Genomic DNA, 105,814 nt, shown 5'->3' with positions numbered 1-105,814 from the left:
TAAACAAAAAATGTCACTGTTGTATATGTAGTGGATTCAACTGAGTCGCAAACGTACTTCTTGGAGGCAACACATATTTATTATCACCAACATATAACAAAAACTGGTTACTGCCCCTTTACCAGATAACCTATTGTGGTGGACCACCAGGCTAACTACGCTTGTTATTGGGAGTAGCTACAATGGACAGGACCCTAGCTGGGGTCCTCGTCCACGTGTTGGTGACTTCTTCTTGGACGTAAAATGTAGATCAGAGATCTTCAGATGACAACAGCAACGCTGAACTCCGGTCCCTGTGCGGACCCGGTTTATATGCTCCTGGGTCGCGGCTGGCCCTGCCCTTGGCCACGACCACCTTCGAGAAACTTCTTGTCTTTTCTCGACCCTTCCTGTAAGATCTCACCCTGACACGTGACCACCCCCAAGCCCCCACCTGGGGCCCTTGTGTAGATCTTACTGGTCACGTGCCTTCCCGGGTCAACCAGAGTGCCATGGCCTAGGGTAACCTCATCCCATGGCTGACACTCATACTCCCTCCTGTTGGAGTCAGCACTACAAGCCACGCGTGGTGCCACTGCGCTATGCCAGTGCTTACCGAGCCCCCTCTAGGGCTGGTAGCACACCCACCTACGGGGTGTCCGCGATGTGAGTACATCGCACGCCGTGCCCCTCTAGGGCCGGCACCACACAGTGACATCCGCGATGTCACTACATATATTGTTATAACAAAAATGAAATATTATTAAATAATAATAAAATAATACTAATATTTAAAATTATTGTACAATTTTGTTCATGTATGTAATTAAGTGTAATTAACTAAAAACACGTGTGTTAAGTATAATCACTTCAACAATTATGATTCTCGCTTTAACAATCATGATTCTCCCTTTAACAAGTATGTGTGTAATTATGTCAGGTCTCGGGATTTAGATCTCACCACAGGATACAGTTAATCATTATGACAATTATGCACGAATTTAGGAACGAAGCACGCGGAACCTGTTTTTTATTTAAGAAACTTTAATCTCACTGACTCTATCAACAATAATTCATAGCAACGACAATACCCATGCACATATACGTACTCATCAATACGTATTAAATAACAAAAAACAAGTATTGGAAAATATTCACATTACGTGATAATAAACGATAGGCATATTCTAAAATAGCAATTTTCGTACGGAAAGCATGTCCGAAAATATGTGTATCAATTGGTTAGAAGTATCAACAGTCAGATCTCACGATCACGTGATGAAAGAATACTTGCAGGTTAACCCACAACAATAGTATCAATGTTAGTGTAACAAGAGAGTACACTGGCGGTCGCCAACCGGCTGGATAGGCTCCGCTGCATCAGCCATTAGCCAATCAGGTTGAGTGGGATCATCTGGGCCAAAGTTCAAGGGCGGAGCTCAAGGGTGCTCGAGGGGGACCATCGGGAAGGTTCTAAAAGGGGCGTGGCTAGAGGCGGGGCTTGGCTCTGCGTGAGAGGGTTATAAGGGGACCAGGAAGAGGCTCGAGGTCAGTGTGGGAAGTCTTGAAGTGGGACCACGTCTCGCGCCTTCGGAACGCCAGCGGCCACGTGGCGGTCCGGAGGTTGCCTCATTGCGCACCGCTAACTGGTGGCGCGCAGGAGCGGGAAGCATGAGCGAGCCCTGTGCGGGACAACACCAACTTACGCCGCGCAGCGAAGAACGTACAGTTATTACTTGGGAAGGAACGTGGAGCTGTCCAGCCAATAAAGAATTAAATAAAGAAGACGCAATTCAAAGTTCGTCGTCGAAGTGATTTATTACATTCGCATACGTGGTAAAAAAAACGTATCCTTATCAAACGTTTAGAGGCATCAACAATCATATTTTCAAGATTATAAGATTGAAAGGAACAAATAGCTAATATTTAAAACAATTTAGGATTCATGCAGGCATATGGGTTCAAAATTGAATGCTTATTAAATGGTTAGAAGAACATCAACGATCGAATTAAGATAATGCGATTAAAATAAAACAAACCCGCGACTATCCAAAAATGATCATATTCATGCAGGTATGTGATTTGATAAATGTAATGCTTATCAAATAGTTCGAAGAACGTCAACGATTTAATTAGCAAAGTTATGCGATGTAAAGAAAAACAAACAGCTACTACCTAAAAATGAATACTCTTTGGTTCTTTCGGTAAAGTCACTTAGGTAGAAAAAAATATACATCACGATGTTTTGATTACAACACAAGCGTTCGTTCTCAGGCAGAAAAAAATAATCCAGCAGTGGAACTGCTAAAAGAGTAAGAGTACAGCGAGAGAGTTGTTACAACAAGTGGTTCTATATGTGGCGAAGGGCAAGAAGGCGGGGTCTGAGCTGGAAAGGAATTCCATCCCCGCATGCCAGCACGTCATTTGTGTTAATGGTGGAGATTAGGGAGAGAGATTAGCATGAAATGAGCTTCCGTCGCCGCTCAGACCCCGCCTGCTTGCCCTTCTTCACATATATAACCTGTTGTTGTAACAGTTCTCTTGCTCTGTTCTTACTGGTTCAGCAGTTCGACTGCTGGATTATTTTTTTCCGCCTGAGGACGACCGCTTGTGTTGCGATCGAAACGTCGTGATATATATTATTTTTTTTCATTTTTTTACCGACGTGACTTTACCGAAGGAACCAAAGAGTATGGATTCATGCAGTCACGAAAGCTTCAAATCAAGATTGAACCGCCTCTACGGGGAGGGTTTCCACACATCTGTTAGATCTTTTAACAGACTGCGAGACAAGAAAGCTCACCTGATCGAGTCGCTCACCTTTCTCAACAGATGCCGCGACAACAATGTAATACTGATCGCATTTACACTCACATGTGCTGCTGTGACTTCTCTTAACGCTAAATGGAACTTGTTCAAAGTTAGCCTATCGCTAATCTCAGAGAGGATAAGACAGCTCCGTTTTGAACTTGATAATTTAGAAAAATGTCTCTTACAATCACACTTAGCATTAACAGATAAAATGTCCACATCTGATTGGAACCTTGGAGATAACATGACTGTTTCTTCTGCCACTACAATGTCAACCATATGCAAAGTTAACCTGATTGCTAAATTCAACATCCTGTCAAAAAAGAAACCAGATCCACAAATTAAAAATTTAGATGTTAACAAGATTGTCATCAATTAGAGTAACAGCCAATTCCTGATAGCCTAAAATCGGTACTAGCTAGAGGGCTGAATTTTACAGTCACCCCCAAACACATCCCAGTGGATGATATCATTGCCCAGGTTGAAGTAGCCCTCAAATGTGTGGGTCACATTCCAGCAGACGTGGAAATATCTGAAATCAACGCCATCCTCAAAAACGCTAAAAAAAACTCATTAGCAAACATCAGCAGGATCGAGCACTCTGAACTCACTCAATTGAAAACGAGATATGACATTGTCATCCTTTCAGCTGACAAGGGCAACGCCACGGTCATCATAGATTGCAATCATACCAAAATCAACAAATATCCTACCAACCGCCTGGCTACAAAAACCAACAATATCATCACTAATTCAAATTATCTAATCGAACCGACTAAGCAGTTCTCTCTAAAACCTTCGGCTGCTAGACCACCCAGATTTTATGGATTTCCAAAAATCCAATGAAGAAGGTACTCCACTACGTCTTTTCCAAAATCAACTCACTAAATCAACTCACCTACCTACAAACTGGCCCGATTTCTGTCTGAGACCCTGCTTCTATTCACGGGCAAGACCAACTCAGCAGTACTTAACTCAGCTCACTTGGTTTCTCTAATCAAGGACATTTCCATGTCTCCAGATTATTAGTTTGTCAGCTTCGATGTTGTCTCTCTGTTCACAAAGGTACCTGTAACTGACACCATAGCAATCCTGATGTACCAACTTGGTGAGGCACTGCCAATCCAACACTTACATCATTTGGAAAGGTATATTCTACAAACAAAATGAAGGTACCCCTATGGGTTCTCCCTTATCACCAGTGGAAGCGAATGTTTTCATGGAGAAATTTGAAACAGATGCCATCCTGAAATCCACGCTACGTCCTTCACTATGGAAGAGATACGTAGATGCCACTTTCGTCATCTGGCCACATGGCCAGCCAGCACTGAACCAATTTTTCAACCACATCAAAACCATACACGTGTAGTGACATAGAACGGTCACTACTGTGTCGGCCCGTACGAGGGCTGGGGGCCCCAAGGGGGTGCCTGGGGGGTCACGTGGTGGAGGGATCCGGACCTTCCCAGAGGTGGGGGAATGGAGGCGTGGCCTGGGAAGGGAGGTGTGGCCTGGACAGAGCCAGCCACGCCTGGGCGGAACCGGCCACGCCTTGGCGGAACCGGCCACGCCAAAGCAGATATAAGCGTGGTGTGAACGCAGAGCGAGGCTGTTGTACTGTACTCCAAAGTGAAGACATCATTGGTCGTCAAGTCCCGAGTCATCGTCCTGGGCCAGGCAGGCCGTTGCCTGCCTGGTCCAGTCTGTGTCGTGTTCCAGAGTGTTAGTGAGTTGAGGAAGGTGGTCACCATCTCATGTACAGTGTTATATTACTTACCGTTTAATAAATAGTGTTGCCTCCAAGCTGCGTGTGTGTGCACCTAATTCGAACCCACTACACACGCATCCATCAAATTCACCATGGAAGTGGAAAATGATGGCAAGCTACCATTCCTGGATGTTTTGATCGAGAGGAGGCCTGATGGTTTATTGGGACATTCCGTCGACAGGAAAGCCACCCACACGGATTCCTACCTAAAGCCTGATTCCCACCACCATCTGGCCCAGAAGAACTCTCTCATCAAAACACGACCATAGGGCCCGCTGTACCTCCGACCAGCGCCACCTAGCCAGTGAAGTGGAGCACGTACACCAAGCCCTTAAGATGAATAGATACTGTGCCACAATTTGCTACAGTGGCTAAACTGCTACATGCCTTCACGGCTAAGAACCAGATGTTTTAAGTGGGGGTCGGAGGAAGAGGCTGAATTTATAGCTCTTCGTGATCGCTTGGCTGACACGCCCCCACTTGATTATCCAGATGTATCCCTGTCCTTTATTCTTGACACAGACGCTAGCGATACAGATATAGGTGCTGTCCTTTCCCAGGTTAAGAATGGTATTTAAAGAGTGGTTGCATACGATGGCTGCTTCTTGTCTATGGCTGAACAACGTCACTGTGTGGAAAATTTAAATTGCTTGCACCCTTAGAAATTACTTAGGAACGTGTCTCGGCAGTTTCAGAAGCAGAAAAATGAAACACCATCAAAGCACAGGCGGCCAACAAACTAAATTCGGGGCAAAAGGAACATGAGTTGCATTGGGCTGTGGGGGATGGGCATGGTTGCATTGCCCGCAAGTGCCATTGGGAACGTCCCCTAAACTGAATCGGCCATGGCAGGGTCCTGTGGAAGTGGTGGAAGTCAAACGGCCGCTGTGCGTGCGCATGCGAGTTGGCCGTCGCCAATGGTTTGTTCATCCGTCGTGGTTGAAGCCTTATATTCCTCCACAGACTGACAGAAATTGTGTACGGCCGGTGTCTGTTGTGTCCGACAAGCCGGGATAGACGCCAATGGAGAGCGTGCGTCAGGAGGACTGTATCGTGCCACCCACAGCTTCCAAACCCCTAACCCATGGGGCCAGTGATCTCGCCAAATGCACGGAATCGCTGACCGAGATAGAAGCCGCGACACCTGCAAAGCCAGGAGTAAAACCACCTTCTTTCGGTTTTCAGGCAGAGCCCACATTTTCTGTCACGGACAGGCATCGAGGACTCGGTCCAAATGTTTCAAATTTCGATAACACTGTTGATTGCTTGGTTCTTTCGGTAAAGTCACGTAGAAGGGAACTAAGACAATAATAAAAATAAAACATAATAAAATAATTCTCACGACGTTTCGGCCACAACGCAAGCAGCCATCCTCAGGTGAAGACCAGGTCTGTCGGGGAGACAGCGCTGTCTCCCTTCTACGTGACTTTACCGAAAGAACCAAGAAGATGAATCCCTGCAGTCACGAAAGCTTTAAATCGACTCTGTTGATTGCGGGTGTATTTGTGGATTGGAGGGGGTTGCGCTAGAGTGTTTTATAGAGGGACACTTTTTTTCTCTTCTTTCCCCTCTCTGTTCTTATGGTTGTTCTCTTACCTCCTTACGTTGCTTTTGAATCCTTTTGTATTGCTGATTGTTCAGCCGTATTTAGAAACTAATTTTGTTATGTTGTTCCTGTTATGGCGAGAACTTTTTCTGCTTCACGTGTGTTTTGGTTATTATTATTAGCTGGGATGGCTATCTTTTAACCACGGAGGGGGGTGATGTAATGACAGGGTGACACCTGTCGGCCTGGTTCTCTTGCTGGTGGCTGGTTGCTGGTTCCTGCTGCGCTTGGCTTCCTTCCTCTTTCTCCCATCGCGTCCCCCTACCCCTTCTTTGTTGCCCCTTTTATAGCTGCTAAATTAGTATCATTGGGCTTCCACACACCCATACTTCTAAAAACGATCCCACCAGCTATAATTGACACCAGAGAATAGCCAATGGGTGTGATTAACTTTTAACTCGTCACTGACAACACACAATTAGTTTGTGCTTTCACTGTGCTTTCACTGCGTTGTCCCCACCTGAAGATGGACGCTTGTGTTGCGCCAAAAACGTCGTGATTTAATTTAGTTGTTTTCATGTTTCTTTACCTACGTGACTTTACTGATAAAAACAAAGAGTATGTATCCTTGCAGTCACGAAAACTTCAAATCTAGAAATAAAAAATGTACAAAATTTTCCAATCCCATGCTTGTACATAATTAGCCTCCCAGATGCCGAGTGCTTATTTTGTGTGATGGTCACAGCTGAAGCAGTAGGTGGTGATCGTTTGGCCTTTGTTGTCTCAAGGGAGGACTTTCACAGGCCACCTACTGTTGTTTTTTTAGAACGTGCTAAATCCAGATATGTAAAAAAAAAATTACGTAAAAAATAGGTGATGTCACATTATACATTTTTGGAAAAGACATATATACAACAGATGAGAATACACAACAGAGATGAACAAGGAACTGTGTCCACCCTCATCGTTCACTATCCAATCAGATTCCACCCCCGCGATTCGATTATCACGATTCGCGGTCACGATTAATTTATTTTAAAATATTTTCATTACAGTGCATTTAGCCAAGGGACTACTCGCGAGACCAGGTTAGATGCTCAGGCTCCACCTTACAGAGCATGTTATTCCACGAGTGCATTGCAGGTACCGACCATCTGGAAAGGATGGGGCTCAACATGCATCCCCACCAGCAATGCGCCACCATGGAGGGCAGCGGTGAGAGGATTCTATTATTGGGCCAGGAGCGGGAATTCCCCCTCTTCGGGCCCATGGTCGCCACCCTGGAGTCGCCCGCCACCATTGGCCCCGTCGTGGAGGTGCTGTTGCCGGTGGCAACGTCCCCACGAACCCCCCTTTGAGTTGAGTGAGAGTACAGTGTGTGTCACAAAGGTCCCTGCTGAGGGAGCCGGGGGCCGCCCAGCGGGCATGGATCTCGCACCCATGGGCCTGACAAGATGCTCTGACCAACCTGACCGGATCCAAGTGGATGTCGGCTGTGTGTTTCGCAGCCTGGACAACGAACAGCTGTGACAGGCACAGCAGCTGGACCCAGACCTGTTGGCAGTTGAGGCAGCCCTGCGGTAGGAGAAGGCCGCCTTGCAGGGACCCTGGAACCTTTTGTTTGGTGTTCCCCTGCCACAGCCGGAGGGGAGCCAGCCCGTGGAGCAACTGATGGAGACCCTGCATGTGGCACGTGGCCCGTGGCCGGGCCTACCAGCAGGGGGAGGCCGCCCACCAGCGGCAAGAGCAGGGTACCCGTCCCCGTATGGAGCCCTCCTTTTATTTGGCGGCCTATAAAGGTGTGGCTGCATACCCCACATGCAGGGGCTGGACAGGTGGGGAGACTAAACACCTACTGGCGTGGAGCCTGGACCATGGTGCGCAGATCTCCCCCTGAACGGTGCCAATCTAAGGCGGGGAGATTGGTCTAGAGATTGTGGTTAACGTCCACTGATTGAACCCTGGAGGGCGGCCCCTGCCAGAGAGGTGCCCGACTCTCGGATGCTCTGAAACCCCGAACCCCCCATGCCTGATGGCATCACGTCATACATGGGACCCGCTGGGGGGATACATAGGGGAGCCCGGGGGCCGTTCAAGAAATGAATCTTCAACATCTGCTTTAGCCGCTCGCAGCATCCGTGTGACGATAGTGAGTACCACTACAAGGAGGTATTAGCCAAGGCTTTCTCTCCTCTTCCATCCGCCTCTCACAGTGTCGGTGTGACGCCGCGAGAACAGCTACGAGGTACTTGGTAGGACACTTGAGTGAGTGGGATCATAGACAGCAGTAGGCTAGGATTTTCTCGCAAGAGAATATGGTGTGGTGTCTGCGATTTATGTGTGGAGCCACTACGTGTGCCAGCTGGGTCCTGGGTAGCGGTGGGGGAACACACGATGAGAGTGAACGCGGGGTGGTGATCGCCAAATACTCTAAATGCGTGATGTTGCTGTGCAGGGAAAAACCGGAAGACATGGAGAAAAATCCACGTGGCCACAGAGAGAGAGACATGGAAACTCCAAGTATACAGGTGTCAGGGTCAGGATCGAGCCCGCGACCTGCTGCATATGTAGTGGATTCAACTGAGTTACAGACGTACTCTTTGGAAGTGTAGTGGTGGTGTTGACGTGCGCCGACTGTGACAGTGATGGATCACGGGGCGGCGCGGGGTGCGGGGTTGGGCACGCGTTGTGGGCGTGGTGTGGACGCGCGCGCCGGGAGTGACAGATGACGGGGCGGCGCGGCGTGGGTGGTGAGGCACGCTGAGATGTGGGAAAACAGGATCGTAGCCAGCGCCCAGTGATTGGTCGAATAGGATGGGTGCTCGCAGCGACGTCCGCAGGTGGGGTATAAAGGGGGACGCGCGAGAGCACTCGGGAAGAGTTATCCAGTTGAAGATCGAAGACGGAGTTGAAGACCTAGTGCCCCGAGACCCCTAGTCCCGCCGTCCTTGTAGGGACCGGGGCCCTGTGTGGCTCGGAGGCGAGACTGTGGGACCCGGGGTCCGACGCCCACGTGGGTCGGGCTGGGGACCCGCAGTCAAGACGGACACCCCGGGCAGGGAGTGTCCAGAGTAGCTCAGTGGGCGTTAGTCGCCGAGTAGCTAAGTGGGTGTTGGTCACCCGAGTAGCTCAGTGAGCGTTAGTCGCCAGAGTAGCTAAGTGGGTGTTGGTCACCCGAGTAGCTCAGTGGGCGTTAGTCGCCGAGTAGCTAAGTGGGTGTTGGTCACCCGAGTAGCTCAGTGGGCGTTAGTCGCCAGGGTAGCTAAGTGGGTGTTGGTCACCCGAGTAGCTCAGTGGGCGTTAGTCGCCAGGGTAGCTAAGTGGGTGTTTGTCACCCGAGATACTAAGTGGGTGTTAGTCACCTGTGAACGAGTTTGGTAAAATAAAGAGTGTGTTACCCGTGAAGTCGTCTCCCGCCGAGTTACTACATTACAGAAGCAACACATTTATTAACACCAACAAAAAGGGGTAACTGCCCCTTTACCAGATAACAACCTACGGTCGTGGACTACCAAACTAACTACACTAATCACACTGGGAGTAGCTGCAATGGACAGGACCTCGGCTTGGGTCCAGGTCCACGTGTTGGTTACTCTTCTCGGACGTAGAACGTAGAAGGTAGATCTTCAGGATAATAACAGCAACGCTCTCCCCCGGTCCCTCTAAAGACCCGGTTTATATCCTCACTGGTCGTGGCTGGCCCCGCACTTGGCTACGACCACCTTCTCGAATCCTCTAGTAGGACCTCGCTTGACACGTGACCACCCCTAGCCCCCCACTTTGGGCCCCTGTGTAGATTTTACCCGTCACGTGCCTTCCAGGGTCAACCAGAGTGTCATGGCCTACATTAATCCCATTCATGGCTGGCACCCTCACAACTCCTCCTATAGGAGACAGCACTGCACGCCGAGTGTGGTGCCACTCAGTGATCTTTGTGTCTGTCGCTGTGTCTCCATGTCTGTGTTTTGTCTCTTTCTCAAATTTAGGAATCTTTGGAGGAACGTAATCAACCAGATAGGGTGTTGACTGTTATGTTAGCCGACTCTCTGTTTTGTATTGCATTATTTTTCTAAGTTTACGAGGTTTGTTTTCTCATTCATTCGTACCTGATGATGATTGCTTGTTTTGCAATCGAAACGTAGTATGCTATTGTTTAATTTATTATTTTTATTTCTACGTCACTTTACCGAAAGAACCAAAGAGTAATTCCTGCAGTCACGAAAGCTCCAAATCAAATTTGTATTATTTTCCTCACTGTAAAAAATGTGACACATTGTTACTTTAAAAAATTATGGCAACAAAGTGACACGTGATATAATTGAGTAGATTTTAAGCACTACAACTTTGAATAAAAAGTATTGAATAAATTAACTAAAAAATAATAATAAAAAATAAGTACAAGGTAATAAAAGCAACAGTTAAAATGCGTTGGATTTAGTAATAGGATTCCAAATAATGAGTTATATAGCCTAAAAAAATAGTGTAAATCCAAATAGATTTTACAAGGAAAAGTGATTTATATTTACTTAATATCTGAGCAATGGTAATTTAGATTTACGAAAGATCTGGTGGAATCTGATTAATATTTATTAATGATCTGGTTGAAATTGATTTACATTTACTAATTGTCTGGGTGAAATTGATATAAGCTTACTAAATATCTGGATCAAAATGATTTGGATTTACTAAATAAAATACTTATATTGAATGTCTGTTGCCATAACTTTTCTATTTCTAATCCACCCAATATCATGCCTTCGTGGTGCCACAATTCACTTACGTTAAGTCAACCGATCACCATGAAAAAGATAAGAACCATGAAAAGGAACAGCAGGTTAACATTTATTCGTGCAATTTTGTCTCAACATGTTTATCCAACATATTACAAGTACAAAACAAAGACAAAAATCATGTATGTGCACAATAGGGATACAATACTGGAGGTATTTATAATTTGTGGGCATTACAGGCACAGATTACTTTTTTGGATGTGATTCAAGGTTTCTGTCTTGTTAGCACATTTAAATTACGACAATGTTTAAAAAAAAATCTGTAAAAATACTTACATATTATTTCTTTTTTATATGCGCAAATTTAAATCCTAAGGGCCAATATGTTTTTCAAACAGCTACAAGAGATTAAAACATCACGTGAATTGACTTGCATTCCCTGTATAGTGCTAAAATTATTTCAGTACAATTTATTAACTTAAGATGAAAAAAAACTTTCCATAAATTATGATAAAGTAAAACATAGAATATATAGTAATAAAAATGCATTTACAGTTGTTAATGTTTTGGGTTTATGCTCCAACATACCCCATAATATTTAGAATTAACGACACATTGTAAATTGTAAATGTTGATTGATAAAGGTTGAAAAGGATGTCGAACGATTAAACTATTAAACTAAACTATAGTATTTACAATGGAACACCTACTGAGTTATTCGCTCTTTTTCAAAAGCGACCCAGTGACAACTGATAGCTCAACGAAGAAGCTTATCAAGTTGGAATACATAGCAACCATGTAATCTAAAAGCATATTTGTAAATGTGTAAAGGTAACGTGAAGAGCAAGAGAAGGGAGTACAAATGTTAATCAATAGTGGTGGCGAGTTTAACAACGCATTTATCTCAAAGATATCTAACCTAAAAACCTCTTATGGATAACATTGGTCACGATAGCTGACAAGTTAAATGGAATAAAAACAAACATTTGAATTCAGTGCTAAATAAATATTCCCATTTTATTTAATGATTATGAAGTAGAATTTGCAATGCAGAGGCTACGGCAATGAAATCTAATGTACATTGAAGTAAATGTTTTTTCCCTAAACGAAATAATTACTGTGCAGTGGTGCTGGTAACGTCACACAGGCGTATCTCACCACGTGTCACAACAGGAAATCTGTAACAATGCGTCCCGGCCGGAACTGATGACGTCACCACTGGGAGTGCTCTAAGCACGCACACTCGCACTTGGCACTCACACACGGACTTTTACAACACGAGCGGCAAGATGCTGATGCTACTGCTGCTGCTGTTGCAGTTCTGCATCGAATTTTGTGCGGTTCCTCTTCTCCCTCTTCGTGGGCAACAGATGCAATGCCGCAGATCTCATCCCAAAGCCACCATGCCCGAACCCTGGCACGGATTCAATGGTATGGACTTTGATATTGCTCATGATGGGGTTAATGGTCATGACAGTTTTTTTTTCAGGTCATGAAGCGGCGTTATTGTAAAAATGGTAAGTAGAAACATGTGGTGTGGGTGTATGGGTCTTGATGTGAGTTTGTGGGTCTCTGTGTGAGTCTTTGGATTTCGATGGGAGTCTGAAAGTGGGTGTGTGTATCTACTTGTGTGGGAGTGCATTAAATTATGTGCTTTTATTTTTTTCATTACGTTTCCTTCGTTGATTAAAATTAATTTGCAATAAGCTGTTTAGAAAAAAAGTGAACACATCTCATCATGTGCCTGTATATGTTACACATTACATGCTTTAATTGTCAAGTTATATTGTATTTTACCCCCTGCTAACTGAAGAGACTACAAATCTCAAATTTGATTTAGGGTAATTATTGCACTGGTATGTAAATAGACGTTTAGATATGTGAAATATTGTACAGTTGCAAGTGAAATTATCACTGCATTGCAGAGAAAGTACATTTTCTATGCCAGTCCCTTTCCTAATAATGATCTCTGTTTCACACTTCTCAGCCTTGTCAACGTTTGAAGTGCACACCGCGACGCTTCGACAGCAGAAAGATAATCTGGGCCGAAGAAGAGCGAAGCTACACGAGGAAAACACGACACTGCATGCTGGGATGGAGGTGACGCGTCAGGAGTTTGTGGCAATGCACGCAGATATGATGCTACAAGAGCGAGCGTTGTGGCAACACAAGATGCTGCGTCAAGGAAATGAGAGGCTGCATTTGGAGAACGTGACACTGCGTCGAAAGAAGGAGACGCTCCTTCAGGAGATGGAGATGCTACAACTGGCCACTGCCGCTGCTGTCGCCACCGCCGTTACCAACGCCGTTACCAACGCCACCACCGCCAACACTAACACCAATGCCAACACAATCACCGCCACCACCGCTATCAATGCCACCAGCAGCACCCCCATGACCAAGAAGAAGAAATCCCAATTTTCCTGGTTAAAAAAAATACCTTGATTAGTTTTTGATGTGGCAAATTTTTAGAATAATTTTGCTTTTGTAATGCGAGCATAAATAGGGTTGTGTGGGCTCTGGTCCAATCACACGGCCCGGGGTATTGGGGGGCGTAGCCTGGTCTGCGGGGCGTGTGGGAGGGGCCACCGTTCACCTCGGCTCCAATGGGAGGCGAGGTGAATGGGGGCTGAGCCAGCGGGGTAGTATGGGAAGGCTGGATCTGACGATCTGGAAGGGGAGGAGTCAGGATCACGTGGGGGGAATGTATATAAGTGGGAGCCCAGAAGAAATCAGGGCAGTCGGGGAAGTTAAGGGTCTGAGCCACGTTGGGAGGTGAGAGAGATATCCGCGCAATCGGCCACGTGGCCGAAGGACCTCAGCACGCCGTCGGCCAGCAGTGTGCGGAGTGCGGGAGTAGAGGAGCTAACGGAGGAGCATGCGTGGCACACGAGAGGGAGCGTGCGCGGGGCAAGCGCGCGAGACGACGCTGGTCTGAGGAGGAGACCAGTGGGGTGCGGAGAAGAACCTGAATAAAGACAAGCAGAGATCAGCAGTGCCTGACGGAGTCTTTTATTACACTTTTAAATGCCCTATGTAAAAAGTCACAAGCACCTATACACAAAAATCAACAACCTTTCCCCAAAAAGGTGCTTTGTTTTCGTGGGTCCGAGTGATGGTTGAGGCCCCACCCCTGAGTGACACTCTTCAGGTTCAGCCGACTGAGCATTTGCTCTCATCACGAGACACGTAGAGATACGGAGATAGACATGGAGACAGTCAAAGAAACACAATGCATTTGGCTCTGTGCCCCATGAACTCCTGTGGTCTTCCTTCAGATTTTTCCACATACCGGACACCATCACAACCCTGGTGAAGTCGTACTTCCAGGATCTGCAGTTCTGCTTCACCACCTCAGAGTTCACCACCTCATGGCAGTGCCTGAATGTAGGTATAATGGCGGGATGTACCATTTCTCCGTTGGCATTCATAATGGCAATGGAGGTTATCATCAGATCCTCAAAATGGGTTGCTGGTGGACAGCGAGTCGACTCTGGTTTCCGCCTCCCTCCACTGAGAGCCTACATGGACGACATTACAACATTGACCACCACTGTCCCATGCACCAGGAGACTGCTCAGAAAACTCGAGAACATCAGCTGGGCCCGTATGACGATTAAACCATCCAAGTCACGCAGCATCTCGATTGTGAAGGGAGTACTCTCTGACCTGAAATTCTTCATCGGAGATGACCAAATCCCAACAGTGTCTGAGCAGCCGGTAAAAAGCCTTGAAAGGTGGTATGATGCAAGCCTTTTATTATAATAAAAATACTTGCTTTTATTAAATGAACAAAATAGTTGACTTGGAAGACTTCTGCTCACAGTCGTGCATGGCCTCATGTCGTCACTCGCAGTTGTTCCTTCCACGACATTGTTTTACCTGGGTAAAATAAAAGGTAGTTTCGGTAGCTGAACCCAGTTTCTCACTGGTGACAGCCCAGCGTTGTTTTCTGATTTACCCGTCCACCTCCATAAATCTCGACAACTATGCAAAGTGGCATTATTTCAAGTGGGTGATGCATACGCAATTATTTACGTATTTGAATGTGGTAATGCTAAAGTGGTTGGGGGTATTGATTAGTGCACTAAACTGTGAACCAAGCGATATGTACATTTAGCGGTGGGTGGCTACAGGTAATAATGCAAATTACACCAACGGAAGAGTTCAAAACGCCGCTGTAAGTCGTGTGGGGCACTGTTGCGCAATCTGTAGGTGGCAGGCTGTTTCAATCGCCCAGAGGGGTGATTCATTGAAGGGCTGTGCCATTATCTCTATGCAAGCAGTCGAGAACACATGACTGATAACGGCACAACAGAGGTTCAGTAAACTTTATTAGTGCAAAATAAAACAAAAACAGGCAATAAAGTGTGTATATACTAGAGGCCGACCGAAATTCGGTTTCGGTTTCGGCGCCGAAAGTAAATTTTTAACTGTCGGTTTACTTTCGGTTTCGGCCGAAAGTAAATTTTTAACTTTCGGTCTGGTTTCGGTTTCGGCGAAACTGATATTGACTTTCGGTCGTCAAGATCTATTTTTAGAATATAACGCTAGTTCTACGCCTATTTCTGCCTATCGGCCGGTCAGTCGGCGCTAGGCAATCCTATGCGATAGGCTGCAAACACACACACGTCAACAGCAGCAGCTAATGTCAACAGATGGCAGCCTGCATCTGCATCCGCGGGTGGAGTCTCTTTGGCGGGATGACAACAAAGTGCCTCTGTTGTCTGTTCCCAGCCGCCTGCCCGCCTTGGCTTGTGTGTTGCGTTCGCTTAAGTGTACACGCGTGTTGATACCAAGATTCTAAGTCTGACAATATTGATATTCAGTTAGTTAATAGTTCCATAGCGAATTAATGATAACGAAATTACGAATCTGAGTGAAGTAGAAAATTAAAGTTAATAAACGGAGCAGTTAATCACCGTGAAGAATGTCGAAACATGCCGTGTGGGATTCCTTCACTAAAGTCGATTCTGATCAAAGCAAGACGCAGCAACCTGCTGGGCGAGGATGCGGAAAAAACTGGTATTTCTTAACTACAACATTCGTTTGTTTGGATATAATTACTAAGTAACACCTAAATATTTGATGTTTAGCGACTCTTACTGCAGGCTCTGAATGATTAGTTCTAGATTTATTTTGAATTAAAGTAGCATTGCATCATGACATATTGATAAATCTAGTATTCGGTAACTTCGGTTATATACCTTTCTGTTTCGGTCTCGGTCGAAAATGTAGTTAAACTTTCGGTTTCGGCTTCGGTTTCGGCCGAAAGTCAATATTTAACTTTCGGTCTGGTTTTCTGTTTCGGCCGAAACCAAAAATTCAGTTTCGGTTGGCCTCTAATATATACACACTTTGTATATATATATATCTCCCCCTATCTCAACCCCCTCCCTCCCACATTGTCTAACACACTCACTTTACTCCAAGTGCTTTACTCCCACATTAGCACTGGCTGCCCTGCCCATGCTGTTGACGCCGCACAGCTTTGCTCACTTTGAAAACCATTAGAAGCGGTTGGATTTAGAGGCTTGCCCCTTCTTTTCTCTCCGCCTGATGAAGACCACTTGTGTTGCGATCAAAATGTCGTGTTTTTTTGCTTTTATTGTTATATTAATTTATTTTAAATACATTTTATTAGTATTTTCTATCTACGTGACTTTACCGAAAGAACCCAGAATATGTATATAATCAGTATGTGCCGTGTTAGCACGTTGCATGTAATATACTTAAATAGCATTGTGCAAATGTGTTCTACGACAAACGAGCCCTATTCTCATTGCCATAAACTAAAACATTATCTGGTCACGTTATACAAAAGCTATAAATCGTGACGAAAATTAAAAAGAACCTATCAGGATTTATTATTAAGCAGTGGATTGTAACCTACATTCCAGTAGGGGGGATGGGGGAGGAGTGTACGTTTAGCCGCTCACTACGAATGTCTTCTGTGCCACGGGAAAAGCCCGACAACGCATCCATCAGAGAGACACAGAGAGCTTGGCGTGTGCGTAAGCGTTACAAGCGCCCATTGAAGTGTGGACCTCAAAGGTTTGGATCGCTAAGCGTTTGGCTTAACTATCCAAACCTGCAAGGGAATCAACAGTTTATTTACCAGTTACCAGTTAAAGTCCACTGCACTATGTGCTCTTATTCATAGGTGACCTAGCCATAGCTCATGACTGCACTGACTGATATCACCACACGTGGACATTTATAGCAGCAGCCAAATCATGTCAACCAAGGAACGCGGAGAAAAACCCAAGCTCCGACCACCACAGGGAGAGAGAACACGCAGACTCCAAATGTACAACAGCAGGCATCGCCAGGGTCCAACAATTAAACCCATGACCTCCTGTGTACCGGGCAAGGGAGATAACATGTTCTTGGTGGCAATTAGCAGATAATCATTGCCTTGGTATTACAATCATGCATTCACTTCTCTAATCCAATATTTTGGGGAAACCATCTGAAAGTGGTGCTCTGAATGAATGGCATTGTTGAATAAATATCCCTTTGCCTGACTGCTTCTTCTCTGTATCTTGTTTTATGTATCCATACAGTCTCAATGTAACTCTACATCTCTGTAATGAAATAACACTATGAATACCAAAAATATACTTAGGTATATAGATATATATGGCCAACAATTTATTGCAATAAAACGCATCTTCATAGCCCTGCACAAGTTTTCAAAATAGTATGTGCCAATCATTGTCTTTTGCTCTAATAACTTGGCGACCCGAGTTTGATTCCCACTCATCGCCATCAACAACAGTAGCGATTAATTAATTATCTGAACCGGTTCTGGGCCTCCCCTAGGTCGAATCAGCCTCAAATGAGTACCTGGTGCAGTAAGGCAGTTTGACTTGGTGCTGGCAACCCACCTCCTCGTGTGTCATGCCGGCCGTTATAGGTGCTAACTAACAGCCCGATAAGTCTATTAAAGCTATACGGGGGGTCTTGTTTAGTGTTGTCTGGTAGAGAAATCTCTCTAGAAACAAGTTTGCCAATGTTGGTTGCTCACCATCTAAATAAATCAGGCATACGAATGTGATTGCATTAACTGCTATGGTTAACGGACCAATCTAGGTGTGCGTGATGTTTACATCCCCGATTAGCATGGTTGGCTAAGTGCGGTGCAAAATAAGTTCAACATACATACATACAAGAACATGACATTTCCTTCTTCTAACCACTGCTACATAGAAGCGCCGTCTCTATCTGATGAGAATCAAACCTTTGTCGAAATGGAAACATAATTGTGAGCAAATAAATCATCACATGCATTATATATCGGATATCAATTTCTATTGGAGAATACCACTCAGGCTTTTATATATTGAAAATAGAATAGTCGTCACTGGCAATGGTCGCTGATGCCTCCTAAGACATCTCCACCTCACGTGTAAACGAGCCCACATCACTAATTTCTCAACTGGCTCCCCACCCTATTCCAAGTCAACCTCAAGGTCCCACTGATACTCTTCACACTCTTCTAGGGACTTGACCATTATTTACCTGCCTCTCCCCTTCCATCTGCACTCTCTCTGCTCCAGCAGCAAAGTCCTCATGCTGAAGCCTCCGGTCAATCTCCGCTCAGCAGGGAGGTCACTCATTCTCAAAACCTGAATTCCCTTCTCCCAGCTGCGCGTGCATCTTCACTCCCTGTCTGTGACCAGGAGCAACTTCAACGCACCTACATTTACTTCAGCCCATGATGTTTCGAGAGATGTCCACCATTGTTGAGCAGCAGCTCTTTTGACTGAATTCCATTGTAATGAAAGGCTGCTATGCTGCAATTAACACGGCAATACACTTGCGGTGCCGCTGAAGTTGTAGCGACACTGAAAGGTCCCATGTTGCTGCAAGCTTCTTAAATCCCGCCACCTCTGTCAACTCAGCCAGGTAAATGGACACAGCACAGTTGGTCGATCGGCAGGTCGCGTGCGGTGGTGATGTAAAGCATGGGCAACTCTCACGTCTTTCAAGACGTCTGTGCCCAGCGTGGAAGAGTAAGCCAAAGACACCACTCGAGAGGGGCTCTCTCTCTCGATCTCCATGTAGCAAGAGGCCCGTCATCCGGGGGTGGCAACAATGGAAGCAACTTGCAGGGCTGCACCTTTACTGACCGCACCATCATTGATCAACCACGACGTGTGTGGGTCCATGTACGGCGTGCGAGTCGAGGTCCAGGGATCTGTTAGACGATCTCTCTGAGGCGGCACTGCTGAGATCATCATCATTGTCTCCGTTATTGACGAACGCTTCGTTGTCTCGGCCCACAGCACCACTCTTCGATTGCTGCCGCGACGATGATGACGACGATGACGACGACTCCCCGTAGGAGAGCACGTGCAGCAGCGTGAACAACCTGCATGGGGTTGGAGGGGGTGGGGGCACGGGGGAGCCATGGTGGCGAGACGGCAGAAGGTCACTCGACAGACCACGGGGCCAATGGTTAACTGACTGAGATGACTGGCAGATGCACCAGCTGTGCCCCCTACTGTGCCAACTTGTTGAGTTTTAGCCGCCCGGTGTTCTGCCTGTTGTTGTGAACATTGCTCCTCTGCCATCCATTGTTGCTAGAGGGTGACTGCCTCCAACTGCCTTAGAAGCGTCCTTCACGAGCCTTCTCCATAGAGGCCGATCTTGACACCACTGGTTCCAGTCGTTGGCAAGTCCACACAGCTCCACATCCTACCATACCGCATCAGTCCATCTCTTCTCCAGTCTATGTCGTGCCCGTTTAGCCCCCTCTATGCAGCCATCCAGAAGCCGCTTTACCATGTGGTGGCTGGGCATAGGGGCTACTTGATTCAGCCAACACAGCCGCGCTCGCCAGAGGAGTCCACCGATGGGAATGTGTCCAGATCTTTCAAGGATATGCGAGCTCGTCACACAATCCAGTCTGATTAAACTCGGGATTGTTTTGTAGGCAGGGTCAGCCTGAATGTTTCTAACTGGCAAAGATGTTCCTTTAGAGGCCTCCACATCATTCTCAAAAGCATAGAGAAGGGAGGGCATTACTGTCGCCGAGAAAACCTGGAGCTTCGAGTGACAGACCAAGTAACTTTCAGACAGCGTTACGCAGCCAAATGAAAAGATAATGCTGCCCGAGTGATTCGGAGTGAGACCTCGGCTGCCAAACAGGAGCTGGTCATAAGCACACTGCCCACACTCACACAAAGGCAAATATAAGGATCCCCAGTATAGCCTTAAGATACTGTTTGGGCAAGTCCTGTCAGCGAGTAGCACCTATGAAGGTCAGCACGGCACATGAGGGGGAGGTCCAGGACCAGTTCAGATAATCGTCACTGTTGTTGTTCACTGAGTCGACACGCACACACACCTCCTATGGCCACGCGTGGGTCTACCCCCCACCCCCTCACCTGTGGTACAGCATGGCCAGGAACTGGACGATGAGCATGCTGGCAGAGGTGATGAGGAACATGAAGGCGAGGGGCGGCACGTCGATGAACTTCCCTTTGTCTTTCATGCTCGGGATCTCGATGTAGAGGCCAGCTCCCACGAACTGCAGCGCCAGGGTCGCCACCAGCCACAGCGCATTGATCATGAAGTAGACGAACGTGCCCTGCACGTTGGGACAGACAGCCCTGGCTTGCTTTACATTGCATTGGCCCGGGGGGGGGGGGGGGGGGGTGACCCGAGGCTGTTTTGGGACCCCCTCTTTGTGAGTTCAATTCCCTCCCCTACTGTCCATGCCCAACACCAAATTGTAACTTGTGTTGTTATTGTTTCATGGTTTATACATTTTAGAATAATGATTAAAATAATTTGCAATCAATTAGTAGGAATAATAAGTCATACATAATACAATGTCCTATTAATCTTTTTCTAGCACATACCAAGTATGGTAAGTCGGTGGAACGCAATTCTTCTGTTATTTAACCATCTCCGGTACTCGCGATGATGCGTCGACAGTACCTTGTTTCTTATATCGAAGAGTTCCTGATTCACACGTTTCTTGTGAGCGTTGTCTTCCTCCAGAGGCTTGAGATAGTCACTGATCATGCTCTTCCAGAACTCGTCTTCCTCCTATCCATTCCCGATCACGGGACAGAAGGTTCACTTTGTGCGATTGTCCAAATAACAACAATTTATTCCGATGAATAATATTAAAATTAAGATGTAATTCCCCACCACTGCACAGTTATTTGCTCGCTGTTGAAGAGAGATATAGGGACCGACTCAATAAACCGAGGAGGAATCACAGATAGATGGGAAGGCCGCAGCCATGCACACCATGTGATAGTGCTGCCAACAACTGCCCACGCGATGCAGTCCTCTGTATATAAACGTGTTCTCGGCCAATCAATGAGGGTTCACATGTGGCAGGAAATCGGAGCAACTGGAGAAAACACACGCATGTGAGGAGGCAACACTCCATCCCATAGAGACGGAACAGTGGAGTCCACATTTGCTGTACCGCCCTCTCCTGGCGAGCCAGGGTACGGATCTTTTCTGACGCCCACGGGAAGGGAGCTTCACGATATCATCTCAGTGTGTGATCCACAAACCACGTCTAGCAGCAGCGTAGCCACCACCACCTCCAGAATATTAACATCACTTCCTCCCCTTTGCCCAGAATTGTTATCCGGAATGCGCTATCAGGTGTCCTGGCATGAGATAAAAACTGCAAGTGGATCTCTCGCAGAGCAATGCAGTGAAGCCCGACACGATCAAGAATGGCCCAACGGAAGCGGATATCACATAACTAGTGCTAAGGTCCCTTTTTTTCAAACTGTCTCAAAACCACAAATTAGAAGGACCGCGCCACTTGTTTAATCGTCACAGAAAACGACACTCAGCCAAGTGACTGGTCAGCGAAATTTGGACAACTGGGCAACGCGTTGAACAATTAAGAGCCAGACCACGGTGGGGGGGGGGTTAAGATGATGACTTCTAAATCCATTGCATTGCTTAGTACAACAACCCCAAAATTCATATACAATTTAAGGGGTAAACATCTCGATATTATTTTGGTAAATGTATTTCAACGGGAAAGGTCCAATTAGCTGTCAGGCTTTGTTTTACGAGATATTTTCTTTATCAAAGTAAAGCAAGCATCTAAAGTGCATGTTTAGGGCTATTAAACACACAACCCGGAACACAACACACGCTGCCATTGCTACCATCTATTCCAATAACACCTTCTGCTGTACTTTCTAAGCTGAGATCTGACGATTACCTTCCCTCCACAACCACTGCAGTGCAGTAGCCTGACTACCGTCTCTATCAATGTTTGTCCTTATCTTCTGGGCACTTATACACAACAAAGACAAAGATCCCCGTGTAGCCTTAACAGACTGTTGGAGAAAGTGCTTGAAGCGACCACCTCTGAACGCCAACACAGCGCACGAGGAGGTGAGTGGCGAGTATCACGCCCGACCACATTTGTCTCCCCAGTTGAGATATTTATACACAGCATCAGGTACTCATTTGAGCCTGAGTCGACCTAGGGGAGGCCTAGGACTGGTTCCGATAATCGTCACTGGTATTGGTGGCCGTTAGCGGGAATTGAACTCGGGTCACCAGATTCTAAGTGCAGTACGTTAACTACTGCACCACTGCACCCCACAATGTATACATAGCACACGTGCAGAGAGTGACACACACATACGCACAGACACAGACACAAAGACACAACCATAAAAACACAAAGACACAAGGACCCACCGGATCGAGGGAGCACCTCGGCGTGATAGTGTAACCCTGAGGCAGGACGTTCTCAAACATGACCTGCATCTTGTGGTGGCGCTGCCACACGTGGTCATGGCGCCCTGCAAGGAACAAAGGAGGACAGCGATGTGCGGTGCGCTCCCAGTGGAGAGAGCTGCATTGATATCAACGATGATTACACGTTGTTGATTATTATTATCGTTAGGCTGGTGTAGCCTGCAAGAAAGCCTGGCTGAGTCACAAGGCACGGTCTTCATGAGGATCTTAACAAGTTATCGTAGTAGAAGGGTAATGTTGCATTTGAGTGTGGTCCCAATAAAGTGATTTGCAGGTATTTATTTTTCAGGATTGTTATATTTTGGTCAATACCAATTACACATGGGAGGAAACTTGAGAACCCGGAAGATGCCCATGCAGAACAGGGGAAGATAATACAGTCACCCACGCTTCTACTGCAGCAGCAGCAGCGACATGCACTCATTACACACACAGTGCTTGCCACAAATGAACCACAATACATTGCTGATCTCGTCAAGGAGCATAAACAACCACACGAACTTCGTTCATCCGCTTATTGAACAAAGACGGTCACCGCATCGCACGATTAAAATGCATGGTCTTGTTTAACTGACAAGCAAAAACTTTGCCTTTGTTTCATAAAAATATTACCTTTGGCATGGGGGGCGAGGTCCGTGTCTGATTCATCTGGAGGTCGACTTTCGCTCTCTTCTCCTTCTAGATGCTCCATCTGAGTGCTCGTGGTGTCCTGTTGTCTCGCCTCGAGTGGAAGTAGCGTCGTCTCTCCTTCGAGTTCCACCGCGCACGACTCTACTCGGCTGGGAGGGATGATGACAAACCGTTAAACTAAACCATTTTTGAGCTCTACAGTTCTTTTTCAGAATCAACCTTGCTATCACAAATTATAACTCAATTAAGTGGCTTATCATGTGGAAAATTCCAGCAGCCAATACTCTAATCGCAAGATGATTTTAAATAAGGAGAGAAAGGAATAGACGGAGACTCCACATAGGCAACAGGCATCGTCAGGGTTGGGATTGAAGCCACGACCTCCTGTATACCAGGCGAGGTAGTTAACATCTCACCACCACGACGCCTCAGATACGAGCACAACCAGAATCACATTCTATACGTTGAGACAAGACTCATCATTTACTTTTGAAAACAATGTTGTATTGTGAACCCTTCTCCACCCGACATAGCCAATCAATAATAAGAATAAGTATGTACAATGCATGAAGAATCCGATGAGTAATTAATATTTTTTCACAGATGTCCAGTAGGGGCATGGGGTCAGAAAGTTACAACAACAAAAAAGAGGATAAAAAACGATACGAGTGCCAAGTATAGGAAGGTAAGCAAATTACGATTTTTTTTAAAAAATAAAGTATATGAGTGCAAATTGCATAAGTACATCAATACTACATGTAAGCTTGGGGCAAGGCAGAAAAACAACAACAGTCCCAAACCACACCAAGATAACACAGTCCCTCAATAACATGGCACAAACATTGAACTATCGATACACGAGAGGTAAGGATCAAAGTAAAAAGCATGGCTACAGGAGCTGATTGAGGTGGTGGTACCTTGAAATGTCATCCTCCTGACTCATCGCCGCATATTCCTTCGGATAGACGCTGATCCTCCACTGGAAGCAGTCCCAATCGAGTGGCAGCACACAGCATTTCGCACCATTGCAACGATGCTTGCGTGTCTTCTTCTGCTGGGGGGGGGGGGGGGGCATTGTGATGGTAGGGTCCTTCAACGATATCAATCCAGCAGGAGTTGCAAACAAACTGGAAGGTAGCTGCAGCTGATCGGTGAACCAGCAGCAATAACTGTCCGACCTCTGCGGTCCTCCATGTATGAAGGTTTTATTGGGCAATCATTGTGTCTACTAGTAAGAGGAAACCAGAGCACCATGGAGAAAACCCAAAAATGCGAGGGAGAAACATTCCGTCCAATACAGATGGAACAGACAGCGTCCACAATAGTCGTACTGCATTCTCCTGGCGAGCCACGGTACGACTTCCTCCTCGACACCCACAACATACATCTGGACCAGTCCTTGGGCTCCCCTAGATTGACTCAGCCTCAAAAATGAGTACCTAATGCGGTGGTTAGTTAACATCTACACAAGGGAGACAAAGGCGGCCGGCGTGGTGCTGGCCAGCCACCTCCGTGTGTGCCATTCCAGCCTTCATAGGTGCTTCTCGCTAACAGCACTTGCCTCAACAGTCGGTTCAAGGCTACACGGGGGATCTTTCTCTTGGGAGGGGTGGGGGACATGTTACACTTCTTTCGCAGTGTACGTAGCTAATCGTGTTCATCGGAGGTGCGGGACAGAGCAATAGAGGAGAATGGAGCAACACTCCAAATAGCGTTGGACAAAAAAACAACAACAACAAGAATAACGATAACAAGCAAAGTAACTCACCTTTTTTGGGGTGGGCTCAGAAGGCGCCTTGGTCTCACGCGTGCCCCATGACACGTTGTACATGTTCACCAGCGAATAGATGAGCAGTAGCAAGTATCCCGTGGGGATGCAGATGAGGTACAAGAATCCGTGCACGATGCAGGAGAACTCACGAGGGTGCAGTGCCGCGGCTATGATGTGTATGCCCATGAGCGTGATTAAGAAGATGCCGCTGGGTGTGAAGAAGCCGTTCTTGACAATGTCGCCGACCATAGCGAGCAGCGTGCCCGTCATGAGGAACATGTAGACCACGGTGAGCACCATGGCCACCTTAAACAAAAAATTAAATGTATTTACATTACCAGGTAAGGCCCAGAAGCCACCTGGCCCAAATTATAGCTCAACGAAGTGGATTATCACGTGGCAATGTATAGCAGCAGCCAAAAACTCTAAACGCAGATTAAACGTGCAGGGAAGAGAAAGAGAACACACAGACTCCAAATATACAACATGCGTTAGGGTCGGGATCAAACCCATGACCTCCTGTATACCAGGCGAGCGAGTTAACATCTCGCCATCGCAGCGCCGCTGCAGGACGATGGAGGAGATATTAGCCATCAGCGTCATTATCGTCCTCTGTGTCCAACCACCACCACTTCTAGGGAGTTACTTTATATGTATTCCGCACTTTTCCACAATGTTCTGAAGGCACTGCACTTTAAAAAACAACAACAAAATAATGATAGCTCATTGGTCAAGGGAAGGAAGACCCAAGAGGTTTGGGAGCTCATTGAAAGAAGTGAAAGCAAGTGAATGAACACGCGTCCAGGTGTGATCAGAACACCGCAGCTAGATTGATCAACACACGCTTCATAGTTAACAAGAAGGTGCTGATTCAGGATCTGATCAAGGATTGTAGACTCGACATATTTGTCATTACCAAATACCTGGATATATGACGATGTAATTAAGCATGAGGCTGCACCTAATGGATATGCAGTGTCGCGGGAAGCCTGGTATCAGCAGCCCACATGGTGATGGCATCGTACTGATTCACCATGAAGAAATCTGTGTGAAAGCCCTGAGTGACTCTTTAACAATCATGTCATTCAAGCTGCTGCTTATGAAAATAACGAACAGCAAGCGGGGGCTTACAATCGCTGTCGTCTACGACCATCGTCTTCACCACTGTCAAATAATTTTCCTAGCTTTCTGGTCTGGTAGATTATGGGTCACTTGGCTATCGCTACATTATCTGTGGTGAAATGAACTGTGCTGGACCGACTGGTTATTGTAGTAAAATCAACAGTGATTTCGCCGAGATGTTCAACAGTCAGTTTAACCCAGCACGTCAGCCGCACAATACGTCGCTCGGGAAATATACTGAATTACATCTTCACATTTAGAGATGTCGTAACGTTGACCAACGTTCTTATCAAAAACGTGGCTATTCGGATCACAGTCTTGTGACGTGCAAAGTGGCATTACCGATTATTCGCCTACCCATCACAACGACATCACAGAGAGACTGGAAAGGACTGGACCACGATCCGCTCATCATCGGCACGTCTGAATACTGCATCAACGGTCGATTAATTTGCAGCTCAATTAGAAAATGACATTACCACTGTTGTTGATGAACTCGTGTCCATCCAAAAAAGCACTAAGAGATTGGGGAAAGCGCAAAGTGACTTACTGTCACTGGAGGTGATCGCTGTGAAACAGATGCGGAGGAGGCTAGGGTATCTTTGGAAGAAAACTGTTTCCAAGACTGTCAGACTCACAGTACTTGTGACGTTCTTCGCCAATAAAGTGATGATTAAGACGGAAGTTTCTAACTTGCAGGCAACGCATTCTCCCACTCTGTCATCTGAGTTTGATCAACCTGAAACCAATGCAAAACTCGAGACCCTGGAACCATCGTCGGTATCAGAGGTGTCAATTTTCATTGCACGGCGTTCAAATAAGACATTGTCACTCGACTACATCCCGATATTGATTCTCAAAGTATGCTTGGGCGTACCTTTGCTGCTGATTGTCCACATGGCAAATATTTAAATCAGCGAGGACTGTTTTCCAGACCATTGCAAAATGGCGCAGGTAGCACCGCTCCTGAAAAAAGTTGGCTTGAGCCATAGTGACCACCCAGACTATCACCCGATCTGAAACCTGAGTATCATTTCAAAGGTCATAGAGCACCTGCGTCTGAAGCGGTTACTTCCCCACATCACTGCGATGAGCAAATTCAACCCGTTGTAGTCGGCGTACCGACAATTCCACAGCCCTGAGAAGACTCTACTAGAGGTCAGTGTTGATCTCTAAAAGATCATGGATGACCGGTGCGTCGCAGCGTTGTTTGGTCTCAATCTCACACCCACCTTCGACACCATTGACCATGAGATACTCATTGAGCAGATAAGGTCAAGGTTCGCTGCATCGGGTATGGCACTAGAGTAGATTGAGTCATACCCGTATGATGGATTACAGTTTGTCAAGCTGGGTGACAAAAAGTCATCTCCTATGCCGTGCCTAGTCAGCGTACCACAGGGGTCCATCCTCGGGCCCTTCCAATTTTCAATATACATCTCTCTGATCACGTAACATTAAGTTGTATAAATATGCCGATAACTCACAATTTTTAACCGCAATGAAGGCCACGTTAAATATTGAGAGCCTCGGCAACCTCGAAGATTGCATGCGAGCAGTGCACGTGTGGTTTGCAAGAAATTAAATTGTGGGAGGATCAGATTTGGAAGTTGCAGACTCCAGGATTCAGTTTTCGATTAATCTAAATAGCCTCAGCATCGTATTCAGAATATGTCGTGTGATCACCGCGTGTCAAATGTAGTCAAGTCCTGTAATTTTCATATCAGGGCTCTACGACACATTCGACAACTATTGAGTCGTGACATAATCACCACAGTGACGTGTAGCATTGTATTGAAAAGGCACGATTCTTGCAACATACTGCTCTATTGGACGTTGGCACGTGTTCTGATGGGTATTGCAAGTTCAACATACATTGTGGTTCATTTATAGAAAGCATGTTGTGTGTAATGAGTGCCGCGTGCTGCTGCAGGAGAAGCGTGGGCGCCCACCTTGATCTGCGTGTCGGGCTTTGTCTTGAAGCAGACGGCGATGTACAGAGCGGGCGGAACGATGGCGATGAGGAGTGCCCAGCTTTGGTCGATTTTGAAAACGAAGGTGAAGCAACCTGAGCACCGGCACGAGACAAATACCACATGAGCTGTATATCATCATCATCATTATCACCACAACCACCATCATCATTATCACCACCATCATAGGCATCATCATCACCGTCATAATCACCATCATTACCATCCTTATCACCACCACCATCATCATAACCATCACCATCATCATCACCACCACCATTGACAACGACAACCGTTCAACCAGCAGTAAAGTAAAGAGTGTACTCAGATTAACAGTCGTGCAGCCTGTGTGTAAATAATATATTTCTGAAAGAAACATGCAGCAGTTTGAATACCCCGACACACAAGCAATTCTACTCACAATATTCTTAACATGCAAGCAGTGCGCATACGTTATGATGAGAGGATTAACACGAGCAATCACTTTGAGGCTGTGTGCGTTAAACAGATAATGATAGACGATTGTTATCAGAAAATATATCAATCAAAAATATCGTTGCAGGAACAACTGTGAATAATGACATGAAGCCATGCACGACTGTGAGAAGATGTGTTTCAAGTAAACTTTTTTTTAAACCAAACTATTTTCATTATACCAGATAAACCCACTGAGCTATGTAACTCTTTTTTCAGACGCAACTTGGCCACAAATGATAACTCAACAAATTGGCTTTTCACGTGGAAATTTATAGCAGCCAAATAGTCAAAACGCGTGATGTTGATTCTAAATGTGGAGAGAAGAACCGGAGGACCCGGAGAAAAATCAACACGACCACGAGGAGAGAAATACCAATTCCAATATACAGGTGTCGGAATAGAACCCACGACCTCCTGTATACCAGGCGAGGGAGTTAACACCTCTCCACCATGGCGCCCTCTCTTTTGATACAGTCCTTGCATCAAAAGGATGAACCCTTATAAATAAATAAAAACCCAGGACATGTGACAACTCGAAGTCACCTGCAATCATGAGACAAACAGTAGCCGGGCCCATGATGGAGGTGGCCGTGTAGATGATCTGATAGAGAATGTAGAGCCGAGAGATGGACGGGTTCTTCTTGGCCGTGCGGATGCCGTTCTCCAGGATGCTGAAGGTGTTCGCCAACGTGGAGGGACCCCAGCGCCTCCGTTGGTTGAAGAACTCCTTGAATTCCTGCGGGGCGTTGGTGTAGGCATCCGATCCGGCGCAGTACTCGACGCGCCAGCCCTGCTGCAGCATCAGCGTGCACAGCCAGCGGTCCTCGCCTGCACCCACAAATGGGAGAGGGGACGACCGCGAGTGAGAGGGTAACCAGCTCATTGTACCCACAACCTGGCCGAGTGGCGTTTCTCTGTAGCTGCACCAGCAGTAGCCGTCTGCAATTCTCTCTCTTTGTATCGTTTTTTTGTATCTCCCACTGCTGCACACGCAGGAGCAGCAGCAACAAGCACCATCATCTGCCTTCAAGAAGCCGACTTTCACCTGTCAATGCTCTCACCTGTCTCGGGTCTCACCCGCCCAGGATATCACCTGTCCAGGCTCCCACCTGGTTCAGAGTGGTATATGAGGGACTTTGACCTTTCACCTCTGAGTTCTCAATGGCACATTTCGTCAAATTCGCGTAGTGCGCATGTTATATTCATCGTGAATGCTGCAGGAGGTACGTCTCTTCCCCATCTTGCTCACTCCACTGGTGGCAGAGGAGCTCGGCAACATTCCCTCTCTCGTGGTGTTTTTGGCCTCCTTTCTGCAAGTTCGCCAGACGTTTTGGACAAAGATCTGGATACCCACACCTTAGAGTCGCCACACGCGACCTCCCGACCAACTGTGTGGGAAACCCATTCATACAGAGGGCGTAGTGGGGAGGGGAGCGGTGCATAAAAATCAGACTCAGAAGGCAGAGGCCAACATTCTAATGATTCATTATTCGTTCATTGTGGGTCCAATCATCGTGTAGGTATAATATCGGAATAATTCAAGTTGTCAATTGGGCAAATGTGAACAGATAGTTTTTTTTCTAAAAAAGTTAAATGTAAATAAATATTATATATTCATATTTATGTAAACATTCTCAATATTTTGCTGTCCTTTCAATATTCGGGTTTTGATAATTAAACCAAAACAATTGACGTAGTTGCCACATGACCGAACAACTTTACTCGATTGGCTTTGTCGGTTGGTGGACGCTTATAGTTAAAACAAATTAACACTATACCTACACGATAATCTAACCCAGCATGAACGAATTGTGAATCATGAATATTGGTCGTGAAAGCCTACGTATGAAATTGATGTTGCGGGGTCTCGACCCATGTATTACCGTGATGTATGGTGCGAAAGACGTTCTAAATAAATACAACGTCCACTTTTGTCGACGAGATGTTCATAGAATTGTAGTTTATTTTTTTTATACCAATGCGACAAATCTGCATTTCCTACACCAGCCAGAAGGGTTGGGAGGGAAATTAACAATCAGATCGTAGTGTGGCTGAAGAAAGAGTTGCAATTACTTCCACGATTTGTCTAAAATAATTTTTTAAAAATATTATTTTACCAGGTACGGCCCAGTGTGCCATGTAGCCCTTTTTCAGAAGCGACCTGGCAACAAATAAAAGGTCATCGAAGCAATGGCGGAGCCAGGATTTTCAGGTAGGGGGAGCAACCCCTCCAGCAATGCGAAATAATAGGAGTTCTTAGTAAGTATTAAGGACTTGTCCCTTTCTTTTTATTTGACGCGTGTGCGGCGATGGTGCAGCCATCGATAGAGGGTCTAATTCGAACCGCGTGTGTTCGGCATCACGCTCGCTGAAGGTATGCCTTCAGGGAAGTCGTGTACTGTATACGCAGCTTCGCACAATTCTGTGAGTCACTTATAACTGCTTTGCCGTTACTTATTGCCAATTATGGACTCAGACTATTGTCCTATAATCTCATAGATTCCCTGGCACGTAATCATATGCTACACAGTGGCAGTGGGGGTTGCAAAATGCCGATGCATTACTAATAAACCCCAATGATCCGATTGAATTAGGGATTTCGATCAGATCATTGGGGGGGCACATGCCACCCCACCCCTCCACCCCCCCACCCCCCACTTGCTCCACCAGTGCATCGTAGTGACTCATCATGTGGAAATTAATCCAAATGTTCTAAGCGCATGCTGTTGATTCTAAATAAGTAGGGAAAAACTGGAAGACCCGGAGAAAATTTCACGCAACCACAGAGAGAGAGAGACGCAACATCCAATATACACTTGTCAGGGTCGGGATGGAACCCACAACCTCTTGTATACTAGGCAGTGGAATTAACATCTCGCCACCGTGACATGTACAAATGTTGAACTTCTTTCACACCGCAGTAGCCAACCGTGCTAATCGGAGGTGCGAGATCCAAACACACGTCGACACTTACCTTGGTCGTACTGGATGTACTGCAGGGCCTCGGTGGCCACCGTGGTGTAGGTCTTGAGGACGTTGTCGTCCATGATGGCCTTGGCCCGGAAGAGGCTGAAGCAGCCAGGGCTGCAGAGAACGCAGCCCAGCACGTGCTCGGCCGTCTTCTGCAGCCAGTGGCCTACCGCGTACTCGAACTTCTGGTACCAGATGAGCGGCCCTGTCGGTGTATAAACAATCGTGGCTAATTGGCTTAACGCAACTCAGTGACAACCCAATGCAGCTGTCCTACAATTCAGGTGTGATTTTCCTGGATAAATATATGTTGTTTGTGGGTTGTATGTTATATGCATGTTGTATGTATATATGTTGAAAACACTACTGTGGTTTTTGCATTGGAACCACCACGAGAGGAAGTTTTTTTTTTTTGAAAGCGTGGAGAGCTAGGTTAGAGCTTTGAATTCCGAGATTGGGAGGAAATGTAATTGTTGATTAAGGGGGATCAAAGATGGGTCAAGAGGAGGGGCAGGGAAGTACAAGAGGAGGGAGAGAGAATAGGCAGGGGGACACTGGAGGGGAGGATCGGATACATTTGGGGGGTGTAGAGGGAGGGTTTGGAGGAAAAGTGGATGGCTAGAGGGTAGGGAAGGGCATGCTGGGGAAACGAGAGTAGGGGGTGATGAGAGAGGGGAGGAGGTGAAGGAGAGAAGCAAGCCGGAAAGAGCAATCCGGGAGGCCACAGTGGGAGAGCGGGAGTGCAGGGAGCAAAGGGATCGGTGGGGTCAAGTAAAAACGACACAAGCTCTTTAAATTATTCCCCTATTTTAATTGTGTATTTGTTATTTGTTTACTTTAAATTGTGTTCATAAATAGATAGACGCCTGTCCCCCCCCCCCCCCCCCCCCCGGGGCCTCTGGCACAAGCTTAGTCATTAGATATTTTCGACGTGGTTTAGTGGTAATTTATTGAAGGTGCAGGAGTTACCAGCCCTTCCCACCCGTCCAGAGCCCCCATTTAGCCGCTGTGGTGGCTACAAATGCCCTGAGGGGAAAGGCCAATCGGAATTGGTCCTCCCCCCACGGAACTGTCCACGACAACGTTGCCCGTCCAGCACCACGAGGATGTACACCACACACACATCCTGCACCACACACACGGCAGCTGTCTACGCACCGACGCCCGTCGGGTGAATTCTCCCACAGGCGGCGCCAACGGTGGGATCCCTCCTGAGTCGGTCGACCAGCATGGAGAGCGCCGAGGGGTAGAAGTCCGTGTCTCCGTCCAATGCCAGCACGTAGGTGTTGTGCTTTTTCCTCTGTAGTGGTGAACGGGGAGTAGTGGCACGGAGACAGTTCAGCAACAGCGTTGGCATTACAGCCGCGACCTCATACAGAGCAAGCAAAGCAACCGCTCACTTCGCTCGTCAACCCCAACGCTCCATCTCCAACCTCCAGCAACCAAACACACAATGTATGTATGCTGTATGTATGTTGTATGTATATTGTATGTATGTTGAACTTCTTTCGTACCGTACGTAGCCAATGGGAGGTATGGCCTCCGGACTATACGGGCCCTATCACTGGGTACCCCGTTCCCCTTCATCCTCCGGCTGGGGCCCTAGGGGAGGCTATCTGACCCGACCATACCCGGTCCGTGGGTCCTGACCACTGGCCTCACTGACCTCCGACCCTTAGAAGGACAACGGAACTTGGGGTCCAGGGTCCTATCTTCAGCCCAGGTCTTCGTTCTTCAGCTTGCAGATGACTGAGCCAGACCTCTGAGAGGTCCGGCTTATATACTGATTCGTGGCTTGCTCCGCCCTAGCCATGCATCCCTTCCAGAACTTTCTGGAAGGTGACATCATCCCCCGGTTCCCCCCTCCCGGGGCCCCGGGGAATGTGTCCCAGGATCCGTTTGCTAGGGTTTGTTGTTGGTCCCTTTTTTGGCCATGGACATTAGCCCTGGAGTGATAGCGCTTCCGCCCCCTATTGACGATAAAGGGAAGCTACCAGCCCACAGAGTGGTGGGTGACGATTACCCCGACATATGTATATTGTATGTATGTTGAACTTCTTTCGTAGCGTACGTAGCCAACCGTGTTAGTCGGGGAAGGACAACAAACTAAACACAAACCGCATTTCAAAATAAAAGAGTGTTCAAAATAGATTATTTAAAAGTGCATAGCTACAGTAGATTCCTAATAACAACCACGCGGGTCGAGATATCATTGTCATCTGCAGCGCTCCAACCTCTGGAAACTATCTCCCCGAAGCGGTGCGCACACTCGACTCCATAATAACCTCATTAACAGTGACAACTCAACAGCAACAACGCGGCTCTTTTTGCTTGTGTACAACAACAACTAACTCCAGCCATCCTCACAGCAGTGGCTTTTGGTGAGCTATTGAACAAAGACGGGCACTGCATATCGCGCTTTCAGATGCGCTTCTATGGTCGTCTGGAACGCTCTTCCTTCCGATATTAGGAAGCAACTGGAGCTATGCAATTTTAAATCATCAATTAGATTGAACACTCATTTCTCTATAACTGCGTTTTGTGTTTGGTTTGTTGTTCTTCCCCCGTACTTCTGATTAGCACAGTTGGCAACGTACGGTGTGAAAGAAGTTAAACATACATACAACTAACTCTCAGTCGCAACCCTATTTTGCTCATATTTTAAACAACTGTAATAAGTGTATGTATATAGATATTTCTTAATGTATATAAAGTTCGATTGCAATTTTTAATACCAACGTGATGATGGCGCGTTGAGTGACAAATTTCTGCCAGAGAGGTAACCAAAGATAGACTTCTAAATGTACCGATTCTGCGTGCACAGACACGCGTAGTGCACGCTACGACTGTGTCACCACCCGGAGGCAGAGAGCACGAGAGAGAAAGGTATTAGCTCTTTTTCAGAAGTGACCTGGCTATCAAAAATGATAGCTCAACAAAGTGGATTTTCACTTGGATATTTATAGCAAATACACTAAATGTGTGATGTTGATTCTAAATGTGGAGGGAAAATCCGGAGGGCCCTGGTAAAATCCATACGACCAAGGGGAGAGAGACACTCAAGCTTCAAATATGCAGGCGTCAGGGCCAGGATCGATCTCAGTGCCTCCTTCATACTAAGTGAGGTAGTTAACATCTTGCCACGGCGGCGCACTAGCAGGGTGTATTTGGCCTACACTTCCACACTGCTCCCACGTCTTGGGGGAGAGAGGAGAGTACTCTCACTCTACCCCACCGCACGCGAACTGCCCATCCACAGAATGTGCAGGGCTTACCCATTTATACTGGCAAGTGGAAGTGGAAAGCGGCCTCCACAAGGCCGGCTTAGCCTTAAATGAGTAAACATTAGCACTGGGGAGACAAAGGCGAATGGGCATGGTGTTGGACACACGACCCGCTCGTGTGCCGTGCCACCCTTAACCGGTGCTCGCTAACAGCACTTGCCTCAACAGTCTGTTAATGGATATATGAGGGATCGTTGTCTTTGCAGTTTACAAGACACTTACCTCCACCCATTCCTCTTGTTTTTCTTTCTTCACTGTGTGGATCTTGCGGTAGATCTTCCAGCCAAGGAGGTAGTACAAGTACATCACCTGTACAGAACACGCCAAGGGGTTTAATAACAACAATCACCATCACCAGCAGCAGCCGTGATCAATCGACTACTGGATTAAGACCTCCCCAAGTCGTCGCGATATCTCACGAGATCCTGAGTCGTTATCCACCCAGCACCTCCATTACCGACTGATTCCATCGCTCCATCTCCTCGGCAGCCAACCCTCCTGGATAAGTTCCATTCTTTGGCTGCCACTCCGTTATTATTCTCGACCCAATGGCCACGACCGCGCGTGCTGCCCAAGTGTAACTCAACAGCGCACATGAAACGAATTATTGATCATCACGTGATTTAATGTTCATATGAGGGGATGACTCTCGATGTAGCATACAGATGGCTTCAATAGACGTGAGCAATTGCCATTTCCTCTGTACGGCAGATGCTGGTGACAACTCGTAGAGCGAGAGTTGTAACTTTACATCGAGGTGGTTGACGAGCCAGATTATTGCGTCAGGATTAGCGGAGTGGAGAATCATCGCTGCTGTGATGATGCCTCTCCCTTCATTCGCGTTGTGAATCAGACGTTGAGTTGTTAGGAATGCATAGGAGCTATGCACTTTTAAATCTAGATTGTAAACTAATTTCTTTAAAACTGCTTTCTGTGTTAAATGTTTTATCCTTCCCTGTACCTTCGATTAGTACGGTTGGTAAGGTATGGTGTGAAAAAAGTTAAACATACATACGTATCATTGCCGGACACTGACCGGAGATATTTACTTTTCCAATTGTGCATAACCGTCATCGTCATGTAATAGCACATCAGCTGTTATTGTTGCTACTATGCTCTGTGTGTGGATGTGGTTGTAGGGTTTGTGGCCCAATGAGCTTTGGGCAGAAGATCTGAAGCCCAGGGATGCAACATATACCTGTGACCACCGCTTGCGGTGGCGGATCATCTCCTTGTCCTTGAGGTGCACGCACAGCGAGTTGCCGTGCGGGAGTTTGTAGGAGAGTCGCGCTCCGTACGGCGTCTGAATCCTCTCCATTGAGGGCGCTTCTTGTGGATTATTCGAGTTTTTCTCAAAATACCTTCACATCAGCAGCAGCGCAAGCGACAGAGAAGACGCGCTCCAATGACTATGTTGCATTGTTGCTGCTGCTACTGCTGTCATATCTGGGATGAAGTCTACAGTTGTTACCTCACAGCTGCACACGACAAAATGTAGATTATTTAGGTTATTTGGCTGCTATACATTTCCACGTGATAAGCCAATTCATTGCGCTATCATTTGTGGACGCTTCTTGAAAAAAATCAAATACCTCAGTGGGTCTTACCTGGTAAAATTAAAAATAGTTTAGTTAAATTTGTGTCTTTTGTGATATGCTTACCTGTCCTGTACGTGGCACTCCTATCGTGTGTTTGTTTTGTTTGTTGATGTAACGTTCTGACCCGCCCCTGCTGGACATCTGTGAAATAGAGCTTTGCAGCTCATCGAATTCAACCTGCAGTATAAATACAAATTCTGATTCTGAATTGAATAAAGCAGCAGCAATTGTGGGTGACCAATGATCCAGCACTCAAATATTATCTCCTAGTCGCTCGCTGGCTCACCGGCGGTCAGTCGCCTTCGTATCGCTCTTCTATTGCTACTACTTCTACAACCATCGTTACTGTTCACACGAACTTCGCTGCTCGATTCCCCCACCCCCGTCGTAGGCCTCGGTCGCCCGGACTGAGTCGTCTCGTTGCCTACATTCTTACCAACGCACGAACAAAAGACAATGATCCCCCGTATAGCCTTCAACAGAGTGTTGGGGCAAGGACTATTAGCCAGTAGCACCTATGAAGGACGGCCCGGCACACGAGGGGGTGGGTGGCCAGCACTATGCCCGCCTGCTTGTATCTCCCCAGTGCTGCACCGTATTTTGTAAATTATGTCATGCGACTCGTGCACTCTAGAGCAAGGTTGGCTATGCATGGTGTGAAAGAAGACCAACGTACATACGGACGTACATAAAAATATGAGGCTGCCTGCTCAATTCAACACGAGCGTGAACGCGAACTATCACACCGCCCACCACAGTGTTTCTGTTTGCCAGCCAATTTTCAGTTTGTGCACCTTCGAATCTGCACTCAACAACGGTGATGGTGACGCAAGGAAGGCCTTGCTAGGCCTGCGATCCACGCTCACGTCGGTCATCTGCGTGACCATCACCGATCTTTGTCATCGTTAACCGTGATCTATCCACTTCTGAACGAAGTCATCTGCGCAGGCTATTCCCATTCTTTTCTTGTTTTCGCGCACACCACGAGCTGAGCTTTACTTCCCTATGCTGTCACTTGCTTCCTTATTAGAAGACCCGTGACTCTATCCATCCTTCCCTCCCTCCACCCAGCTCATCGCGACCACAGAATAACATCCGGTACACTGACCGGCAGACTTCGGCGATGACGTCCATGAGGCTGGTCACGAACTGGTTGACCACCATGTGATCTCCCTTCATCTCGAAGGCGTCATCGAAGTAGATGTGAGCCGAGAAGTCGTATGGTTCCCGCTTCACCGTCTTCTCCTTCTTCCCCTTCTTTTCTTCCTTCTCCTTTTTATCATTTTCCTCCTTCTCCTTCTCCTTTTTCTCATTGTCCTCCTTCTCCTTTTCTCCCTCCTTCTGCTTCTTTTCCTCTTCCTTCTTCACCTTTTTTTCGTTCCTTTTCTCCTTCTTCTCCGTCTTCTTCTCCTTCTCCTCTTCCTTCTTGCCATTATTTTTCATCTTCCCTCTGCCGCCAGAGCCGACGTTCAGATCCTTCGGCTGACTCCTGTCCAGCCTGGCAGCGGCAAGGGGGAAGGGCGGTTATTGTTATTCCGCTACTGGCTCCCCATCGAGTCAAAGTCACGGTGCAGTATCGCTGTCCTCTGCAATCGAGCGCTCTACCAAGATCTCCCGCCGAAACGTTTCCTCCACCTTTCTCATCCCACTGATCACAGCAAACTTTCACCGCATCCTACGGAGTTCAACTCACAACGACTTTTACCCACAGCTGGGACCAGCTTCTGGGTGAGTGGCGTTTCTCTGTAGCTGCACCAGTCAGCAGTCGTCTGGAACTCTCTCTCTCTCTTTCTATTTATCTCCCACTGCTGCACACGCAGCAGCAACCAAGCACCATTATCCACATTCAAGAAGGAGACTCTCACCTGTCCAGGCTCTCACCTGTCCAAGCTATCAACTTGTTTAGGCTCTCAATATTTTTATGCATCATAATAATATTTGCAGCCTATATGTCTTAAATCAAGAGAAGATTACAGCTTGCACTATTCATAAACATCGCTCAATGGTCACATACAAAGAACGAACTAACGTTAAATACGATCAGCTGATTGTCTGTCACGTTAGGAGGCCAAATGTCCTCGACATTCCCAACCGTGCTATTCGGATGTGGAGGGGAAGGACAATAAACACAAAAAGCAGTTCTGAATAAATGAGTTGTCAATCTAAATAATTTAAACGTCCATAGCCCCAGTGGTTTAATAATATCGGAGGGAAGAGCGTTCCAGATGGCCGCAGAAGCGCATCTGAAAGCGCGCGGTGCCGTGAGCGAACAAAATTAATGGTTTGGGCCACACCCATCTGCATATTCACGAGGGACCTCCACTGGTCCTTGGGATCCGGCCGCTTGATGGGAACGGGCGGTAGGTAAAATACTACCTCAGGATGGACGAGATGATCTTCGTCATCTCCTCCTTGGTCTCGTGCCACATGGTCGCGCACAGGTAGATCTTCACCCTCTCTTGCTCTTGGCTGCTACAGGATACAACGAGAACATGACATCGTATTCGGATTGAGAGAGGGAATCGCAGAGCGCGGTTCTCTGTTTTATGCATTGGACAATGTGGGTGGACATATTTTAGTTTTTTGGATAGAGGGGCAAACGTCACAAATTGTCGTCAATTTGAAAAAAAAACATGCTTAGATTATTTGATCATACTTTACCTCCTACACCCAAAACACGAGAAATAGACAAATGCATCGACCAGACAACCACACACACTAAAAACAAAGATCGCTCATATAGCCTTGACAGACTTCTTGGTTCTTTCGGTAAAGTCACGTAGAAGGGAAGTAATAAAATAATAAAAATAAAACATAATAAAACAATTCTCACGACGTTTCGGCCACAACGCAAGCAGCCGTCCTCAGGCGAAGAATGAAACACCCCAAGCTTGGAGCGTATATTTAAGCTGGGTTAGAGGGGGGGAGGTGGGAAGAAGAGCGCCTAAACAAAATAATTTGCATATCAAGAGGAATTCAGCATATGGAAAATGTGTAGGAGGTGGGCGGAGGGGGGGGTTCCAAATCAATACTATGCCCGTGCATTATGCAGGAGTAGCAGCATCAAAGGGGGGGGGGGGAGGGGGGGGAGCATTAACAAAGGAAAGGAATGTTAATAGTATGTAGCTGTAGTTACTAAACAACCACGTAAAAAACTACAGTATAAACTGCATAACAAACTAAAGTATAAACTACATAGCATCATCAGTAAACTTACTATACTCTACAATAAGCTGAGTTACTAACAGTAAGTAATACATAAAAAAAAATTCTACGTTGTAAAAAATTATATAATATGCTTCCATCTAAACTTTATTCTCTTACATCACACGCGTCTATACCGTACTATATACTTCCATAGGCAAAACCAACATTAAATTACATACTGTATTGCTATAAACCACCCTATACCTTATACATTTTTAATATAACACTATGTATTATTCTACCCACCCTAATGTGTATCGAAATGGTTTATTACGTCATTCCAGTGATTGCTAAGCCAGAATCCATCTTCTCGGTTAAAATTATCTCTGTGTTTGTAAATGTGGATCGCCTCATGAACGAAAGAACCAAGAAGATGAATCCCTGCAGTCACGAAAGCTTTAAATCGAAATTTAACCGCCTCTACGGGGAGGGTTTCCACATAACTTTGAGATCCTTCAACAAGCTCCGGGACAAGAAGGCTCAGCTAATCGAGTCTCTCACCTTTCTGAAGAGATGCCGCGACTCTAAGGTAATACCGAACGCATTTACACTAACATCTGCTGCTGTAACTTCTTCTAATGCGAAACGAATTCTGTCTAGAACTAGCTTAGCTCTTATCTCAGAGAAAATCAGACTTACGCGCACCGAACTAGATCAGTTAGACAAGACACTCTACAAATCACACTTATCTTTGAGTGCAACAATGTCCACATCGGATTGGGAACATGTGGAAAAAATGACTGCCTCTTCAGCTGCCGCTATGTCGACTAAATGTAAGGACAACTTGGTTTCCAAATTCAACCGCCTCTCAAACAAGAAACCGGACCCACACATTGAAAAGCTAGATGTTAACAAAGTCGTAATTAATCGCAGTAACAGTCCTATTTCTGAAGGTTTGAAATCCATTTTAGCTAAAGGACTAAACTTTGCAGTCACACCTAGACACATACCAGTTAATGATATAATTGCTCGAGTAGATGTAGCTCTCAAGGGCTTGAGTCACATCGCTGCAGACGTAGCAAGATCGGAAATCTCTGTAACCCTCAAAAACGCTAAGATGCCAGCTAGCAACATCAGCAAAGATGAGCGTTTTGAATTAGCTCAATTAAAAAAGAGGGATGACATTGTCATCCTCTCAGCCGACAAAGGCAATGCCACTGTCATCATGGACAAAATAGAATACAACAACAAAATTCAAGAACTACTCAACGATGGCAGCTATACAAAAATAAAAAGAGACCCCACCAACAGCCTCGTCTCCAAAACCAACAACATCATTTCTGCTTCAACCGCATTAATTGATCAGACCAAACAGTTCTCGTTGAAACCTTCTGCAGCCAGGCCACCAAGATTGTACGGCTTGCCAAAGATACATAAAGAAGATACACCTCTTCGTCTCATTGTCTCTTTCTATCAACTCCCCCACTTACAAACTGGCTCGTTTTTTGTCCGAAATCCTACGGCCTTTCACTGGAAAAACCACCTCTGCAGTACTAAACTCTACTGACCTGGTATCAACAATCAAGGGGATTGCCCTGTCCCCAGACGACCTGCTTGTCAGTTTTGATGTGGTTTCCTTGTTCACCAAGGTGCCTGTGCCTGACACCATCGCAATCATTGAAGACTTGGTTCATCAAGGACTGAATGCTGGGGTACCCCCCCTGGTGAGACACTGCTTAACCAATACATACTTCACCTGGAATGGAACCTTCTACAAGCAAATTGAGGGCACCCCAATGGGCTCCCCCTTATCTCCGGTTGTAGCCAACATCTTCATGGAGAAATTTGAGACGGACGCCATCCAGACTGCCACTCTACGCCCGACCTTATGGAAGAGGTACGTAGACGACACTTTTGTCATCTGGCCACATGGCCGGCCTGCTCTAGACCAATTTCTCGACCACATCAATTCCATACACCCAGCCATCAGATTCACCATGGAAGTCGAAAATGATGGCAAGCTACCCTTTTTGGATGTCCTAATCAAAAGGAGACCTGATGGTTCAATGAGCCACTCTGTCTACAGGAAAGCCACCCACACGGATGCTTATCTAAAACCGGATTCCCACCACCATCCATCCCAGAAGAATTCCCTCATCAAGACTCTATATCATAGAGCCCAATGCATCTCCGACCATGAACACATTTCCAGTGAACTCAAACACGTACGCCAAGCTCTTAAGGCTAATGGTTACTCCGACTACACAATCCGCAAAGCCATCACTCCAATCATCAAGAAGGATCCTGTTGAGGAGCCTTTCAAGACCATCACCTTACCCTACATTGCTGGGGTCACAAAAAAGATCTCCAAAATCCTGATTAAACACAAGATCCAGGTCCGATTCAACACAGTACATAAAATCCGTGATCTGGTACCGTCTGTAAAAGATGTGGTTCCAGACATACAGTACCCTGGTGTCTACAAACTAAGTTGCCTCTGTGGTAGCAGTTACATTGGGGAAACCAAACGACATGTCTCGGACCGCATCCGTGAACATAAAGCAGACCTGAAACACGGTAGGACAAACACCTCAGCCGTGGCAGATCACTGTTACAACTCAGTGGGCTCACATGACATTGACTTCTCCAAGACAGAGGTTCTCTGCAAGCCATCTGGCTATCATGAGAGATTCGTTCATGAGGCGATCCACATTTACAAACACAGAGACAATTTTAACCGAGAAGATGGATTCTGGCTTAGCAATCACTGGAAGGACGTAATAAACCATTTTGATACACATTAGGGTGGGTAGAATAATACATAGTGTTATATTAAAAATGTATAAGGTATAGGGTGGTTTATAGCAATACAGTATGTAATTTAATGTTGGTTTTGCCTATGGAAGTATATAGTACGGTATAGACGCGTGTGATGTAAGAGAATAAAGTTTAGATGGAAGCATATTATATAATTTTTTACAACGTAGAATTTTTTTTTTTATGTATTACTTACTGTTAGTAACTCAGCTTATTGTAGAGTATAGTAAGTTTACTGATGATGCTATGTAGTTTATACTTTAGTTTGTTATGCAGTTTATACTGTAGTTTTTTACGTGGTTGTTTAGTAACTACAGCTACATACTATTAACATTCCTTTCCTTTGTTAATGCTCCCCCCCTCCCCCCCCCCCCCCTTTGATGCTGCTACTCCTGCATAATGCACGGGCATAGTATTGATTTGGAACCCCCCCCTCCGCCCACCTCCTACACATTTTCCATATGCTGAATTCCTCTTGATATGCAAATTATTTTGTTTAGGCGCTCTTCTTCCCACCTCCTCCCCTCTAACCCAGCTTAAATATACGCTCCAAGCTTGGGGTGTTTCATTCTTCGCCTGAGGACGGCTGCTTGCGTTGTGGCCGAAACGTCGTGAGAATTGTTTTATTATGTTTTATTTTTATTATTTTATTACTTCCCTTCTACGTGACTTTACCGAAAGAACCAAGAAGATGAATCCCTGCAGTCACGAAAGCTTTAAATCGAAACCTTGACAGACTGTTGGGGCAAGGGCTGTTAGTGACTAGTACCTATGAATCCCAGAACGAGACTTCAGCGGATTTGTGGCCATTCACACAGACAGACACCTAGTCACACAGACACCTATTCAGACAGACACCTAGCCACACAGACACCCAGTCACATAGATACAACAAGCAAACAAAAAAGATCCCCCGTATAGCCTGATCAGACTATTGGGGCATGTGCTGTTAGCGAGCACCTTCGAAGGCCGGCACAGCACACAAGGGGATAAGGAGCCAATACCACGCCCGGCCGTCTTTGTCTCCCTAGTGGTGATGTTTACACACCACACCAGGTGCTCATTTGAGGCTGAGTCGACCTAGAGGAGGCCCATGACCGGTTTAGATAATTGTCACTGATGTTGGCCCGTGAGCAGGAATCGATTTCGGGTTGCCGGGTTCGTAGCACAGGGCGCTAACCGCGACACTGCCACTCCCTACCTAGACACGCACAAACACACACACCTACTCACAGGGACACCTACACACAAACACACACACCTACTCACAGCGACACCTAGTCACATACAGACACACCGAGTAACAAACGCATCTATTCAGACAAAAAAGATCGCCCCGTATAGCCTTTGGCAGGCTGTTGGGGCAAGTGCTGTTAGCGAGCACCTATGAAGGCCGGAATGGTATACGAGGGGGTGGGTGGCCAGCACCACGCCCGACCGCCTTTGTCTCCCTAGTGGCGATGTTTACACACTGCACCAGGTACTCATTTCAGGCTGAGTCGACCTAGGGGAGGCCCAGGACCGGTTCAGATAATCGTCACTGGTGTTGGCCGTGAGCGGGAATCGAACCCGGGTGGCCAGGTTCATAGAGCAGCGCGCTAACCGCTACACTACCGCTCAGACAAACACACCTACTCACAGACACACCGTGTCACACACAAACCTAGTCACACACGCGACACATCACGCCGCACCAACACCAACAGACGGACCTCCTCTCCTCCTCCTCCTCCACCTCCTCCTCCTCCTGCTGCTGCCGCCGGTTGAGCAGTAGCCCCGCGACGAGACACGCGGGCTGCGGGGTGCGGCGTATGAAGAGCTCGCGTGTGCGCTCCATGCGCGTCGCACCGCCCGTGCGCAATGCGGGCGCCGCCGCCAGCAGCAGCGCCGCAAACCACAGCGCCCCGGCGCCGAACGTGGCCACGGCGTCCACCATGGAATACTTGCCGGCACCCACGAACGAGCAGACGGCAGCGGCCGTGCGGTTATAGAAGAATGAGGCGTTTGCGGACGTCATCCACTCGGAGCCGTTCCACCGTCGGACCGACTCGCAGTTGTAGCGAGAGTCGCCCGAAGCTTCGAGCGCGAAGTGGAGGGCGAAGACGACCGCCAGGGCGGCGGGCGTGGCGAGGCAGAGCGGCGCTGCGAAGCAGCTCCTCTGCTGGCGGATCTTGCAGGCGGCGTTCGCGAGCCACTTGCAGAAGATGGAGGCGCCCGCCTGCACGCCTAACAGAGCCAGGGCGAGCACCACGTTCTCGCGGTGTTCCGTGATGCCGCTGATGGCGCTGAAGCTCCTCCACTCGCCTTCGATGCCCACGTCCAGCAGCACAACCGCCACAATGATGAACGTGCGCACGAGCGAGCCGTAGAACTCGGCGAGGTTCCGCGATTCGTCGACGGCGCTGCGGAATTCCCGGAGCCAGCCGGCGGGCAGGAAATTCTCCCACCATGACAGGGACACGAGCAGCAAGCTCACCAGCAGCAGCGCCAGATAAGCAAACCTTCCCACCTCCGTGGAGCCGTCGCCGGGCGCCACCAACGCCGCTTTGGCAACGGACAGGGCGAAGGCGACGAGACAGCAGCAGATGGAGGCCAGGCTGAGGAGCTTGGACGTCCGGTGCGGCTTCCTGCGTCTCGTCCACCTGCCAGCGAACTGCAGCACGCTCGGCACGAGGGTGACACCATTCAGGAGGAGGATGCTGCTGAGAAGGTTCGCCGAATTCGCCGGGAGGACGACGATGGCCATAAGTGCTGAGCCGAGGCCGATGAAGCCTTCCAGCAGGCAGTTCTGGGTGACAACCAAACAAACGCAAGGACATTGAGAGACAGAAATAAATTGAGGATTGTTGGAATGGTGAAACATGCCAAATAAACGCAGGGGCTAGAGACATGGCCTTGCAGCGTAGAAAAGTAGGCCATGTGGTGCCACGACCGCGCGGAGCAACTCCGCAAGCAGCGCACCCACATAGCGTCCTGGCGGGGAGTTGCCTGGCACAATGGGTTTTAATCTGAAGGGCCCCTAGGGGGAGAGTCCCACGGTTTCCCGATGCCAGGAGATTGGCCGACCTCCACAGGACAGGTTACATTGCGGTGCCCCTAAATTGGCTTAAAATTGTAGGGCGCAAAAAGATAAGGTTTCCCTGGGTCAACGGCAATGAGTTACACACACCATTGGGGGGAGGACAGAGCGTGGAATCATATTCTTGATTCTTTCGGTAAAGTCACGTAGAAGGGAAATAATAAAATAACAATAATAAAACATAATAAGATAAAATCTTATCTTATTATGTTTTATTTTATTTTTATTATTTTATTATTTCCCTTCTACGTGACTTTACCGAAAGAACCAAGAATATGAATCCATGCAGTCACGAACGCTTTAAATCGAAAAGAGCGTGGAATATTAGGCACCCTGCGCAAGCCACCCTGAGCAAGGCATCCTGAACAAGGAACAATGGGTAAGAAGCTAAAAGAGTGTAAAAAAAACTGAGGGCTCGAACTACTGGGCACGGGAGAACAATGGGTGGGAGGCATAGAGAGCAGATCCGAAGACTAGAAAAAAGAGCAAGACCGAAAGCTAGGACGACTGGGCACGGGAGGACAATTGGTGGGTGGAGCGGCAGCGAGAGTATCAAGGTGGGAGCCCCGGGACGATTGGGTCAGTTGTCTACAACCTCCGGGCCGTCAAGACCCACCCCCTGTCTGCCGCCCTGCCTCTTCAAGCCGCTCACAGCATCCGTGTGATGCCAGCGAGTGCTGATGTGAGACAGTGATTGGGCAAGTCTTCTCTCGTCCTTCTCCCTCCGACTCTCTCAGCATCCGTGGGACGCCGCGAGTCCAATTTCAAGATCCATGTTAGGACGTTTGAGTAGCTGTGTTCCTAGGCAGAGTTACGCTAGGCTCTCCTCGCGAAATATTCCTCCTCCGGATAATGCGTATTGGCGCCATAAATAAACACTAGTACAGAATATTGGTGAAGTGTGATTTCTGTGTGTGTGGGCAGAACCTCAGCGTAGCGCCTGTGATTTCTGTTTGTGGCGCGTCTGCGTGGAGAGACGTGTACCCGGCGTGAGGCGCGTGCGCGCTTTACGCAGCACGTTTACACAGTAAAAATAGCGTTAACGGTGAGGCGTGGCCCATTGTCCTATCCCCGCTTTTTCTTTTCCGCTAGCATTAGCCTCTGTTTGCACAGCGGATAAAGGATTTTATCCACCTGCGGGGGGCGGGGGGTATACCGCCGCCGTTTCTGTTGATTAGCGCTCGGCGGGTGGGGGATAAACTCAACGGTGGTAAGCCAGCCGTTCAGCTATGTCCCTCGGAGAGGGCGCTGGCGCGGGGGGGGGATCACCCGATCGGCGGGGGCCCGGCGAGAGGCGGCCGAAGAGGAGGAGGGGGGGGGGTGGAAGGGGTGGACGTTGCACCCTGTCCACTCACGGGGAGCGGGGAGGTGGAGGTCGGCCCCCACAGCCAACACACCCATGAGAAAGAACTCTCTTAGAGTCATGCTCCCTCTGCTGGAGGCGTGGACAGAGCAAATTAAAGACTGCACTTTTCTTCAACCTCTGTCCATCTCTGTGTCTCTCTCTGACCCTTACCAGAGCGATCATCTTCCGATTGGAGACATCGGAGTTCTTGAAGGCGAGCCGGAGGCCGCAGCGGATGGAGCTGAAGATGTTGGGGATGACGAGGACGAAGGCGAGGACCCAGGAATAGAACTGGTTCTGGCCGAGCTCGCCAGCATGTCTGGCGACCTTTTTCATCTCGGCCAAGTACACCAGGCTCAGCTGCGTTCCACCACATTGCGCACGCCAGATGGAGGGAAGCGTCACGACACTATGTGGATCCTATCAATAGAGGGTATCCCGATTTAAAGCTTTCGTGACTGCAGGGATTCATCTTCTTGTTTCTTTCGGTAAAGTCACGTAGAAGGGAAGTAATGCATTTCCCATGTCCCCTCCCTTGGATGCTGCTAATCCTGCATAATGCACGGGCATAAGTAGCACTAATCACATACCTGCATTTCCCATATCCCCTCCCTTGGATGCTGCTAATCCTGCATAATGCACGGACATAAGTAGTACTAATCACATACCTGCATTTCCCATATCCCCTCCCTTGGATGCTGCTAATCCTGCATAATGCATGGGCATAAGTAGCACGAATTACATACCTGCATTTCCCATATCCCCTCCCTTGGATGCTGCTAATCCTGCATAATGCACGGACATAAGTAGTACTAATCACATACCTGCATTTTCCATAAATATGCTAAATTCCTCTTGATATGCAATTTTTTTGTCAAGGCGCCCTTCCCCCCCCTTCCAACCCAGCTTATATATATATGCTCCAAGCACGTGTGCTGTTTCATTCAGACGCTGTCGCCTCGACAGACCTGGTTTCACCTGAGGACGGCTGCTTGCGTTGTGGCCGAAACGTCGTGATAATTATTTTATTATGTTTAATTGTTATTATTTTATTACTTCCCTTCTACGTGACTTTACCGAAAGAACCAAGAAGAGAGGGTATCCCCTTTGAATGTGCGGCGTTCACACTCCGCATTTTCCACCCAAACGCGGATTTTTCGTTTATGGAACGTTTTTCGCTTTAGCGCATACGGCGCCCCTGCTATAACACGAATCTAGCGTGTGGCACACTGCGAGCTATAAATGTACCGTTAACCCTCGTCAGATTCCTGACGACTGCCTGATGATGCTGGATGTGACTCCCAGCGAGACATTCGTACCCAGTTGGTAAACGCGTGTGGATTGCCCTCCAGCAACAACGACAACACCGGTGGTGCTCAATGTCAATCAATAGATTAACGCTCCTGCTACTGCTGAAGTGGTAATACCCATTGATTGGCTGCACGTTTGTTTAGTGGCAACTTCATTAATTGGCTGTGTCAGGTGAAAGAGGGTGCACGACCCAGCATTTTGGTCACGTGATTTGACCCAAAACTAAATTATTAATCACAATGTGGATGCCATCATGGTCATCAGCAGCCATGGTCAATCCACTGTTGGATTAAGGCCTCCCATTATCTTCTCGACTACGAGTGAACGGCGTTGACCAGTGAAGCGAGTTAACAGTCTTAGCTCGCTTCGAAGCTCAATTCGGAGCGAGAGAACTCGGCTCAGAGGCATTGGCAATGAGGGACGCGTGTCTGGACTAACTACTCAACTAAACAATTATTTTTTTACCAGATAAGGTCCACTTAGCTATGTAGCTATTTTTTTAAGCCACTTGGCCACAAATGATAGCTAAACGCGTTTAGAGTATTTGGCTGCTTTACATGTCCATGTGATGGTGATAAGTAATTAAGTTGAGCTATCATTTTTGGCCAGGTCACTTCTGAAAAAAAATGTATATAGCTCAGTGGGATTTGCCTGGTATATTTTTTGGTTTTTTTTATATATCGAGGGAATGTGTGTATGTATGTTGGACTTATTTTGCACTGTACGTAGAAAACCTTGTTAATCGGAGGTGTGGGAAACGAATCGGGTGATGGTGCAGCTGTGAGGTGAGGCTGGGGAGAGAGGTTGAGGATGCCTCCTCCTTCCTCCTCACCTTGCTGAGCACCGCCGTTCCGAACACGGCGAGGAAGAGCAGCGTCAGGGGGATCAACCTGAGGACCCGAAGCCACCGAGTCGAGGACTCCTCCTCATCGATATCTGGGCGAATGTTGAACCTGTCCCAGGATCTACGGTGGACACAGACGTTCGGTCGAGTCACAGTGAATGTTGTGTTGCGACATTGCTCTCCGACATTAGCTGCTGTTGAAGCTGCAGTAATGCATTTGAACTTTTGTTCACGTAACAACAATTTGTTGCGTTGGATGGAGGAGGCTTTGTGACACGACATCTTACACATGCGATCTAACCCGAAAATCTATTACGAATGACGATAAGTGGTCGTAAACGTCTACACGTGCTAGATTCAGTCGAATAACTTCAGAGCTTTAATCGACAATATTCGTTGCCAAGAGGAAGAAGACGTTGACGAAGCAAATGGAGAGGAGGAAAAAAAACAACCCTCTGATTATTGCACAAAGAAGACTGGATCGGTGGATGCTGGGCATTGCACTAAGATGCATGGAAAGACCATGCGTGACCATTCTGGTCAATGTGGGCTGGGGAAGATTCCACTTTGTGACCGATGCTCGCCCATGCCAAAAGGGAATTTGACGTATTCCGTCACCGAGCCCAGAGTGATGGGAACCAATGCGCGGTTGGAATTGCATCGTGAGACAAAAAAAAGATAACTAACACACGGATCAGAGAACGCACGCACGAGTTCAAGTCGCACATTTCACAGCGCGAGTTACCCTGCGTCGCTCTCTGACACGTCGAAGCGTGCATGAGTGGTTCGCGGGTTTGGGGAGTGCACCGTCGCGAATCCTTGATGGTGACCGACGGTCAAAAAAATCCTCACGGACCTATCGTCTGTCTGGGAGATGGAGCAAACGAGCCCGGTGACCCGAGATCGATTTCCGCTCACGGCCAACACCACTGACGATTATCTGTACCGGTCCTAGGCCTTCCCTAGGGCAAATCAACCTCAAATTAGTACATTTTTGTAAACATCGCCACTAGGGAGACAAAGATGGCCGAGCGTGGCGCTGGCCACCCACCCCTTGTGTGCCGTTTCGGCCTCTTGCCCCCAACAGTTTGTTAAAGCTATGCAGATAATGTAAATATCGTTGTGGTGGTTATGGTGGTGGTTTTCTTGGTCGTGTTGTTGGTATTGGTGTTGTTGGTAGTGGTGTTTTTGGTGGTGGTTATGGTGTTGGTTGTGGTGGTTGTATTGGTGATGGTGGTTCTATTGGTGGTGGTGAAACGCTGACTTACTTCTCGCATTGGGATTGGGGCTCCACTTCTGATTGTGCGTTCCTCTGCACGTCCCTGCTGCGCTCATCCCCGCACGGGCAGTCGCATTTCCTTTCAACAGCTCCTGCCTCTCCTTTCTCTAGTGACGTTGAGAACCTGGACGTTGCTTGAGGCTTCGTCATCGTGCCGCCTACGCGTTTGGGAGCTCAGATGTCGGCGTTGGCAGATATTCTCCCTCTAGCGTCTCCCTTCAATACACATTAAACCCCTACCTGTCCGCGATAAGCTGTGGCGTGGTTAACAGACTTAGCTCATCTATTCAGCTAAACTCAGAGTCGTTGAGGCAATCAGACTGATAGTTTTGTCTTTGAGATGCGATCGCGTTCATATGATATACTGTTACAACGTGTATTATAATTGTAACATAACTAGCTATAATAATGATTATAAAATTGGCAATATTAGACTCCAACTGGTGAAGAAAGAAAACATCTAACACTGAAAACAATACAGATATTTTAACTGTCTGCAGAGTTCTACAGAGGCATCAGCACTGAGCCCTCTAGGGAGCGGGGTACTAGTCTCAGATAGCGTGGCAGCAGCACTGATTATATATCGAGAGGGAAAGATGACCCCGGGTTCAGTTTGACGCCCTAATTTGCAAGCGGTCAAAGACAGAGCTGAGGGAGGGAAAGACCAGCTGAGCCACGGGGCATACATTTACAACGAGGAAGCTGATATTCTCTGCGGCTTAACATTCACAGTCGCGATGTCGTGAATTGATATTCAAAGCAGCGTGGGGCCGTCATCATTGTTTGTCATGAACACAATCAAACACGTCATCATCATTGACATTGAGTCATCAAACATCAACAACAGCGCCTTCGCCATAATGAATTTAATTTACAATTATCATAATCATAATTCATTATAATCACCACCATCATTGTCATCATCATAATCATGATTAACATCAGCATCAATTAGCATCACCCATCAGGATCATTACCACCGATCAATTGTATCCCTAAATAAAAAAAACTAATATCTCAACCATTCTCAATAAACCAATAGATGAAGGAATGCCGATGCCACGTTGGTCGTGGAAGTTATTTCGACCATATTTAACCACCACGCTGGGTCAATGTTCCTGACGAGAAGGATGGAGGGGTGGGGAGCGGTGGTGCAGCGGTTAGCGCATTGCGCTACAAAATCGGCCACCTGAGTTCGACTCCCGCTCACGGCCAGCACCAGTGATGATTAACAGAACCGGTTCTGGGGATCCCCTAGGTCGACTCAGCCTCAAATGAGTACCTGGTGCAGTGTGTTGTAAACATCGCCACGAGGGAGACCAATTCGGCCGGGCTTTGTGCTGGCTACCCACCCCCTTGTGTGCCGTGCCAGCCTTCATAGGTGCTATTTGCTAACATCACTTACCTCAACAGGTCTATTTAGCCTACACGGGGGGTCTTCATATTTGGAGGGTGGGAGAAGGGGCGGAGGAGGGGTGGGAGCATCAGAAATAGAATAAAAAATTGACTAGCCGAATCAATAACACAATGAGCACGACAGCTCCTTACCAAGGGTGACTCGGCCAGCAGACAAACACGCAGAAAGTATTACAAATCAATAAGTAAACACAAGGTAATGATAACAATATGATCTCCCAAACAATTATGCGCATTCACTCCTGTATCGCTGCTCAGTGCGAAATCCATTTGAGCACCGCTCCCCTGCATGCGACCCGTCGACGGATGAGTGGCACCTGCAGAGGAGGCAGTGCCCACTGGATGAAAAGACTGGTCCCTGCCATAGGAATGTGGAATTTCTACCAATGGTCCAGCATGTATGTTGAACTTGTCGCACCGTACTTAGCAAACCGTGATAATCGGAGGTGTGGGGGAAGGGTGAACAAACTATACACAAAAAGACGTTCTAAAGAAGTCAGTTTCAATCGAGGTAATTTAAAAGTGCATCGCTCCAGTGGCTTCCTAATGCCGGAAGGAAAACCACGCAGCCAGTGGAGATGGGAAAAGGTTCATTTGGTGTTTGTTATGATGGGCCTCTTGTAATCGCAGTTATATATTATACATGTAAACTTAATTACTTATTAAAGGAACCCACAAGGCATACTCGAGCGATGCTGCTGGAGTGTAACGTTTCTCAGACTTGACTCGTAATTCACAGATCGACAGGTTTATTCGATCTCCCTACGCGGCAGTTGATAAACCCGCCCCTCGCCTCCGTCCACCAAGCGATGCAACTGTGTGCCCCAGAGTTATGTCGCTCGGCAGGTCACGTGTGGTGGGGCAAAGTGTGGGTACCCCCACCTCTTCCATGACGCAAGACGTCTGACCGGTGTGGAAGGGTAGGCTCCAAATTATCCCTCTCTACTTTGTATATATTTTTTATTTGTTGAAATATTTCACCTGGATTATCCCTAGAGATTAAAGATCTCGTTTGCAAGAGTGCCCAGGGTGCAATGTGCCGCGTACCTAGCAAACACAACGCGGCGTCGACAAACGTTGAAAATAACCCCCTGAAGAGGAAGCCCGTTCAGCCAGCATTGACTTCAGCGAAATAATCCTTTCAGTGTTGTTTGTGGATCGCGCTGCGTAGCTACAGAGAGAGTAGCCAAACACTGAGACGAGCAAGAGAGGCGGAGGTGGCTATGCACGTGGCCTATCATCCAACGCTATGAGGCGTGGGTTGGTGGATCACTCAATTGTCGTGAAACTCCCTTCCCGTGGTCGTTTAGCGTTGAGCTTGCCATACCCTGGGTGGCAAGCGTTAAGGGTTTGGTGGTTTTGCTGTCACGAGGCAACATCCATGAATCTTACAGCAAAAGCCTTGACTTCTCAAGTGGAGTATCCTGCAGTGCAAGGGCATAGGCGACTTCTCTCCTCAAAGTCTGTCATCAAAGGCGAGATCGTCGCATTTGGTGCTTGATAATCCTTCCATTTTTTATGTTTAGTTTGTTTTTAATGTTTGTTTGTTGTGTTTAGTGTGTTGTCCTTCCCCCGCACCTACGATTAGCACGGTTGGCTACGTTTGGTGCGAATGAAGTTCAACATACATACAATAAATTTTGACTTAAAACTTTCGTGACTGCAGGAATTCATATTCTTTTGATCTTTCGGTAAAGTCACGTAGATAAATAATAATAAAGTGAGTAAATTCATAATCAACGTTATTGGGTTTAGATCGCGTTATTTATAAATGTGTCGTAACCCTCCACCACCCGACACGGCCAATCAGTAAAAATGTGTCACGTTGACAAAAGTGAGTTAAAATATCACGACGTTTCGATCACAACACAAGCGGTCGTCATACAGGATGACGACCGCTTGTGTTGCGATCGACTTTAGCGGAATAACCAAATAATATACATACATAGAAGAATATAGAAGTACAGCAAGTGTGAGTTTTCTACAGAAAAACCTCGTACCTCGCACTAATTAAGTGGCTGAATGATCTCAGTAAATAAAGAATTGGCAGATTGTTTGTCCTGCCGCACTATCTATGAAGTATACAACTATAAACTTTTTTTATTTCACCACGTAAGACACACTGAGCTATGTAGCTCTTTTCAGAAGCGACCTGGCTCTCACAAATGACAGCTCAACGAAGTGGCTTATCACGTGAAAATGTATTGCAGCCAAATACTCTAATCGCATGTTCATTCTAATGTGTAGAGAAACAACGGAGGACCCAGAGAAAAATCCACGCGGCCACGGGGAGAACATGCAAACTCCAAATATACAGGCTTCAGGGTCGGGATCAAAATTACTACCTGCTCCATACCTAGCGAGGCAGTTAACAACTCGCCACTGTGGCGAGATGTTTGTAATTCCTCGCAACTCTGAGTCGTTCTCACTTTAGAGGAACCTATTGTTTTTTTTTGGCTGGCCATAAAACAAAGACGGTCACTGCATTGTGTGCTTTCGGATGCACTTCTGCGTCTGTCTGGAATGCTCTTCCTCCGACATTTAAAAGCCACCAGAGCTATTCACTTTCAAATCTAGATTGAGAACTCATTTGTTTTTCAAATGTTTTTTGCGTTTAATTCGTTGTCCTTCCGCACCTCCGATTAGCACAGTTGCTACGTCCGGTGCGAAAGAAATTCAACATACATACATACATACATTGTTAGTATCAAAACAACAAAAGTTTCCTAAAATAACCTCGTGGCACTTTGACACTTCCGTGTAATGCATGTTACCTGTCACGATGACGCCGTGGGCTCAGTGAATCCCCCACATCCAAAAACGACCTTGAGATCAGGAAGTTGGTTGTGTGGCCATGGTCAACATTGATAGCACAACTAAATATAGCCTTCATGTTGAATTTGTTTGAACTCTAGGTGGTCGGGTTGAGCAGAGGTCAAAGTGTTGCACCGCTCAGATCTTGGGTTCGAATCCAAAGAGCCACTTGTGATGAAGCCGAGTTCATAAGTGTAAGGACTCGAGAGTTTTAGCCTAGTCGCTAATGACTCTACGAACAATCGGTCTTATTAAGTTTAGTTCTCGACTTAATTTTCCCACATTCCTGTTTTATAGAGACACAAAAAAGTGGGTTTGACTATCATACAAAGTTTACTGTCCGTGGCAGGGTATATGGAAAGAATCGCCCCAAGTGCGTGAGCCAGATTTTTTGGTATTTGGGACATTTTTGCCAGTTTCAAAATTATTAAAAAATCAGAATAGGTTTTACCCTTTCTGGCAATAAAACAGGAGGTTTACAGATAGTTCAAGGCTGCATTAACTACATGTACTTGTGGCAAAAATGTATATCAACTTTCTTTGATAATTATCAAATATACTGATTGTTTCATCGTATTATTTGGTATTATCGGGTTGGCAGTGGTGCACAAGCACAAAAAACAAATGAATATCTTTGGTCAATGACGCTTCCGTAAAGATAAAACACACAATAGGTGACGTTTTAAACAATTGCCTTCATTCACAGAACATCTAGAAGCCAGAGAAGTAGAGCGGATAAGAGTTGCAGTCAGCAGTTTATACACCGTGGGCCTCATAAGAATTATACTACATCACAATAAAAAAATTCTCCCTGGCATCCTGACGTGCGTGATTGTTACCCCTCATCCCAGGGTATTGAGCGGGTTCATACGTAGTAACGTCATAACGCCTCCCCCATCCCCCGAATATCCACCCCGGCAGAATATTAAGACAAAGGTTATTTGGGTCTTTAGGTAAAGTCACGTAGATAGGTTCAAAGAAATAACAAAAATAACAAAAAACTATGACGTTTCGATCGCAACACAAACGTTTCCTGATGATGACCGCTTGTGCTGCGATCGAAATGTCGTAGTTTTTTTGTTATTTTTGTTATTTCTTTGAACTTATCTACTTGACTTTACCGAAAGACCCAAAGAATATGACTTCCTGCAGTCACGAAAACTTTAAGTCAAGATAAAGACAAATATTTTGCTGGCTGGCTGACTGAAGGGTCACGTCGACAGGACACGCGGGCTGCTAGTTACATTATATATGTCGTTTTTACTGATGAGTAGTTTTCTCCTAATCCTCTGAGTGAAGGATTCCCGGTTTCAAATCTAAATCCCATGGTGAAAAGTCCATACATATCATCCTGATCACAGAATTTGTATTGTTCTCAACACGAACACGATCGCGCGTAGGACAGGGTATCCCAGCCTGTCTCGCACCTCTTTTTAAATCCTTTATATTAAGTTCGCATGCTTGCTTGCTTGGTTGCGTGCTTGCTTGCTTGCTTACGACCGTGCAAATATTTCGGTCGTTTTTTAACCCACTTCCCGTGATCCAATCGAGCTGACATTTTCCACACAGACTCGTTGTGCCAGACAATTAATGTTCGTGAAAAAAAATTCCCAAAAATTTACACTTTTTAGACAAAAAAATGTATTTTACATATATTCAAATAGAACTCATTCATGGCTTTGGCTGAACGTCACAGTATAAGAGCCCAGAGCGTAACCCCTCTACAGGCCGTGGTGGAGTAGCGCAGTTGGTAGCGCCCTCGCTTCGCATGCCAAAGGTCGCGAAATCGATCCCCGCGTCCTCCACAGGCGAATATATTTTTAAATCCTTTATATTAAGTTCGCTTGCTTGCTTAGGACCGTGCAAATCTTTCGCTCGTTTTTTAACCCACTTCCCGTGATCCAATCGAGCTGACATTTTCCACACAGACTCGTTGTGTGTGACAATTAATTTTCGTGAAAAAAAATTCCTAAATTTTACACTGTTTAGGGAAAACAAATTAAATATTTAATTACCAATTGCTTAATGGTGGCAGACAATCATCTGACCCATAGGTGGCAGCCATCTCAAGCCAGAGGACGAGAGGACTCTAGCCGCCACGCATATAAAGGATTTATAGTGAAAAACTTTGTTTTTACGGGTTTACTTGTTAAACCCTCTCTCTTCCTGCCAATACATTCTTTGGATTGTATCCCAAAGGATGCATTAGTGGCATCCTTTAGCATCTCGCCACCACTCTGCGGTGGAGAGATGTTATCCCCCTCGCCTGGTATGCAGGAGGTCGTCGGTTCGATTCCGACTCAGATGCCTGTATATATGGAGTTTACATGTCTCTCTCCCCATGGTCGTGTATATTTTTCTTCGGGTCCAATGGTTTAATAATAATAAAAATTGTGCGTTCCGATATGCAGTACACTATTTATGGTAGCGTTGGCCGTGACCATTCTGTGGGTCGTGACTGATGTGCGTTCACCAATTTGCTGATCTTGATGGCGATAGTTCAGGAAAGCGGGGAAGTCCAGCACATGAATGGTGTCTCTGATGTCGTTTGTGAAGCAGGATGCACAGCCAGCGTTTCGGGTTTGGTGGTTTGCTGTCACGAGGCAGTATCCGTGAATCTTCCAGCAGGAGCCTTGACTTCTCAAGTGCACTATCCTGCAGCGTCAGGACATCAATGTTTTCTGTCCTCAAAACATTCACAAGATAGTCGCATTTGACGCTTGACAATTATTCATCCACGTTGTGGGGTGGTACATTTGCTTTGCTGCCATCGCTTTATTGGCCAAGGACGACCGTTGATGTGAAGGTAGCACGTGTTGCATCTTCTCCAATTACATGGAAGGATTCCTGACATATTATCATTGCTGGTGCTTCACATTGAGCTGTGTACTGCGGAACGCACGTAAAGTTGGTCCCTTAACATAGCTGGCAGTGTTTGTGCGACTCGAACCCTCGTCCTAAGTGGTTCTCGTTTGATTAATTGTAGAAATATTAAAATGCCCCCCTCATCTGGAGATTAAAACTTTCCGATTGTGAGCTATGTGATTTCCTCAACATAGACCTACCTCGCCAGATTAAAGCACACTATAAATAAAAGTTAGATTGATTACTTGGATTTCTTAGATATTTTCAATGTGGCATTAAAACTGCTTCAGCCAACACGCTTTCATTATAACTGGACGGAGTCACCGTACACAATACAGTAATAGGTATAATGTAGACCAGGACCTGATATATTATTTTTTTATCATATATATCTCTGCATTGCCAAAAACAAACAATAATGTGTAAAATATTAACGTTCATAATTTTCAGGAACATGACAAAAAATACATGATTGCAGAAAACATCTGAATGATACAATTTGAAAGTTAATGTTCGGATCAGTAGAGGTAGGTGTGGAACAGCACTTATTTAACTGCGCTATGAACCAGATAATCTCACAACTATTTGGTCACGACCAACATCACTGCTTTTGAGCCAGCTGGCCAGGGTTGGGAAAAAAATCTAGCTCACTTAACACCCAGGACACTGGAGAGCAGCACGGAATTAGAGTTTCTGACGTAACAAAAACAAAACATATTTAAGAATCACAGTTGAACGACAAGTGAAATCAAATAAATGATTAGAATAATAATCATAGAAAATCTTAAAATCTTATGAATGGTCCTCAAACTATTCGGGACACTGCTATTCCAGTGCCCAGCCAGGCTGCTTTGATATTTAATTTAAAACACCGTGAGCACCAACTGGACGCCAGTTTGCAATTTAAAAGCCGTGAGTTTAACGCCATCGATCTTGGTGAGGGGTTACGGAAGGTCAATGTTTCTAGACAAAACTACGTGAATTTTACCAGGCAAGGTCCACTCAGCCATATAGTTCTGTTTCAGAAGCGATCTGGCCATAAATGGTAGCTCAACGAAGTGGCTATCGCAAACATTTATTGTAGCCAAATACTTTATTTCCCTTCAGATGATAAATGTTTTGATCAAATAAAAACCTTGTATCATAACAGGGTGGTGATCCTTTAAATTAGTCATCCCCATCTCCATCATCCACCTCCGATTATCACGATTGGTTACGTACAGTGCTAAAGATGTTCACCCAAAACACATTTATACAAATTTACCAACCCGCCCTGACGAACATGATCGTGTATGGTTAAACAAACCCCAATATCGGCAAACCATGAATAGCCCCTCGTCCAGCAATATGTTAAACAAGAGCAGTCAATAATAATAATCTTATTCTTCTTACCTATAAACGTCACTTTTTGTCTGTCTGTCCATCTGTCTGTCTGTCCGTCTGTCCATCTGTCTGTCTGTGTACGCTCGCTTGCGAGGGATTTGGCGCTCGGGCCGTGGGGTTTAGGACAAAAATTTTTTGCCGGGAGGCACGTCCCGTGCCCCGCGGTGGGAATAGGCGTTTCCGTTTTTTCGTCTGTCGCCTTTAAAGTGGTCCGATTATCGATAAAGTGCGATTTCTCTTTATTTATTTACTTACTATTGCCGGCCGGCACGTGACGAAGCACGCCGTTGTGCATGCGCGAGACGCCGACCAGGGCGGTTGCCCCTGGCAACGGGCAGCAACACCGTCGCTGTGGGGTGGACGCCATTTTTAATTCCCGTGAAAAATATGCACACGCATTAACACGCGACGCTGAGGTAAATTCATCAAAGTTTCACGTCCCCCCCACCCCAATGTGTGCAATTATTATTATAGGGTCGGTAGATAATAAAATCATAGCGATTAGACAGTATTATTCTAGCGCGGGGGGGGGGGGGGGTAGCGGCCCCAGCACCCAGCCTCGGCCGGGTGGGCAATCTAGGCGAGGCCGGAGGCTCTGCACGTTACTAGGCCTCGACACCCCACACTTGTCAGGCGAAAACTTTGTGCTATAAACTCGATATACCCATCGTTGCCCGGGGTAAAAATAAATTTAAAATATTCTGAAAATTTTAAAACATAACATACCAATGAAAATACAACTGTGTAATTAAAGTTTTAAACCCGACCGTGCCAAGAATCTATTCTCTGAATCGCGCAAAGGAATCGAAGGTTGTAGAATTGGCCAATTCCCGTTTACTATAAGTTGGTTATAGAGTCGATATAAACTGCAACGAACGGGAAATATCCGGCGTTGCCCGGGGCAAAAATATATTTTAAAACTTCTGAAAACTTTAAAATCAAAATAAAACTCTGTAATTCAAATTGTAACCCAAGCACACCAAGAAGCGATTCTTTGGAATCGTTGCGAAAGAATCGAGGGTTGCAGATTACTTTAGAATCGCCCTATTCCCTTTTTAACAAACTGCGTGTCGTCAAGTTTGCTTAACATTTCCAACAGACACACACATTCACACATTTAGCTTTTACATTTAACATACAAAACGTCAGCATGTACTGCTGTCATCATAGGCAAAAATATATACACCCTCACCACTCTCCCTCACCACTCGCTCACCACTCACCCCTCTCCCTCAACACTCATGCTCACCCTCACCAATCATCCTCACCACCACCACTCACCCTCACCACTCACACTCAACACTCACCCTCACCACCACCACTCACCCTCACCACCACTCACCCTCACCTCCACCACTAACCCTCACCACTCACCCTCACCACTCTCACTACTCACCCTCACCACCACCACTCACTCTCACCACTCACCCTCACCACTCACCACTCACCACTCACTCTCACCACTCACCCTCACCACCACCACTCACCCTCACCACTCACTCTCACCACCTCACCACTCACCACCTCACCACCTCACCACTCACACTCACCACAGACCCATCACCACTCACACTCACCACTAACTCTCACCACTTACCCTCACCATGCACCCTCACTACTCACTACTCACCCTAACCACTCACCCCTCTCCCTCACCACGCACCCTCACTACTCACCACTCACCCTCACCACTCACGCTCACCAATCACCCCTCTCCCTCACCATTGACGCTCACCATTCACCCTCACCAATCATCCTTACTACTCACCACTCACCCTCACCACTCACCACTCACGCTCACCACTCACGCTCACCACTCACCGTCACCAATCACCCCTCTCGCTCACCACTCACCCTCTCTCCCTCACCACTCACGCTCACCAATCATCCTCACTACTCAACACTCACCCTCACCACTCACCCTCACCATCCACCATTCACTCTCACCACTCACGCTCACCACTCACCCTCACCACTCACCCCTCTCCCTCACCCTCACCACTCACCCTCACCACTCACTCTCACCACTCACGCTCATCACTCACCCCTCTCCTTCACCACTCACCCTCACCACTCTCACCACTCACTCTCACCACTCACGCTCATCACTCACCCCTCTCCTTCACCATTCACCCTCACCACTCACCCCTCTCCGTCACCGCTCACCTCTCACCCTCACCACTCTTCCTCACCACTCTTCCTCACCACTCACCACTCACCCTTACTACTCAACCTCACCACTCACCCTCACCACAACTCACCACTCACGCTCACCACTCACCCTCACCACTCACGCTCACCAATCACCCTCAATACTCACCCTCACCACTCACCCTTACTACTCACCCTCACCACTCACCCTCACCACTACTCACCACTCACAACTCACCCTCACTACTCACCATTCACCCTCACCACTCACCCTCACCACTCACCCTCAACACTCACCTTCAACACTCACCACTCACCCCTCACTACTCACCACTTACCCTCGCCACTCACCCTCACTACTCACCACTCATCCCTCACCACTCACCCTCACAACTCACGCTCACCACTCACCCTCACCACTCACCCTCGCTACTCACTAATCATCCTCACCCCCACCACCACTACTCAGCCTCACCACTCTCCCTGACCACTCACCCTCACCACGCACCCCTCTCCCTCACCACTCATCCTCACTACTCACCCCTCTCCCTCACCACTCACGCTCACCAATCATCCTCACTACTCACCCTCACCACTCACCCTCACCACTCACCACTCACTCTCACCACTCACGCTCATCACTCACCCCTCTCCTTCACCACTCACCCTCACCACTCACCCCTCTCCATCACCGCTCACCACTCACCCTCACCACTCTTCCCCACCACACTTCCTCACCACTCACCCTTACTACTCAACCTCACCACTCACCCTCACCACTACTCACCACTCACGCTCACCACTCACCCTCACCACTCACGCTCACCAATCACCCTCAATACTCACCCTCACCACTCACCCTTACTACTCACCCTCACCACTCACCCTCACCACTACTCACCACTCACAACTCACCCTCACTACTCACCACTCACCCTCACCACTCACCCTCACCACTCACCCTCAACACTCACCTTCAACACTCACCACTCACCTTTCACTACTCACCACTTACCCTCGCCACTCACCCTCACTACTCACCACTCACCCCTCACCACTCACCCTCACAACTCACGCTCACCACTCACCCTCACCACTAACCCTCGCTACTCACTAATCATCCTCACCCCCACCACCACTACTCAGCCTCACCACTCTCCCTGACCACTCACCCTCACCACGCACCCCTCTCCCTCACCACTCACGCTCACCACTCACCTTCACCAATCATCCTCACTACTCACCCCTCTCCCTCACCACTCACCATTGCCACTCACCCCTCTCCCTCAACACTCATGCTCACCCTCAACAATCATCCTCACCACCACCACTCACCCTCACCACTCACACTCAACACTCACCCTCACCACCACCACTCACCCTCACCACCACTCACCCTCACCACCACCACTCACCCTCACCACTCACCCTCACCACTCTCACTACTCACCCTCACCACCACCAATCACTCTCACCACTCACCCTCACCACTCACTCTCACCACTCACGCTTACCACTCACCCTCACCTCTCACACCACTCACTCACCCTCACCACTCACCCTCACCACTCACTCTCACCACTCACCCTCACCACCACCACTCACCATCACCACTCACGCTCACCACCTCACCACTGACCACCTCACCACCTCACCACTCACACTCACCAGAAACCCTTCACCACTCACACTCACCACTCACTCTCACCACTTACCCTCACCACTCACCCTCACGACTCACCCCTTTCCCTCACCATGCACCCTCACTACTCACCACTCACCCTCACCACTCACGCTCACCACTCACCCCTCTCCCTCACCACTGATGCTCACCATTCACCCTCACCAATCATCCTCACTACTCACCACTCACCCTCACCACTCACCACACACGCTCACCAATCATCATCACTACTCACCACTCACCCTCACCACTCACCCTCACCATCCACCATTCACTTTCACCACTCACGCTCACCACTCACCCTCACCACTCACCCCTCTCCCTCACCCTCACCACTCAGCCTCACCACTCACCATTCACTCTCACCACTCACGGTTATCACTCACCCCTCTCCTTCACCACTCACCCTCACCATTCTCACCACTCACGCTCACCACTCACCATCACCACTCAACCCTCTCCTTCACCACTCACCCTCACCACTCACCCCTCTCCATCACCGCTCACCACTCACCTGCACCCTCCCCACTCACCCTCACCACTCTTCCTCACCACTCTTCCTCACCACTCACCACTCACCCTTACTACTCACCCTCACCACTCACCCTCACCACTACTCACCACTCACGCTCACCACTCACCCTCACCACTCACGCTCACCAATCACCCTCAATACTCACCCTCACCACTCACCCTTACTACTCACCCTCACCACTCACCCTCACCACTACTCACCACTCACCCCTCACCACTCACCCTCACAACTCACGCTCACCACTCACCACTCACCCTCACCAGTCACCCTCGCTACTCACTAATCATCCTCACCCTCACCACCACTACTCAGCCTCACCACTCTCCCTGACCACTCACCCTCACCACTCACCCCTCTCCCTCACCACTCACGCTCACCACTCACTCTCACCAATCATCCTCACTACTCACCCCTCTCCCTCACCACTCACCCTTACCACCCACCCCTCTCCCTCAACACTCATGCTCACCCTCAACAATCATCCTCACCACCACCACTCACCCTCACCACTCACACTCAACACTCACCCTCACCACCACCACTCACCCTCACCACCACTCACCCTCACCACCACCACTCACCCTCACCACTCACCCTCACCACTCTCACTACTCACCCTCACCACCACCACTCACTCTCACCACTCACCCTCACCACTCACTCTCACCACTCACGCTTACCACTCACCCTCACCTCTCACACCACTCACTCACCCTCACCACTCACCCTCACCACTCACTCTCACCACTCACCCTCACCACCACCACTCACCATCACCACTCACGCTCACCACCTCATTACTGACCACCTCACCACCTCACCACTCACACTCACCAGAAACCCTTCACCACTCACACTCACCACTCACTCTCACCACTTACCCTCACCACTCACCCTCACGACTCACCCCTTTCCCTCACCATGCACCCTCACTACTCACCACTCACCCTCACCACTCACGCTCACCACTCACCCCTCTCCCTCACCACTGATGCTCACCATTCACCCTCACCAATCATCCTCACTACTCACCACTCACCCTCACCACTCACCACACACGCTCACCAATCATCATCACTACTCACCACTCACCCTCACCACTCACCCTCACCATCCACCATTCACTTTCACCACTCACGCTCACCACTCACCCTCACCACTCACCCCTCTCCCTCACCCTCACCACTCAGCCTCACCACTCACCATTCACTCTCACCACTCACGGTTATCACTCACCCCTCTCCTTCACCACTCACCCTCACCATTCTCACCACTCACGCTCACCACTCACCATCACCACTCAACCCTCTCCTTCACCATTCACCCTCACCACTCACCCCTCTCCATCACCGCTCACCACTCACCCGCACCCTCCCCACTCACCCTCACCACTCTTCCTCACCACTCTTCCTCACCACTCACCACTCACCCTTACTACTCACCCTCACCACTCACCCTCACCACTACTCACCACTCACGCTCACCACTCACCCTCACCACTCACGCTCACCAATCACCCTCAATACTCACCCTCACCACTCACCCTTACTACTCACCCTCACCACTCACCCTCACCACTACTCACCACTCACCCCTCACCACTCACCCTCACAACTCACGCTCACCACTCACCACTCACCCTCACCAGTCACCCTCGCTACTCACTAATCATCCTCACCCTCACCACCACTACTCAGCCTCACCACTCTCCCTGACCACTCACCCTCACCACTCACCCCTCTCCCTCACCACTCACGCTCACCACTCACTCTCACCAATCATCCTCACTACTCACCCTTACCACCCACCCTTACTACTCACCCTCACCACTCACCCTCACCACTACTCACCACTCACCCCTCACCACTCACCCTCACAACTCACGCTCACCACTCACCACTCACCCTCACCAGTCACCCTCGCTACTCACTAATCATCCTCACCCTCACCACCACTACTCAGCCTCACCACTCTCCCTGACCACTCACCCTCACCACTCACCCCTCTCCCTCACCACTCACCCTTACCACCCACCCCTCTCCCTCATCACTCACGCTCACCATTCACCCTCACCACTCACCCCTCTCCGTCACCGCTCACCACTCACCCTCACAATCCCCACTCACCCATACCACTCTTCCTCACCACTTTTCCTCACCACTCACCACTCACCCTTACTACTCACCCTCAACACTCACCCTCACCACTCCTCACCACTCACGCTGACCACTCACCCTCACAACTCATGCTCACCAATCACCCTCAATACTCACCCTCACCACTCACCCTCACCACTCACCCTCAACACTCACCTTCAACACTCACCACTCACCCCTCACTACTCACCACTTACCCTCGCCACTCACCCTCACTACTCACCACTCACCCCTCACCACTCACCCTCACAACTCATGCTCACCACTCACCACTCACCCTCACCACTCACCCTCGCTACTCACTAATCATCCTCACCCTCACCACCACTACTCAGCCTCACCACTCTCCCTGACCACTCACCCTCACCACTCACCCCTCTCTCTCACCACTCACGCTCACCACTCACCCTCACCAATCATCCTCACTACTCACCCCTCTCCCTCACCACTCACCCTTACCACTCACCCCTCTCCCTCAACACTCTGGCTCACCAATCATCCTCACCACCACCACTCACCCTCACCACTCACACTCAACACTCACCCTCACCACAAACACTCACACTCACCACCACCACTCACCCTCACCACTCACCCTCACCCTCACCACAACCACTCACTCTCACCACTCACCCTCACCACTCACTCTCTCCACTCACGCTCACCACTCACCCTCACCACTCACACCACTCACTCACCACTCACCCTCACCACTCACCCTCACCACTCACCCTCACCACTCACCACTCACCCTCACCACCACTCACCCTCACTACTCAATCTCACCACCTCACCACTCACCACCTCACCACCTCACCACTCACACTCACCACAAACCCCTCACAACTCACACTCACCACTCACTCTCACCACTTACCCTCACAACGCACCCTCACTACTCACCACTCACCCTCACCACTCACCCCTCTCCCTCACCACGCACCCTCACTACTCATCACTCACCCTCACCACTCACGTTAATCACTCACCCCTCTCCCTCACCACTAACGCTCACCATTCACCCTCACCACTCACGCTCACCACTCACGCTCACCACTCACCCTCACCACTCACCCCTCTCCCTCACCCTCACCACTCACCCCTCTCCCTCACCACTCATGTTCACCAATCATCCTCACTACTCACCACTCACCCTCACCACTCACCCTCACCATCCACCATTCACTCTCACCATTCATCCTCACTACTCACCATCACCCCTCTCCCTCACCCTCACCACTCACCCCTCTCCCTCACCACTCACGTTCACCACTCACCCTCACCACTCACCCCTCACCCTCACCACTCACCCCTCTCCCTCACCACTCACGCTCACCAATCATCCTCATTACTCACCCTCACCACTCACGCTCATCACTCACCCCTCTCCTTCACCACTCACCCTCACCACTCTCACCACTCACGCTCACCACTCACCGTCACCACTCACCCCTCTCTTTCACCACTCACCCTCACCACTAACCCCTCTCCGTCACCGCTCACCACTCACCCTCACCCTCCCCACTAACCCTCACCACTATTCCTCACCACTCTTCCTCACCACTCACCACTCACCCTTACTACTCACCCTCACCACTCACCCTCAACACTACTCACCACTCACGCTCACCAATCACCCTCAATACTCAACCTCACCACTCACCCTTACTGCTCACCCTCACCACTCACCCTCACCACTACTCACCACTCACCCTCACCACTCACCTTCACTACTCACCACTCACCCTCACCACTCACTCTCACCACTCACCCTCAACACTCACCTTCAACACTCACCACTCACCCCTCACTACTCACCACTAACCCTCGCCCTCACCCTCACTACTCACCACTCACCCCTCACCCTCACAACTCACGCTCACCACTCACCACTCACCCTCACCACTCACCCTCGCTACTCACTAATCATCCTCACCCTCACCACCACTACTCAGCCTCACCACTCTCCCTGACCACTCACCCTCACCACTCACCTTCAACACTCACCACTCACCCCTCACTACTCACCACTTACCCTCACCACTCACCCTCACTACTCACCACTCACCCTCACCACTCTTCCTCACCACTATTCCTCACCATTCACCACTCACCCTCACCACTCACCACTCTTCCTCACCACTCACGCTGACCACTCACCCTCACCAATCATCCTCATTACTAACCACTCACCCTCACCACTCACCCTCATCACTCACGCTCACCACTCACCCTCAACACTCACCACTCTCCCTCCCACTCACCCTCACCACTCACGCTCGCCACTCACCACTCACTCCTCTCCTTCACCACTCACGCTCAACAATCATCCTCACTACTCACTACTCACCCTCACCACTCACCCTCACCACTCACCACTCACTCTCAACACTCACGCTCATCACTCATCCCTCTCCTTCACCACTCACCCTCACCACTCTCACCACTCACGCTCACCACTCACCGTCACCACTCACCCCTCTCCTTCACCACTCACCCTCACCACTCTCCCTCTCCGTCACCGCTCACTACTCACCCTAACCCTCCCCATTCACCCTCACCACTCTTCCTCAACACTCTTCCTCACCACTCTTCCTCACCACTCACCCTTACAACTCACCCCCACCACTCACCCTCACCACTACTCACCACTCACGCTCACCACTCACCCTCACCACTCACGCTCACCAATCACCCTCAATACTCACCCTCACCACTCACCCTTTCTACTCACCCTCACCACTCACCCTCACCACTACTCACCACTCACGCTTACCACTCACCACTCACCCTCACCACTCACCCTCGCTACTCACTAATCATCCTCACACTCACCACCACTACTCAGCCTCACCACTCTCCCTGACCACTCACCCTCACCACTCACCCTTCTCCCTCACCACTCACGCTTACCACTCACCCTCACCAATCATCCTCACTACTCACCCATCTCCCTCACCACTCACCATTACCACTCACCCCTCTCCCTCACCACTCACGCTCACCATTCACCCTCACCACACACCCGTCTCCCTCACCACTCACGCTGACCACTCACCCTCACCAATCATCCTCATTACTAACCACTCACCCTCACCACTCACCCTCACCACTCATGCTCACCACTCACCCTCAACACTCACCCCTCTCCCTCCCACTCACCCTCACCACTCACCACTCACCACACCAACCACTCACCCCTCTCCTTCACCACTCACCCTCACCACTCACTCTCACCACTCACACTCACCACTCACCGTCACGACTCACCCCTCCTTCACCACTCGCCCTCACCACTCACCCTGACCACTACTCACCACTCACGCTCACCACTCACCCTCAACACTCACGCTCACCACTCACCCTCACCCTCAATACTCACCCTCACCACTCACCCTTACTACTCACCCTCACCACTCACCCTCACCACTACTCACCACTCACCCTCACCCTCACCACTCACCCTCACTACTCACCACTCACCCTCAACACTCACCCTCACCACTCACCTTCAACACTCACCACTCACCCCTCACTACTCACCACTTACCCTCACCACTCACCCTCACTACTCACCACTCACCCTCACCACTCTTCCTCACCACTATTCCTCACCATTCACCACTCACCCTCACCACTCACCACTCTTCCTCACCACTCTTCCTCACTACTCTTCCTCACCCCTCACCACTCACCCTCACAACTAACCCTCACCACTCACCCTCACCACTCACGCTCACTACTCACTAATCATCCTCACCCTCACCACCACTACTCACCCTCACCACTCTCCATCACCACTCACCCTCACCACTCACCCCTCTCCCTAACCACTCACGCTCACCACTCACCCTCACCAATCATCCTCACTACTCACCACGCACCCTCACCACTCACCCTCACCACTCACCCTCACCCTCATCACTCACCCTCACCACTCACCCTCTCACTCACCACTCACGCTCACCACTCACCCTCACCACTCACCATCACTGTGGTGGTGGTCCCTGCTATGATGACAGTAGTACAAGCTGACGTTTTGTATGTTAAATGTCAAAAGCTAAATTAGTGAATTTGTGTGTCTGTTCGAAATGTTAAGCATACTTGGCGACACGTAAGCAAGTTTTTTAAACGGGAATTGGGTGAGTGGTGGTGGTGAGGGTGAGTAGTGAGTGGTGAGCGTGAGTGGTGAGTGGTGAGCGTGACTGGTGAGTGGTGAGAGTGAGTGGTGAGGGTGAGTGGTGATTGGTGAGGGTGTGATTGGTGAGGATGAGTGGTGAGTAGTGAGGGTTAGGGTGAGTGGTGAGGGTGAGTGGTGAGTGGTGAGGGCGAGTGGCGGTTGTGAGCGGTGATTAGTGAGGGGTGAGTGGTGAGGGTGAGCGTGAGTGGTGAGTGGTGAGGGTGAGTGGTGATTGGTGAGGGTGAGTGGTGAGGGTGGTGGTGAGGGTGAGTGATGAGCAGTGAGGGTGAGTGGTTGTTGTGAGGGTGAGTGGTGAGAGTGAGTGGTGAGGGTGAGTGGCGGTTGTGAGTGGTGATTAGTGAGTGGTGAGGGTGAGTGGTGAGGGTGAGCGTGAGTGGTGAGTGGTGAGGGTGAGTGGTGAGCGTGAGTGGTGAGGGTGAGTGGTGAGAGTGAGTGGTGAGTGGTGAGTGCTGAATGCTGAGTAGTGAGGGTGAGGGTGAGTGGTGAGGGTGAGTGGTGAGAGAGTGGTTAGTGGTTAGGGTGAGTGGTGAGGGTGAGTGGTGAGGTTGAGTGGTGAGGGTTAGTGGAGAGTGGTGAGGGTGAGTGGTGATTGGGCAGTGGTGAGTGGTGAGGATGAGTGGTGAGGGTGAGTAGTGAGTGGTGAGCGTGAGTGGTGAGTGGTGAGGGTGAGTAGTGAGTGGTGAGGGCGAGTGGCGGTTGTGAGTGGTGATTAGTGAGGGGTGAGTGGTGAGGGTGAGCGTGAGGGTGAGTGGTGAGGGTGAGCGGTGAGGGTGAGTGGTGAGGGTGAGTAGTGAACGGCGAGGGTGAGTGGTGAGGGTGAGTGGTGAGGGTGAGCGTGAGAGGTGAGTGGTGAGGGTGAGTGGTGAGCGTGAATGGTGAGGGTGAGTGGTGAGAATGAGTGGTGAGGGTGAGTGCTGAGTGGTGAGGGTGAGTGGTGAGGGTGAGTGGTGAGAGAGTGGTTAGTGGTTAGGGTGAGTGGTGAGGGTGAGTGGTGAGGTTGAGTGTTGAGGGTTAGTGGAGAGTGGTGAGGGTGAGTGGTGAGTGGTGATTGGTCAGTGGTTATTGGTGAGGATGAGTGGTGAGTAGTGAAGGTGAGGTTGAGTGGTGAGGGGTGAGTGGTGAGTGTGAGTGGTGGTTGTGACGGTGAGTGGTGAGGGTAAGTGATGAGGCTGAATGGTGAGGGTGAATGGTGAGAGTGAGTGGTGACGGAGAGTGGGGAGTAGTGAGGTTGAGTGGTGAGGGTGAGTGGTGATGGAGAGTGGTGATGGTTAGTGATGAGGGTGAGTGGTGAGGGTGAGTTGTGATTGGTGAGTGGTGAGTGAGATTGGTGAGTGGTGAGTTGTGAGGGTGAATGGTGAGGGTGAGTGGTGAGTAGTAAGTAGTGAGTGTGAGAGGTGAGGGTGAGTGGTGAAGGTGAGCGTGAGTAGTGAGGGTGAGTGGTGAGCGTGAATGGTGAGGGTGAGTGGTGAGGGTGAGTGGTAAGGGTGAGTGCTGAGTGGTGAGAGTGAGTGGTGAGGGTGAGTGGTGAGAGAGTGGTTAGTGGTTAGGGTGAGTGGTGAGGGTGAGTGGTGAGGTTGAGTGGTGAGGGTTAGTGGAGAGTGGTGAGGGTGAGTGGTGATTGGTCAGTGGTTATTGGTGAGGATGAGTGATGAGTAGTGAGGGGTGAGTGGTGAGGGTGAGCGTGAGTGGTGAGGGTGAGTGGTGAAGGTGAGCGGTGAGGGTGAGTGGTGAGTAGTGATTGGTGAGGGTGAGTGGTGAGGGTGAGTGGTGAGAGTGAGTGGTGAGGGTGAGTGGTGAGGGTGAGTGGTGAGCGGTGAGGGCGAGTGGCGGTTGTGAGTGGTGATTAGTGAGGGGTGAGTGGTGAGGGTGAGCGTGAGTGGTGAGGGTGAGTGGTGAGGGTGAGCGGTGAGGGTGAGTGGTGAGGGTGAGTAGTGATTGGTGAGGGTGAGTGGTGAGGGTGAGTGGTGAGGGTGAGTGGTGAGGGTTAGTGGTGAGCGGTGAGGGTGAGTGGCAGTTGTGAGTGGTGATTAGTGAGTGGTGAGGGTGAGTGGTGAGGGTGAGCGTGAGTGGTGAGTGGTGAGCGTGAATGGTGAGGGTGAGTGGTGAGGGTGAGTGGTGAGGGTGAGTGCTGAGTGGTGAGGGTGAGTGGTGAGGGTGAGTGGTTAGAGAGTGGTTAGTGGTTAGGGTGAGTGGTGAGGGTGAGTGGTGAGGTTGAGTGCTGAGGGTTAGTGGAGAGTGGTGAGGGTGAGTGGTGAGTGGTGATTGGTCAGTGGTTATTGCGGAGGATGAGTGGTGAGTAGTGAAGGTGAAGTTGAGTGGTGAGGGGTGAGTGGTGAGGGTGAGTGGTGGTTGTGACGGTGAGTGGTGAGGGTAAGTGATGAGGCTGAATGGTGAGGGTGAATGGTTAGAGTGAGTGGTGAGGAGAGTGGGGAGTAGTGAGGGTGAATGGTGAGGGTGAGTGGTGAGGGAGAGTGGTGAGGGTTAGTGATGAGGGTGAGTGGTGAGGGTGAGTGGTGATTGGTGAGTGGTGAGTGGTGAGGCTGAATGGTGAGGGTGAGTTGTAAGGGTGAGTGGTGAGGGAGATTGGTGAGTTGTGAGGGTGAATGGTGAGGGTGAGTAGTAAGTAGTGAGTGTGAGTGGTGAGGGTGAGTGGTGAGGGTGAGCGTGAGTGGTGAGTGGTGAAGGTGAGTGGTGAGCGTGAATGGTGAGGGTGAGTGGTGAGGGTGAGGGATGACGGTGAGTGCTGAGTGGTGAGGGTGAGTGGTGAGGGTCAGTGGTGAGAGCGTGGTTAGTGGTTAGGGTGAGTGGTGAGGGTGAGTGGTGAGGTTGAGTGGTGAGGGTTAGTGGAGAGTGGTGAGGGTGAGTGGTGATTGGTCAGTGGTTATTGGTGAGGATGAGTGGTGAGTAGTGAGGGTGAGTGGTGAGTGGTGAGGGTGAGTGGTGAGGGTGAGCGTGAGTGGTGAGTGGTGAGGGTGAGTGGTGAGCGTGAATGGTGAGGGTGAGTGGTGAGGGTGAGTGATGACGGTGAGTGCTGAGTGGTGAGGGTGAGTGGTGAGGGTCAGTGGTGAGAGCGTGGTTAGTGGTTAGGGTGAGTGGTGAGGGTGAGTGGTGAGGTTGAGTGGTGAGGGTTAGTGGAGAGTGGTGAGGGTGAGTGGTGAGTGGTGATTGGTCAGTGGTTATTGGTGAGGATGAGTGGTGAGTAGTGAGGGTGAGGTTGAGTGGTGAGGGGTGAGTGGTCAGGGTGAGTGGTGGTTGTGATCGTGAGTGGTGAGGGTAAGTGGTGAGGCTGAATGGTGAGGGTGAATGGTGAGAGTGAGTGGTGAGGGAGAGTGGGGAGTAGTGAGGGTGAGTGGTGAGGGTGAGTGGTGAGGGAGAGTGGTGAGGGTTAGTGATGAGGGTGAGTGGTGAGGGTGAGTGGTGATTGGTGAGTGGTGAGTGGTGAGGCTGAATGGTGAGGGTGAGTGGTAAGGGTGAGTGGTGAGGGAAATTGGTGAGTGGTGAGTTGTGAGGGTGAATGGTGAGGGTGAGTGGTGAGTAGTAAGTGGTGAGTGTGAGTGGTGAGTAGTGAGGATGAGTTGTGAGTACAGTCAAAATGCACTGCTGTAATCATAGCAGGTACCACCACCACAGTATGTACTGCTCTCATCAGAGCAGGTACCACCACCACAGTATGTACTGCTGTCATCATAGTAGGTACCACCACCACAATATGTACTCCTCTTATCATAGCAGGTACCACCACAATATGCACTGCTGTAATCATAGGTTCCACCACAGCAGTATACACTGCTGTAATCATAGTATGTACCACCACAGCAGTATGCACTGCTGCAATCATAGCATGTACCACCACAGTCAGTATGCACTGCTGTAATCATTGAAGCTACCACCACAGTCAGTTTGCACTGCTGTTATCATAGCAGATATCACCACAGCAGTATGCACTGCTGTAATCTTAGCAGGTACCACCACAATATGCACTGCTGTAATCATAGCAGGTACCAACACAGCAGTATGCACTGCTGTTATCATAGCGGGTACCACCACAGTCAGTATGCACTGCTGTAATCATAGCAGGTTCCACCACAATATGCACTGCTGCAATCATAAAAGCTATCATCACAGTCAGTATGCACTGCTGTAATCATAGCAGGTATCAACACAGCAGTATGCACTGCTGTAATCATAGCAGGTACCACCAGTCATTATGCACTGCTATAGCGATAGCAGGTACCACCTCAGTCGGTATGCACTGCTATAGTGATAGTAGATACTGCTAACGAGTTGGTAGATACTGCTATGTAGAGTTAGTAGATCCTAAAACAGTCAGTATATACCACTACAATCGGGCAATACTGCTACAGTCAGTATATACTACTATACAGTCAGTACATACTTCCACGGTGAGTAGCTACTATAGTCAGTAGATACTATTATAGAGTGAGTAGATACTGCTATAGAGTTAGTAGTTACTACTATAGTCAGTGGATACTACTATAGAGTCAGCAGATACTATACAGTTAGTCGTTACTACTATATAGTCGATAGATACTACTGTAGGCCCAGTAAATACTACTATGGTCAGTAGTTACTACAGTCACTAAATACTACTACACAGTCAGTAGCTACTACTGGCTCAGTAGATACTACGGTACAGCCCAGTAGATACTACTACAGAGTCAATAGATACTACTTCCTCTGTTGTATATAGGGTCTGTAGGTATATATACCTACGAGGGGTAAAGATATTTTTTGAGGGGGGGGGGGGGTCCACAATTTTCGGAAACCTTTTACATCAACTATTTACCCCACCACTCACCCTCTCCACTCACCCTTACTACTCACCCTCACCACTCACCCTCACCACTCACCACACACCCTCACCACTCACCCTTACCACTCACCACTCTTCTTCACTACTCACCCTCACCACTCACCCTCACCACTCACCACACACCCTCACCACTCACCCTTACCACTCACCACTCTTCTTCACTACTCACCCTCACCACTCACGATCACCACTCACTCTCACCACTCACGCTCACCACTCACCCTCACCACTCACCCTTACTACTCACCCTCACCACTCACCCTCACCACTCACCACACACCCTCACCACTCACCGCTCTTCTTCACTACTCACCCTCACCACTCACCCTCACCACTCACCCTCACCACTCACCACTCTTCTTCACTACTCACCCTCACCACTCACCACTCACCCTCACCACTCACACTCACCGCTCACCCTCACCACTCATCCTCACTACTCACCCTCACCACTCACCGCTTTTCCTCACCACTCACCCTCACCACTCACCACTCGCCCTCACCACTCACCATCACTGTGGTGGTGGTACCTGCTATATAGATACTACGGTACAGTCAGTAGATACTACTACAGAGTCAATAGATACTACTTCCTCTGTTGTATGTAGGGTGTGTAGGTATATATACCTACGAGGGGTAAAGATATTTTTTGAGGGGGGGGGGTCCACAATTTTCGGAAACCTTTTACATCAACTATTTACCCCACCACTCACCCTCTCCACTCACCCTTACTACTCACCCTCACCACTCACCCTCACCACTCACCACACACCCTCACCACTCACCCTCACCACTCACCCTTACTACTCACCCTCACCACTCACCCTCACCACTCACCACACACCCTCACCACTCACCGCTCTTCTTCACTACTCACCCTCACCACTCACCCTCACCACTCACCCTCACCACTCACCACTCTTCTTCACTACTCACCCTCACCACTCACCACTCACCCTCACCACTCACACTCACCGCTCACCCTCACCACTCATCCTCACTACTCACCCTCACCACTCACCGCTTTTCCTCACCACTCACCCTCACCGCTCACCACTCGCCCTCACCACTCACCATGACTGTGGTGGTGGTACCTGCTATATAGATACTACGGTACAGTCAGTAGATACTACTACAGAGTCAATAGATACTACTTCCTCTGTTGTATGTAGGGTGTGTAGGTATATATACCTACGAGGGGTAAAGATATTTTTTGAGTAGGGGGGGTCCACAATTTTAGGAAACCTTTTACATCAACTATTTACCCCACACTTTCTACAACTTTTTGGACTTGTGCAAGCCTCTTAAATATTTGTTGGTGGAGAAATATACAAACGGCCCACCGGGCTTTGACAATACCTTAGTATCTGTGTGTATATATGGAAGGTTTTTAAAAAATATATTTTTCACCCGGGCAACGCCGGGTACTTCCGCTAGTCTTCTTTCTTATATATAAAAGTCTTCACGCGCTCGCGCTTGCGGGGGATTTGGCTCTCGGACGGTGGGCTTCACGTAGAAAAAAAATTGCCCGGCAGCATGTCCTAAGCCCCGCGGTGGGAATAGGCTATTCCGTTTACCCATCCGTAAACTTTAAAGTAGTTTAATTAACACATTTATGCCGTTTCTATTATTAATTATTTACTTATTGCGCGATATCGACCTACCAACTGACGCATATTGCCTGGGGGGTGGGGCAGACCCTGCCAAGTGATGCGCGTTCGCTCCAGCTCACGAGGGACATTTTATTTTACGCGTTTAACTGGCAATACATACACACATGACGCTGCGGATATTTCTTCACAGTGTGATGTCCTCTTGCCCAAACCCCAACACGATGCGTCGAGCTTATACTGCAGACTCCATGGATAATATTTTTTATTGCTTACATAGCATTATTCTTGCACGCGCGGGGGATGCTCGGGGCGGGGAGGGTAGCGGTCCAATCCCAGCCTGGCAACGTGCCAACTCCACTGCCTCGCCAATGTAGGCCAGGACGGGGGCTACGCATGGCACAAGGCCTCAACATGCCTATGGTAATTACAAATTTCCTTGCTTCTTACGCTAACAACTTAAGTGCATTGTTTACTATTATTAAACACATTCATTGACAAACATTACAATAATAATATTTGTGTGCACATAACTACTCTGGTTCATTGTTTACTATTATTAAACTAATCAGTTGGCAAATCTTACTATAATAATGTTTGTGTGCAGATAAGAACTCATGTTCATTGCTTACTATTATGAAATATATAAGTTGGCAGATATTACAATAATAATGTTTGTGGGCACAAAACACTTTTTAGATTTTTAGCTTGCTAAATGTTCCCTTTTTTTCCTGCGCTTTTATCATGCTGCCGCGGTCTACTGCCAGTCTGTGATGTCGCCTGCTGCCTGCTGATTAATTAACGTCAGTGCACTGCCAACCTATTATCTACACTGCTCATTTTACTTTTCACCATTATGAGTGTATGCCAGTATATACTCGGTTGCCTGCTTCTTTACCTCACTCAGTGCACTGCTAGCCTTTCATGTCGACTATAGCAATTCTTATGTCATTGAGTCGGCGTAATGGCAGTCTATAATCTCGACTGTAGCCTGCTTCTCAACTTACCTGTGCGTACTGCTGCTCTTTCATTGACACTTATTTCTGCTTATTTCTTCTATGCATTTATATTGTTTCCATCGCTCACGTCACGCTATTTACTCACACGTAGTACTGCGATACTGATAGCTGTGCCATCACCGGGGATTGCTGTGCCTGTCGATGTGTGTGTGTGCATTAGTCGATGTGTGTGCATGGCTCCATCTGAGTGTGTAAGTCAATGTGCGTTTGTGTGTATGAGTGTCAGTCGATGTGTGCGTGTACGTCGATGTGTATGTGTGTGTCAACCCATATGTGTGTGTGTTACTCCACATGTGTGTGTAAGTCTATACATGTGTGTCACCATTGGAACCTCATTTGCCAGTAAAAATATGATAATTGTTTTTTTACCCTTCTATCTGGCAACAAAACTGACACCTTTTTTACAAGGAGTCAAGTTTGCATAGACCACAATACCTACAGCCATAATGCAAACAAAAAAAAACATAACTCTGATAATATATGCACTGTCCTTGAAGTTGATCCACACCCGAGACAGCTTTCCTTAGAGCCTAGTCTCACATGGGTTGGACCAGATGACGCCAAAGGCGCAAATGAGGTTCCAATGGTGTAAATGCTTACCCCGAGCTCTCATACTCTGATGGTGCATTGTCCTTGAGTTGTGCGCCTTTTGGCGTCATCTGGTCCAACCCATGTGAGAATAGGCTCTAAGGAAAGCTGTCTCGGGTGTGGACCAATCAACTTCAAGGACAGTGCATATATTATCAGAGTTATGTTTTTTTGTTTGCATAATGGCTGCAGGTATTGTGGTCTATGCAAACATGACTCCTTGTAAAAAGGTGTCAGTTTTGTTGCCAGATAGAAGGGTAAAAAAAACATTATCATGTGTGTGTCACTCGATGTGTGTAAGTCAATGCGTGTGTGTGAGTCGATATGTGTATGTTAATCTATGTGTTTGTATCTGAAGTAGATGTGTGTGTCACAGTCCATATGTGTATGTGTGTGTAGGGCTATGTGTGTGTCAGTCTATGAATGTGTTTTTTTTAGTCCATGTGTGTGTGTCTTAGTCCATATGTGTGTGTAACACACATATGGACTAAGACACATATGTGTGTTTACGTCAATGTGTGTGAGTCCACGTATGTCTGTGTGTGAGTCGGTGTATGTGTGTGTGTGAGTCGCTCTATGCGTGTTCGTCGATATGTGGGTGTAACTCCATGTGTGTATATATCAAGTGGATGTCTATGTGTGTGTGAGTCCATATGTGTGTGAGTGTGTAAGTCGATGTGTTTGTGTGAGTCGATATGTGTGTGTGTGTGTGTCTCAGTCCATGTGCGTGTGTGTCTCTGGTCCATGTGCGTGTGTGTTAGTCGCTGTGTGTGCATGCCTCCATGTTAGTCAGTATAAGTCCATTTTTTTGCGTGTCTGTAGGTCCATGTGTGCGTCTTAGCCCACCACCCCAATGCGTGCAGTTACTGCTATGAAGTTCTTAGATATTAACTTAATATTCTTAAAGCGCTTACATAGTATTATTCTGCCTCGGGCGGGGGGATGGTGGGGGGAGGGGGTTAGCGGCCCAGCCAGCAGCCTGGCAATATCTCACCTCCTCTGGCTTGCCAATCTAGGCGAGGCCGCTGGCTCTGCATGGGACGAGGCGTCACCACGTCAATGTAAAGTACAATTTTATTGCATCTTTCGCTAAGAACTGAGGTTTATTGTTTACTATTATTAAACAAAGAAGTTTACAAATATTACTCTGATAATGTTTGTGTGCACATAGCAATTCTGCTTAATTGTTTACTATTATGAAACTAATAAGTTGCCTAATATTACAATTATAATGTTCGTGTGCAGAAACTACGTGTCCCTAAAGTCGATGTCTGTGTGTGTGTGAGTCAATATGTGTTTGTGTGCGTGTAAGTCGATGGGTTTCTACGTGTGGGGGTCCATGTCTGTGTCTGTCTTTTTTAAACGGACAACGCCCCATGTGTGTCTGTGTACGTACAAGTGTGTGTGTGTGTCAGTCCATTTGTGTGCGTATCAGTCGCTGTGTGTGTGTAAGTCAATGCGTGTGTGTGAGTCTATGTGCCTGTTAATCCATGTGTATCTAAAGTACATGTCTGTGTGTCACAGTCCATATGTGTATGTGTGTGTAGGGCAATGTGTGGGTCAGTCTATGTATGTGTGTGTAAGTCCATGTGTGTGTGTCTTAGTCGATGTGTGTGTGTGTGTAAGTACATGTGTGTTTACGTCAATGTGTGTGAGTCCACGTATTTCTCTGTGTGAGTCGATGTATGTATGTGAGTCGCTGTATGTGTGTACGTCGATATGTGTGTGTAACTCCATGTGTGTGTATCTCAAGTGGAAGTCTATGTGTGTGTGAGTCGATATGTGTGTGTGTGTCAGTCCATGTGCGTGTGTATTAGTCGCTGTGTGTGCATGCCTCCATGTTAGTCAGTGTAAGTCAATTTTTTCGCGTGTCTGTAAGTCCATATGTGCGTCTTAGTCCATCTGTGTGCGTTATTGACCTGCTCAAGGCCTATGATACCATCAGTAGGCCTAGGCGCTGGGTTGTTCTTCGTGCTTTCTGAGTCCCTCGCCCTTTGCTCACGATCCTTAAGGACCTTCACGATGGTGAGCAGCCCCACGTCAAACTACGTGGCCGTCAGTCAGACCCATTCCCTCTACACCTTGAGGTGTGACAGGGATGTCCTCTGGCTCCCAAATTATTTAACCCATTTTTGACCACGTAGTTCGTGAAAACTTCAATGGCTGTACCGGAGGAATTACCATATGGTACAGATACAATGGGAGGCTTATCGATGCCCGGGTGCGGTCAAGGGATGGCTCCCTATTGCTCAACCATGTTATGTATGCTGATGCTCTGGTGATTGCTGCTCACCGCTGCTGAACCTGGAGCTCGCCACTAAGAGGTGGGGCCTTACCATCAGCCCCACCAAAACTAAGCACCTGCCTGGGTATTTTGTACCATCGGACACTCCACCCCCACAACTCCCAATTGGTGATGGGGCAGTTGTGGAGAGAGTGGAGAGTTTCCCATACCTGGCCAGTGTGCTCATGACCGGCTCCGGTTTAACAGCAGAGGTCTCACTCCAAATCACTCGAGCGCCATTATCTTTTCATTGGCTGCGTTACGCTGTGGAAGCTACCTGGTCTCTCGCTCTGCATGAAGCACCAGGTCTTCTTGGTCACGGTAATTCCCTTCCTTCTCTACGCTTTTGAAACGTGCACCCCCCTAATGGAACATCATCGCCAGTTAGAAACATTTAGGCTGGCCTGCTAATGATCCATCCTGGGTTTAACCATATATGTGTGTGCGTCTAAGTCGATGTGTTTCTATGTGTGTGGGTCAATGTCTATGTGCAAGTCCATGTGTGTGTCTGCCTTTTTCGCCCGAGCAACGCCGGGTACTTACCGCTAGTCTTCTTCTTCTTTTCTTTTATATATAAAAGTCTCCGCGTGTTCGTGCTTGCGGGGGATTTGGCTCTTGGACGATGGGCTTCACGTAGAAAAAAATTCGACAGGCAGCACGCCCTAAGCCCCGCGGTGGGAATAGGTTATTCCGTTTTCCAATCCGTAAACTTTAAAGTAGTTTAATTAACACATTTGTGCCGTTTCTATTATTCATTATTTACTTATTGCGCGACATCGACCGTACCAAGTGACGACAATTGCGTGGGGGGGCGGACCCTGCCAAGTGCTGCGCGTTCGCTCCACCTCATGGGGGACATTTCCTTTTAGGCGTTTTAAAGCCAATACATACACACATAACGCTGCCGATATTTCTTCACAGTGTCATGTCCTCTTCACCCCCCCCCCTAACACGATGCGTCCATTCTATAGTACAGACTCCGTAGATAATACTATTTTAGTGCTTATGTAGTGGTGGTATTGACGTGCGCCGACTGTGACAGTGATGGATCACGGGGCGGCGCGGGGTGCGGGGTTGGGCACGCGTTGTGGGCGTGGTGTGGACGCGCGCGCCGGGAGTGACAGATGACGAGGCGGCGCGGAGTGAGTGGTGAGGCACGATGAGATGTGGGAAAAGAGGATCGTAGCCAGCACCCGGCGATTGGTCGAAGAAGTGGGTGCTCGCAGCGACGTCCGCAGGTGGGGTATAAAGGGGGACGCGCGAGAGCACTCGGGGAGAGTTACCCAGTTGAAGACCCGAAGACGGAGCTGAAGACCTAGTGAAGCCGAGTAGCTCAGTGGCGTTAGTCGCCGAGTAGCTAAGTGGATGTTGGTCATCCGAGTAGCTCAGTGGCGTTAGTCGCCGAGTAGCTAAGTGGATGTTGGTCATCCGAGTAGCTCAGTGGGCGTTAGTCGCCAAGTAGCTAAGTGGGTGTTTGTCACCCGAGTACTAAGTGGATGTTGGTCATCCGAGTAACTCAGTGGGCGTTAGTCGCCAAGTAGCTAAGTGGGTGTTTGTCACCCGAGTACTAAGTGGATGTTGGTCATCCGAGTAACTCAGTGGGCGTTAGTCGCCAAGTAGCGAAGTGGGTGTTTGTCACCCGAGATACAAAGTAGGTGTTAGTCACCTGTAACCAAGTTTGATAAAATAAAGAGTGTGTTACCCGTGAAGTCGTCTCCCGTGGAGTTACTACATTACAACTGGCGTCAGAAGTAAACCTGTCTTCAAGAAGTATGGACACAAGGAAGACTACCCGTACCCACGAGCGAGGTCGGGATGACGACTGCGTACCGGGGACACCGACCTCGGGAGTAGAGGACGAGGAGTTGCCGCCGATGCAGCACTTCGCGGTGATGGCCGACGCTCCGCTTGCCTCCGACACCGGCCTCCAGGACGCGCACGCCCGCTTGGCGGAGTTGCTACTCGCCGCCGCCGCTGTCTTGGCCGACATCTCCGTTCCGGCGAGCGGAAAAACGGCTGCGGGGGTCGTGGAGGAAGCGACAGTGGAGGATTCCCGCCAAAGGGCGCTTCGCGCCAAAAGCCTGGAAGTTGCCGCCGTTTTTGGGGGGCCGCCACCGATTGGCGGGAAAGACGGACGCCACGTGGCCGGACACCTCCGCGCAGCGCAGCCCACGTCATCGGCGCGCGCCGGAGCCCTCCATTTTGCGCCTGACAACCGAGCCGACATTTTACACACCTCCAGCGGAGCGCGGGAAAATCTCTCCGACGTCGACGACGATCGGGTCCTCCAGCAAAGATTGCCCGCGCTGTCGGCGTTCAAGGCGGATGGGGGCGACTGGGGAGCCTTCCAACGAAGGTTCCTCGCTCATCAGGAGATGTCGGGGTGGTCCGACACCACTGCCCTGCGTGCGTTGCCAGCGATGCTTGACGACGACGCGCTTGCAGCCTTCACATCTGCTGCAAGGTCGTCCCGCTCTACGCTCCAGGCCGCACTACACCTGATGGCGAAGGTGTTCGGGCCGCCCTCCACGTGCCGCCACCAGTTCTACGATCGGCGGAAGGTGGCTGGGGAAACGACGCTAGCCTACCGCACGGCACTGCTCGCCTTGGCGGACGCGGCTTTTCCCCGCATGGATAAGGAGGGGAAGGACGCCATGGTGACGGAGCAGCTGCTGGTGTTGGCCCACGAGTTGGGGGTCCCCATCAACGTGGCAGACGAGATGGAGATCTGCTCCCTGGCGATCGCCACGAGCATTCACGCGTACGAGGTCCTCAAACGCAAGCCGGGGGTCGTCTGCAAATGGCCGGGGAATGCGGCACTGGCCGCCACGATCGCCGAACCTCAGCCAGCTGCGGTGCAGGAGCGGGCCTTCGCTGCACCGTGTCCGGGGGAGTGGAGAACGGGAGGTCGTTCGCCCACACGTTCGCCCCGCAAGCTGGAGCAACCGAAACCTACGACGTCCGTCGTCTGCTACAACTGCGGCCTTCGGGGTCACGTCGCAGCCGGGTGCCGGGCCCCGCGTCCGCGCACCGCAGGACCACGTCGGGACGACGACCAGGGCCACAAGTCATCCCAACAAAACCCGGCAAGTCGCGGCACCTCACACGTTCGGTCCACAAACACGGCACATTCGGGTCGCCGCTTCGCGGTGGGGGGTTCGCGGCTGGGTGCCGGGGGTTCAATTCGGCGGGGGGGGTCCGTACGCGGCCCGCAAGCAGTCGAGTGGTCCGAATTGGCCCACAGGATCGTGGCTGCGTCAGCCGGGTCGTCCGTGGTAACGGGGTTCATTGACGGGGTTGAGGTCCGGGTGCTTGTTGACACGGGTGCGTCGGCCACCATCATCTCGGACCTTATTTATAACATCCTTCCCGTCCAAAGTAGACCCCTTCTGCCGGTAGACGTGCCATTTTATGCGGCGAATGGGGGATCCCTGGGGATCATCGGCCAGATTCGGGCGACTATTTGCATTGGGGACATTAAATTAGCGGGCCCTATTTTTGTATCATCATCGCTGGCCGTTCCCTGTTTGCTAGGTACGGACTTTTTGTCAAAAATGCCCATCAAAATTCTTATTGATCAGGCCTGCATAGAGCTTCCGTCAGGTCGGCGGGTTGCCTTCTTGTCGAGCCCTATCAAAGTGCGCACGGTTTGTGCGACGGTGCAGGCGCTGGCGACTCACACTGTACGGGTACCCCCGGGATCGCAAATGTTAGTACCCCTTCGGTTCAGGAAGCCACTCGAGGTGGGTGCGGAGGCGGAGGTGCTGTTGGGGCCGTCAAACAGAGCCAGTAAGGGCCTCGACTTAGCGGTTGCTCAAACCATGGTGAGAGGGGACAGTGAGCCGTTCGTAATGGTCCTGAATACGGGGTCGCGGCCGGCCGTAATTGCGCAGGGAACGGTGCTGGCTCACGCCGCGCCGCTGCCCGTTGAGGAACGGCTCGTGGCTCAAGCAGATTTTACTGTCGAGTCGCATCCTCAAAGTGATGAGGGGACTGAGTGGTTGGACTCGCTGTGTGCGGGTTCTGCTAACTTGTCCGGGGTGCAATTGGGAGCATTGAGGGGTTTGCTCATCGAGTTTGCTGACGTGTTCAGCAAACATAAGTACGATATCGGCTGCACTGACCTGTTGCGCCACCACATAGCTACAGGGGACGCGGCCCCTATTCGTCAGAATCCTTTCCGGCTCAGCCCGGCCGAGAAGGAACATGTGCAATCGGCGGTTAATGATATGTTGGCGGCCGATATCATTTCGCCCTCTTCTAGTCCGTGGGGTGCTCCTATTGTCCTAGTAAACAAACAGGACGGGTCCTTGCGGTTTTGTGTCGATTTCCGCCGCTTAAACAAAATCTCGATGGCGGATGCGTATCCGCTCCCCAGGATGGATGAGTCGCTGGATGCCTTGGCGGGAGCGCAGTTTTTTTCCACACTCGATCTGCTTTCTGGATTTTGGCAATTGCCACTCGATAACGAGTCTAAACCTAAAACTGCTTTCCGCACACCTGGGGGCCTTTTTGAATTCAACCGTTTGCCCATGGGCTTACATTCCGCCCCCGCCACGTTCCAGAGACTCATGGAATTGGTTTTGTCAGGCCTCCAATGGGATACCTGTTTGATTTATCTTGACGATATTATCGTCTTTAGTCGGACTTTCGAGGAGCACCTCCAGCGACTGAGAGCGGTGTTCCTCAGGATGCGTTCCGCTAAGCTAAAATTTAAACCGGCTAAATGTTTTCTGCTTCGGGAATCTGTCAGGTATTTGGGCCATATCGTGAGTCGTTCAGGGATCTCGACGGACCCTGCTAAGACGCATTGCGTCAGCTCATGGCCAACGCCAACCTCGGTCACGGAGGTTCGTAGTTTCATTGGTTTTGCCTCCTATTACCGTCGTTTTGTCAAGCAATTTGCCACCATAGCCAAGCCCCTGCACGCTTTGACGGCTAAGGGTGTGAGGTTTCACTGGGGGGCAGAGGAGGAGGATGCGTTCTGCTCCCTCCGTGACGCTTTGGTGCAGGCTCCCCCCTTGTGTTACCCCGATTTCACACAACCGTTTTTGCTTGACACGGACGCCAGCAATACGGGTATCGGGGGGGTGCTCTCACAGTTGGTCGGGGGGGTTGAACGGGTGGTCGCCTATGGTAGTAGGGTTCTTTCCCCCGCAGAACAACGCTATTGCGTAACTCGTCGTGAATTGTTAGCCATTGTGTTTTTTACACAGCAATTCAGGCCGTATCTTTACGGCCGTCATTTTACGGTCCGGACGGACCATGCGGCTCTACAATACGCTATGCGCGTGGCGCAGCCATCGGGCCAATTGTCCCGATGGTTGGAGGTCCTTCAAGACTACCAATTCACGACGATTTACCGAAAAGGGTTGCGGCACTCAAACGCGGACGCCTTGTCGCGGTTGCCGCCGTGCACGGACTGCACATGTTTGTTGGGATCAGCGCGGTGCAAACCCCCGGTCGCCGGCGCCCCGGGAGTTGCGCTCGCCGCCACTGACACCCCGGGAGAGGACGCCCCCACGGGGAGGGATTCGCTGTTGTCATTGCCCCTCATTGAGTGGGGCCGCCTCCAGATGTCCGACAGCTCCCTACTTACGCTGCGTCGGAAAGTTGGCGCTCCCGAACAAGGGGAGGCGCGGGTCGGTTCCTGGGTGTGCAGACAGGGCCTGTTGATGAGGTGGGACAACATATCCCGGCGTCACGTGCTCGTGGTGCCTGTTGCTATGCGGGGTAGGATTGTTCTGGCAGCTCATGAACGGCTCATGCATCTGGGTTTTCACAAAACGCTCGCCCTAATCCAGCGGGACTATTATTGGCCGGGGATGGGTAACGACGTGGCGAATATTCCTAAGGGATGCGTAGAGTGCGCCAAAAGGAAACCGCCACCATTGGCGGCTAATCCACCGCTGCAATCCATTCAGGTTTCGCGTATAAACGAATTGGTAGCGTTGGACATCTTGGGGCCCTTTCCGGTTACACCAAGGGGAAATAGGTTCCTGCTGGTTGGCGTGGAATACTTCACCCGATGGCCTATGGCATGGCCGCTCGCCAACCAGTCGGCTGCGGCGGTGGCGGACGCCTTTGTCCAGGGTTATGTGTTGGACAAGGGCGCCCCCGAACGCTTGCTGACGGATCAAGGGAAGAATTTTTCGAGCGTTTTGTTGCGCGAGGTGTGCGACCTGTTGGGTACAAAGAAAGTGCGTACTTCCCCCTACCACCCGCAGACTGACGGGATGGTTGAGCGTCTGAACAGAACGATTACGTCTATGTTGTGCCAACAGGTCTGCGACGATCAGGTTGATTGGGACTTACAGGTGCCGGGGGTACTCGCGGCCTATCGAATGGCCCCTCATGCGGCGACAGGGTTTTCCCCATTTTTTCTTATGTATGGGCGGGAGGCCGATCCGGCCATGGACGTCCAACTGGGGATTTCCCAGCCACGTGCAAAATCTAAATTGGCAGACCACATCAAATTTAATATCGCCAAATTGACTGAAGCGCGGGAGGGGGCAAGGTTGAATTCGCGGTCGCGGCAAATTGCAAACGAGAAATTGCATGAGCGGAGGGTGCATACGCATGATTGGAAACCAGGCGATAAGGCCTGGCTGCATTGTCCACATGCACCGTTGGCTACGTCCCCCAAGTTGTTGAGACCTTGGAGGGGACCGGTGGAAATTGTGCGGGTTGCACGGCCCCAGAGTATACAGATTAAATGGGGGAAACGCCGTTGGTATGTGCAGCCCTCCCGACTGAAGCCCTATGCGGCACCGTGTGACCCCGTTCTGTGCCGTGACGACCGGGCGTGTGATGTGACCGTCGACGCGGGGAGGGAGGTGTCGCAGGCTGATCCTCACGTGTCTCCACCTGACCCACCCCCAGGTGCCTCGGGCTTGACGGCTGCTGACCATCGAGAGCCTGAACCCCGGGGCACGCACGAGTCCTCGATGCCTGGCCGATGTCTTCCTGAACCGCCGGCACCACCGGACGTTCAACCGCGTCTGGTGCCGTACGATGGACCGGCAAGGCGGACTCGGGCTAGGTCTCAACAATTTTCATGAGGACGGGTTTTTTTTGTGCTCTACACCGAGCTCGCCCGGTGTTCCCCTCTGCCGGGATAATGTCCCGTTGTAGGGACGCTCGGAAGAAAAGGGGACACTGCACGAGTCGAAAGAAAAAAAAAAAAATTTCCATTTATTTTTTTTGTATACACATTGCTATTGTCACTCGCCGGTTTGTATATATTGTTCTGTTGTCGCGGTGGCATTGGTTGAGGGTTGCGGATGGTGGTGTTCGCGTCGTGTTGTGTTGTTAGCTTAGTTGTTGTTCTTGTTGTTGTGTTGTGTTACGGGGCACACAGGGAGGGTTTGTAATTTTTGTAGCAGCCGGGGCGGCTGCGAGCTATGTGGTAGGGGGTGATGTAGTGGTGGTATTGACGTGCGCCGACTGTGACAGTGATGGATCACGGGGCGGCGCGGGGTGCGGGGTTGGGCACGCGTTGTGGGCGTGGTGTGGACGCGCGCGCCGGGAGTGACAGATGACGAGGCGGCGCGGAGTGAGTGGTGAGGCACGATGAGATGTGGGAAAAGAGGATCGTAGCCAGCACCCGGCGATTGGTCGAAGAAGTGGGTGCTCGCAGCGACGTCCGCAGGTGGGGTATAAAGGGGGACGCGCGAGAGCACTCGGGGAGAGTTACCCAGTTGAAGACCCGAAGACGGAGCTGAAGACCTAGTGAAGCCGAGTAGCTCAGTGGCGTTAGTCGCCGAGTAGCTAAGTGGATGTTGGTCATCCGAGTAGCTCAGTGGCGTTAGTCGCCGAGTAGCTAAGTGGATGTTGGTCATCCGAGTAGCTCAGTGGGCGTTAGTCGCCAAGTAGCTAAGTGGGTGTTTGTCACCCGAGTACTAAGTGGATGTTGGTCATCCGAGTAACTCAGTGGGCGTTAGTCGCCAAGTAGCTAAGTGGGTGTTTGTCACCCGAGTACTAAGTGGATGTTGGTCATCCGAGTAACTCAGTGGGCGTTAGTCGCCAAGTAGCGAAGTGGGTGTTTGTCACCCGAGATACAAAGTAGGTGTTAGTCACCTGTAACCAAGTTTGATAAAATAAAGAGTGTGTTACCCGTGAAGTCGTCTCCCGTGGAGTTACTACATTACACTTACATACCATTATTCTTGCACGCGCGGGGGATGCTGGGGGGTGGGGGGTAGCGGCCCAGCCCCTAGCCTGGCAACGTGCCAACTCCGCCGGCCAGGACGGGGGCTACGCATGGCACAAGGCCTCAACATGCCTATGGTATGTACAAAATTTCTTGCTTCTGACGCTAACAACTCAAGTCCATTGTTTACTATTATGAAACACATTAGTTCACAAACGTTACAATAATAATGTTTGTGTGCAGATCATTAATCACGTTAATTGCTTATTATTATTAAACAAATACGTTGCCAGATATTGTGTGCAGATAACAACTCAGGTTCATTGTTTACCATTATGAAACAAGTTGACAGATGTTAGAATAATTATTTTGTGTGCACAAAAGTCTTTTTGGATTTCTACGTTGCTCAATTTTCCCTTTTTTTGCTGCACTTTTATGACGCTACCACGGTCTACTGCCAGTCTGTGATTTCTCATTATTTCTTCAATACATTTCTATTGTTTCCATTGCTCACGTCACTCTATTTCCTCATACGTAGTACTGCCATACCGATAGCTGTGCCATTATCGGGGATTGCTGTGCCCGTCGATGTGTGTGTCTTTGAGTCCATATGTGTGTGCGTGTAGAGCCATGCGTGTCTTTAACTCCATGTGTGTTTCTGTCTTTTTCGAACGGACAACGCCCCATGTGTGTGTGTACGTCAAAGTGTTTATGTGTGTGTGTCAGTCCAAGTGTGCGTGTCAGTCCATTTGTGTGCGTATCACTTGCTGTGTGTGTGTGTAAGTCCATGTGTGTGTGTCTTAGTCCATATGTGTGTGTGTAAGTACATATGTGTGTTTACGTCAATGTTTGTGTGAGTTCACGTATCGCTGTGTGTGAGTCTGTGTGTGTGTGTGTGAGTCGCTGTATGTGTGTACATCCATATATGTGTGTGTAACTCCATGTGTGTATATCTCAAGTCGATGTCTATGTGTGATAGGCCACATGTGTATGTGTGTGTACGGCAATGTGTGTGTCACTCTATGTATGTGTGTAAGTCCCTGTATGTGTGTACGTCGATATGTGTGTGTAACTCCATGTGTGTGTATCTCAAGTGCATGGCTATGTGTGTGTGAGTCCATATGTGTGTGTGTGTCTGTAAGTCGATGTGTTTGTGTGTGTGACTCGATGTGTGTGTGTGTGTCTCAGTCCATGTGCGTGTGTGTTAGTCGCTGTGTGTGCATGCCTCCATGATAGTCAGTGTAACTTCATTTCTTTGCGTGTCTGTAGGTCCATGTGTGCATCTTAGTCCATGCGTGTGCTTTATTGACCTGCTCAAGGCCTATGTTACCATCAGTAGGCCTGGCCTCTGGGTTGCTCTTCGTGCTTTCCGAGTCCCTGACCCACTAATCACCATCCTTAAGGACCTTCATAATGGTGAGCGGCCCCGCGTCTAACTACGTGGCCGTGAGTCAGAGGCATTCCCTTTACACCTTGGGGTGCAACAGGGATGTCCTCTGGCTCCCACATTATTTTACATATATTTGGACCACGTAGTTCGTCAAGCCTTCAATGCCTGTACCGGAACAATTCCCATCTGCTACAGATACAATGGGAGGCTGATCGATGCCCGGGTGCGGTCAAGGGATGGCTCCCTATTGCTCAACCACGTTATGTATGCCAATTATCTGCTAATTGCTGCTCACTCGGAGGAGGAGTTCGAGGTGCTGCTGCTGAACCTGGAGCTTGCCACCAACAGGTGGGGCCTTACCATCAGCCCCACCAAAACTAAGCACCTGCCTGGCTATTTTGTACCATCGGATACTTCACCCCCACAACTCCCAATTGGTGATGGGGCTGTTGTGGAGACAGTGAAAAGTTTCCCATACCTTGTCAGTGTGCTAATGACCGGCTCCGGTTTAACAGCAAAGGTCTCACTCCAAATAAGTCGATCTGCATTATCTTTTCATTGGCTGTGTAACGCTGTGTGGAAGCTACCTGCTCTATCACTCCATACGAAGCTTCAAGTCTTCTCGGCCACCATGGTCATTCCCTCTGAACTCTATGCTTGCGAAACTTGGACCCCCCTAATGGAACATCTTCGCCAGTTAGAAACATTTAGGATGGCCTGCATACGATCCATCCTGGGTTTAACCTGGCTGCATTGTGTGAGGAGCTCACAAATCCTTGAAAGATGTGGACCAAGTCCCATCGGTGACCTCCGGCAGGCAAGGATGCGTTGCTTGAGTCATGTAGCCCGCATGGCCAGCCACCACATGCCTAAACAGCTTTGTTTGGCCGGATCCAGGGGGCTGGAGAAGACATGGAGTTATGTGGTACAGGAGGATTTGTAGCTGAGTCCACTTGCGGATGACTGCAACCAGCCGTGTCAAGATCGGCCTCTGTGGAGGAGGCTCCTGAAGGACGCTACTGGGCAGTTGGAGGCAGTCACCCTCCAACAACAACGGAGGGCGGAGGAGCGACGCTCACACCAATGAGCGGAGCGCCGCGTGGCTAAAGCACAGAAAGTTGCCACAGTAGGGGCCACAGGTGGTGCATCAGCCAGTCGTCTCAGTCAGTCGACCTGTGCCATCTGGGTTTGCCCCGTGACCTCCTGCCAGCGGGCATTCGACACTTCACGTGGCCTCAAGGTGCACATAGCCTGGCACAAGCGTTGTCGTGACGTCACCGCCACTTAGTGGCGAATGGCGGTTGTTGTTGTTCAGTCTATGTATGTATGTGTGAGTCCATTTGTGCGTGTAACTCTATGTGTGCGTGTCAGTCGATTTGCGTGTGTAACTACATGTGTGGCTGCCTTTTTTGCCCGGGCAACGCCGGGTACTAACCGCTAGTACCGTATATGTAAACAAAAGTCGCATGAAATTTAAGTGTAACTTCAATATCCATAATAGAGGGTTTTTTGGGTTAGATCGCGTAAATATATAAATGTGTCGTTAAAACCCGCCACCAACCGACACAGCCAACTAGTAAAAGTTGTTACGTAAACAGAACATGCCAATTCATCACTAGTACAGCACACCAGTGTGTTGGAGAGCCAAGCCACAACATTTACAAACTGAGTACGACGTTTCGCCAGTAATTACAACTAGCTTGATTAGGCGACAGCCAGATTGTGGAGAAGTCTTACTGTTTCGTTCCTTATGTAATAACAGCCATAGAGGGTTCACGTGGGGATTGGCTTGCCGGTCCTGCTTTGTAGCCAATAAGGGTTGAGATAGGGAGCGTTGGGCCGGCGTGATCACGGCATGTCATCGGGAGTGATTGGCCCAGCCATTCGGGGCCCCAGCTAATGGGGATCCGGATGAGAGGCGTGGTCCCGGGAGTGACAGGGAACCATCTAGAACGGTCGAGGCTGTCCATGGAGGATTGGCTGGGGGGACCACGTGACGAAGGGATTAAAAGAGAGTGAGAGAGAATGATCGAGAGCAGACTGGGAAACGAACAGGGTGAGAGCCACGCGCGAACGGGGCTCCGGGGGCCACGTGCGCGGTGGGAGCTGGTGTGAAGTCTGCCCGCTCTTTGTTGTCTGCCAACAATGGAGTGAGCGTGAAATAAGTGTATCGTGGAGTTGAAGATAAAGAGGACCGATTCCGAATCCGTCTCCGAAGGATTATTACACTGGTGTCAGAAGTGCTTCTGCGACTGTTTGGACGATCGTCAAGATGTCCAAGCACCTCAGAAAAAAGAACCTGCCCGTGCCTATATCGGAGGAAGAGGCCGAGACGGATGAAGATGAGCTGTTGGGAGCTACAGCCCCTATGCCGCCTGCTGAAAATATTCTCCTCGACGTCTCTCAGCGTCGACCGGGGGAAGATGCGACCACTGCAGGAACAAAAGACGAGTGGCGGCTGATGGCAGAGCAGATTGAGTCATTACGCGCCATTCTGCTTAGCCTGGTGACCGCGGTGGCGTCCTCACCAGCCGCGGGTCGCCAGATCGCCGATCAGCTGGACGCCGCGGGAAGGGGTCCTGCAAAGGAATCTGCGTCCGCCATTCCTCCTGCTACGCGGGAGGACGCCGTCATTTTGGGTGGGGCGGCTGCGCCGGAGTCGTCGGGCGCCATTTTGAGTGCGCCTACGGCCACGCGGCCGCCGGACGCCATTTTGCCTGCAACGGGTGGAGAGCGGGAACGACAGTCGGAGACGCCCGCGGCGCGCGCTTGCCACCGCGGACATCGCCTTCCACAAATTAAAGAATTCATCGCGGGGGGCGATTGGAGTGCTTTCACGTGGCGCTTCGAATCAGCTTTTAGATCCGTCAAATGGACGGAGGATGAAGCGCTGGGAGCGCTACCCACACTGCTAGACGATGTTTCTCTGGGGGTCTTCCGCTCCATCCCGGCGTCTAAGAAGAAGACACTGCGGGACGCGTTCGCAGAGATGGCGGAATTTTATGACCCACCAACATCAGCCACCAGAAAATTTATGTCGCGTCGCCGAGCATCGGAGGAATCGCCGTTGGCTTATCATGGGGCGTTGATGGCGCTGGCCATGGCTGCCTACCCCGACGCGACGGCCGACCATTTGGATCCTCTCATCCTCTCCCGTATGCTGGAGTTGGCTCAGGAGCTAAACATTTCGCTACCAGTGTGCGGCCACGAACCACTTACATCGCGATGGGTGGCGCGCTGCCTGGATGCTAAATTTAACATTAAGCGCTGGGACCAGATGGCGGCGTGGACGGGGAAACCAGAAATCGACGGGCCACCTTTGGGGTGGTCTCCACGACTGGTGGTCCACTGTTCCGACGACTCGGGCGACGACGACATGCTGGCTGCTGCTGTTCTGCATAGGAGTCCGGGATGGCGGCTGCGCGACCAGCGTGGCGACTACACGGGCCGTCCACGCGCAAGGGCCGGGTCGTCCGACCGCCGGCCGACGTCGGCTGCGTGCTTCAGGTGCGGCAGACGGGGCCATTTCGCCCGTGACTGCCGCTGCCGACCTCTGCTGTCGCCTCTTCCGCCAAGGGGACGTCCATCTCCTCCACCTGCTGCGGAACTGCAACAACCTCGGGCGAGTCAGCACAAATCGGACACCCGGCAGGTCTTGTCACATCACTCATCCACTCGTACTCATTCTTACACTCCTGAGGATAATTTTACTTCTCCTGCCACATTTACGCGCTCTGCTACACAGTGGAAGAAATTGGCTCGCAGGGTTGTGGCTGCGGCGTCGGGCTCGTCGACGGTACGCGGTACCATCGACGGCGTTGATGTCCGTATCTTGGTGAACACGGGCGCGTCGGCCACCATCATTTCAGATGTTATTTTCCATTTGTTGTTTATTCCTACATCGCGGACACGCAGGGTTAATGACGCGTGTGTCGCCGCGAATGGGGGAAGCATGGGTATCTGTAGCCAGGTAGATGTGAGCATCGCTATCGGAAATATTACCGCCGCAGGACCTGTGTTAATCTCTCACTCACTAGCTGTTCCATGCTTACTCGGTACTGATTTCCTGCGTCGGATGCCACTAAGAATACGGGTCGACCAGGACTGTTTGGAAATGCCGGGGGGTCGTAGAATGGCGTTCCTGCCTCCCCTGTTGGCCAACGCGCCTACAGGTAACGCAGTTACTGCCATTGTTGCTGCTACGGTGGAGGTTCCGTCGGGAGCACAGATGCTAATTCCGCTGCGTTATCGAAAACCCCTTCGAATGGGAGGGGATGTGAAAGGCGTGCTGCTATCCCCATCTAACTCGGTATCTAAATCCTTTTCTTTGGCGGCGACGCAAACGATCGTGCGACCAGGTCAAGCACCTTTCATACAGGTGTTAAATGGGGGACCTGACCGCGTTATTGTTCCGGAGGGGTCGGTGCTGGCTCACGCCACTACAGACTTCGCCTCTTGCGACGAAGCGCCGCGCGCCCGGAGGCCCGCTGATGGGCCCCCTCACGATCGTTGTCACGAACGCTGGATCGCAGATTTATGCGGAGAGAATTCTTCCTTGTCGAACGAACAAAGGAACGCCCTGCGTTCATTATTGCTACGGTACACTGATGTTTTCAGCAAAAATGATTTGGACCTCGGCCGCACGTCGCTTTTGTCGCACCATATTGACACCGGTGCGACACCTCCCATCTGTATGCACCCTCATCGCATGAGCCCAGCAGAAAGGGAACACGTGCGTGGAGCGGTAGATGAATTGCTGGCGGCGGATATTATTTCGCCGTCCAACAGCCCTTGGGCCGCACCCGTCGTTCTGGTAAAGAAAAAGGATGGTGGTACGAGATTTTGCGTTGATTTCCGCCGGTTGAACAAAATTTCGGTGGCGGATGCATACCCCTTACCGAGGATGGATGATTCATTGGATGCTTTATCGGGTGCTAAATTCTTTTCCACCCTTGACCTGTCCTCGGGCTTCTGGCAGCTTCCCCTCGACGATGAGTCGAAGGCCAAAACGGCATTCCGCACGCCACAGGGTCTCTTTGAATTTAATCGGTTGCCTTTGGGCTTGAATGCGGCGCCGGCGACGTTTCAGCGGCTCATGGAATTGGTGTTGGCTGGACTACAGTGGGAAACGTGCCTCATATACCTAGACGATATAATTGTCTTCAGCCGCACGTTCGAGGAACACCTCCAGCGCCTAGAGACGGTTTTTCAAAGAATGTGTGCGGCTGACCTTAAGTTTAAACCTAAAAAATGCCACCTTCTGCAACACTCCGTCCGTTACTTGGGTCATATTGTCAGTTCAGACGGTGTATCCACTGACCCTCTGAAAACCAAATGTGTACGACAGTGGCCCACACCCACTTCGGTGGGTGATGTTCGGCGGTTCATTGGGTTCGCTTCCTATTATCGCCGCTTTGTTAAGAACTTTGCGACGTTAGCAAAACCATTACACGTTCTGACTGGCAAAAATCAAAGGTTTAAATGGGAAGCGGAGGAGGAAAGTTCCTTTGTGGCACTTCGGGACCACCTCGCCACGGCGCCCACGCTAGATTACCCAGATTTCTCACAGCCGTTCATCCTTGATACGGATGCTAGTGATATCGGCATTGGGGCCGTTTTGTCGCAACGTAAGGACGGGGTTGAGTGAGTGGTGGCGTACGGCAGCAGGGTTTTATCCCCTGCGGAAACACGCTACTGTGTGACAAGACGAGAGCTTTTGGCAATTGTCCACTTTGTTCGCTTGTACCGGCCGTACCTGTATGGACGGAAGTTCCAAGTTCGCACTGATCATGCGGCTTTGCAATACTCCTTGAAATTAGATCAACCATCAGGCCAATTGGCTCGGTGGTTGGAATCGTTACAGGAATTTTCCTTCGATATTACATACCGCAAGGGGGCCCGTCACGCGAACGCTGACGTGCTCTCAAGGCTGTCGCCCCTTCCTCCGTGCACTTGCCTGACGGGCACGCACCGCTGTGCGGCACCGCCCACCTCGCCTTGTCCAGTTATGGGGGCAATAGCGAATGAGGACGATGCAGGGGCGAAAGCGGAGGAGGACGACCAGCAGGGGTCGGTGGACACCGATGATACCTTACGGCTGCCGCACGTGGTCTGGTTACGTGAGCAGGAGGCTGATGCCTCGCTGTCTCCGCTACGGAAATTGATAGGGAAACAGAAATCTCAATTGGCGGGCTGGAAGTGGCAGATGTTCCGAGGCAAGTCGGGATTGTTAATGTGTACTGACGGGTTGTCTGACCGACCACGCTTGGTGGTGCCTACTTCGCTTCGCTACGACCTGCTCCGTGCTCTGCACGCTGATAAGTTGATGCACCTCGGCGTCCAAAAGACTTTGGCCGCAATGCAGAAGGATTTTTTTTCGGCCGGTATGACGGCAGACGTCAATGACTTTGTCCGCTCATGCCAGGATTGTGCAAAGAGAAAGCCGCCTCGGAACCCCTATGTACCACCGTTACGCTCCATTAAGGTGTCCCGTATCAACAAATTGGTTGCTCTCGATATTTTGGGCCCGTTTCCCCCGTCGGCGAGGGGCAATAAATACCTTCTGGTCGGGGTGGAATATTTTTCTCGATGGCCGATGGCCTGGCCTCTGCCCGACCAGACGGCAGCGTCCATAATCGACGCTTTCTTGAACGGGTATATCATGGACAAGGGGGCACCTGAGAGGCTGCTCACAGATCAAGGGCGGAATTTCTCTTCTAAATTGCTTAAGGAAGTTTGCGACGCGCTGGGTACGAAGAAAATTCGCACTTCTCCATACCACCCACAAACAGATGGTATGGTGGAACGATTCAACCGTACCCTCTCGGCTATGCTTTGTCACACGGTCAGTGAAAAGCAATCCGATTGGGACCTGCACATACCAGGCGTCCTAGCGGCTTACCGCATGGTTCCACACACGTCCACGGGATACTCACCATTTTTTTTTATGTATGGCCGTGAAAATGTTCCACCCATCGATGTGCAACTGGGTAAGCCGAGTAAACGACCATCCCGTTCCTTGCCTGACCACGTGCGTGATTCGCTTGAACGAGTAACGGAGGCGCGAGAGGCTGTCCGGTGTGCGACGGCCCGTGCCCAGGCAAGGAACGAACGGTATGCGCGTCGATCGCATACTCGCATGCCTTGGTCAGTGGGGGACCTGGCGTGGCTCCACTGCCCCCAGGTACCGGCGGGCACATCCCCCAAACTGCACAGGCCATGGCGGGGGCCTGTGACGCTGGTTGATGTTCGGAACTTGCAGAGTATCCGCGTTCAGTACGGAAAACGGAGGTGGTATGTCCACTCCTCACGACTTAAACCCTATGTTGACGCGCGTGTCCGCCCTTCATCCCCACTAGTTGACCTGCCGGGTTCCGCCGCGCCGACTACGCCGATTGTCACACCCGTTGATCCCAAGGGGGACTGTGTTGTGCCTCCTACAGATGAACAGGTTCTGAGGGCTGAGGAAGCCCCAGCCGCCCCCCCTCCAACGGGGCCTGCTCTGGACGCGACCAAGCACCAACAACCTACTTCTTCTTCGAGCCTACCACCTCCTGTCCATCCGGAAGCAAAGCGATCACGCGCTGGGAGCGGAGAGGGTCCCGCTTCGCGTACGCGGTCAAAATCTCTTCCGTTTCGTTAACGTTTGATCGGTTCGCTACATTCCCTGTCGTTACTGCGCTGCAGGGGCGCCCTAATGTATGTCGTGATTTTTGTATGGGTGACTGTTTTAAATGTTGCTAGGCGCGGGGACGCCGGTTCACCCTCATATTGTTAAACGCACCTTGGTGCCCTAATAAGATGTTTCGGGAATTGGTTCATCACCCATTCCCAGCCGAGACGGCTATTTTTTTCACCGGCGGGGGGGGGGGGGGGTGATGTAATAACAGCCATAGAGGGTTCACGTGGGGATTGGCTTGCCGGTCCTGCTTTGTAGCCAATAAGGGTTGAGATAGGGAGCGTGGGGCCGGCGTGATCACGGCATGTCATCGGGAGTGATTGGCCCAGCCATTCGGGGCCCCAGCTAATGGGGATCCGGATGAGAGGCGTGGTCCCGGGAGTGACAGGGAACCATCTAGAACGGTCGAGGCTGTCCATGGAGGATTGGCTGGGGGGACCACGTGACGAAGGGATTAAAAGAGAGTGAGAGAGAATGATCGAGAGCAGACTGGGAAACGAACAGGGTGAGAGCCACGCGCGAACGGGGCTCCGGGGGCCACATGCGCGGTGGGAGCTGGTGTGAAGTCTGCCCGCTCTCTGTTGTCTGCCAACAACGGAGTGACCATGAAATAAGTGTATCGTGGAGTTGAAAATAAAGAGGACCGATTCCGAATCCGTCTCCGAAGGATTATTACACTTATATAGAGGCGTATATGTGTTGACCACCCTTCTGCGCTCTTGCACAATGTGGTGGGGGGGATTACTGAGGCAACGTACATTATGCATGTGCATTATGCGAGCCCTGTGAACTTGTCATTCCTCTCTATTGTGTTTATTAAAGTAGCCCTACCAACTGTAATCCCTATTGAAGTACGCTTCCCTTTGTTGGCATGCATTTAAATAATGTATTATTTGATCATTCGCTTCCATGCAGCACTAAGACGGTAGCTATCCGAACGGTTAAAAAGAGCGCAGAAGGGCGCTCAACGCATCCACGCCTCTATATTAGGAACGAAACAGTAAGACTTCTCCACAAATCTGGCTGTCACCTAATGAAGCTAGTTGTAATTAGTGACGAAACGTCGTATTCAGTTTGTAAATGTTGTGGCTTGGCTCTCCAACACACTGGTGTGCTGTACTAGTGATGAATTGGCATGTTCTGTTTATGTGACAACCCTTACTAGTTGGCTGTGTCGGGTGGTGGCGCATTTTAACGACACATTTACATGTGTATGCGATCTAACCCAAAAAAACTCTATTATGGATGATATTGGTCGCGAACGCCTACGTGTTAAACTAACTTCAATATGTATATTTAGATTTCCTGTTCAAGAGCAATAAAGGTTGCAATGTGGATTCTATTTTAACCAATATGATTCCATTCCTGCATGTCACTCAATAACATAATTTCATAATTATGTAATCGAGTGGATAGCACTTCATTGCAGTTACGAGTCAATTCCTTAATTTTATGCTTAACCTCCTTTCGTTTCCCTCTTGAGGTCTCACCTCTTCTCCATTGCCTATTCCCATCCTCTTCCCTCGCGTCGCCCCTCCACACTCCCGTCTCTCCCCTATAGCCCGTTCAATGCTCTTGGTTAGATTGACACATCCCTTAGCCCTTGCACTGCCTCAACCTTCTGAATCACTGTTTTATTACTGTTATTTAAAATATGTCATAAAACACCTTCATCCATGATAGCCTACGTGTTAAACTGAACACCTTCAGCTAAGGCGTTCTATAAATATAAAAAAAGCATTCGTGTTTAAAATGTCTAGTTAAAACACGTTATATTGCAATATATTGTTTTCGAGACAATGAGAAGCCAGTCATCCCTTTGTTCGATCTTCGATAAGTGCCTCTCGTTCAGGATGGCACGCTCGCCACATATCTTGTCACTGAATATCAATGTATTTTCCCAGGTTATAGAAATTATTCTAAATCAACCATAATGCGCATTTCATCCTACGATCCCAATGTGCAATGCATGAGAAGCAGGAAAAAATACAGAACCCGGGCAACCGACAAAACTAAAAAGGGAAGACCAGTTTAATTAGATGGGTTTTCAAAACAGACAAATATATCTACCGACTCTGATTGCCTGAATTCAATTGGCAAGGTGTTCCATAGCTTGGGTGCCATGCTAACAAAAGCCCGATCACCAAAAGAGTGCAACCTAGACCTGGCAGTATTGAGCAGTTGGACATCAGAAGACCTAAAGGACCTTGATGGAATATATAAATGTATTCGTTCCAGCATGTAATTTGGGCTGAGCCATTTTTAAGCCGTATAAGTTAATAGCAGTATCTAAAAATCCACTCATAATTTGACTGATAGCCAATGAAGAGATAAAGAGGACTAGTGTCATGTGCTCACGGAGTTGTGTACGTGTAAGCACTCTAGTGGCTGCATTCTGAACAAGCTGGAGTCTGCCAAGTAATTTGCTGGGTATCCCAACCAGTAAGGCGTTGCATTAGTCTAGTCGGGTTAACACAAAAGCATTAACCAGTCTCTCCAAGTCAGCAGGTAACAGGAAGCTATGCATTCTGGCAATATTTCTTAGATGAAAAAATGATATTTTACCCACCTTAGATATGTAATATCTTAAATAATGGCGGGAGACGAGTTGACGGGGCAGCACTCTTTATTCACAACGGTTGCACACGTAACAGTCCCAACCGAGATAACACCTATGTCACACGTGCCTGACTCGGCCACTTACTCCGTCTTCACCGTGGGGTACGCGCACCTATCTCTGCCTCGACTCAGGCTCTCCGGCTACGCTCTCCCCACGGTGAGCTATCAGACCCCTACGCACACTCGGCTCGGGTCGTACTCAGTCTCTCCCGTAGGGTACGCGTGCCTACCTCTGCCTAGACTCAGGCTCTCCGGCTACGCTCTCCCTACGGGGAGATATCAGACCCCTCTTGTCAGACTACGGGTCTCGACCACTGGGCTACACAGCCCGAGCCCTTACAAGGGCGTCGGACCGTGAATCCCAAGGCCTCACCTCTGAGCCTCTCAGAACCCCGGCCCTTACAAGGGCAGCGGGGCTAGGGGTCCCAGGGCCTATCTCTTCCTCCGTCTTCTGTCTTCACTGGTTACCAACTCTCCAAGTGCCAGCGCGCATCGCCTTACATAGCCCTCCGCTCCCGAGGGGGCGGAGCCTATGCGGACCGCGATGTGAGCACCCACTCGATGTAACCAATCACCACGCGCTGCCTCACGATCCCTCCTGCCAGCGCGTATCACCACTACATGAGCACCCACTCGATGTAACCAATCACCACGCGCTGCCTCACGATCCCTCCTGCCAGCGCGTATCACCACTACATCACCCCCTCCCACATAGCTCGCAACCGGCCCGGCTGACAAAAAAAACCCCACTCTACACGTGCGCCCCGTAACATGAACTCAACGCAACACAACGCAACACAACACAACACAATAACCGCGAACATTATTCAGTAATAACAAGGAACTTATGTACAACCCGACGAGTAACTGAATAATTTTTTTTTTCTATAAAACCGACGTGTCCAGAGTCTCTTTGACCCCCTGGTCCTCCCCCCCCCCCCCGCTCGCCCCTAGAACGGAACAATAGAGCGTTAGGACGGACGGGGAACGCTGTGACGGGACGATCCGTCCGACGCGTCCCTCACCCCCCCTCATTTATTCAGTCATGAAAAGTGGCGCGACCTAGCGCGAGTCCGCCTGGCTGGTCCGTCGTACGGGACAGGATGTTGTGGATCGTCCGGTGGCTCCGGCAACCCCGGGAGGCATGGAGCAGGCCTGGAAGACCCGCCCGTGACTTGGGGATCCGGTTGCCGCCGGTCGACAGCCGTCAGTTCCGAGACACCTGGGAGCGGATCAGGCGAAGACATGTGAGAATCAGGCGGAGACATTTCCCTCCCCGAGTCGCCGGTCACATCACATGCTCGGTCATCATAACTTAAAGGAAGGTCATATGGTGGCGAGAATGGTTTCAGCCGGGAGGGGTGAACGTACCAACGTCGCTTTCCCCCATTTTATCTGCACACACTGGGGTCGTGCAACCCGCACGACCTCCACGGGTCCCCGCCACGGCCTCAGTAATTTAGGAGACGTAGCCAACGGCGCATGAGGGCAGTGCAGCCAGGCCCTATCGCCCGGTTTCCAATCGTGTACGTACACCTTCCGTGCACGCAAGCGCTCGTTAGCGATTTGGCGAGACCTCGAATTCAGCCGTGCAGCCTCCAGTGCCTCGGCCAGTTTCGCAATGTTAAATTTAATATAGTCGGCCAACTTGGATTTAGGCCGCGGCACGGAAAGCCCCAGCTGGGTCTCTATGGGCAGATCGGCCTCCTGACCGTACATCAGATAAAATGGGGAAAATCCCGTAGCTGCATGGGGGGCCATCCTGTACGCGGCGAGGACACCCGGGACCTGCAAGTCCCAGTCAACCTGTGCCTCGCACACCTGCTGGCACAACATGGATGTTATAGTTCTGTGGAGTCGCTCAACCATCCCATCAGTCTGTGGGTGGTACGGGGAGGTACGCACCTTTTTTGTACCCAAAAGGTCGCACACCTCATGCAGCAATTTGCTCGAAAAACTCTTCCCCTGGTCGGTCAGCAAGCGTTCTGGAGCACCTTTGTCCAAGACGTAGCCCTGGACAAAGGCGTCCGCCATGGCCGCCGCCGACTGGTTGGCAAGTGGCCACGCCATAGGCCATCGAGTGAAGTATTCCACCCCAACCAGCAGGTACTTGTTACCCCTAGGCGTCACCGGAAAAGGCCCCAAAATATCTAGCGCAAAGAGCTCGTTCGTGCGCGAGACCTGAATGGACTGTAGCGGCGGATTATGCGCGACGGGCGGTGGTTTCCGTTTAGCGCAGCCCACACACCCCTTCAGTATGTTGACCACATCGCTCCCCATCCCCGGCCAATAATAGTCTCGCTGGAGCAGAGCGAGCGTTTTGTTTACCCCCAGATGCAAGAGGCGTTTGTGTGCGGCCAGAACAACTTTTCCCCGCATAGCGGAGGGTACGACGAGTGCGTGCCGCCGGGACATATTGTCCCATCTCATCAGCATGCCCTGTTTAAGCAACCAGGAGCCGGCTCCCTTCTGACCCTCCTCGGGACCCCCCACCCGACGACGCAACGTAAGTAGGGAGCTGTCAGCCATCTGGAGTCGGCCCCACTCAACGAGAGACAGTGAAAGGAGCGAGTCTCCGCCCGTAAGAGTAGCGGGAACATCGACCAGTGGTGCATTCGCGGCCGCGACCAACTCACCCTCGGGGACAACGACATGTGGTTTACAGCGCGCCGACCCCATAAAACACGCACATTCGGAACGAGGCGACATTCGCGACAGGGCATCAGCGTTGGTGTGGCGCAACCCCTTACGGTAATTGGTCGTAAATTGATAGTCCTGGAGGACCTCCAACCACCGTGACAATTGGCCCGAGGGTTGGGCGACCCGCAATGCGTACTGAAGTGCCGCATGGTCAGTATGGACCGTAAAATGACGGCCGTAGAGATACGGTCTAAATTGCTGTACAAAAAAAACAATAGTCATCAACTCGCGATGGGTCACACAGTAGCGCTGTTCGGCTGGCGATAAAACCCTGCTACCGTAGGCGACCACCCGTTCGACTCCCCCGACCACCTGTGAGAGCACCCCCCTAATGCCTGTGTTACTGGCATCTGTATCCAGCAGGAAGGGTCTCATAAAATCAGGGTAACACAAGGGCGGGGCACCCACCAAGGCGTCCCGAAGGGAGCAGAACGCGGCCTCCTCCTCTGGCCCCCAGCGAAATTTGACCCCTTTGGCCGTCAGAGCATGTAAGGGTTTGGCAATGGTGGCAAAATGCTCAACGAATCGACGGTAGTAGGAAGCAAACCCAATGAAGCTGCGGACCTTGGTAACCGACGTGGGCGTCGGCCATAAACTGACGCAGTTCGTCTTCGCGGGATCGGTGGAGATCCCCGAAGAGTCGACAATGTGGCCTAAGTACCGTACGGACTCCCGCAGCAGGTGGCATTTAGCCGGTTTAAACTTTAACTTAGCCGAACGCATCCTCAGAAACACCCCCCTTAATCGTTGGAGGTGTTCCTCGAAAGTCCTACTGAAAACAATGACGTCGTCAAGGTAAATTAGGCAGGTATACCATTGCAGGCCTGACAGAACCAATTCCATAAGGCGCTGAAACGTCGCGGGAGCAGAATGGAGTCCCATGGGCAACCGATTAAACTGGAACAGGCCCACAGGAGTCCGGAATGCGGTCTTAGGTTTTGACTCATCGTCGAGTGGTAATTGCCAGAATCCCGACAGTAAGTCTAGCGTCGAAAAATACCTCGCCCCAGCTAGCGCATCCAGAGACTCATCCATTCTGGGGAGCGGATACGCATCAGCCACGGAGATCTTATTAAGGCGACGGAAATCAACGCAAAACCGCAAGGACCCGTCTTGTTTTTTAACCAGAACGATGGGTGCTCCCCACGGACTGGATGAGGGCGAAATGATGTCGGCGGTTAACATGTCATTGACGGCCGATTGAACGTGTTCCTTCTCAGTAGGACTCAACCGGAACGGATTCTGCCGAACCGGTGCTGCGTCACCCATTTCAATGTGGTGGCGTAACAGGTCCGTGCACCCAATATCATATTTGTGCCTGCTGAACACATCTGAGAATTCGATGAGCAGAGTGTGCAGTGCACCCAACTGCACACTCAAAAAATGACTGCAGCCCGCACACAGCGAATCTAACCACTGCAGGTCATCCCCCGATTGAAGTTTATGCGCTGGAACGGGATCAACGTGCGCAATAAGCCGCTCTTTCACAGGGAGCGGTGCCGCGTGAGCAAGCACGGTGCCCTGCGGAATAACGGCCGGCCGCGAACCCGCGTTCAAAACCATGACAAACGGGTCCCTGTCACCCCGTACCAACGTCTGAGCCACTGCCAAGTCCAAACCCCCCACAGCTCTGCTCGACGGACCCAAAAGCACGCCCTGCCCCGCAGTCTCCCCACCCAATGGCTTCCGCAAGCGGAGGGGTACCAACATCTGTGAACCCGGGGGTACGTGCACCGTATGGGTCGATAGCGCTTGGACCGCCGCACAAGCTGTCCGCAATTTAGTAGGGTTAGACCAAAATGAAATACGACGACCCGATGGCAGCTCGATACACCCCTGATCCACCAGAATTTTAATGGGCATCTTAGCCAAAAAGTTTGTACCCAACAGACATGGAACCGCTAGGGAAGAAGAGACCAAAACAGGTCCCGATAATTTAATATCCCCTATGCAAATGCTCGCCCGAATCTGGCCGACAATGCCCAACGAGCCCCCATTTGCCGCGTTACATGGCACGTCTACCGGGAGCAGAGGCCGACATTGGACGGGGAGAATGTTGTAAATAAGGTCAGAGATGATAGTTGCTGACGCGCCCGTGTCCACCAGCACCCTGACTTCGATACCGTCAATAAAACCCGTAACCACAGACGCCCCGGCCGACGCGGCCACCATCCTGTGGCCCAACTCGGACCATTCAATTTCTCCCGGCCCGCGTATGAACCCCCCTTTCCGAACCGAACCCCCGGCCCCCATGCGCACCTCCTCAGCCACGAAGCAGCGGCCTACGTGTGACGTGTATGCGGACCGAGCATGTGTAGTGCCGCGACTTGCCGGGGGTAGTTGGGACGACTTGGGGCCTTGGTCGTCGTCCAGTCGAGGTCCCGCGGCGCGCTGACGTGGAGCGCGGCACCCGGACGCCACGTGGCCGCGAAGGCCGCAGTTGTAGCATGTGACGAGGGACGTCGCAGGTCTCGGTTGCTCCAGCTTGCGGGTCGTTCGCCTCTGCGAACGACCCCCCGACCTCCAATCCCCCGGTCGCGCTGCAGCGAATGCCTCCTCCCGTGGGCGGCTGACTTGAGGTTCGGTGTCCACCGGGGCAGGAGCTGAGACCACAGCAGAAGCGCAGACGACCGGCTGTTTTCGTTTTAGGACCTCATGCGCCTGGATGCTCGTTGCAACTCGCAACGAACAAACGTCCTCCTCGTCAGCCGTGTTGATGGGGACCCCCAGGTCCTGAGCCAGCGTCAGCAGCTGTTCCAATACCATGGCGTCCTGCCCCTCCTCGTCCATGCGAGGGAAGGCGGCGTCTGCAAGAGCCAGCAGCGCTGTGCGGTAAGCGAGCGCCGTCTCCGTGTCCCCCTTCCGTCGCCCGTAGAAATGGTGGCGGCAGACGGAGGGTGGACTATACACCTTGGCCATGAGGCCCAGCGCGGCCTTGAGCGTGGAGCGGGCCGACCTCGGGGCGGACCTGAAGGCCGCGAGCGCGTTGTCGTCCAGCATCACAGGCAGTGCCCGCAGCGCCGTAGCGTCGGACCACCCCGACATTTCCTGATGTGCGAGGAATCTCCGCTGGAAGAGCGCCCCAGTCACCCCCTTCAGCTTTGAAGGCCGTCAGCGCGGGAAGTTGCTGCTGAAAAACCATGTCGTCCTCCGACAGGTGATTTTCCCGCACCACGCCGTCGGTAAAGGAAATGGCGGCCCCCATCACATGCGGTTGATGGCCGCCCGCAGCGCGCGCTGATGACGTGAGCGGCAGAGAGTGGAGGTCCCCGATCACGTGTTGCTCGCAGTTCCCGCCAAAAGACGACCGCTCTGTAGAAATGGCGCCATTTTCAAAATCCTTGGCGCGCAACACATTTTGGCGGGAATCACCGACGCGGCCCCTCTCGACGTCCGTCGACGTCCTCCCTCCTCCTGACGCGGTGATCTCCGCCAGGATGGACGCCGCGGCAAGCAGCAGTTCCGCCAGACGAGAGTGTGCATCGCGGAGT

The 105,814-nt window shown here is 49.8% G+C and overlaps 2 protein-coding genes across 2 annotated transcripts; both read right to left on the bottom strand.

Moving 5' to 3' along the window:
* Positions 1-7,333: 7,333 nt before the first annotated feature.
* Positions 7,334-38,916, bottom strand: LOC144733182 (chitin synthase chs-2-like). The gene is made up of 17 exons (XM_078614975.1): positions 38,799-38,916; positions 37,531-37,920; positions 36,023-36,185; positions 35,047-35,133; positions 32,699-32,840; positions 31,545-31,745; positions 29,114-29,398; positions 28,073-28,188; positions 24,996-25,304; positions 24,145-24,278; positions 23,210-23,376; positions 22,538-22,641; positions 20,786-20,896; positions 20,230-20,432; positions 19,013-19,211; positions 7,578-7,736; positions 7,334-7,423 (listed from the first exon to the last, which is right to left on the bottom strand). Exons 1-17 carry the CDS (start codon positions 38,849-38,851, stop codon positions 7,334-7,336), a joined length of 2,913 nt encoding a protein of 970 aa, XP_078471101.1. The 5' UTR covers positions 38,852-38,916.
* A 4,667-nt stretch (positions 38,917-43,583) lies between these two features.
* LOC144733181 (uncharacterized) lies at positions 43,584-50,781 on the bottom strand. Its single transcript, XM_078614973.1, has 5 exons — positions 50,234-50,781; positions 48,954-49,086; positions 46,982-47,170; positions 44,144-45,174; positions 43,584-43,587 (listed from the first exon to the last, which is right to left on the bottom strand). Exons 1-5 carry the CDS (start codon positions 50,392-50,394, stop codon positions 43,584-43,586), a joined length of 1,518 nt encoding a protein of 505 aa, XP_078471099.1. The 5' UTR covers positions 50,395-50,781.
* Positions 50,782-105,814: the final 55,033 nt, after the last annotated feature.

Source organism: Lampetra planeri, chromosome 45 (assembly GCF_965212315.1).
Source record: "Lampetra planeri chromosome 45, kcLamPlan1.2.h2, whole genome shotgun sequence".
NCBI classification, from domain to species: domain Eukaryota; kingdom Metazoa; phylum Chordata; class Hyperoartia; order Petromyzontiformes; family Petromyzontidae; genus Lampetra; species Lampetra planeri.
This window is presented reverse-complemented; position numbering and strand designations above follow the sequence as displayed.

What these genes read in the sequence shown, in the direction of transcription:
- LOC144733182 (XM_078614975.1), bottom strand. Translation starts at nt 38,851, where the DNA reads ATGTGGCACGAGACCAAGGAGGAGATGACGAAGATCATCTCGTCCATC. An exon ending in CCTCGCCCCCCATGCCAAAG is followed by an intron (nt 22,642 to 23,209) that starts GTAATATTTTTA and finishes TGTTCCTTGCAG; the next exon opens with GGCGCCATGACCACGTGTGG. An exon ending in TGGACCTCGACTCGCACGCC is followed by an intron (nt 7,737 to 19,012) that starts GTACATGGACCC and finishes CGGCTGTGGCAG; the next exon opens with GGGAACACCAAACAAAAGGT.
- LOC144733181 (XM_078614973.1), bottom strand. Translation starts at nt 50,394, where the DNA reads ATGACGAAGCCTCAAGCAACGTCCAGGTTCTCAACGTCACTAGAGAAA. An exon ending in CCCCAATCCCAATGCGAGAA is followed by an intron (nt 49,087 to 50,233) that starts GTAAGTCAGCGT and finishes TGTCCACCGTAG; the next exon opens with ATCCTGGGACAGGTTCAACA. An exon ending in GAACGGCGGTGCTCAGCAAG is followed by an intron (nt 47,171 to 48,953) that starts GTGAGGAGGAAG and finishes GGTGGAACGCAG; the next exon opens with CTGAGCCTGGTGTACTTGGC.